The following is a 144,179-nucleotide window of genomic DNA, read 5'->3' as shown; positions in this document are numbered from 1 at the left end:
ACCTTATTTTCCAATAAACCGTATGTCTCACATGCCCGCTCCATCTATTTTCTTTGGTTTCTCAGCAACCTATCCCATAGTACTAGTGCAACTAGTTTGTGGCCCAGAAAACACTCTTCAGGTTGTTAAAAGAAAAGTTCAGAAGTTGCCTAATGGGAGTAAATGTGTGGGAAAATGAGAACCTTCAGGTTCTGCTGCTGGGAATGTGGATTAGTAAAGTTATTCTGGAAAGATATTGACAATATGTTCTGAAATAAAGCACACACATTCTAAGATCCAGCATTCCCAGTGCTGAATACCAATAGGTCAAAAGAAACCCAGGCATATTTCCCCAAAGGTTCATGTATAAGAACCCCCTACATAGCCTCTTTGGGGAAGTAGGCTGTTTGCTACCACTCAGATGTCCCCCTCAGCACTATAAATAAGTACTATGTGTTGGATGTCTTACAACTGATGTCTAAAATGGGGACAATTGTGTACAACTGAGGTATCCAACACTAACTCTAGGTAGATAGTTTCAGAATTCAATTGAATCATTGGACCCCCCTGCACCCCCTCCCCGCAGTCAGTGTAGAAGAACTGGATAAGTGGTATCAGAGAATCACTGAACTGGCCAGATCAGTGATTAGGGGTCAGGAAATGAAAGGTTTACCAACTTTTTGTGATAATCAATATTTCTTTATCTTAACTAAATGTATCAATGAAACCTAGTTTTTAAGAGAAGATCTGTGTGCAGGGCCTCTGCCATTCTCAAGTTTGTATCCCAAAAGTATCACACCTCTAAATGGGGATAATCCTAAAATCCTAATTCTCTTCCCTTTCTGGCAGCAACAAGAGACATGAGAGTTATTATTAAAATATGCTTTCTAAACTGTATTAGATTGGGCAGAATATTCTTCTGGCCAGAAATTTCACTAACACACTGTTCTATCTGCATGCTTTTCCAATGGATATAGAAATAGCAAATATTAGTGGGTCTAATGCTGATAGAGTAGTTTGTTTTTTCAAGCTGTTTTATAATAGCAAAATGGCCTCTCCACCTCTCTGTGTGGAAACCTAGGCCAAGATTTGTAGCATTTACTTAATGAGCAGGTGGGCTGAAGCCTGCTTCTCCAACAATAAATATTTTGTGAGCTGCCATTATAACTATAAAGAGTCTTTATCCACCTAGAAGTTATGTCCTCTTGTAACTCCATGGGAATTCAGTCATGAGGAAAAGAAAAATAAATATTTCATACATGGTATGAAATTCAGGCCACAAACACAGGTGTGCAAAATGCACCTTTCTTTATTATTCCACAACTATTTAATTTCCAGTTTGGGTTCCCAATTCTACAAAGTCAACTTGGTGTTGTGTTAACATTCTGGAAGTCCAATACCAGCATTAGGCATTAAGAAGATGTATGAGATTCTTGATGTCATTTGCCCTCACTCGCATCTCTGAGGCATCTTAGTCCTATTGGGTTGATGAGATGCACGGGATTATCCATGCAGGCAGGTCAGGGCTGAGGAATCCATCACCCTGAGCCATACTTCTCCAGGTCCAGCTGCACTCACTGCCACTTCCATTCTCTTTAGAAGTCATGGAACCTTCTGCTGGAGTTTAGAGATTTCCATGCTGCTGACTACGACATCATCTAATCAAAGGACTTTCCCTCCTCCCCAGAACATTAACCCAGCAAAGAGGTCACAGGGCTCTGTACTTGCAGACATTGAATAAGTCTCCTCTGCTCACTTTCCTTTAACAATCCTCAACTTTTCTATCCCCATCAACCTAAGAGAAGGACTTTTGCTTGATGGTCAAGGAAACTCATTCTCCCTCAATGTTCTTCTCATTGGCACTTTATCTATGCCTAATTCTAGAAGTTGACTCCAATTTCCTGAAAAGAAGAAGTCAGGAATAACCTGAAATAATCACAGAGAAGAATGCTTCAAGGGAACAGGGGTAGGGAGCGTTAGCCAGACAAGAGAAAAGAGAAGTAAACATGAACTTCCAGAAGAATAAATATAAAACTCCCTCTTGAAAATTCTATTCTGCACATTATTACCATTTCTTTATAGATAATTCATGACATTCCATGTCTAAAATAGCACCATGCTTAAATAAACATTTAATAGACAATGATGGTCAAGAGCAGGAGCAGGCATGTCACATAATATTGAATTTAAGTCAGTGACAGAAAATCTATAAGGATTAGGTTTAGAATCCCTTGCATTCCAAGTCACATCATCAGCAGATAATTTATGTTCTAAAATTTATACTCATTAGCATAAAGTCAGATGACAGTATCCAAAATGAGATTGCTGCCTTTCAAACTGGAGATGAAGGATTTACACTAAGCCATCCACCTTTTTTATTATCATTATGACAGAAATAAGTAGAATCCTTATATGAAACCTGATCCCAAATTCACAAAGATGAAGAGATTTGAGACACAGTACAGTGTGACTGGCAGAACCCCACCTCAAATTGGCTAAAGAAAATTTTATTTTTCATGTGACTGAAACATGTAGAGACAGTACAGACTTCAAGGGTAAGTTGATCTTGAAATCACAATGTCAATGCGGTAAAGGGATTGGTTTCTCTGAGGGTTTCTTGCCTCTTTCCTCCTCTTGTGTCAGCTCCATTGTCCAAATTGCTGCCAGGACTATATTCAGACATTCAATAAATATTTATTAAATATCTCTGCCATGGTTCCCCCAAATTCACATGTTGAATCTTAATCACCAGTATGATAGTATTAAGAATCGGTGCCATAGGAGGTGATTAATTCATGGGAGTGGAGCCCTCATAGATGGGATTAGCACTTCATAAAGGGTTTGAGCGGACCACTCTGTTCTTTCTGTCCCTTCCACCACATGAGGACACAGTGTTCACTCCCTCCGCACAGTGCCATCTCAAAACGGAGAGAAGCCCTCACCAGACACTGATCCTATCAGAACCCTGATCTGGGACTTGTCAGCCTCCAGAAGTATGAGAAGTAAATGTTTGTTCTGTGTAAATTACCCAGTCTTGAGTATTTGGACAAAGCACCACAAAAGAACTAAGATAATTTCAAAAGTGCTGGGCGTTATTCTATGTTACAGGGATATAGAAGTGAACTAGTGAGATAAAATGTGCATTCTTACTGTAGGAGTGACCTACAATATACAAAGAGAAAACAAATAGATATAAAATGTGGGGTGTAGTTTGATAAGAACCCTGAAGAGAAAAACCAAACAGGGTGCAAAAGAATAATAGGAATGTTACTTCAGCCAAGATAATCGGGAGCCTTCTCTGAGGAAGAAATATTTCATCTGAGCCCTAATTAAAATGAAGGAACCAGCTGTGATAAGAAAAATGTTCTTCAGCTTACAATGGGACTGCAACCCAATAAACCCATTGTAAGTTGAAAATTCTACAAGTCGAAAATGCATTTAATACACCTAACCTAAAGACTATCACAGCTTAGCAACAGTGCACACAGGAGTATAGGTAGTTTGCCCTTGTGGTCATGCGGCTGACTTGGAGTTGGCTGTCACATGCAGCTGCTGCTGAGCGCCACAAAAGAATATCCTACTGAGCATCAGTAACCTGGGAAAAGATCACAATACAAAATCCAAAGTACAGTTGCCACCGAATACATATCACTTTTTGTGCCATCATAAAGTTAAAGAATCATAAGTTGACCCATTACAAGTCAGGGACCAGCAGTACTTACAGGAAAATAACTATCAGGAGTTATGGAGTCAGCTGACTGTGGACTGAACCTCTGAAATTGTGAGCTAAAATAAACTTTCCCTCCTCTACATTATTCTTGTCAGGTATGTTGGTCACAGCAACACAAAGGCTGACTAAAACGGTGCCTTAAAATATTCTCATTCCAAATGTGCACCATGATATAAAAAAGAAACTGGGACTGCTGATAATCACCTGCTCCACCAGCAAACCCAAGCCAATGAGCATGCAGCATTCCTTGGTGACTGTTTCTGGTATGGAGTGAGATTTTCATCAGGAGGAAGAACTTATTTCCTACTTACATAAAATGAACACACATGCTTGCTCTATCTCCCTCTCTCCCCATGAACAAAGAAACATGGTGCTTCTACTGGTAGCCACCTGTGACACAATAAAACTGGACAAAAATAAATGACAAATGGAGAATAATACAGAAATAGACCTAAAACTCCGATAATACCTTTCCCAGGCCTTCAGCCCACACTTCCTCTTTTAGCTATGTAAACTAATAAATTTCCTTTGTTCAAACAGGTTTTAGTTAGGTTTTTGTTACTTGCACCTTGAAAGACCCTGACAAATCTAGGATCTGTTCTAGAACCACAAGGCAAGAGGAACAGATTCACTCCAACTGCCTTATTCTAAAGAGGGGCCACTTCTGTAACTGGGAGGGGCCAACCTCATCCAAATCATTTGGTTAAAAAGTCCGACTACAATGTGAATTAAATTGTATAATTTTTAAATGATGTATTACTTTATCACATTTTTTGATTAGTGAAGAAAAACTTGAGTTTAAAAGAGGAACTTACTACCACATGTCCAAAAAGTGTAGGGAATAAGAGCTAAAATTATTTTATTAATCAGACTCTTTATTACCCAAATGCTTATTCTCTGAAGAACTGATCTAGGTGGTCTCTTTACTATATAAGCACCAGATCCATCAAAAAATAATACACAGAGCAGGTATTTATATTTTTAAGATATTAACAACTATTTCCTGGCTATTAAACTGGAAGAGGACACTCAAGTCAGAAGAGAAACTGTTTAATGGCAAAACAAGAAACCCAACAAATACAGAGACACCAGTGGCATATTTGATATAATCCAATTCAACCCCCATTCTCACACCATTTTTTCCTGCTCATGCCACAGGTGAGTTTCATGGCCTACTGCTCGAAAGCACTGTAGACATATACTGCTCTGAGAAGAAAGATCTAGCAGAAGACACAGGCTGGTCATTCACAGACACTTTCAGCACACAGACATGTCTTATTTCATGTGCACAGCACATATTATTAAGATTATCATCATTATTAAACCTAAATTTAAAAAAAAAATAGAAGGTTTTATACAAAAATCTGAATTTCTTGACTTGGAAGGCTGAGGCAGGGGGATTGCAAGTTTGAAGCCAGCCTCAGTGACTTAGTAAGGCCCTAAGCAAGTCAATGACATCCCATCTCAAAACGAAAAAGGACTGGGAATGTGGCTCAGTGGTTAAGCACCCTTGTGTTTAATGTGGCACCTGCTACAAAAAAAGAAAATAAAATCTGGATTTCTGATTTGTCTTGAAAACTTGGAAGCTCAGTAGTAATTGAGTCCACCTTCCCACATGGTAACGCTGACCAGTGTGTGCGTCCACACTTATTCCCCTGTTATCTCTCTGCTGTTGCCTCCTTTTCCTATTTTGCCCTCTAGGCATCTGTGTCTGTGACCCTGTTGGTCAGGGCCACTGCTGCATCTCTCTGATCTTAGAAGGTATTTATTCGTAAAGCCAGAGTGCCTACCACACTTGGTCAATGTTAGCCTCAAATACCTTTAGTCTTTATCAAACAGATGCATTAAGTTTCTGCAACATAGAAGATTCTTACTGATACATTGAAAGAGTTGGATCCTGTGAGCTTTTATGAGGACTGACCCTGGAGATGAAGTTGCCCCGCTAAGTCACTCTAGAATTGTAATGAGGAGAAGCATACACCTGCCCCAGTGGGAAGTGTGTGACTGCTCTCTCACTGGTTCTGCCCAAGTCCTGGTACCAGGGTATAGTTTCCTTCATTAGATCAATACAGACACTAGGTTGAAGTTAGCATTGTTGATGAGGAGGATGTAGGGAAAGAACCCAGGAGGACTAAAGTAGATCCTTCCCGGTTTTCCTTGGCATTTGCCCTTCCCTAACAAGTAGACAGAATCCATCGTGGTAAGGAGGCCATTTTTAAAGTGGCAAATTTGGCTGCTTATCTTTTTGATGACCAAAGCTATAGTGATTATATTTACTCTTTTATGATTCCAACATGAAATCCTCTAAAGAATCTGAGGCAGTTATCATTGACACTTTGAAAACTAGAACTTTAAACAAAGAAGTCAAGTGACTCACCCATGGTCCCATTTCTTAGCCAGAAAGCTCATGTTAGAATTGAGTTCTGCATTCTCCTCCTCCAACACTGTCTTCATGCCACAGTACCTCACTCTCCACCCGCCCCCCCCTCCTTAAATAGAACTACTGTACTGCCAATGTTGCTTTGTATTTAAATAGTGACATTTAAAGGCAAAGACATGAAATATTGTATTTTTTAAGCATGGAGTGATAAAAGCTTGCCTTCTTCCTGAAATGATCCAGATTCTACAATAAAACACCAAAGTCAATTGGATGTGCCATCCTTAATATATGAAAATGGTGCTCCTAAAACGTTTTATGGGGAGAAGCTTTAAGTTACATTTTTTATTAGTGGTGTCAAGTTTGCCTTGGCTTAGCCATTTTATTCACTTTATGTAGAGGCAATGGCATGGCACAGTTTAAGGTACAATCTGACGATGCTAGTTAGCCCTTTAACATAATGGTTTAAGGAGCTGAACTGAGCAGTCGCCAAAATAGCATTGAGCAAATTTTTGAGTAAAGATGAGTTAGAAAAGGAAGTGAATTTATTTAAGTCTAGGAGGTAAAAAGAAAAACAGTCACTTGAACCAACATTTGCTCAGAACTTCAATGCAATTGTTGCTTGACCACTAGGATGATGGTTGTGTGGACCACAGAAAGAAGAAAGGCCACTATAGAGGTCTGAATCTAGGTCTTAGATTTCAATTATATCTCAGTACCACTGTCATTTTATACCGAGTCAAGGGCATTGGCTAGAGATGACTCCTAAATTAAAGATTAATTCTAATTCAGAAAATTTTCCACAGAATTAACAAAGTATCCAATTTTAGCTATGATTTCTAAGACAGTTTCCTTCTGTGACACCACATTCAAAGATCCATAAAGCAGCCTTTTTTGGATTTATTTCACATTCCTCTAGCAGATCCCACAGTGTTCAAAGGAGCGACAGCCAGAATTGGCACAGTGGTTTCCGGTATTTTCCTTGTATCTGAGGAGAAACAGGTTGTAAAGGACTAATCAAATGCTGTCCTCACAAGAGCAGGGGATGGAAACGCAGTGAAGGAAGGCACTTCCTGCCAGTCTTCACTCCCCCTCCACTGGCCCTCGTGCACCTGCAGTGACCCCAAAACCCCGGAGGCTGGAATCAACATGGAGAGAATCCAATTAATATTTGTGAATAGACAAAGTAAAATCTTCATAAAATATAAGAGCAACCTGGATTCATGCTTTTTAGTGGCAAAAAAATCATTAGGATAATTGACTAATATATGACAAACTGCAGCTGGTCTGCCTCCTGCTGGATCCTGGGTTTGCCTCGTGCAGAGAAAACCCCAAGAACTCGTTCAAATATGTCACTCAACCCTCTTGTGACAGCTCTCACTAAATAGTTGGGGTAGAGAGGCTCTGAATGGTGCTTTTATTTTTTCCCTCAAGTCATTCTGCATTTGCAAAATCGAGTTATTTTCAAATCGTTGGATTTTAACTTTTTACTAAAAGTGATAAAGAACTATAGCCTAAAAGGAATGAGACTTCCCTGGAATTAGTCTGATTGGTCTAGTGACTAAAGGGGTACAATCCAGTTTTTTTTTTTTTTTTAATTTTGGGGGGGTTTGTTTGTTTGTTTGCCTGTTTAGATACAGTGTGGTACCCTGAGGTTAGAAAGGATAGGCATGGGAAGGTGGACTTGGGAGTCCCCATACCATGATGAAAAACACCAGGAAATGGAAGTTTGATGGAGAAGACAAGATTATTATGGTTTTGAAAGGCATAGTGTTGACTACATACATTAAGAGGATAAAGAAAACAGAACAGAAATGAATGACATTGGGGAATTGGGCCCTGTATGAGTGACTTCAGCTAAACTACTGAAGATTGCCTATGCTCCATTGAGACATAAAATTTAGAGGGTTAAATGTATTAGGAGGAAGAATGACCAGTAGTGAGGTACTGACACATGAGGAATAAGCCCAGAGGGTTTCAATCCACTGAGACTTTATGTGCGGAAATGGAAGTGTTGAGCTAGGAGTGGCCTATAGCAAGGAAAACTTAAAAATTTCCTGTACATCACAGATTGATACTTGTGCAAAACAAATTAAAAATGAATTATTGCAGCTATTCCAGATTGCTATAAAGGTGAGATTTTTTTACATTTATTTTCTACCACTCTCATTTCATCCCAGTAACATATAGTTCAAATCTGGACAGTGATCTGTGAGCCGTACTATGACTCCCAATGGCTTATGTTTCTGAGATTCTGACTACAAAGCATATTCAAAGCAACCTTCAACTTGGCAGATGTGAGCTTCCAAGGAATGCCATCTTTCAAGGCTGAAATTCTGGGGCTTAGCTCATCCAAAACAGCCTGAGTGCTGGCAATGGAGGTAAATTTTTAAATCTTTAAAAGGGTAGGAATTGTTATATCAGAAAGAAGACCATGAAAAATAGTCAAAAGACCCAAAGATGCCTGGAAAGGAACTAGGGAGAGTAGGAAAGAAGGATCAATCAGAAGTGAGTAAAGAGAAGAGTACCCACAAGAGCAATTTCAGGGTCAGGGGCAGGTGACCATCAGAAGTGCATAGGTGGTGGCTTTGTCAATTGTCTACCCTAAGCCATAGCCTGAGCCTCCCTATTTTAAAGCAGGGGAGATTCTCAAGGCTCTGCAGAAATAAGAACATTATCTTCAATGCCTGCCAGAAGACTGAAAAACAGGGCTCTACTTTTCACATTCACCCAAGAAGGTACCTATCATTGCTCTGTATCTGTTTGTCTGATAATCTTGAGTCACATGCCTCTTAATTTTACTTATGTGTTTTGGAAGCTTCACAGCTTCTCCATTTATTAAATCTTCTTTCTGCTTCTTCCCAGAAGCTCCTCTTTAAAAACACATAAACAGTTCAATGTGAAAATTAGCTGTGGTTGATTTATAATTCATTCTGGAAGAGCAGCTTTTAAAAAGACAGAGGGAATTAAGCTGAGAGTTAGGCTTGAGATGTACGCGCCTCCCTCGGCTTTGAATTAGATGTGTTTAATGGGAACATGGCCACTAGGGCTGTAAGGAGTGGTAAAATCTATTGGCCCTGCTGATACTGAACATTCCAGCTGAGAATGGAATTCATTTTGGAATATATAAAGTGAATGAGCCTGGATAGGCTTTGAAGCACCGTTAAAAAGACCTGGCCTCTCCCTACCTTCATCAGTCCACCAGGTATCACTTCTGTTGAAACAGTGCTCTTTCTCAAAGAGAAACTCAAATCCCAAAGGCCTTCACTGTGGACATTGGTAGAAAGTAATTTTAAATTTTCATCAGAGTCCCTGTTGAGGACCGACACTCCCTCCAGACTTTTGACAGTTGGGGTTTTCCACCTGCTTAGCAGGTGATGCTCTGGCAGCCCGGTGTGAGGAACCATTAGCCCCAGGCAGAGAACAAATGCTTCCCATAAGGACTCCCAGAATTCAAAGACCTGAGAGAGGGAGTAAGATTGCACTGTTCCTCATCTGCATTGTTTTAAGTGGTATCAGCAAAACTAGCAAAGCAAGGGAAAACCTTTTGCAGAATTGTGTTAGGGGGATAGAGATTGGCCTGGAGACAAGAAGGTGAAAGGAATGTCAACTTTAAAGAATCTGTTTGAGCAAGTCACCTTTGTTAGAGTAAAAGCATTTCCAACTGCTATGAGTGAGGTCATTTCTGGAAAGTTTATTTTATTAAAAAACGGTTCAAGATGATTTCAGAGAACAGAATCAGAATCTAGAAGAAAAAGAAGAATGTCTGTAATAGAGTGTTTCTTTCACATATTTAGTTGAGAAGAAACACTCCAAAGGATGATACCCCTGGTTCATGCAGTCCAGGATTTTGTATGTGATAGTGACCTTCAGAAATATGCCTGGAAGAGCTTGAATGTGCAGTTTAAGTCACCCTACACAGTCAGCTCAGTCCATTACCATTTCTTGGTGTTTCCTATGCTTAAAAAATGGGTTTGTGCTCTGAGTGGTAATCCTGGTCTTTATCTTGTTTGGTTTTTTAATGTTTTGAGAGTTAATGAAGAAGTCAATCTTTCATCTATGCATCTCTTTCTAAAAATTTTCTATTTAAGTCATGTCTCCTTAAAACTTTCCAATCTCTGGGGGAGGGGATCTTTTTAATTTCTCCACACACAACCTCTTCTCATTTTAGGTGCTTTCTGTGGAACTTTTCTGGTTATAGTATTCAGAAATTAAATACAGTAATCCTTTTGTATCCCCAAGGATTCCCCACAGAAAACAAAATCCATGGATGCTCAAATCCCTTCTATAAGATGGTGTCATATTTGCACTGAACCTATTGCACATCCTCTTGTATACAATAAATCATCTCTAGATTACTTATAATATCTAATACAATGTAAATGCTATGTAAATAGCAGTTATACTGTACTGTTTAGGGAATAATGACAAGGAAAAAAATCTGCCCATGTTCAGTACAGATGCTATTTTTTTCTGAATATTTCTGATACACAGTTGGTTATTCCATGGAATCAGAACACACAGTCACCGAGGGCTGATTACACATGTTTTAATATCATGCCCATACATACACAGTAGTCTTGCACAGGTCTAATTTTACAGAGTTGAAAATCTCATACTACACTAAGTCTTCATTTCCCATAAGCAACCTAATCTCTCTCCCAAGAACAGCACTCTCCAGTGCAAAAGAGAACACCCAAGCACAATCTATGCTGCCTTGTACAGGGCAACTTCATATACAGTTCCTCTTTTAATTCTGAACACTTACTGCGGGACGTATTTTAACCATCCTCATTTTATAGTCAAGAAAACTGAGGTTCTAAGAGGCAAGATAAATTGATCAGGATATATGACAATTAAGAGATACAGCCATGATGTCAAACCAGGTCTATATGAAGAGAGCCATATTTACTTGAAGAAAATTTTACTTGAAGAAAACGGGTTAAGAAATAATTGCAGATACACAGAATAGCAACACTATCAAGATTTTAAAAAATGGAATGATGCCACAACCCAGCAAAGGCCTACATCTGCCCCCTAATGGTCACCGTCTTTTCTCCCTGGTGGTAACCAACACCTTGCCTCCTACATAGTTTTCTTTCTTTATAGTTTTACCAACACTCAGTTACGTTCCTAAACAACATAGCTCACATTTGCCTGATTTTGAAATTTTCATGAATTGAATCATATAGTACGAATTACTTTTATGCCTTGCTTTTCTTTCTAAATTTGTACATATGCTGCTACCTATAGTCTGTGTCATTCACTTTCATTGTTGTGTGACATCCCACTTGATGCCAAGCTGATATTTAGGAACATGCCTCCGCATTGCTGTTATTCTCTGTTAGTGTTGTTCTGATTGGGCCAACTTCTATTCTGATTGATTAGTGCCAAAGTCACACCTATTTAAACACTTTGGCGGCATGTACACACCACAAAGCATTAATTCCATTCAACTGTTGAGGACATATATCCCTCAGTTTGTTGTTGTTGTTGTTGTTGTTGTTGTTGTTTGTTTTTAGAGTAGAAAGTAAGAAGCTTTATTAAAGAAAAGTAAAAGCAGACTTCTGGGTGGAAGAAGGGGACCCAAAGGCGGAATCCATTGGATTAAGCAAATCTTGTCCTTTCTATAGGTTTTATTCTCCCATTCTTTCCCCCTTATCTCTTTCCTTCCTGCCTATGTGGTTAGGCCCAGTTTTTCATAAAGTGAGAAGCAATGGGCAGGGGGAGGGCCAAGGTGATTCAGGCAGGTAAGGGCCCAAGGGGTATTAATTAGCATCTCCTTGCCTGTAGTCCCTGACAAGGGCAGGTAAATTTGGTTATCAATGGGCTCTGCAGGTCTTTGACATTCCATTCTCCCAGGGTGGTCTCCAACTTCCAAAGACAGATGGCTTTCATGGCTCCCATTTCCTCAATCTGACCTATCCCCTATTTCTACACTAACTGCCTGTTCCCAATTCTGGCTTCATTCCCCCTACCTTTAGGAATTCCTTACTGCTATAAGAAAAGGGGGCGATGACCACTCTGGCTGCTTTGAGCTGGAAGGGGGCAGCATGGGGCAAGCAGTTTGGAGTTCCCTTTTAGAAATCAGGTCAATCGAGGGGTCCACGATAGAAGTCTGGTTGAGAAGTGATAGGCTGGAGGGTCATTTGAGAGATGGACAGTCTATAAGAGAAACAAGAAGTTATGAGTACTGGGATAAGAATAATGCAACAGTAAATGCCACAGCATAGGAACACGCCAGTGAATATGATGGTGATGACAGAGTCTAATAATGTTTTCCACCAGGAGGTACCAGAAAACCAGGAGCTAAGAATTCGTTCCCATGATAAGTCTGGGGAGGACATGGCCTCTATCTGAGTGTGTAAATCTTTAAGGATGTCAGTCACATTGCCAGAGTTGTCAGGGATATAAACACAGCATTTAGTTCTAACAATGGTACAAGTACCGCCTTGGACTGCAGTGAGGATATCTAAAGCCATCCGGTTTTGTAAGACAGCTTTCCTCATGAGTGTCACCTCTGTGTTAAGGAGAGAAATGCTTTCTTCAACATCATGGAGGGCGGTTTGGGTATAATTGTTTAGAGTCTCCACATGCCACATTACATCTTCTAAACCAATTTGTGGGATGAAAACCATTGAAGCTAGATGATCATACTAATGAAAAACAGATCGTCCCCATCTATGTTTGAGATTGGGGAGATTTGCTGGCTGTTCTATACTTGGGATCCATCTCCCTTGCATCCAGGGGTACCCAATAGTACATCTTCCTATACAGCCTGGGGGAAGCCAGGGCCATAAGTTAGTTCCACATATCCATTGGGTCCCATTGGGTGCTGGTCAGCTAATTTCAGGTCTAGAAAGCCAATTAGTTCCAAACCAATCATTGGCTTGTAAGGTTACAATTTGTTGGCTTAGTGACTCTGGGGTCCATTCTAATTCTCAAGTACTATTAGGCCACTTATTATAGGTATGGTTATGTTGTTCCTGTTCTAGTTCACAGATTCCTTTAGATAGCTGTAATCCTAAATATTGGACCTGTTGCTGACATAATTGAGCTTTCTTTTTTGAGACTTTATAACCCTGATTGGCTAAGAAGTTTAAGAGTTCTGTAGCAGCCTTTTGACATTCCTCCTGGGTGGAGGCACATAACAGGATGTCATACACATATTGGAGAACAGGATGTCATCCACATATTGGAGAACAATTGCATATGTCTTATCTCTGAATTTTGTTAAGTCCTTAGCCACAGTTTTTCTGAATAGGTGGGGGCTATCTCTAAATCCTTGGGGAAGTACTGTCCAGGTTAATTGAGATCCACTATCTGGTTCCTCGAAGGCAAACAGATACTGAGACTGAGAGTCTAAAGGTATGCAAAAGAAGGCATCCTGTAAATCTAACACAGTGAACCAAGCAGCAGTTGCTGGAGTCTCAGATAACAGATTATATGTATTAGGAACTACTGGGTGGAGGGGAACAACTGCTTCATTAATTATTCTGAGGTCTTGGACGAAACGCCATTCCCCATTTGATTTTTGAACTCCCAAAATTGGTGTATTGCATGAGCTGTTACAAGGTACTAAAACTTTCTGCTGTTTGAGGTTCTGGATGATCTTTAATAAGCCCTTTTTTGCTTCTGGGTGTAGTGGGTCTGATTGTCTCTGATGTGGAAAGACAGAGGGATCCTTTAAGACTATTTTAATTGGGATTGTGCTTTTTTCCCACCCAATCTTGCCTTCAGTGGCCCATACTTCAGGGTTTATATCATATTCTAATAGAGGTAAACATAATGATCCTTGTGGTCCCAAAATTATTGTAATGGAAGTCTGAAGTTTTGAAAGTAAGTCCCTTCCCTATAAAGGGGTAGGGCATTCTGGTACTATCAGGAATGCATGAGAAAACATTATCCCATCCCACTCACAACTAAGTGGGGGAGTAAACTTTCTGGTAATAGGCCGTCCATACACCCTTTGCACCATTGTAGTATTAGAGGAAAGCGGTCCAAGATAAGTGAGCTCCAAAAAACTGGCACCAGTATCTAAGAGGAAGTTGACCTCTTGGCTCCCTATGCAGAGCATACCTGGGGCTCATGTGTAGTGACAGGAGTTACAGGAGCCATTAGAATCGAATCCAGGCCCCATGAGACCTGTGTGGAAGAGTCTGGCCTCAAAGACCTATGCCCCTGAGGACAGTCACTTTTCCATTGATGGTCTTGACATTTAGGGCAGGGCTCCAGAGGTGGCTGTTCAGCTCGGGGATATTCCTGTTTGAAATGTCCCTCCTCTCCACAACGGAAATAAATCCTTTTTGTGGCCTGAGGTGTATTCTGCTTTCCTCCTTTTTTACCTGGGAAGCTAACTCCTCTTAGGGCTAAGACCAGCGCTTCAGCCTTTTTTTTTGTCTCTACTCTCTCTTTCCTTCTTTTCCTCTTCATCTCGATTATAAAAAATGGAAGTTGCACATCAGAGGATATCATCTAAAGATTGATCAGGGCCATATGCCAATTTCTGTAATTTCCTCCCAATGTCTGGGGCCAACTGAATGATAAATTTGTCCTTTAAAAGTAAGTGGCCCTCTGTGGATTCAGGATCCATGGTGGTGTGCTTTCTCATTGCCTCCCTGAGTTTCCCCATGAAAATAGCCGGGCTTTCCTGGGGACCTTGTATAATTTCAGAAACCTTGGAATAGTTAATAGGATTCTCCTAAGGGCCTCAAGGACTAACATTTGGAAGTGTCTGATCTTTCAAGCATCCTGTTCATCCTTTGGATTCCAGTCAGGATCATTTCTGGAACTGCCTGTGCTCCTGATGGATAGTTGGGTTTAGGTCTAGTTTGGGCTCCTGGGGCATGAGCAAGGTGTAGGTCAACCCCAATCATTCAGCTGCTTTTAGGGTGGCTTCCTTCTCATTGGAGGTTAAAGTCTGGTTAAGTAACAGTATGATATGTTTCCAGGTGAGGTCAAACACCTGGCATAGGTTTTGAAATACCTCAATATATTTATCTGGATTTTCTGAAAATTTCCCTAGGTCTGTTTTTATCTGTCTTAGGTCTTGGAGGGAGAAAGGGTTGTATACTTTAATTGGTCCAAATTCTCCTCCTGGCATCTCCTGGAGAGGTAGTATATGTGATCTGTCCATTAGGGCAGATGGAGAAAGGCCAGAGTATAAAGGACAGGAGGACTGCTGAGGGGCATTAGCAGAAAATTGGAGCTTTGGGGGGTCCCCATGATTCCTTTCCTCAATAGCTGGTTCTTTAAGATTTTCTTCCCTTATGGCAGTGGTTATGACCAAGTCTACTTTACATTGTTGGCATAATTTGGGGTTTTACCTTAGGGTAAAGAAGGTTTGAACATAAGGTACCTCAAACCATTTTCCTTTCTTTTGCAAAAAGTTATCAAGTTGTAAAATGGTATTAAAATTTATATTTCCCTCTAGTGGCCAGGATTCTCCATCAGAGAGTTTATACTGAGGCCAGGCCTGGTGGCAGAAGAAAATGAGGCACTTTTTCTTGAGTGTCTGTGGGTCAAATTTGTCCCAGTTTTTCAGTATGCAGGCTAGTGGTGAACCTGGCAATACTGTTGAGAGTGAAGCTCCCATTTTGGCGTAGTTCTCAGTGAGAACTCCAAATCTGATACCGCCATTTTCCAGTGACGAGTCCTGCTTCCTCAGGTGTTGAAGTATAACACCAGAGAAGCACACCGAGGCAAGCGTCGAGTAGAAAGTAAGAAGCTTTATTAAAGAAAAGTAAAAGCAGACTTCTCCTGGGTGGAAGAAAGGGACCCAAAGGCAGAATCCCTATCCCTCAGTTTTATGTGAACATTTACTATCTTTTGTTTGTGCAGTCAAAAGAGGTTTGAAAGGAAATGTTGGAGAGAACCTCCCTTTCTACCTATAGTTATTGATTCATAATTTATATGCCATAAAGTTTACCCATTTAAAGTATGTATTTACAGAGTTGTGCAATTATCACTACCATCTACTTCCAGACCATTTTTATTATCCCAAATAGAAGCTCTCAGCCATCAGAATTTACTCCGCTCTCTCCCTCCCTTACCCTTTGAAACCAGACATCTATTTTCTATTTTCGTGTATTTGCTTATCTGGACACTCCATATAAATAAGATAACATAATACATGGTTCTTTGTGACTGACTTCTTTCATTTAGCATACTTTCGATGTTCATTCATGCTTTAGCATGTATTGGTACTTCATTTCCTTTTATAACTGAGTATTTCATTGTATGGATATAACACACATTGTTTATGCATTCATCACATGATAGATATTTAGGTTGTTTCTACTTTTGGGGTATTATAAATAATGCTGCTATGAACATTTATATATGAGTTTTAAATAAATATGATTTTATTTCTCTTAGGCATATATTTAGAAATAGAATCTCTGGGTCTTATGAACAAAATGTGAAACATTATGCTTCACATTTTGAGGCCATCCCCACTCTTTGGCAAAGGAGGTAAACCCTTTTTAATAACCTCCAGCAATGTGTAAGAGTTTTGACTTCTCTAAATACTCACCAACAACGTTACCATCGTCTCTTTTTTTTTTGCTGGGGATTGAACCCAGGGCCTTGCGCTTTCAAGGCAAACATTCTACCAGGTGAGCTAGATCCCCAGCCCCCCATCTGTCTTTTTAACACAGCCATTATAGTGGGTATGAGGTAATATCTCATGATTATGATTTGCATTTTCCTAATGATTAAGGTATTGAACATCTTTTCATGAATTTATTGGTCACTTAGGGAGTTTTAAAGAAATGTCTCATTTCCCAATTTATGTATTTATCTTTTATTATATTTGCATGATTTTAAATTGACAAATCATAATTTTCAGTATATTCATATGGAGAAAAATGTGATGTTTTAAGTCAAGCAAATTAACATATACATCATCCTACTTGACATTTTTGTGGTGACATTTCAAAATTTACAATACCTTGTTACAGATTATAGACACCCCAATGTGCAACAGATCTCAAAACTTATTCCTCCTAACTGAAACTTTGTAGCCTTTGTCCAGTAACTTCCAATTCCTTCCCCAGCATCTAGTAACCATCATTCTAACTCTTCTCCTATGAAGTCAAATTTTCTTAGAGTCCACATATAAATGAGATTATGTGGCATTTGCATGTCTGTGGCTGGTTTATATTCACTTAGCACAATACCTTCTAGAAGCCAGCTCAATGGAGATCCCCTGAGAATGGAATGCCTCTGCCACAGAGAAGAACCAGGGCAATAACAGAAAACCTGTATTTTTGAGGAGAGTGGTGAAAGAAGAACTCAGGAAATCAGCAGAGTTAGAAAGACAACCTAGAGAAAGGAAATGAGCAAATCGCAGCTTCACCCTGGTTCCTCTGTTGGAGAAGGAGAAAACTCCTCATTGCTGGGAAAAAGTAAATGCATAACAACCACCATCACAGCAGCAGGCTGGCAGTCCTAATTATAGGAGAATTCCACAGACCTCTCAGGCTTTAAGTCCAGTTTGGAGTGCTGGTTGGAGTCAGAATGACTTCTGTGTCACACAAAGGAACTCAGATTGGGCCCTCAACTCTCAGAACCCACGCTGCTATGATAACCAGTGCCAAGGCCTTTCTGCCAAAGGGGTCAGGGGACTGCTCCATGATACTGCCAGAAGCCTTGGGCATGTGCACGCCTCAGGGTAGGCCTTCCACATCCTGAAACTTCAGGACTGGAAACTACCAGAGGTTCAAGCCCAAACCCCTACCTAATTTTGCTTCATGGGAACTAGGGGACATCTCCACAGCCCAGAGCTTTTGGATGCCAAAAGCCCTGGCACCACCTGGGCTTGTCACTTAGGACCGAGGGAAGTTCCCATCTGTGTCCTGCAATGCCAAGAACATGGCTACCAGTGTCACAAAACCAGCACCACCTGTGGTCACCCTGTGGGACCTACGAAAGGTCTCCTATGCATCCTATAGCCCAAGAACCATGGATAACAATTTCTTTTTTAAAAAATTTTATTTATTTTTATTTTTACAGACTGCATTTTGATTCATTGTATACAAATGAGGTACAACTTTTCATTTCTAGGACCATATACGATATAGCTTCACACCATTCGTGTAATCATACACGTACATAGGGTAATGATGTTTGTCTCATTCCACTATCTTTCCTTCCCTTACCCCCCTTCATTTCCCTCTACATAATCCACAGTTCCTCCATTCTTATCTCCCCTGCCACCCCTATTATGTATCATCATCCACTTACCAGAGAAAACATTTGGCCTTTGGTTTTTTTGGGACTGGCTTATTTCACTTAGCAAGATATTCTCCAACTCCATCCATTTACCTAGAAATGCAATAATTTTATTCTTCTTTATGGCTGAATAATATTCCACTGTGTGTATATACACCACAATTTCTTTATTCATTCATCTATCAAAGGACATCTAGGTTGGTTCCACAATCTAATTATTGTGTGAATTGAGCTGCTATAAACATTGATATGGCTGCATTACTGTAGTATGCTAATTTTATAAACCAATTATGCTAATTGTATAAACCAAAGAGTGGGATAACTGGGTCAAATGGTGGGTCCATTCCAAACTTTTTTAGGAATCTCTGTACTGCTTTCCAGAGTAACTGCACCAATTTGCAATCCCACCAGCAACGTATGAGTGTGCCTTTTTCCCCACATCCACATCAACGCTTATTATTGCTTGTATTCTTAATAATAACCATTCTAATTGGAGTGAGATGAAATCTTAGGGTGGTTTTTATTTGCATTTTTCTAATTACTAGAGATATTAAACACTTTTTCATATATTTATTGATCACTTGTATATCTTCTTCTGTGAAGTGTCTGCCCAATTCTTTAGCCCATTTTTTGATTGGGTTCTTTGTATTTCTGTGTAAAGTTCTTTGTAAATTTTGGAGATTTTGGCTCTATCTGAAGTGCGTGTGGTAAATATTTTCGCATGGATAACAATTTCACAACCTCACCTGCATGTGCCCCACGGGACTAAAGAAGTCCTCCACATTCTACAGTCTTAAGATGATGTCTGCTGGTGCCAAAAGTCCTGGCATCACCTGAACTAGTCCCTTGGGACCTAGAGAAAATCCCATGTAGGTCCCACAGCCCCAGAAATGTAACTGTCCATTGTACAAGACCCAGCATTACACACATTTACTCCACGGGTCCTGAGAGGATTCCCATTTGTGCCCTGCAGCTTCAATACCGTGACTACTAGTACCATAATACCCATATTCACCCCACAGGACCTAGGAAAAGTCCTCTCTGTATCTCACAACCTCAAGTCCTTGGTTTCTGTTGCCATAGATGCCAGTATCACCCATGTCCATTACATAAGACTTGGGGGCGATCACACCCATATCCTTTGACTCCAGAATTGTGACTGCTGGAGCCACAAGTCAAGCATCTTTGGTGTTTATCCTGAGGGACCAGGAAAAGTTCCCTTTACATTCTGTGGCTCTGGAACTATAACTGCTGGTGCCATAACACTTGGTGTAACCTGTCGTTCCTAATGACATTTTCTATACCACTAAGACCATAGAAGCTGCTGTCAAAAGACTGAGTACCAGTAGGGCCCAACTCTGTGAGACCTGAGGACATGCACCTTTGGAAGTCTATTATCCATTGAAAAGTCATCCAGGAGACTTCTGCACCCGAGAGGCAAGGCCCAGAGAACCAGGCCCAGTCCAGCACCGCGCGTGAGACTACTTTCATTTAACTGCTGCCGTCAGACTTGAGACACTCACAGGTGATGCTAACATCAATTACAGTTGAAGAAAAGACAGAGAAGCTGCACTTTTGAGGTTGCCTGTAATTGAAGCCAAAAGCACTCACCTAACTGAAACCCTATATCACCACGTAAATGAAAAGCTACTTCATAAAATTGGAAGGGATGACTGTTATCGCAGACTTGCAGAAATCGACATCAGGACACAACATGAAAGGAAGCATCATACCTCCAAAAGAACACAATGATTCTCCAGAACTAGGCCCCAATTTGAATGAAATGTATGAAAAAAGAACTCAACTAATATCCTGAGAAAATTCAGTGAGACTACAGATAGATAAAATAACAAAATGAGAAAAAAAATCACGATATGAATGAGAAAATCATGAAAGAGATATAATTCACTAAAAAGAACCCATCAGAAATCTTGGAGTTGAAAATTTCAAACAGTGAAATAAAAAATATACAATCAAGTTTCTTCAACAGTCTTGTGTAAGCTAAAGAAATAATTTCTGAACTTGAGGACAGATCTTTTGAATTAACTTAATCATACAAAAAAGGGAAAGAAGAAATTTTTAAAAATGAAGAAAGCCCATGAGACATATGGGACACTATTAAACAAATATTCCTATTATGATAATTCCAGAAGAAGATGAAAGTGAAAAGTCACTAAAAACCCATCACAAAATAATAACTGAATACTTTCTAAGTCTTCAAGGAGACATGGACATCTGAATACAAGAAGCTCAAAGGACCCCCCATACTCAGTCAGTAAAGATCTCCAAGTCACATTATCGTCAAAATGTGAAAAATACACAACACAGAATACTGAAAACAGAAGGAAAAATAGCAAGTACACATAGGGATGTTCTATTAAGAAAGCCCATGAGACATATGGGACACTATTAAACAAATATTCCTATTATGATAATTCCAGAAGAAGATGAAAGTGAAAAGTCACTAAAAACCCATCACAAAATAATAACTGAATACTTTCTAAGTCTTCAAGGAGACATGGACATCTGAATACAAGAAGCTCAAAGGACCCCCCATACTCAGTCAGTAAAGATCTCCAAGTCACATTATCGTCAAAATGTGAAAAATACACAACACAGAATACTGAAAACAGAAGGAAAAATAGCAAGTACACATAGGGATGTTCTATTAAAATTATAGCATATTTCTCAGCAGAAATCTTAAAGGTCAGATGAGAATGAGATAATATATTCTGTCCTGAAAAAAAAAAAAAGTGTCAACAAAGAATATTATATACAGGAAAAAAAATCCTTCAGAAATAAAGAAGAAATAGTCTTTTCCACATAAATAGAAACAGAATATTCATCACCACCAGACCAACCCTACAAGGAATACTAATGACAGTATGATACTAGAAAATAAAAAAAAATGATAACCACCATTATGAAAATAAATGAATTTACAGAACTCACTGATGTAGAAGATAGAAAAGAAATAGAAGAGAATCAAGTCTTACGATGACAGAGAGCTACCAAATCACAAATATAAATAATAAGAGAGGTAGAAAGAACATAAAATATACAAAACAATCAGAAAACAACTAACAAAATGACTAGAGAAAGCTCATACACATCAATAACAACTTTGAATATAAATAGATTAAATTCACCAATTGAAAGACACAGACTAGCAAAAGAATTAAAAAACAAAACCCAACTACATACATCCTGCAGGAAACTTATTTTACTGGTAAAGAGAGTCATAGGCTGAAAGTGAAGGATGGAAAAAAGATATGCATGCAAATGATAACTTAAAGCAAGCAAGAGTAGCTATACTCATATCAGATAAAGCAAAGGTCACTACGTTGAGTGAAATAATCTATAACCAAAAAGACAATTCACTCATGTGTGGAAACTAAAAAAAATCTTAGAGAAGAACAGAGTGAACAGTGGTCACCAGAGATGGAGAGAAGGAGGGAATAAAGAGAGGAGACAGAAAGAAGTTAGATAGGGGCAACAAAATACTATTAGAGAGAGGAATTAGTTATGGTTTCCTATAGCACTGCAGGGTAACTATTGACTACAACAATCTAGAACATATTTCACAATAAATTTTAAAGTACAAAATTTTCAAGATATAAAAATATTTGAGGAGATGGAATGCTTATTAGCCTAATTTGATCATTATACATTGAACACATGTATTAGATTATCATAATGAATCCCCAAAAGACATTCAAATACTGTGTCTCAATTTTAAAAATTAAAATTGAAAATACCCTCTAGATTCATCCATGTTGTCCCAAATGACAAAATTTTAATCATTTTAAAGGCTGAATAGTATTCCATTTTATGTATGTACCACATTTCCTTTATCTATTCATCGGTTAATGTACTTAGGCTGAAGCCATATCTTGACTATTTTTAAGTAATGCTGCAGTGTATGGGAGTGCAGGTATCTCTTTGAAATATAGATCTCAATGTTTTTATATATATTGCCTGACATAGGATTGCTAGATCATATAATAGTTCTATTTTTAGATTTCTGAAAAATTTCCATACTATTTTCCATAACAGCCTTCCTAATTTACATTCTCACCAACAATGGACAAGGGTTTCCTATCATTCTTGCCACCATTTATCTTTCATCTTTTTTTGTAAGAGATTCAAGGTGACAGCTCATTGTGATTTGTATGTGCATTCCCCTTAGTCATCACTAATCAACCTGTTGACCATTTGTATAGAATCTTCTAAGAAGTGCTTTTTCATATCTTTGCCCATTTTTAATAGAGAATTATAGTTACACTAAGTAGCTGGATTCCTTTAAACAAAATTGTATGCATGGAATTTGATTTACTCCATTTTGGTCCCCATTCTACCCCCTTTGTCCCCCTTCTCCCCTCGTTTTCTCCTCTCACCACCCATTCTCTTTCCTCTACTGATTATTGCTTCGCTGGTTTATTTATTTCTGCTTGGTGCTTTCAACATAAAGTGGAATTCACTGCAGCATATCTGATTCTATTCCAATTGTCTTCATGTATATTTTGTCTCTATCTTCTGTTGTATTTCACTGGTCTTCATGTCAGTTTTGGTGCCAATACCATACTGTTTTTGTTATTATAGCTCTGTAATATAATTTGAGATCATGTATTGTGATGCCTCCTGAATCACTCTTCCTGCTCAGGATTTCTTAGGCTATTCTGGGTCTCCTATTCTTCCAAACATGTTTAAGAATTGTTTTTCCTAGTTCTATGAAGAATGGTTTTAGATGACAATTTTATTGAAGCTGTATATTGTTTTGGTAGTATGGCCATTTTGAAAAAAATAATTCTGCCTATACAAGAATGCAGAGGTCTTTTCATCTTCTAAGGACTTCTTCAATTTCTTTCTTTAATGCCCTACACTTTTCATTGCAGAAATCTTTCACCTCCTTGGTTAGATTAATTCCCAAATATTTTATTTTTATTCTGGATATGTCATTTACCGGATACATGATTTGCTAAAACTTTGTTTTATTACATGAATCTTTGTTTCATTTTTTTAGGATGTTATACTTTTTTGTTTTTAGATATATATTTTAGTTGTTGATGGACCTTTATTTAATTTATTTATCTGCGGTGCTGCAAATTGAACATAGTGCCTTACATACGCTAGGTAAGTGCTCTACCACTGAGCCTTGACCCCAGCCTATTTGATTTTCTTGATAGTATTCCTTGAAGCAAAGCATTTTTAATTTTGATAAAGTCTAAATTATCAATCTTTTCTTTCATATCTTGAACTTTCATTATCATAAGAAATCATTGTCTAATGCATGATTACAAAGATTACTCATGTTTTTATTTAAAATGTGTATAATTTCAGCTCTTTTACCTATGATATATTTTTTAATTATTTATTTATTTTTAATTTTTTTTTTTTTAATTTTTCCCTGCCTGAGGGGCCAGGGATTCGAACCACGGTCCTTGCGCGTGCTAGGCGAGCACTCCCCAAAATGAGCTATTTCTTCGGCTCCTATTTTTTAATTTTTTACAGACTGCATTTTGATTCATTGTACACAAATGGGGTACATCATTTTGTTTCTACGGTTGTACACAATGTAGATCCATACCATTCGTGTAATCATACATGTACATAGGGTAATGATGTCTGTCTCATTCCACCATTTTTCATACCCCCCTCATTTCCTTCTACATAATCTAAAGTTCCCCCATTCTTCTCTCGCTCCCCACACTTCCACCCCCATTATATATTATTCTCCACTTATCAGGGAAAACATTTGGCCTTTGGTTTTTTTGGGATTGGCTTATTTCACTTAGCATGATATTCTCTAATTCCATCGATTTATCTGCAAATGTCATAATATTATTCTTCTTTATGGCTGAATAATATTCCATTGTGTATATATACCACAGTTTCTTAATCCATTCATCTGTTGAAGGGCATCTAGGTTGGTTCCACAATCTAACTATTGTGAATTGAGCTGCTATGAACATTGATGTGGCTGCATCACTGTAGTATGCTGATTTTAAGTCCTTTGGGTATAAACCAAGGAATGGGATAACTGGGTCAAAAGGTGTGGCCATTCCAAGTTTTCTGAGGATTCTCCACACTGCTTTCCAAAGTGGCTGCACCTATTTGCAAGTCCACCAGCAATGTAAAAGTGTGCCCTTTGCCCCATATCCACACCAACATCATTTATTGTTTGTGTTCTTGATAATAGCCATTCTAATTGGAGTAAGATGAAATCTTAGAGTTGTTTTAATTTGCATTTCTCTAATTACTAGAGATAGGACATAGGAATTAGACCAGAGACCCTGAACCTAATAGAAGATAAAGTAGGCCCAAATCTTCATCATATTGGCTTAGGATCAGACTTTCTCAACAAGACTCCCAAAGCACAAGAAATCAAAGCAAGAATCAATAAATGGGATGGACTCAAACTAAAAAGCTTTTTCTCAGCAAAGGATACAATCAAGAATGTGAAGAGAGAGCCTACAGAATGGGAAAAAATCTTTTCCACATACACTTCAGATAAAGCACTCATCTCCAAAATTTATAAAGAACTTACAAAACTTTACACCAAAAATACAAAGAATCCAATCAAAAAATGGGCCAAGGAACTGGATAGACACTTTACAGAAAAAGACATCCAGGCAATTAATAAATAAATGAAAAAGTGTTCAACATCTCTAGTAATTAGAGAAATATGATATATTTTGAATTAATTTTTATGTATGGTATAAGGTAGGGATCTAAATTTATTATTTATATATTAATATCCAATTCTCCCAGCATTGTTCAAAGAAAAGATTAGTCTTTTCCCAATTGAATTATATTGACCTTTACCAACTATACTTTGTAATGGTAAATTTAAAAGTCTATAAAAATACTGCTTATCGGTGTGATTTATAATGATAAAAATTTATACACATTACAATATATGTGCATATATAATGTCTAAGAGTAAATATATACAAAGATGCATAGTATGAAACTAGGATGATGAAGGAGGAACCTGGGTAGAACTGTTATTTTCTGTGGTTAGGGTGGATGAAAGAGCTATTTAGAGATCATCTGAAAAACAAACAAAACGCTGTCAAACTAGAAAGCCAGATTGCAGGGAAAAAAACCAGAAGACCAACAAATTAATGGGGGGAAGACAAGACCCCATCTTGGTGAGAATTTAACAGCTAGAATTAATAGACCGACCCCTATCACTTCATAAGTCAGGGTGCACTCAACTGAGAGAAAACAAACTTAAAAGTATGTCAACACAAATGGACCAGTCTCCCTGATCACGCTTCCCCGGTGCTCCTGGAGAGTGCCCTTACTGGTCCACTCATTCACTTCTGAGCCCAGGAAAACAGTCCACGTTTGTATTATTAGCTGTCAGAACTGGAATTCTTCAAGCTGAGAACCCACAAAAACCCGAGTGAGTTCCCTCCCTTTACACAGCATCATTTTCTGGTGTTAATTTTCTGAACAAATGTAGTTGAAAAGAGGAACAAGTAATCTTTTAGAGATTTCTTTTGTCCTTGTTCCTTAAGTAGTCTTGGTACAAAACTCTCAGTTAAACAGGAAAAAATTAAGAACTTTAATTAAGGTTTTTGAAATCCAAACGCAAAATAATCCCTAAGAGCATTATCTCACCCTTCTCTGCATTAAAATTCATCTGCCACTTGTCGGCCCACTTAAACAGCCTTTTAAGATCTCTCTGTCATCTATCTCCGTCTGCTTAGCTCTTCTAGTTTTACAACTTCTGTGAACATGAAAACTCCTCAACTCTGAGATTCTAGTAAGCTTGTCATTAAGGACAGTCCTGCCACTAAGGAGACCTGGGTAGTGAGGGTGGGGAATCTAAATGATTTATAAAGGGAGGAGAGTAGGGAAAATTTTTAATATGCATAATATTAATTTAATGTGGATAATATTTAATATGAATAATTTACCAGATTATTATATTGTATCAATTTTAAATGTCTTGAATCTGATAACTATCTTGTGTCGATGTACAAAAATGTCTTGGTTCTTAAATATTCGTTAAAGTAATAGTGAAATGTCATGATGACTATGACTTACTTTAAAATGGTTCAGAAAAAATAAACAAATCTAAAAGTACAGTAAAATGTATTTGAAATTGACAGTGTTGTAGAGGTAAAATGGTTGAATATTAACAATTTCACATGGTTCAACTTAATCAGTGAAGAGTGTGGAAGTGAATATAAATCAGTTTCTCAACCTTGGGACTACTGATGTTATTTTAATTTTGTTGGGGAGGGAGGCTACTCTGTGAGTTGCAGGGTATTTAGCAGAATTCATGGCCTTTGCCTACCAGATGGATTTCACACCTTCAATTGTGACAACCAGAAATGTCTCCAGACATTACCAAATGTCTCCAAGGACAAAACCATCCCTAATTAAGAACCATTGATCTTGAAAAATATATCACGGTATATAAATGAAGGGTACTTTTCTTCAAGCTTTTCTATAGACTTACCATTACTCAAAATGTTAGGAAAATAGTAATAATTTATTATGTGATGTAGCTATTTAAAATATTACAAATGCTGTTACTTATTTATAAAACTTGTTCCGGCACCAAATTTTTTGATGAATTTTTAACACTTTTCAAACATAAAAGTGTTTGAAGATTTTAAAACATAGATTCCTCCAATAATTTCACTTGACTCTACACCTGAGGAAGAAACACATCACTGGGTCCCTAGTCACCTGAAAGATAGCATGCAATAGAATGGAAAGGTATTTCATATTTATTAAACACCTATCATAGAGCAGTTCATTTTATGCTATTTATTAGAATTATGGGAGGTGATTTCATTTGGTAGATCTGAGCAAACGAGAGAGGAAGAGACAAAATCAGAGAAGTTAGGCAACCTGCTTACCGTGGCAGGACTTGTAAGAAGTGAAATAAGAAGTAGAATGCTAGACTGGAATTCAGGACTCTACCTCCAATGCCCTGGAAAAATGGAAAAATGTTGGCCCTGGTCTATCAATTACAATAGTAATACAATTGCCTGTTTATCCAGACAAGTTAAAATTGAATATTGGACATCCCTATTTCATTTTTTAATCTATTTATTAATTTTGTTGTGCTGTACTGGGGATCAAATCCAGGGCCTTGTGCATATTAGGCAAGCACTGTACCATTGAGATGCTCCACCCCTGCCCTGACATTCCTAAGTTTAAAATTCTTACATGAACTCTACTTTATGATCAATTATCTTTTTTCTCGTCCCTTTATCTCTCTTGATTCTTCCTTTATTGCTATATTCCTCAATTTTTTTCTGTAATCCCTCTCCCTCCCTCTCTCTCGCCCTCCCTCCCTCTTTCTTTCTCTCCCTCTCTCCCTCTCTCTTCTCTTTCTCTGAAGGCTATGCCCTCCAGACACTGTACCTTCTACACAAAATGTACAGTTAAAAAAATAATTCTCCTTAAGAAGCACAGTGTTAGTTGCTCAAACTTTTAAGCCTGGAATTTGTCCAATACCTTTTCTTTCAAATTTTCTGTAACTTCAAAATTTTAAAAAATCAGGAAAGTAATAATGCCTTGCACACAGCACTTAAATGTTAGATGCTGCACCGTTGTTCGGGTTCTGATCTAAAGTCTTATCTTTTAAACCAGCTTTCCACCAGGAGTTTCACTAAAGAAAAACAAATATAACACCATTCTGGTAATTGCACAATTTTCTATTTGATTTATAAAATCATTTGTTTAGTTGCTGTTTGGAATAAGTTTTCTATTATGGCATGTAATTTAGAAATTGTTTTATTCTTTGAATCTACTACCACAAAATGAGACAAGGGTTTTAAAGATACCCTTTCACTGGAGACATAAGACCATATTTTAGAAAATGTCTTTTTTCTCTTTCACTATTTCCAGATCACTCATTTCACCCAAAATGACCCTTCTCTTCCTTCCTTTGCTTCTCACATACACTATTTAACCTATATTTGCCAAAACATTAAAAACTGTGTTCATTTTAAAAGAAGAAGGCATTATGTAAAATAGAAACTGTTTCTATACTTTGAACTTCAAGTAATATGCAGGCCGTTTAGAGAAGAGGAAATAAGTTCCAAAGAGAATCATCTAGAGCCCCCAAAATCCATTTCTAGAGAAAGAGGTAGTCCATCACTGAATGAGAAACATATGCAACCCTGAACAGAACATAAGTTTGTTTTCCAGGCGGTCTTAAATTTGCATAAAATCTTCTCATGGTCATATTTGGGTCTGAAAAAGATGCACTGGAAGTGCCAAAAATATTTCATTTTAAGAGTATATACACAGACAGATTAATTTATTGAAGCAGGAAAAAATAGAAGCAGATCTTAAAGAAAAAGGTGATATTGCAGCTCGAGAGGGATAGAAAAAAGAAAAGGTACAGTAAGGGGAATATTTCTAGAGAATTGGTGTGTATGAGAAACCCTCATACACCCCTGGATGCACCGGGGGATGTAACCAAAAGTACATTGAAAACAACCCCTACATTACATCTTTGTCTTTGGAAGGAACACTTGGTTAGATTTTTTTTCCTCTGTGAAAGACCCTACCTTAAGTAGCCCTCCAATAGACAAAATGATTTCACTTCATGTTATGCTATCCCATTGTATTCATGCGGACTAATTCCAGGTTCACATCATCTCCCTAGACACTGATAGTTCAAAACAATGGCAAAGAGTTGAGATTTCTATCTAAGTGGCAGAATGAAGGGGAAATGAACCGAAGCCATTGAGGCTTCTTAACTTCCCTGGAAATCATTCAAAGCTCAACGGAGAGAGCGTGGTAGACCTGCATTATTCTTCCATCATTGCCACGTTCTCACTGGGTGCTACTACAGAATTTGCTAAAGCTCAGATTACTTGGCTATAAAATGGAAATAATAAGAATATGTGCGTCAAGTGTTTTGCAACGCATAAGTAAAATAAATGTATATACATGCTTCGTGAGCTTTAAAATATTATGCGTAATAGATTATGGTTGTACATTGATTACCCATTGTTCCTTAGTATAAGGTGGGCATTGCTCCATTTCTGCTCAGAATTCTTCTATATTTCTGCCTTAGTGAAATTTTCATACTTCGTAGTTTTTCTGAACATCATCAAGAAAAAAATGAAAAGGAGGTGGAATAAAAAAATAACTGAATGCCAAGAACATCCCCAAAGTACACAGCAATTTTCTTCAAATGGGAAGAAAACAGCATTTTCCTTCTCAAAGCTCTAGGTAGCTTCTCTCTTTAGGGAAAGATATGTGAGCTGTAAAATATCTACTCTGGCAACAAATTCATGAATCACAACAATTACCTGTTTCTTTTGGATATTGGATGTGCTAATTATCCACCAAAGTTTAGATTGGACAGCTGCTACCTGACTTCATTTAGCATCCAAAATGGAATGCTTTTGGCAGAGAATTGGTTTCTCTTTTCCCACCAGAAAAATGGAAAATGAATTGGAAGACTTTACTAAGAATTAGTAAAACATTTTTTTTTTTAAAGCGTAGCTCTAGGTGTTTGAATCTTGGATTAACTGTTAAGAGTTTAATCACTGGGTCAATAGAGAGTCCTATTATAAGTGAATGATTAGTCGAAGGTAGATTTTTTAAAAATGGGAGAACTGATCAGTAAAGACTAGAAATGCTAGCAGGTTAAAAGGATAGTTTGGGTGTTTTAACAAAATATGTATTTAATTTGGGCATGCATATGAAGGAAGACATCTGGAACTTGGATGTTGTGTTGAAATTACCAGTAGCATCTGTTCATCCCAAGTTTTAACCCTTCAGTCAGAGGGGAACTCCGTCATATTACAGATATCTGTGTAAAGTAATATATGAAAATATGACATGTTCCATGTAATATGAAAGTGTAAAAGAATACTGTAATAATTTTTATTTTAGTTTTATGTTCTATTTCTACCCATTCATTAAAATGATTAATAAAGGTCCTCATTTTCTGTATAATTTCTTTTCTGTGATTTATGAGAGAATCAAATATAAAAGCTACATTTTCTGTTTCTTTTTTTTACTCAAGTAATTAACAACTAGGAAAAGCTATGTAACTTGGAGATTTATGTCAGCAAATGCCCAACAGGCTATATAAAAATTAGCCTATATATTTTAAATCCTGTAAATATTTTGCACAACTCAAAACGAAAACTACCTAAAGGAAAAGGGGTGATACGGGGGAGAGTTTACAAAACATATGGGAGAAAATAAGTACTTTAGAGCATGTGAGTTATAAAATTTCACTTATTGTCCCTAGAAAATATCAGTCTCCCTGGATGGAGTCTTAGAAGAAAGAGTTTTGTCCATAGATGCCCAAAGAACCAGCTGATTTACTTCCTAACAGTGAATATTTCAGGAAAAAAGGAAACATTTTTGTTGCCATAGCTCTGTTACCATAAAGACAATTGAACAGAAGCAAGTAGAAGCCACAACTATAATGGCACTCCAGAGACTGTCTACGACAGGCACAATAAGCATCATCAAACCAAGATTTTCAAAGTGGCACATCCTTCCTTCTTCCATCCCTCACTCCTTCTGTCCTCCCTTCCTCTGAACCTCCCTCCCATTAGACCTCTCTTCCTAACTTCTTAACTTTCTAACTACTTTTTCTTTCTTTGCTTTCTTCTTCAAACAACTTTCTTTCCTCCTTCTATTTTCTTGACATTTTGGAAGTTAATTTTATACTCGTTTTTAATTTCAAGAAACAACTTCCTAACAATTATAGAATTTCAGTACTTTAATGATAAAAGAGTCCCTCTCCATTATTTCAAAATTGAAGATACTGAGGGACAGAGAGAGTTCCATCTACTAGCATGTTCAGAGCAATGATGAGTCATATTGTAACTACTGTTGAGTTGTTTCTATTTTATTTTTGGAAACTTTATATAGCTAGATAAAACTTTTAAACTTTTTAAAATACTTTCCAGCAAGTTTACACTTTTTTTCTAAGATCAGCAATATAAGGATGCTTAATGAATCTCCCTCCTTCTCTCCTCCTTCTCTACCCCAAGGTCATTTATTTTAATGTATTCACACATGAATACACATGTATGTATATTAATTTCTATATACATGCATGCACACAAAATGGCAAGAGTTCTCTCTGCTCCCATCACAGAAACACACACATGTACAAAAACACTCTTATTCAATTTTCAAGAAAATCAGTGATCTTGACTCCCCACTGTTAAAGTATAATTTTAAAAAATTTAAAAGCAGGATTCTCATACAAACTTAGAATGAGCACAAATCAAAGATTTGTTTAGTTCATTTTGAGGAAAGATGCAAGATGGAAAAGCTGCTTCAAAGACAGAATTCAGGAATAGAGGTATATACAATCAGCTAGGAAAGGGATACTAAGATGAATTTGCTGAGTGAGACACAAAACCAGTTAATACCTTGCCAGGCAACACAACCATAATTTTTGAGCTCTTCTCTACCAGACAGAAATCATTTGCTTCTAATGACCAAAATTTGCAAGTTAACAAGTAACTTCACAGTGTCTGTATCCTAATCAATAGTAAATAGTAAGTAAGGCAAGCATATATCTCCTTGTCTGGACCTATTAGGCAGTGCTCCAGGGATGTTGAAAGACTATGCAATCACCCTTTGCCTTATTTCCTGGTTGCAAATAATTTTTCTTAACACTTGTCTGACATCAATAGACTATGGCACTGTGCCAACCTTGAGTCACACCCTAAGAAAATTTAGAGATTCTCCAGGACAACCACTTCATGTTGTTCCTCTTCCTGTTAGTCATAATGACACCCTGGACCTGTCTTCTGAGCCACTTAATTATACAGAAGCTAAACCCTTCTTGGTTCCCTTTAAGACCATGATCTCTTCCATCATCTTTAGTGGACATGAAAAGTAACTGCTCTAAATCTTTCACATAAAAATTCTTCATATAAATTGTTGAATTTATTATTACTGCAAATAAATTTAATATTTATAATGATCTAGAAATTAGTGCTAATTAGTACTTCTCACTGACCAACATGACAGAACTTTCTGGGATGAGTCTTTTAGTGTGGTTACACTAACCACATCATTTTTGTAGCAAATGATGAATGTTCTGAAGCTTTCAATGTATAAATGTCATGGTTACTTGTCTTTTCTTTCATACACTAGCATGATTAAATCAAATATTTCTCTTATTTCCCTGGCAGTAAAGAAAGGAAGTTCTTATGTTGGTAACTATGAGGTCTTTGTGTTTAATGGACATTCACAGTCTATGGTGAAAGATCAAGAAAGATGAGAGTTTAAGAGATTTGTAAGAGGTCTCATAGTGGAAGGAAATTAAGAACTTAGTTCCCTTCACCCTGCTCTGAGGCTCCCTGGATAGAGGCAGCCAGTCTTCAGAGTAGATAACATGATGACTTACCTAGCCATTCACTAAGTTTCCCAGCTTTCAGAGAGCGACTCCTACCTGCAAAGCTACAGAAGCAGAGATCTCCCCAACATCAAGAGACCACTACTCACTTGAGCAATAAGATAGCTACTATGGTAGACTCAAAATCAGAGACTCACCTCTTGGGTTCCAGGTATTACATAAGCCCTCTGGATTCTGATGAAACTTTAGAAGGAAGAGGGAAAAGGGTGGGAGGTGAAGGCAAGAGGAGAAGAAGGAAAATGTAAAAGGCTGAAATACTATCCAAGATAGAGTATCCTGTCTACTTGTCAGGATGGGGTATCAAAGTCAACAATTAGTTTGTGCTAAAGTAATAAATGATATATTTTGCACACCTGAGTTGACATACTGATTCAAACCTGCCCCTTAAATCTGAATGAGGATATTGGATCTCAATATAAAATCTCCATAGTCATCTATAAGCAATCAGAGCCAACCTCAGCATTTGGTCAATATTTTCAAGAAATCTTCTGTACTGAGATAAATAGATGAGTCACATTCCTCTAATCCTTATTAGGGGAAGAGAATGGAAGTGAGACACTACTCTTGCACAATTTCCAAATTTTCTGACATTAGAATTTATATTTCTTTTGCCTTTTGACCAAGATGGTGCCAAAAGATAGGAAGGAAGCTCCTGCCCTTCCAAAAGTTGAAGCCAAAGTAAAAGCTTTGAAGGTCAAGAAGGCAGTGTTGAAAGGCATCCCCAGTCATAAAAAGGAGAAGATCCCCATGTCACCTAACTTCCAGCATCCCAAGACATTGAGGCTCTGGAGGCAGTCCAAATATCCTTAGAAGAGCAACCTCAGGAGAAACAAGCTTGACCAGTATGCCATCATCAAGTTCCCCCTGACCACTGAGTCAGCCATGAAGAAGATTGAAGACAACAACACACTTGTGTTCATTGTGGATGTCAAGACCAACAAACACCAAATCAGAAGGCTATAAAGAAGCTCTGTAACATTGATGTGGCCAAGGTTAACACCCTGATAAGTCCAGATGGAGAGAAGGAAGGCATATGTTCAAATGGCTCCTGATTACGATGCTTTGGACATTGACAACAAAATTGGGATCATGTAAACAGAGTCCAGCTAATTCTAAATATATCTTTTTTTTTCCAACAAAAAAAAGAATTTATATTTCTTAAAGTCTGTTTACTTCTAAGAGACTCCATTTGTTTGAGGAAGTTTCTACTAACTAGCATGAGAGATCAGAATATGTATCTGAAGATTATAAATATTATATATTGATAAAACATTATTGAGGATTCAACAAATGTCCCAAGGTACTGAAAGCTTGTAAGCATTGTTTCATTAATTTTCAAAGAAACTCTATAAAGCATGTCCTTTTACCAGCCCTACTTTATAAAAGAGAAAACTGAAAGGATGCAAGGATAAGAACCTTGGTTTCATGAATCACAGCTAGCTCCTGGCAGTCAGTTCCAAACAGTTTTATCTTATGCCACAGCCCTTATCGTTTTCTGCTAAAGTGTACAGCCCAATGAAATAAGTACATTTGCCCTTAAATAGGAGAGCTTATAAAGGAGATTCTGAATAACAGAATTGCTCAGTTAATAGATAGCAGTATAAATCACAAGTGCTAAAAAATTGTAAATGTTTATTATTTATAGAACTCTTACCCTTCTAAGGAAGATATATCCTAAGGAGGGCCTATGGTTTATTCAAAACTAAGTCATACTACATAGAATGGTCATTTCCAATATTGAAGATAGTGTCATTGGTGCAAATAAGAAATTCATATTTGGAGATGCTAAGACAACATTGCTCTAAGAAAGAAATCAGAATTTGTATATATAGAGAGACAATGTTGATAGAGAAATAAGCCAATCAGTCAAATGTAAAAATGGGAATTTAATTGAAAATAAATGTCTAATAAACTTCTGTATAATAAGATATGGATCTTTGTCCCTGCCTATCTATGAAACAAGTTAAATTGACTTTACTAGCTAATATTTTTGTAGTTGGTATTTATTTTTTATGTGTGACAACATATAACTGAGTTTTGCCTCATCAGAAAAGGGAATGAGATCAAAGGAGGCCAAAAGGTAGCTCCTGTTACCTTCAGATAAAAACATAATGGAACAAATTAATATAGGAAATTAAAAATATTTTCATAAACGAGAAGGCTTTCATAAGTAGAGAAAGCATCAAACACATATAAACAAAGATCTATTAAGCTCACATGTCATTTAAATGAATTTAAATTTAAATGAAGATATACACCATGTTCATGGATGAAATGATTCAACATAGTGAACACTGATTCTCCTGAAAATGTCTGTCTAAAACCTCCTTAAAAAGATATCTTTTAATAGAAATTTTTGTTTAAGAAGCCAACAAATTCCAAATTTTAAAATAGAATTAAAATTTTTGAAAAACTGATTCAATAACTTTTTTAAAAAATATAAGAAGATATGGAAATTTCCCTGCCATATAAAAAACAGGTGTCTCTAAAACCCATAGTATAAGGAAAAGTGATAATTTATAGCAATAAGCAAATACAAAAATGAAAACCAATACATAACATGGCAATAGCCCTAGGGTTTATATGAGAATTTGAAATACGGTTAAGATAGCAACAACAAACAAGGAAGAAAGCTAGGTTGTAGACCGCACTGGCAGAACGGGCTCTCTATTTGGAGAAAAATAAAACTAGACTGCTACCTTGCCTCACATAAAAACAGAATGCCAAATAAATTAAAAGATCCAAATGAAAAGGTAAAGTAAGTTAAAATGATAAGGTGTAAGAAGATATCTCTATAATATATTAATTTTATGTTGCTGCTATAACAAATTACAATAAACTTAGTGGGTTAAACAGTAAGAATTTATTTTCTCACTGTTCTGTGTCAGAATTTTATCATGGGTCATATCTGCTTAAGATTGAACTCTTAGAAGGGCCGTATTCCTTTCTGAGTGTCCTATTCCCTTGCCTTTTCCAGTTTCTACTGTCCACCCACCTTCCTTGATCTATGACCCCTTTCCTATGGAGGAAAAGCCTTTCTCTGACCCTGCATTTGGTTTTGCATCTCTTATTGTCTGACAAACTACAGCTGATAAAATTCTCCACTCTTAAAGATTCTCATGAGTAGATGAGGCCCATCTGAATAGATCAGGGTGATATCCCTATATCAAGATCCTAAAGCTTAATTTTATGGTCAAAGTAACATATTCACATACTTCATGGATTAAAATGGACATCTTTGAAGATCTATTATGTCATCTATCACAATCTATGAGAATATTCTTATAACTTAGGCAAAATTAAGAAATGAATAAACTAGGAAAAACTTCTTAAACAAAATCCAAAAACACAAATACAGTAAAAATTTAGTGGATTTGACTACATCAAAATTAAAGATTTATGTTCAATGAAGTAGACCATAAGCAAAGCTCACAGACAATTGACAAACTGGGACTAGTTATTTGCAAAGTCAAAATTTAGCAAAGGGTTAGTACATGGAGAACACAAAGAATCCTACCTTATCAGTAGTTACTTTAAATTCAAATGTGCTCAATACTTCAGTTAAAAGATCAGGTGGCTGGAGTTGTGGCTCAGTGGTGGAGCACTTGCCTGGCATGTGTGAGGCCTTGGGTTCAATACTCAGCACCACACATAAATAAATAAAATAAAAGATCCATTGGCAACTAAAAATATATTGAAAAAATCAAATATCAGCAGAATAAATTTTATAAGATTCAACTCTATACTGTTTACAAGGGACATATGATAAATGCAAAGACACCAATAGGTGGAAATAATGCAAAAATTACATGGTAAAAACAGTAATCAAAGACAACTAGAGTGACTGTACTAAGATCAGGAAAAATAGATTTTATGACAAAAATTGTTGTTAGATACAAAGAAAGACTTTTTAATGATAAAGATAAATATCCACCAGAAAGACAGAATATTTATAGGTATAAATGCACCTAACAGAGCCCCAAAACAGAAGCAAAATTAACAGAACTGAAGAAAAAAAAAATTCAACAATAAAAGATGGAGAATTCAATTTCAATTATTCAATACCAGAGAACAATGGGGAAAAAGGTAAAAAAGTGTAAGACTTGAAGACCCTATCTAAAGGGTCTAACCAGATCTCAAGAGATCTATAGAACACTCCACTCAACATCACCAGAATACACATTCTTCTGAAGTGAATATGAAGCATTTTCCACACTAAACCACATGATATACCATAAGCTTAGTCTCAGTAAATTTAAAGGATTGAAATCACACTAAGCATGTTCTCTGGCCACAATAAAATTAAAATACAAATCAGTAATAGAAGGAAATGGAGGAGTCCAAAATTTAAAATTAAACAACAGACTTGAATAAAACATGAGGCCAAAAAAAGAACTTAAGGGAAATTAGAAAATACATGGAGGAGAACACATGTACCAAACACAGCCTACCAAAACTTATGGTATGCAGCTAAAATAGTATTTGGAGGGAAATGTATAGCAATAAGTAGATATATTAAGAAGGGGGGAGGGGGAGGAGGGGGAAAAGAGGTCTTGGGACATGTCTTTGTGATAGAGTGCCTGCATGGCATTCATGGTGCCCTAGATTTAATCCTCAGCACCACAAGGAGGAGGAAGTAAAGGGAAGGAAGAAGAAGGGAAGGAGAAAGTGGAAGAGAAAGAGGAGGAGAAAGATCAGAAAGCGATAGTTCAAAATTATATCCTAAAATTTCAGAAAAATCAGAGTAAACTAACCATAAAGAAAGCAGAAGAAAGGAAATAAAAAATACCGAAGTAAAATAAAAAGTTACATCGAATTTAAAAATTATAGAATATATCATTGAAACCAAAAGTTGTTTCATTGAGAATGAAGGCACTGGCAAAATTTTAGCTAATACCATAGTTTGGAGTATCACCCAAAGGCTTATTCCCTGGTTTGGCACTATTGAGAGGTACCAGAAATTTTAAAATGTGGACCCTAGTGAGAAACCTTCTGGGGACAAACTATTGATGAGGATATTGGGGCCTAGAAACTTCCTCCTCTATTTTACTTTTCTGCCATGGGGTAAATGACTTTTACTTCACCACCCACTCCCTGACATGATGTACTCCTTCACCACAAGTCCAAAAGAAATAGGATCAACCAACCATGGACTGAACCCTCCAAAACTGTGAGCCAAAATAAATCTTTTCTCTTTACAAGTTGATTACCTTAGGTATTGTCTCAGTAATAGAAAACTAATTAATACATCTAAACCAACCAAGACTAAAAGAAGAAAAACTTGAATTATTAAAATCAAGGATTAAAAGAGAGGACATCACTACCAACCAGAAAGAAATAAAAAGGATCATCAAAGCATATTGAACAATTGAATCCCAACAAATTAGATAACCTACATGACACATTTTTAGAAAGATACAAATCACCAAAAGTGACTCAGCTAGGGGCTGCAAATTGGTGCAACCACTTTGGAAAGCAGTATGGAGATTCCTAAGAAAACTTGGAATGGAACCACCACTTGACCCAGCTATCCCACTCCTCGTTTTATACCCACAGGACTTAAAAGCAGCATGCTACAGTGACACATCAATGTTTATAGCAGCTCAATTCACCATAGCTAAACTATGGAATGAAACTAGGTGCCCTACAACAGATGAATGGATAAAGAAAATATGGTATATATATACACAATGGAATATTACTTACCCTTAAAGAAAAATGAAATTATGGCATTTGCCAGTAAATGGATGGAACTGAAGAATATCATGTTAAGTGAAATAAGTCAATCCCTAAGACCCAAAGTCCAAATGTTTTCTCTGATATGCAGATGCTAATTCACATGGAGGTGGGGCTAGGAAAGAATACAGGTGCTTTGGATTAAACAGAGGGGAGTGAAGGGAGGGGAGGGAAGGGGATATGAGTGTGGGAAGAAAAATGCAAAGAATAGGACACTATTACCCTATGTGCATATAAGATTCCACAACTGGTGTAATTCTGCATCATGTACAACAGAAGAATGAGAAGTTATACTCCACTTATGTATGATGTGTCAAAATACATTCCACTGTCATGTATAACTAGAATAAAAATATATTTAAAAAGAAATAGAAAATTTGAATAGACTTATCAGAAGTAAAGACATTAATAACTTAAAAAAATTCCACCCACAAACAAGAGCCCACCAAAAGTTTACAGAAAAATTAATTCCAATTTTCTAAAATTCTTCCAATATTAGAAGAATAATATTTTCCAACTCATTCTATAAAGACAGTATTACTTCGATACTAAAGTCAGACAAATATACCACAAGAAAACTACAGACCAATATCTCTTATAAATACAAATAGAAAAATCCTCAATAAAACACTAACAAACAGAATACAGAAATATATAAAAAGGATTATGCACCATGATCAAGTGGGATTTATCCAAGAAGTGTAAGGTTAATTTAATATACAAATCTATTTAATATCAATAGAATAAAAGAAAAAATATGATCTTATCAATTCATGTAGCAAAAAGCATGACAAAATCTGATCCTTTCATGATAAAAAAAAAACACTCAAGAAAATAAGAATTGAACAAATTCAATGCAATTCCAATTAAAATCCCAATGACGTACCTCACAGAAATAGAGCAAGCAATCATGAAATTCATCTGGAAGAATAAGAAACCCAGAATAGCTAAAGCAATCCTTAGCAGGAAGAGTGAAACAGGGGGTATTGCAATACCAGATCTTCAACTCTACTACAAAGCAATAGTAACAAAAACGGCATGGTATTGGTACCAAAATAGAAAGGTAGATCAATGGTACAGAATAGAGGACACAGACACAAACCCAAATAAATACAATTTTCTCATACTAGACAAAGGTGCCAAAAATATGCAATGGAGAAAAGATAGCCTCTTCAACAAATGGTGCTGGGAGAATTGGAAATCCATGTGCAACAGAATGAAACTAAACCCATATCTCTCACCATGCACGAAACTAAACTCAAAATGGATTAAGGACCTCGGAATCAGACCAGAGACCCTGCAGATTATAGAAGAAAAAGTAGGTCCAGATCTTCAACATATTGGCGTAGGACCAGACTTCCTCAACAGGACTCCCATAGCACAAGAAATAAAAGCTAGAATCAACCACTGGGATAGATTCAAACTAAAAAGCTTTCTCTCAGCAAAGAAAACTATCAGCAATGTGAAGAAAGAGCCTACAGAGTGGGAGAATATCTTTGCCAATCATACTTCAGATAGAGCACTAATCTCCAGAATCTATAAAGAACTCAAAAAACTCTACTCCAAGAATTCAAATAATCCAGTTGACGAATGGGCTAAGGAAATGAATAGACACTTCACAGAAGAAGATCTACAAGCAATCAACAAACATATGGAAAAATGTTCAACATCTCTAGTAATAAGAGAAATGCAAAGCAAAACCACCCTAAGATTCCATCTCACCCAAATTAGAATGGCGATTATCCAGAATACGAGCAACAACAGGTGTTGGCGAGGATGTGAGGAGAAAGGTACACTCATACATTGCTGGTGGGGCTGCAAATTAGTGCAGCCACTCTAGAAAGCAGTGTGGAGATTCCTTAGAAAACTTAGAATGGACCCTCCATTTGACCCAGCTATCCCACTCCTTGGCCTATACCCAAAGGACTTAAAATCTGCATACTACAGAGATACAGCCACATCAATGTTCATAGCTGCTCAATTCACAATAGCCAGACTGTGGAACCAACCTAGATGCCCTTCAATTGATGAGTGGATAAAGAAACTGTGGTATATATATATATACAATGGAATATTACTCAGCCATAAAGAATGATAAAATTATGGCATTTGCAGGCAAATGGATGAAATTGGAGAATATCATGCTAAGTGAGATAAGCCAATCTCAAAAAGCCAAAGGACGAATGATATAGCTAATAAGTGGATGATGACACATAATGGGGGGAGGGAAGGGTTAGTGTTAGGGTTAGAGTTAGGGTTAGGGAGGGGGGCAAGTATGGAGGAAGGAAGCACTGTATAGAGGGAAAAGAGGGGTGGGGGGAAGGGAAAAAATAACAGAATGAATCAAACAACATTACTCTGTGTAAATTTATGATTACACAAATGGTATGCCTTTACGCCATGTACAAACAGAGAGACAACATGTATCCCATTTGTTTACAATAAAATAAAATTTAAAAAAAAAAGAAAAAAAAAATAAGAATTGAGGGTAATTTTTCCCTATTCAGTAAGATCCATCAACCAGCATCATATTTAGAGGTGACTGGCTCAAATCTTTTCCTTTAGATCAAAAACAAGGAGCTCTCTTGGAATTTCTACTTAACATTATCTTGAAGGTTCTAAACAAGGAAATTAAACAAGAAAAAGGAAGTGTATTCAGTTAGAAATGAAGAAGAAAAGCTATCTATTTGTAGATGACATGATCTTGTATATAGATAATCCTAAAACACACCACACACGTGCGTGTACATGCACACACACACATCTGATTAAAGTGAATGAATGAGCTCTTCAGTTTTATAGAATTCAAGATCAATACCCAACAATCAATTGCATTTTTATAATTAACAATTACTAATTTGAAAATAAAATTAAGAAAGTATTCCATTTGCAACAGCATCCTAAAAAATGAACTCCTTAGGAATAACTCTAACAAAATGTCTTACCTGAAAGCTATAAGGCATTGTTTAAGAAAATTTAAGAAGACAAACAGAAAGATATCTCATGTTTGTAGGTTGCAAGGCTTAATAATGTTCTTCAAGCAGCCAAAATAATCTTGAAAAATATTTTGTGATATTGGCTTAAGGATATGTATTTCAATGGAAGAGAATTGAAAATTCAGAAATAAACCCTCATATTTATGGCCAATGGTTTTCAATGAGGTTTCAAGACAACTTGATAGGAAAAGAACAGTATTTTCAACAATTAGAACTTGGAGAACTGGTGATCCACATGTAAAAGAATAAAGTTGAATCCCTGCATCAGCCCATATGTAAAAATTAATTCCAAATAGATTATAGACTTAAAGGTGAGACCTAAAACTACCAAAGTCTGAAAGAAACATAGGATTAAATCTTTGTGGCTTTGGATTGGGCAACAGTCTTTTAGATATAATACCAAAAGTGAAGGTAAGAATATTCTGGTTTTGATCAAAATTAAAAACTCTTCATATTTAATGAACCTACCAAGAAAGTGAAAAAAGAGAATTTTAAATAATGACAACCAGATTAGAATAAGACTTGTCATCTTCTCACAGAGACATCAATATGAACAACTCTCAATACACAAAAATCCTTCACAAGAGCTTTGAAAAATAGTGACAGATTATACTACCTGGGTATAGCAAAAAATATAAAGTAAGTTTCATTGATGAGGTAGGAAGGATAGCTTCACATTACCTACATATTCCTTCAATGGGGCAGGCTTCCCCAAACCTGGGCCACACAACAGAGAGAGACATATTCTCTACAAATGGTAAGGAGAGTAAATCAGTTGTCCAGCTTTGCTGTGGACTACTCCTGTCCCAGGCCTCACCCAGTAAAACTTGGTACTAGACCAGTAAACCCAACTTCCAAGCCCACTCCAGGTTTCAAACTGGTCCCACTGTGAGGTCAACCCCCACAGCCCTAGACTCTAGACTGGCCCACCACAGGCTTGTTCTGGCTTTATGCACTCAGGCTTCATGTCTGTCTAAGCCTCAGGTCAGAATCCATAGCCCCAAACTCCAGACTGGTACTCATTGTCAAAACCTCCAAGTCTCTCCCTACAGATCTGAACATCAGGTTGAACTCTGACCCAGGATAGCACCCAAATCTCCAGGAACCAGGCCAGTACCCACAACTCAAGCTTCAAAAGAGCCTGCCACAGATTCAGACTCTTGGTCCACCAAAGTGAGGCCAATACCTGCTACCTAGGCCCCATCCTGGACCCCAGGAACAAGATCCATTCTAGTTCATCGGGCCAGAATTGTGAAGGGCTTTCTCTACTGAAGCCTGTCAATGATAACTGGGAAATTAGCTTATTTCTTCAACTATGCAGACATCAATCCAAAGCCACAAGAATCACAAATAATCAGAGAAACATCTTAACCCCAATGAAGAAAATAGTGCAGCAATAACAACTTAAGGAACTGGAGAGCTATGAACTGCCAGAAAAACAATTCAAAATAACCCAGTTAAAGTAGCTTTGTGAGCTACAAAGGAACACAAAAATGCAACTACACAAAATCATAAAAACAATATATGAACAAAAAGAGAAGTTAAAGAGATAGAAACCTTAAAAGAATCAAACAAATTCTGGAACTAAAAAAATAAATAAATAAACAAATAAATAAATAAATAAGAATCCTGCAGCTGAAGAACAATGACTGAGCAACAACAAAAAAAAAATCCAAACAGAACTTCAGCAGCAGACTCTATCAACCAGAAGAAAGAACAGAGTGATGAAGGGTCAATTCTCCAAAAAGAAATTATCCTTAAGTTTCATGTATTGAACAGCAGAGCATTAAACAATGTGAAGCAAAAAACTGATAAAACTGCAGGAAGAAAAAGATGACTCCACTATCAGAATCGGAGACTTCAACACTCCTCTATCAGAAATGGATAGTTCCATCAGGCAGAAAATTCCTAAGGACATAGTTGAACTCACCACCACCAATAATCAACTGAATATAACTGACATACATAGATATCCAAGAGCTGCAGAATACACATTCTTCTTAAACTCACATAGAACTATCACCAAGATGATCACAGCCTAGACCATAAAACACACTTTGAAAAATTTAAAAGAGCAAAAATCATACAATGTCTACTTTCAAGTTACCGTGGAATTAAACTAGGACTAAATAGCAGAAAGACAACTGGAAAATCCCAAAATACATGGAGATTAAACAACACACTCTCAATTACACGTGCATTGAAGAATAAATCTAAGAAGTTTTTAAATATTTTGAGCTAAATGAAAAAACACAACAGAAAAAGCAGTGCATAAAATGGATATTGTACCATTGAATGCGTGTGTTAGAAATAAAAAAGATCCAAAAATCAGTAATCTCTATTTCCACCTTAGAAAACTAGGGAAGAAGAACAAATTAAGTTTAAAGTGAGCTGAAGTAAGGAAATAATAAGAATTTAAGCAGAAATCAATGAAATTGAAAATACCTCATCAATAAAGAAAGTCAATGTAACCTAAAGCTATTCTTTGAAAAGATCAATAAAATGGATAAACTGGTAACAAGACTAAGAAAAAAAAATAAGACATGAGTTACTAATATCAGAAATCAACTAGTCTGGAAAAGGTAAAACTATGGAAGTGGTAAAATATACCAGTGAATGGATGAATTGGTAACGCAGAGGATTTTTAGGACAGTTAAAATTCTTTCTGTGATATGAAAATGTTGGGTGCATCATTATAACAAATCATTATGCATTTACCCAAACCCATAGAATTGAACAACACCAAGAGTGAACTCGACTGTAAACAATGGATTTGGGATCCATATATAGGACCATGTGTCATGATATATCAATGTAGATTCATCAATCATAACAAATATATCAAAAATATACCATATATAATATATATGCCTGTGGTGAGGGAAGTTGATAATTGGGGAGGCATTGCAAAATTGGAAAAAAGATAAATGTCTATCTACTGATGAATAGATAAGTAAAAAGTAGTATATCTATACTTCGGAATATTATTCAACAATAAAAGGAATGAATGATTGATATAGGCTACAACATGAATGATCCTCTGAAACATTGTGGTAAATAACTTGAGTCAGAAACAAAAGGCCACAAACTTTTATTCTGTTTATATGAAATATCTAGAATAGGTAAATGCACACAGAAAATAATGTAGTCAAGGTCAAGATGTACAAGGAAGGAAGAATGGAAAGTTGGAAAATTACTGTAAGGAGGTACAGAGATTCTTTGTGGAATGATGAAAATGTTTTGGAAGTAGGTAATGTTAATTGTTGACAACAGAGTTTACTGTTGAATTGTACACATTAAAATGTGAAATTAAATGAATTATACTTCTATAAAACTGCTATTTTATAAAGTTAGACAAAATTAGCACATCAGACAAAGTTATAGAACCTGGATTCGAATCTACCTGTTGTCATAATTTTATGACTTGAGACAAGTCTTTACTCTTCCTGGCTTTGGTATCTCCATCAGTGGAATGAAAAGTGATATAGAGTGCAATCCATGTCTATCGATTTATGGCTTTGTACCCCAGTCACTTCCTTTATCAAATTGACCTTGGCCCCACTGCCTTTGAAATCTAATACCATTACCCACCAGCTTTGTACTGCTACTATTTGTGCTTTATCTTATCTCCTCTATTAGAAAAGGAAGCTACATAAGAGAACACTTAGGCCTATCTTTGTAGTAGGGATTCAATGAGTTTTTACATGTCTTCATACATTAAATTATTTATATCATGAAGATACTGTATGAAATGAAGGTAATTAGTCAAAAAAAATCAGTAATTTTTTTGATTTTAATGTCACCAAAATAAAGGATTGATAATTTTCACATTTAATACATGTTGATGACAATTTTTGTAATAATAGAATTATCAGAGTTTTGATATATCATCTCTTTTTATCTAATACAGACAAGTTTCTATCCTGTTTTAAAAGAGATCGCCTATTCTACAATGCCAGATCCACTGATGTTGATATTAAACATAATGAAAATAGTCCAAAATGAAAAGAAGTAAAATGTTTAAACTAGTGTTATTTAGTTGTAATTAATCAAGTTGTTAGTATTCTAGTAGGTGTCCTGAACCACATTGTTTTTAAGTAATAAAACCTCCCAATAAGAGACCTTGGTAGAGTACACTCTTATTAAATCTGCACTGGGAGGTTAGGCCACTGTTTTCCAGCAATTATTATTGAGTTTGCAAATTTTTTAAAAATAGAAAATTATACACGCCTTGCTTCTGTATATAACTTACCATAGTGAGAGTTTGACAAGCTGGAATTTTTAGACAAAGAAGAGAGTTGAGTAAAAATGTAATCAACTGCTTTCTTACTTTATTTTTTTCTTAAATACAAAAGATAATTATCTGAAAACTAATCTACAATTTTGAATTCTTTCCTCCACTGATGAACTACATAATTTAACTCAAAAACATTTATTCCTCATTAATAAAAATACAAAAGGAATTATTATGAAAAATTAGTCCCTAACCTGCTAATATTTAACTATAACCTCATAATCCCACCACATTTCCTTTTTATTGTGCATAATTACCAGTTTGGAATACCTGAATCCATTCCCCAATATAGAATTTAGAAAATTCTTTGTAATTGATAAGAACAAACTGAGTGGCATTAAAACACTTAAAAACCTCAGCAAAATTAAATTTTGGGTAACTAACTGGTAACTCCCCAAAACAGCTTTTATTTTATACTTCATTTTGCATAATATGTACCTGATAATCATGTTTTTTTTTTTTTTTATTAGCAGAGGTGGCTTCAGTTAAGTACCCATACATCTCAAATGTATTGAGTTAAAACTTCCATACATAATTATTCTTCATCTTGGGCATGATATTTTCTATCTTGTGTTAACATTGTAAACTTGTATCTAATGACTATTCATTGAGCACTAACTATTCTGCTGGTGCAGATAATAAAAATAATATTTTTATCTGGTGCAGTTAAAATAATATAACAATAAATAAGATTTTTTTTTTTTTTTATTGTAAACAAATGGGATACATGTTGTTTCTCTGTTTGTACATGGCGTAAAGGCATACCATTTGTGTAATCATAAATTTACATAGAGCAATGTTGTTTGATTCATTCTGTTATTTTTTTCCCTTCCCCCCACCCCTCCCACCCCTCTTTACCCTCTATACAGTAGTTCCTTCCTCTATACTTGCCCCCCTCCCTAACCCTAACTCTAACCCTTCCCTCCCCCCCATTATGTGTCAACCTCCACTTATTAGCGATATCATTCGTCCTTTGGCTTTTTGAGATTGGCTTATCTCACTTAGCATGATATTCTCCAATTTCATCCATTTGCCTGCAAATGTCATAATTTTATCATTCTTTATGGCTGAGTAATATTCCATAGTATATATATACCACAGTTTCTTTATCCACTCATCAATTGAAGGGCATCTAGGTTGGTTCCACAGTCTGGCTATTGTGAATTGAGCAGCTATGAACATTGATGTGGCTGTATTTCTGTAGTATGCAGATTTTAAGTCCTTTGGGTATAGGCCAAGGAGTGGGATAGCTGGGTCAAATGGTGGTTCCATTCCAAGTTTTCTAAGGAATCTCCACACTGCTTTCCATAGCGGCTGCACTAATTTGCAGCCCCACCAGCAGTGTATGAGTGTACCTTTCTCCCCACATCCTCGCCAACACCTGTTGTTGCTCGTATTCTTGATAATCGCCATTCTAATTGGGGTGAGATGGAACCTTAGGGTGGTTTTGATTTGCATTTCTCTTATTACTAGAGATGTTGAACATTTTTCCATATGTTTGTTGATTGCTTGTAGATCTTCTTCTGTGAAGTGTCTATTCATTTCCTTAGCCCATTTGTTGACTGGACTGTTTGAATTCTTGGAGTAGAGTTTTTTGAGTTCTTTATAGATTCTGGAGATTAGTGCTCTATCTGAAGTATGATTGGCAAAGATATTCTCCCACTCTGTAGGCTCTTTCTTCGCATTGCTGATAGTTTCCTTTGCTGAGAGAAAGCTTTTTAGTTTGAATCTATCCCAGTGGTTGATTCTAGCTTTTATTTCTTGTGCTATGGGAGTCCTGTTAAGGAAGTCTGGTCCTAGACCAACAAGGTGAAGATTTGGACCTACTTTTTCTTCTATAATCTGCAGGGTCTCTGGTCTGATTCCGAGGTCCTTAATCCATTTTGAGTTTAGTTTCGTGCATGGTGAGAGATATGGGTTTAGTTTCATTCTGTTGCATATGGATTTCCAATTCTCCCAGCACCATTTGTTGAAGAGGCTATCTTTTCTCCATTGCATATTTTTGGCCCCTTTGTCTAGTATGAGAAAATTGTATTTATTTGGGTTTGTGTCCGTGTCCTCTATTCTGTACCATTGATCTACCTTTCTATTTTGGTACCAATACCATGCCGTTTTTGTTACTATTGCTTTGTAGTAGAGTTGAAGATCTGGTATTGCAATACCCCCTGTTTCACTCTTCCTGCTAAGGATTGCTTTAGCTATTCTGGGTTTCTTATTCTTCCAGATGAATTTCATAATTGCCTGCTCTATTTCTGTAAGGTACGTCATTGGGATTTTAATTGGAATTGCATTGAATTCGTATAGCACTTTAGGTAGTATGGCCATTTTGACAATATTAATTCTTCCTATCCAAGAACATGGAAGATCTTTCCATCTTCTAAGGTGTTCTTTAATTTCTTTCTTTAGTGTTGTATAGTTCTCATTGTAGAGGTCTTTCACCTCTTTTGTGAGATTGATTCCCAAGTATTTTATTTTTTTCGAGGCTATTGTGAATGGGGTAGTTTTCCTAATTTCTCTTTCTGAAGATTCATCACTTATGTATAAAAATGCGTTGGATTTATGGGCATTGATCTTGTAACCTGCTACTTTACTGAAATCACTTATGAGTTCTAAGAGTTTTCTGGTGGAATTTCCAGGTTCCTCTAAATATATAATCATGTCATCAGCGAACAGGGATAGTTTGAGTTCTTCTTTTCCAATTCGTATCCCTTTAATTTCTTTGGTTTGTCTAATTGCTCTGGCCAGAGTCTCAAGAACGATGTTGAATAGAAGTGGTGAAAGAGGGCATCCCTGCCTTGTTCCAGTTTTTAGGGGGAATGCTTTCAGCTTTTCACCATTTAGAATGATATTAGCCATGGGCTTAGCATAAATGGCCTTTACAATATTAAGGAATGTTCCCACTATCCCTATTTGTTCTAGTGTTTTGAGCATGAAGGGGTGCTGTATTTTATCAAATGCTTTTTCTGCGTCTATTGAAATAATCATGTGATTCTTGACTTTAAGTCTATTAATATGGTGAATTACGTTTATTGATTTCCTGATGTTGAACCAACCTTGCATCCCTGGGATGAAACCCACTTGATCATGGTGCACTATCTTTTTAATATGTTTTTGTATGCGATTTGCTAAAATTTTGTTGAGAATTTTTGCGTCGATGTTCATTAAGGATATTGGTCTGAAATTTTCTTTCCTTGATGAGTCTCTGTCTGGTTTAGGTATCAGTGTGATATTGGCTTCATAGAATGAGTTTGGGAGGGTTCCCTCCTCTTCTATTTTATGGAATACTTTGAGAAGTATTGGAATGAGCTCTTCCTTAAAGGTTTTGTAGAACTCGGCTGAGAACCCATCTGGTCCCGGACTTTTCTTTGTTGGTAGGCTTTTGATGACTTCTTCTATTTCAGTACTTGAAATTGGTCTATTTAAATTGTTTATGTCCTCCTCATTCAGTTTAGGCAATTCATATGTCTCTAGAAACCTGTTGATGTCTTCGAAATTTTCTATTTTGTTGGAGTATAGATTTTCAAAATAGCTTCTAATTATGTTTTGTATTTCCATCCTGTCTGTAGTGATATTTCCTTGTTCATTCCGAATTTTAGTGATTTGGGTTTTCTCTCGTCTTCTCTTTGTTAGTGTGGCTAAAGGTTTATCAATTTTGTTTATTTTTTCGAAGAACCAACTATTTATTTTGTCAATTTTTTGTATTGTTTCTTTTGTTTCAATTTCATTGATTTCAGCTCTGAGTTTAACTATTTCCTGTCTTCTACTACTTTTGGTGCTGTTCTGTTCTTCTTTTTCTAAGGCTTTGAGCTGTAGTGTTAGGTTGTTTATTTGTTGAGTTTTACTTCTTTTATTAAATGCGCTCCATGAAATAAATTTCCCTCTAAGTACTGCTTTCATAGTGTCCCAGAGATTTTGATATGATGTTTCTTTGTTCTCATTTACCTCTAAGAATTTTTTAATTTCCTTCCTAATATCTTCTGTTATCCATTCATCATATAATAGCATATTGTTTAATCTCCAGATGTTGGAATAGTTTCTGTGTTTTACTCTTTCATTTATTTCTAACTTCAATCCATTATGATCTGATAGAATACATGGTAGTGTCTCTATCTTCTTGTATTTGCTAACATTAGCTTTGTGGCATAATATATGGTCTATTTTAGAGAAGGATCCATGTGCTGCTGAGAAGAAAGTGTATTCACTCTTGGTTGGATGGAATATTCTATAAATGTCCGTTAAGTCTAAATTATTGATTGTGTTGTTGAGATCTATGGTTTCTTTGCTCAATTTTTGTCTGGAAGATCTGTCCAGTGGTGAGAGCGGCGTGTTAAAATCACCTAGTATTATTGTGTTGTGGTCTATTTGGTTTCTGAAATTGAGAAGGATTTGTTTGACATACATAGATGAGCCACTGTTTGGGGCATAGATGTTTATGATTGTTATATCTTGCTGATTTATGCTTCCCTTAAGCAGTATGAAATGACCTTCTTTATCCCTTCTGACTAACTTTGGCTTGAAGTCCACATTATCGGAAATGAGGATTGATACTCCAGCTTTTTTGCTGAGTCCATGTGCATGGTATGTTTTTCCCCATCCTTTCACCTTTAATCTATGGGTATCTTTTTCTATGAGGTGAGTCTCTTGCAGGCAACATATTGTTGGATCTTTCTTTTTAATCCAGTCTGCCAGTCTATGTCTTTTGATTGATGAATTCAGGCCATTAACATTCAGGGTTATTATAGAGAAATGATTTGGTTTCCCGGTCATTTGGTTCATTTTTAAAATTTTGTTTATTTATTTGTTTGACACAACTTGTTTCCTCCTTTATTTGACAATTCCTTTAGGATAATTCCTCCCTTTGCTGATTTGCTTCTTTGTTTTTCATCTCTTCCTCATGGAATATTTTGTTGAGAATGTTCTGTAATGCTGGCTTTCTTTTTGTAAATTCTTTTAGCTTTTGTTTATCATGGAAGGATTTTATTTCATCGTCAAATTTGAAGGTAAGTTTTGCTGGGTATAAGATTCTTGGTTGGCATCCATTTTCTTTCAGGGCTTGAAAAATGTTGTTCCAGGACCTTCTAGCTTTTAGGGTCTGGATTGAAAAATCTGCTGATATGCGTATTGGTTTCCCCCTGAATGTAATTTGGTTCTTTTCTCTCACAGCCTTTAAAATTCTGTCTTTATTTTGTATGTTAGGTATTTTCATTATAATGTGCCTTGGTGTGGGTCTGTTGTAATTTTGTGTATTTGGAGTCCTGTAAGCCTCTTGAACTTGATTTTCCATTTCATTCTTCAGATTTGGGAAATTTTCTGATATTATTTCATTGAATAGGTTGTTCATTCCTTTGGCTTGTTTCTCTAGGCCTTCCTCAATCCCAATAATTCTTAAATTTGGCCTTTTCATGATATCCCATAGTTCTTGTAGATTCTGTTCATGATTTCTTACCATCTTCTCTGTTTGTTCAGCTTTGTTTTCAAGGTTAAATATTTTGTCTTCAATGTCTGAGGTTCTGTCTTCCAGGTGTTCTATCCTATTGGATATGCTTTCTATGGAGTTCTTAATTTGGTTTATTGTTTCCTTCATGTCAAGGATTTCTGTTTGGTTTTTTTTCAATATCTCTAACTCTTTATTGAAATGATCTTTTGCTTCCTGTATTTGCTCTTTTAACTGTCGATTGGTGCGATCAATCAATGCTTGCATTTGCTCTTTCATCTCATCATTCAATGCTTGCATTTGCTCTTTCATCTCCTCGTTTGCTTCTCTGATCATTTTAATTATGTACATTCTGAACTCCTTTTCTGTCATTTCTTCTGCCATGCTGTCATTGGGTTTTATTGATGTAACATCTAGATTTGTTTGCAGCATTTTCTTTCCTTGTTTTCTCATGTTGTTCAGATATCAGTGGACCGCTGAGATATTGCAGATTTCCTCTGTTGATTTACAATGACCCTGAAGATTTCTATATATATCCCCTCTTAGCCTTCAGTAGGCTGAAGTCTTGGAGGAGGTTGATAATGCGGTGCTCCACAAGGAAGCTGCCTCTCTAGGAGTGGTGGCCTTCAGGTGGGGTATATTCCCTGCTAGTGGGCAGAGGTGCCTCCACTTGTTGACCAATGGTCATCCAAAGGGGACCTAGGCTGTGGGCTGAGGCAAGGCCTGTTTGGGCCTGAGTCTCTGGTTTTACCGTCCTTGTGGGAAACCTCACCCAGCAGGGAAGACTCACCCGGTGGGGAGGTCTCGCTGGTCAGTTTCCTCCTAGAGGTTCCCCTCAATTTACAGCTACTGCCTGGGCTGGGCTGCCTTCCTCTGCAAAGTTTCCAGGGGCCCGGCCCTACCTCCTGGGCCTGGGAGCCTCACCCTTCGCAGATGAATCTCCTTAGGCTGCCCCTCCTCAGTGAATTTGCCCATAGGCCTGGAACCTTCGCTCCGCCCTAAGCCTGTCTCTGTGCGGCTCTTCCACCCAGAAGCCTCCTAGATCCTGGGACCCTGTTCTGCACCTAATCGCCTGGCTGCGTGGCCCCTCCTCTGAGCAGCCACCTGTGGCCCCGAACAATCGCTCTGAGTCCCAGAGACCCGCCACAGGCCTCTTCCTCCAGACAGCCGCCCAGTATGCCGGTGCGGTCACTAGGAGTCCAAGAAACTCACTTCGTGCCTCCTCCTCCCACCAACCACCCGTAGCCTGGGGCAATCAATCACTCCGAGTCGAAGTGACCCTGCCCGTTCCTCCTCCTTCTCCAGATAACCCCCCGGGTGTTCAGGAGCAGTCCCTCTGAGTGGCTCTGAATCCACGTGACCCGCTGCACGGGTCCTCTGGGCAACCGCCCGGAGCTCTGGTGTGGTCCCTCAAGACCAAGCGACCCACCACGCTTCTCCTCCAGGCAGCCCCCCTGTGTTCAGGAGCTGTCACTTTAAGACCAAACAACTCACCACTCGCTTTCTCCTCTGAGCAGCCGCCTGGAGCGCTAATGCAGTCACTGCGAGTCCAAAGGACCCGCCGCGCTCCTTCTCCTCCTTCTCCTACTCCTCCGGGCAGGCCCCGGGGTTCAGAAGTGGTCAGAGTCCAAACAGCTCGCCACGCAGCCCCTTCTCTGGCAACCGCCTATAGTTCCCGTATAGTCACCCGAATCCAAGCGGCCGCTCCTCTTCCTCCTCGTCCTCAGGGCAGGCCCCGGGGTTCAGAAGCGTCGTTCTGATTCCAAACAGCTCGCCGCGCGGCTTCTCCTCTGGCAACCGCCTGCAGCTCTGGCGCAGTCTCTCTGAATCCAAGTGGCCACGCTCCTCTCCTCCTCCTCAGGGCAGGCCCCGGTGTCCTGAGTCCACACAGTTCTCCCCGCCACTCCTCCCCCGGGCAGCCGCCGGAGCCCCAGTGGCTGCTCCGAGTCCCAGCGCTGTGCCGAGCGGCCTCCTCTATGGCGCTCCAGCGGGGGGAGGGGCGTCTCGCCGGCAGTTCTACTTCACAAAGTTTCCTGCGTTCCGGGACCCCCGTCCCATCCGGGATGCCCCCCCAGGGGGTGAGAGTCACCCGGCTACTTTGAGTTGGTCCCAAGCGTCTCAATATCTCCTCTCTTGAATCCTGAGTTCTGGAGCAACACGTAATGCAGCCACCCTCTAGGCCGCCATCTTGAAAAACCCCTAAATAAGATTTTTTGAGTGCTTACTAAAGTATTAAGGATTATACTAAATTTTTTATAGTCTTATCTCAATCAACTTTAGACAGCAATTTACTCTTACTATTCATGTTTTATACATGAGAAAATTAAGATTTATTGGCATGAAATACTTTGACCAAAGTCACATAATTATTAAGTGGTTCCATTCTGATAGGTATTTGCATGGTACAAAACTTAAAAAAAAAAAAAAAAAAAAAGCAACACCCAGGTATTCTCCAAGAGCTAACAGTTTAGTGAGTCTGCCAGAGAAGATAACAAACAATAGACAACAAGCTCTCTTGTAAGTGATGATTCATACTTTAATATGAAACTAATAAACTTAAAGGCTACAACTTAAAACAGTTAAAGTGTGGAGTGTGCATTAGTTGGGCTTCTCTAGAGAAACAGAACCAATAGAAAGAGTATGTACAAATATGTAGAGAGATTCATTTTAAGGAACTGGTTCAATGTTGCAGTTCAATTCAACTCTCTTTAGATCTTCTCTTCTGCTGGCAGAATTCCAGGTTAGTCTTGATTGTATCAGGACCTTTAAGTGATTGGATAAGGGCGACTCACATTATGATAGGCAACCTACTCTACTCTAAGTTTGCTGATTAAATATTAATCTTATTCACGAAAACAACCAGAAACATCCAAAATAAAATCCAATTGAAAATCTGGGCACCATTGTCCAGCTAAGTTGACCCATAAAATTAACTACTACAAGATGCTTTAAAAATATATAAAAACTCGAGGTTTCAAGATGGCGGCCTAGAGGGTGGCTGCATTTCATGTTGCTCCAGGACTCAGGATTCAAAAGAGGAGATATTGAGAGACTTGGGACCAACTCAAAGCAGCCGGGTGACCCTCACCCGTTGGGAAGGCGTCCCGGATGGGACGGTGGTCCCGGAACACAGGGAACTTTGTGAAGTAGAGCTGCCGGCGAGACGCCCCTCCCCCTCCCCCCGCTGGAGCAGTGAACTCGGACAACTGGGAGCGCCGTAAAGGAGGCCGCTCGGCACAGCGCTGGGACTCGGAGCAACCACTGGGGCTCCGGCGGCTGCCCAGGGGAGGAGTGGCGAGGAGAGCTGTGTGGACTCAGGACACCGGGGCCTGCCCTGAGGACGAAGAGGAGCGCGGCCGCTTGGACTCAGAGTGACTACACCAGAGCAACAGGCGGTTGCCAGAGGAGGGGCTGCGTGGAGAGCTGTTTGGACTCAGACCACTTCTGAACACCGGGGCCTGCCCGGAGGAGTAGGAGGAGGAGGAGGAGGAGCGCGGCGGGTCGTTTGGACTCGCAGTGACTGAGCGCTCCAGGCAGCGCTCAGAGGAGAAGGCGAGTGGTGAGTTGTTTGGACTTAAAGCGACCGCTCCTCCTGAACACAGGGGGGCTGCCTGGAGGAGAAGCGTGGTGGGTCGCTTGGTCTTGAGTGGCCGCACCAGAGCTCCGGGAGGTTGCCCAGAGGACCCGTGCAGCGGGTCACGTGGATTCACAGCCACTCAGAGCGGCCGCTCCTGAACACCCGGGGGGTTATCTGGAGAAGGAGGAGGAACGGGGAGGGTCACTTCGACTCGGAGTGATTGATTGCCCAGGGCTACGGGTGGTTGGTGGGAGGTGGAGGCATGCAGTGAGTTTCTTGGACTCCTAGTGACCACACCGGAATACTGGGTGGCTGTCTGGAGGAAGAGGCGTGTGGTGGGTCTCTGGGACTCAGAGCGATTGTACGGGGCCCCAGGTGGCTGCTCAGAGGAGGGGCCGCATAGCCAGGCGAGTAAGTGCAGAGCAGGGTCCCAGGATCTAGGAGGCTTCTTGGTGGAAGAGCCACACAGAGACAGGCTTAGGCGGAGCGAAGGTTCCAGGCCTGCGGGCAGATTCTCTGAGGAGGGGCAGCCTAAGGAGATTCATCTGCGAAGGGTGAGGCTCCCAGGCCCAGGAGGTAGGGCCGGGCCCCTGGGAACTTTGCAGAGGAAGGCAGCCCAGGTGGTAGCTGTAAATTGAGGGGAACCTCTAGGAGGGAACTGACCAGCGAGACCTCCCCACCGGGTGAGTCTTCCCTGCTGGGTGAGGTTTCCCCACAAGGACGGTAAAACCAGAGACTCAGGCCCAAACAGGCCTTGCCTTAGCCCGCAGCCTAGGTCCCCTTTGGATGACCATTGGTCAACAAGTGGAGGCACCTCTGCCCACTAGCAGGGATTATACCCCACCTGAAGGCCACCACTCCTACAGAGGCAGCTTCCTTGTGGAGCACCGCATTATCAACTTCCTCCAAGACTCCAGCCTACTGAAGGCTAAGGGGGGATATATATAGAAATCTTCAGGGACATTGTAAGTCAATAGAGGAAATCTGCAATATCTCAGCGGTCCACTGATACCTGAACAATATGAGAAAACAAGGAAAGAAAATGCTGCAAACAAATCTAGATGTTACATCAATAAAACCCAATGACAGCATGGCAGAAGAAATGACAGAAAAGGAGTTCAGTATGTACATAATTAAAATGATCAGAGAAGCAAACGATGAGATGAAAGAGCAAATGCATGCACTGAATGATGAGATGAAAGAGCAAATGCAAGCATTGAATGATCACACCAATCGACAGTTAAAAGAGCAAATACAGGAAGCAAAAGATCATTTCAATAAAGAGTTAGAGATATTGAAAAAAAACCAAACAGAAATCCTTGACATGAAGGAAACAATAAACCAAATTAAGAACTCCATAGAAAGCATATCCAATAGGATAGAACACCTGGAAGACAGAACCTCAGACATTGAAGACAAAATATTTAACCTTGAAAACAAAGTTGAACAAACAGAGAAGATGGTAAGAAATCATGAACAGAATCTACAAGAACCATGGGATATCATGAAAAGGCCAAATTTAAGAATTATTGGGATTAAGAAAGGCCTAGAGAAACAAGCCAAAGGAATGAACAATTTATTCAATGAAATAATATCAGAAAATTTCCCAAATCTGAAGAATGAAATGGAAAACCAAGTTCAGGAGGCTTATAGGACTCCAAATACACAAAATTACAACAGACCCACACCAAGGCACATTATAATGAAAATACCTAACATACAAAATAAAGACAGAATTTTAAAGGCTGTGAGAGAAAAGAACCAAATTACATTCAGGGGGAAACCAATACGGATATCAGCAGATTTTTCAATCCAGACCCTAAAGGCTAGAAGGGCCTGGAACAACATTTTTCAAGCCCTGAAAGATAATGGATGCCAACCAAGAATCTTATACCCAGCAAAACTTACCTTCAAATTTGACGATGAAATAAAATCCTTCCATGATAAACAAAAGCTAAAAGAATTTACAAAAAGAAAGCCAGCATTACAGAACATTCTCAGCAAAATATTCCATGAGGAAGAGATGAAAAACAAAGAAGCAAATCAGCAAAGGGAGGAATTATCCTGAAGGAATTGTCAAATAAAGGAGGAAACACGTTGTGTCAAACAAATAAATAAATAAAATTTAAAAAATGAACCAAATGACCGGGAAACCAAATCATATCTCTATAATAACCCTGAATGTTAATGGCCTGAATTCATCAATCAAAAGACATAGACTGGCAGATTGGATTAAAAAGAAAGATCCAACAATATGTTGCCTGCAAGAGACTCACATAGAAAAAGATACCCATAGACTAAAGGTGAAAGGATGGGGAAAAACATAACATGCACATGGACTCAGCAAAAAAGCTGGAGTATGCATCCTCATTTCCGATAATGTGGACTTCAAGCCAAAGTTAGTCAGAAGGGATAAAGAAGGTCATTTCATACTGCTTAAGGGAAGCATAAATCAGCAAGATATAACAATCATAAACATCTATGCCCCAAACAGTGGCTCATCCATGTATGTCAAACAAATCCTTCTCAATTTCAGAAACCAAATAGACCATAACACAATAATACTAGGTGATTTTAACATGCCTCTCTCACCACTGGACAGATCTTCCAGACAAAAATTGAAGAAAGAAACTATAGATCTCAATAACACAATCAAAAATTTAGACTTAACGGACATTTATAGAATATACCATCCAACCAAGAGCGAATACACTTTCTTCTCAGCAGCACATGGATCCTTCTCTAAAATAGACCATATATTATGCCACAAAGCTAATGTTAGCAAATACAAGAAGATAGAGACACTACCATGTATTCTATCAGATCATAATGGATTGAAGTTAGAAATAAATGAAAGAGTAAAACACAGAAACTATTCCAACATCTGGAGATTAAACAATATGCTATTATGTGATGAATGGATAACAGAAGATATTAGGAAGGAAATTAAAAAATTCTTAGAGGTAAATGAGAACAAAGAAACATCATATCAAAATCTCTGGGACACTATGAAAGCAGTACTTAGAGGGAAATTTATTTCATGGAGCGCATTTAATAAAAGAAGTAAAACTCAACAAATAAACGACCTAACACTACAGCTCAAAAAGAAGAATAGAACAGCACCAAAAGTAGTAGAAGACAGGAAATAGTTAAACTCAGAGCTGAAATCAATGAAATTGAAACAAAAGAAACAATACAAAAAATTGACAAAATAAATAGTTGGTTCTTCGAAAAAATAAACAAAATTGATAAACCTTTAGCCACACTAACAAAGAGAAGACGAGAGAAAACCCTAAATCACTAAAATTCAGAATGAACAAGGAAATATCACAACAGACAGGAGTGAAATACGAAACATAATTAGAAGCTATTTTGAAAATCTATACTCCAACAAAATAGAAAATTTCGAAGACATCAACAGGTTTCTAGAGACATATGAATTGCCTAAACTGAATGAGGAGGACATAAACAATTTAAATAGACCAATTTCAAGTACTGAAATAGAAGAAGTCATCAAAAGCCTACCAACAAAGAAAAGTCCAGGACTAGATGGGTTCTCAGCCGAGTTCTACAAAACCTTTAAAGAAGAGCTCATTCCAATACTTCTCAAAGTATTCCATAAAATAGAAGAGGAGGGAACCCTCCCAAACTCATTCTATGAAGCCAATATCACACTGATACCTAAACCAGACAGAGACTCATCAAGGAAAGAAAATTTCAGACCAATATCCTTAATGAACGTCAACGCAAAAATTCTCAACAAAATTTTAGCAAATCACATACAAAAACATATTAAAAAGATAGTGCACCATGATCAAGTGGGTTTCATCCCAGAGATGCAAGGTTGGTTCAACAACCGGAAATCAATAAACGTAATTCACCATATTAATAGACTTAAAGTCAAGAATCACATGATTATTTCAATAGATGCAGAAAAAGCATTTGAAAAAATACAGCACCCCTTCATGCTCAAAACACTAGAAAAAATAGGGATAGTGGGAACATTCCTTAACATTGTAAAGGCCATTTATGCTAAGCCCATGGCTAATATCATTCTAAATGGTGAAAAACTGAAAGCATTCCCCCTAAAAACTGGAACAAGGCAGGGATGCCCTCTTTCACCACTTCTATTCAACATCGTTCTTGAGACTCTGGCCAGAGCAATTAGACAAACCAAAGAAATTAAAGGGATATGAATTGGAAAAGAAGAACTCAAACTATCCCTGTTCGCTGATGACATGATTATATATTTAGAGGAACCTGGAAATTCCACCAGAAAACTCTTAGAACTCATAAGTGAATTCAGTAAAGTAGCAGGTTACAAGATCAATGCCCATAAATCCAACACATTTTTATACATAAGTGATGAATCTTCAGAAAGAGAAATTAGGAAAACTACCCCATTCACAATAGCCTCAAAAAAAATAAAATACTTGGGAATCAATCTCACAAAAGAGGTGAAAGACCTCTACAATGAGAACTATACAACACTAAAGAAAGAAATTAAAGAACACCTTAGAAGATGGAAAGATCTCCCATGTTCTTGGATAGGAAGAATTAATATTGTCAAAATGGCCATACTACCTAAAGTGCTATACAAATTCAATGCAATTCCAATTAAAATCCCAATGACGTACCTTACAGAAATAGAGCAAGCAATTATGAAATTCATCTGGAAGAATAAGAAACCCAGAATAGCTAAAGCAATCCTTAGCAGGAAGAGTGAAACAGGGGGTAATGCAATACCAGATCTTCAACTCTACTACAAAGCAATAGTAACAAAAACGGCATGGTATTGGTACCAAAATAGAAAGGTAGATCAATGGTACAGAATAGAGGACACGGACACAAACCCAAATAAATACAATTTTCTCATACTAGACAAAGGGGCCAAAAATATGCAATGGAGAAAAGATAGCCTCTTCAACAAATGGTGCTGGGAGAATTGGAAATCCATATGCAACAGAATGAAACTAAACCCATATCTCTCACCATGCACGAAACTAAACTCAAAATGGATTAAGGACCTCAGAATCAGACCAGAGACCCTGCAGATTATAGAAGAAAAAGTAGGTCCAGATCTTCAACATATTGGCGTAGGACCAGACTTCCTCAACAGGACTCCCATAGCACAAGAAATAAAAGCTAGAATCAACCACTGGGATAGATTCAAACTAAAAAGCTTTCTCTCAGCAAAGGAAACTATCAGCAATGCGAAGAAAGAGCCTACAGAATGGGAGAATATCTTTGCCAATCATACTTCAGATAGAGCACTAATCTCCAGAATCTATAAAGAACTCAAAAAACTCTACTCCAAGAATTCAAATAATCCAGTTGACGAATGGGCTAAGGAAATGAATAGACACTTCACAAAAGAAGATCTACAAGCAATCAACAAACATATGGAAAAATGTTCAACATCTCTAGTAATAAGAGAAATGCAAATCAAAACCACCCTAAGATTCCATCTCACCCCAATTAGAATGGCGATTATCCAGAATACGAGCAACAACAGGTGTTGGCGAGGATGTGGGGAGAAAGGTACACTCATACATTGCTGGTGGGGCTGCAAATTAGTGCAGCCACTCTGGAAAGCAGTGTGGAGATTCCTTAGAAAACTGGAATGGACCCTCCATTTGACCCAGCTATCCCACTCCTTGGCCTATACCCAAAGGACTTAAAATCAGCATACTACACAGATACAGCCACATCAATGTTCATAGCTGCTCAATTCACAATAGCCAGACTGTGGAACCAACCTAGATGCCCTTCAATTGATGAGTGGATAAAGAAGCTGTAGTATATATATACAATGGAATATTACTCAGCCATAAAGAATGATAAAATTATGGCATTTGCAGGCAAATGGATGAAATTGGAGAATATCATGCTAAGTGAGATAAGCCAATCTCAAAAAGCCAAAGGACGAATGATATAGCTAATAAGTGGATGATGACACATAATGCGGGGAGGGAAGGGTTAGTGTTAGGGTTAGAGTTAGGGTTAGGGAGGGGGGCAAGTATGGAGGAAGGAAGCACTGTATAGAGGGAAAAGAGGGGTGGGAGGGGTGGGGGGAAGGGAAAAAATAACAGAATGAATCAAACAACATTACTCTGTGTAAATTTATGATTACACAAATGGTATGCCTTTACACCATGTACAAACAGAGAAACAACATGTATCCCATTTGTTTACAATAAAATCAAATATATATATAAAAACTCATAGTCTAAACATCAGACCCTATAGATTTGTCTTCTTCCAGCACAGCTACACTCCTTGAATTAAGGATTACATTATATTTACTTTTGTATTTCGAGGGTCTGTCACAATGCAGAGGCATACAGGAATTTTTCAGGAAGACTTGTTAAGTTGAATTAAGTAGGCTTTTCTTGAATTAAATTCTGTTTCTGGTCTTTTAAAATCTCTATAACGAAAATATGTCTAGAATATATCCAGAGGTTTGGGGATTCATAATTCTGCCAACTTCCTTGGTTGCTCAACTTGTGGCTAAAGTTATGTATTAGCTATATATTGCTACATCACAAATTACTACACACATAGCAGCTTCAACCAGCACATGTTTATTATCTCACAGTTTCTGTGAATCAGAAATCCGGGTCACAGCATAGCTGGATACCCTCCTCAGGTCTCACACAAGGCTGAAATGAGGCATTGGCCAGGATCTCATCTGAGGCCCTGCCAGAGGAGAGTTTTCTAAGCTCATGTGGCTGTTATTAGGACTTGGGTCCTGGCAGGTTATTAGATTGATGGCCTCAGCTCCTTGCTGACTACTGACCAGAGGCTGCTCTCAGCCCCTTACCGTATCCAGACATCCAAAATAAAATCCAATTGAAAATCTGGGCACCATTGTCCAGCCAAGTTGACCCATAAAATTAACTTCTCTGTATGGTGATTTCCTCTATTGAAGCCAGCATGGAAGAGAGTTCATACAGGAAGTCTAATAGCAATATAGACGTTAGACTTACATCATCACGGAAATGTCATTGCATCACCTTTGCTGTAATCTCATGTAGCGAGTCATGAGTCACACCCACATTCAAGGGAAGGTGATATCACAAAAATATGAACATGAGGAGATGTGGATAGTTGAGAATATCTTGAAGCGTGTTCACCACATTCACCCCCATGATTAGACGTGGGGTTGAATATTCAGAAAACTTGGCCCTGCAGCTATAGGACATAAGAATTTCTTTCAGGGCAATCAAACTAGCTTACAGATGCTTTAAGGACACCTGCTAGAATCACATCTCAGGAGATGTCAGGGCAGAGATGAGAGCAGATGAGCTACCCTGCTTCTCAATCTTAAATATAATGCACAACCCCGCCTCAAACAGAAGACAGGAGGACTCAGTCACCTCACTCCTATGGTCAGGACAGAGCTTTCCCTACACAGACATCATCTTGGGAAGAAAAGTGAACCTCAACAGAAAATCGAGTATTAAATTTTCTAAAAATCTGTATGAAAGAAATTGTTTAAACTGGGGGAAAATATTTATCGTAGCAAGTTAAAATTTTGATTTATGAGTTGGAGTATGTGTGTGTGTGTGTGTGTGTCTGTGTGTCTGTGTTTCTCTAATTACTTGTATTTTTCTTATTATGCTAGAGAGTGAAATACATCAGAGGGAGATTAACTTGGTTTTAGGAAATGAAGGAAAGTGAACTTTCAACTCTGTAAAATTAGAACCGCCTGTACCTATAAACGACTAAGTGATCATCTACATAACCCAAATGGTTTCCCAATCAGTAAACATCCACCCTATAAACTTCCAATCCATTTTTAAAAGTAAAAGTAGGCAAAATGGATTACAGCTTTGTCTCCTGAAGACCAGAGCCAAATGTCTGAATTACCTAGGAGTAGTCTGAGAAACTATTTTCTATAGACTGTGCAGGATTCATAAAAATAATAGCTAAAATATTTTGAGCACTTATGTCCAGAATATTGTCTATTTTTCTTGACTTTTAGCTTGAAATTTTTTAAGTCTGTACAACAGTTGAATAGATTACACAATGAACTTACATGCTTACAGTGATTCACCAGTTATCATGCTATACATGATGCACAGAGGTCTATCTATAGGCAAACACGTGTACATGTAAATATGTATATAAATATACACATAGACAGATATATATTAAAAGTACACATATTTAAATATTTGAGATGCCTGTATACATATACACAAAGAAATTTGAAACCCAGACGAGTCTAACTTGGATCCTATGATCTTAATACCTGTGCCATTCTGATTCAGTTAGGGAGACGTGAGGCAAACAGTGATAGTGGGATAAATAAGAGTTCCTGGCAACCAGAGTCAGGATGACAGTAGTAGGAGAGTTTGGTGTTTGAGCAGGGGATAGTGCAGATGGTACAGATCATATAAATGGTGGTAAGAGAACTTGATTTTTATAAGGAAAGTTAACTAACAGATGAATAGTGCAAATCTTTCACTTTTTCCTTTCACCTAATAAAAAAAATTAATTTTAGAGAAACCCCCAAAGGGCAGAGAGTGCATTCTGTTTGCTCTGATGAATCTAGTTCTATATTGCATGCGATCAGATAGACACTGAGTCTCTGCTTCTGATGTTAATGGGCACAGATTTCTGAATCAGTGGATTATCCATTCATTAGACTTATATTTAACATCATATGAACAATATGCCAATCCTCATGAAAGCTTTTTAATTTATCTTTTAAACTGTCATGAATATAGCCCTTGGGATCTATAATACAAGAGCAGTTATAGGGGATGCATTTTACAATATGAATACATATTAACCCTTGCTCTCCAGAGCTGAAAAAGGAACCCTAAAGCATTATTTAAAAAATAAAACAACAAATCCCCTAAAGATTATGTATACAAACTATGTCAAAGGGTTATTCATTATGTTTGATGAAGGAATTAATTCATCACTGTAATCAAGACTCACCATTGTTATACCTATGCAAGACATGATTGCCAAACTCAACCTACTCTTGAGAAAATGATAATAATTAGATGAGGGAGGGAAACAAAGTAATCTTGAGTTTATCTAGTAAGTCACAAGTATAAAATAAATAATTAAAAATAAGTCTTGCTTGTATCCAAAGCCTCCTCTCTCAAGGACATGCATTCTACTGAGCCAGGCCCCCTGGAGGCAAGTCTCATTTCTCTCACCTGCTCAGGCACCAGCTTGCAAACTTTATTCAGAGTTTTGTGGGGAGAAATATATTTTATATACACACACATATATTTATAGAAACACTTGGATTTTATGTTTTACATTTGTGTATATAATTTAGAAAGCTCTTTTCCCCTCTTTATTAATGCAGTATTTTTCAATCTGATTAGCAGCCTTTTAGAGGGTCACAAAATCAATTTGGTGAGTTTAATCAACATTTTATAAAGCAGAAATGAAAAGAAAGAAAATATCCAGAGTTCATCACAGGGAACATAGGTTAAGAATTGTTTCACAAAAATTTTGCCTCATTTTTGCATATATGTAGATGTGTGTGTGTGTGTGTGTGTGTGTGTGTGTGTGTGTTCTGGACATGAAATAAAATGGGTCTCACTGAGAGTCTCAATCAAAAATGTTTGACACTTCACTATTCGTAGCAATTGCAGTTTGAAAAATATTGTAGTCTAAGGGGCCACAAATAACTGCCCTTATCTTCAGAAATGCTTTATTATAGTATTCATAATGTTGCAAGTTTTCATTATGTCACATTTCAATTTCTTACCCTCTCTCCCAGAGAAAATGATTTGGGGAAGTGTGACTCAGCAATATGCAGCTACACAAAGAACCATTTTGAAATCTGCAAGGAAAATCAAACAGTCATGGTTCTCTGCTCATCCTTAGACCATAGCACAAAAGACAGACAAATCTAGAGAAATCAAAAAGCAACAATGATCTTAACACCACATACACACAAGGAACTACTTGTGGGAACTAAAATTGATACATCCATAAAGAAATACTAGCTAATTCTCTGAGACTGAAATTCTATGATTCAACAACATGAACTCATTCAAATACCATATCAGAAATGTATCAATCCTATAAACAAGAAAAGAATTTCCTTTTTAACTATGAGTTCAGTCCAGCAGCATACATCTGTGATGGTAACCACACAAATAGGGAGATCTACAGATAAATATGACCACTGAGAATGTGGTCCAAGGGAGGATAGAATGACAATTGGCAAAACTCAAAATCAAGGTAATGAAAATCTTTATTCTCGGTATTAAAAAGACATTTTAATGTGCCCATTCCCTTGAAAAAGTCAGTTTCCAGGGACAAAAGTTTGTAATACTGTTTATTAAAAATAAAAATAAAAAAGTTTTTAGTGAGGATAAAGTTTGATTGACTCTTAAAGTATGTGATTTTATTTTTTAAGAGTAGGAGTTATTATAGTAAGAAGGGGCGGGGGGGGGGGGGGGGGGGGGGGACTCCAATAAAGAAAAGCAGCAATCCACATTGAAGTAGTTCACAGCAGCCAAACTAAGAGATGATCTTAGTAGTTCACTGAACCACAGATTGGGTGAAATTATCTAATGACTCTGTTTCTTTTCTCATATCAAGAACTTAAAATAATCCTTGATAATTGACATGATGCCTCGATCGACTGTTGTCAACAAGCAAAATGTACATGAAAGTAGTCGCTGGCTTTTGCTTTCAAAACTACAGTCAAATTGTGGCACTGAGTGTCAAGCCTGCCTCCGGGTACTACTGCAAGTCAGCTTTCTGGATAGCTTCGGCACTCGTTGACTCATAGGGTAGAGCATGCATAAACCCTTAAAAAGACATTCTCATTAGTATTCCTACCCAAAGTCACCTAACTTTGGGCTATAACTCCACAGGAGAAGGGTGCAGAGAAGGAGGAAGGAGGGGGAGAGGGAAGTCAAAAATTTCAAAGAACTAGTCAGTGCCCTGAGACATGTTTCTTTGTACATGGTAAAATAACAGACCAAACTTCACTGATGAGCTGCTAAAAGAGTATAATGAGATCTATTGCCTAGAAATTCTTACCATTTTTTACTGTCTGCTTTAAACACAATTAAAAAGCAAGATATTGGGCTGGGGTTGTAGTTCAGTGGTAGAGCATTTGCCTAGCATGTGTGAGGCACTGGGTTCAATTCTTAGCACCACATAAACAAATGAATGAAAATAAAGATCTAAAAAATGTAGATATTGAGTTGCCAGGCTTTTGCCTTCAGTATTCATATGAAGAAATAACAAAAAATAATGGGGAATTATTAAAATGTGTCCTTCCCATGATGGAAGCATATCCTTTTGTCTATTTCCTAATATTCTTCCTCCAATTAACTTTGTATTCCAGAATCTTCCTGCCAGGTCCAGTGGTACATGCGTGTAATCCCAGTGGCTCAGGATGCTGAGGCAGGAGGATCAGGAGTTCAAAACCAATTTTAGCAACAGTGAGGTGCTAAGCAACTCAGTGAGACCCTGTCTCCAAATGAAATACAAAATAGGGCTAGGGATGTGGCTCAGTGGCTGAGTGCTCCTGAGTTTAATCCATAGTACTAAAAAAATAAATAAATAAGTAAAGAACCTTCCACACAATCTCTGAACGACAGATATTTCAGTCCTTATGTTTAGGATTTGAGGATGGTGCTCTGTTACATGAACTAACAAGACTTGAAAGTCTAGTCGTGGTATTGAGAAGTTCTCTAAAACTTAGGGAAAGGACAAGGAGGAAAGCAATTACCAGTCATTATTCTCTCCAAATGTCTTGGGTTTATTTGTTTGTTTTGTTTCAAATAGTGTAATAGAAGAGGTAGAAGCAGTTATTCTGTAGTTACTTTCTTTTGATCTAAATAACATATTACTTCACTTATTAGGATTTAATTGATTAAGCATGAAAATATCAGCAAGTGACTTCTGCTTTAATTAGATAGGTACTAAGCAGTTTGATAATTTTTATAGTAACAAGCTGTAGTAGTCACTCATCAACAAAGAAAAATTATATTGCAGTGTTTAACCTACCTAAATGAAAGGAGTGAATATCATTTAAATATTCCAAATAGAGGAATAATATCTAACTATAGAAAGATTTGCTGACAGGCTAAGTTTAGTGGTAAAGTAAAAACTATAAGTAAACATTAATTGTGCACCTATTATATGCCAGACACTAGGGATTTAAATATAAAGAAAAGTCATTGACCTTGATATTTCATTGTGAAGCTCAGAGACATGTAAGCATATAATTTCAATCCAGTGAGGAAAATATTAATATAAATGAATACAAAACACCATGAGAACATAGGCAAGGAATTTACTAGAAGACTTCCTAAAAATGGTGTGTTTTAAAAGATGAGAAATTTACCTGATAATTGTTCCTGTTGTAAGGGAGTTTCTGGCAGAAAAATTAGGTGCAAAGAAACAAATATACTCTGGATAATATGTTAATAGAATAGTGACTTGAAAGATACTAAACATAATATTAACAAATTTCAGCAGATCTATAGATCCCAGAATCCAGCAAAGAAGGCATTCTAGTCATTGGTTTGGGGAATCCCCAGTTTCTATTTCCACTTTCCTGACTGTATTTAAATTCTCTCCCACATTGTGTGGCACCTTGGTGCAGTGGGAAGTCCAGGTTCTTGCCTCTTACAAAGAACAGGTAAACTTCCCGTGGCACCCCACACGAGAGGAAGAAGGCGAAAACATGACGTACGACGCTGAGGGCCTCTTCCAGCACCCAGCACTTGACAGAGAACAGAGGCAGCTGTTGGAGGTTATTTCAACTCAAAAGGGCATATCCCTGAGTATGTCCTAGTACCCTTTGAAATTTGTCATGAGGTGGAGTGCCAGACGACTAGGAAGCTGCAGCCATTCTGGAGTGAAGCAGATATACTCTCCCTCAGAGAAATTACGTGCCTTCCCTGAAACCAAAGGAATCTGTTCTTCCACTCATACACGGGAACATCCTGAAAGTGCAGCAAAGGAAATCCCCCATGGGAACTCCTGAATCATGAAGGACAGGAGCCCCAGACTCCCACCCTGCATTAAGACAATTCTGAGCTGCATTCCATTTGCTTCAATGAGGTCCTAACAGGCTGAAGCCACAAATGCCTACGTTGACAAGTACAATAAAACACCCTTACATTTGTCATTCCTTCTTCTCTGGTTCAATCCAACCATTATCTCATTCTTCCTTCCTAGGCACCTCCCAAACTATCTTGTCTTAGACTCTGCCGTAAAAGAAACCCAAATTAAGACACACCCATAGTTTATTTAATCATCACAACTATCTAGTGTGGCGGGTGTTATTTCCCCAGTCACAGGCTAATGGAGGTGAGCTAATTTGTCCATCCAATTTGTGAAATAGATGAGACTTAAACTCTGGATTTTTCTTATTTTGAAATTTAATTATTATGCAAGACTATCCAAAAACTATCAGATCACTACCTGAGCTGAACCAACATATTAGTTAAGTACCTGAATGATATTTGATCTATTTTATTTACTACCTCTACCTATTTCCTACAGGTGATACTACAAAAGAAAATTTTATTCCTTTGGTTAAATGAGAGAACAAAAGCCATGACTACACAATTTAAAGAATGTAGTTTAATCAGATGCTCAGCCTTTTCTTCCCTGAAAGGAAAACTTAAAATCTGTTTTCAAATGGCCAATGAAGACCTATCCTTGTACTGCAAACCAAATCTTTTTTTGTACTATATGTTACAACAGACCCTTGTTATTTTTGTCTTTTGAGCTTCCCTGGTGCCTTCTTTTAGTAATGCACACAAATTTTATTTGCAAAAAATCCCTTTCCCATTTTCCTGCCATGTGGTTTGAGTGGAGTTTTCTCCAACCTTGGATCCAGGGATGGGCATGAATCCCAAGCCTGGATAGTGAGAGCTAATAAGACTCAGAGTCAGATGCTTTCATTTCCTTTTTGTTTTTGTTTTCCTTTGGAACTGTTTGTAAAGTCTGGAACAGCCAAGGCCACAATGAGAGGTAGGTCTATCTGCAAATGAAATCAAGTATGAGGGGAGAGAGGATGAGAATGGAGGTAAAGTTTCCGAATACACAATAAGATAAGCAACCTCATGCTTTTTCCATCTGATGTCAGTTTAATTGGAATTCTATCACTTGCAGCCCTCTAATTGTATACTCTGTGACTTGTCTTCTAAATTTTCAGGCTTACAGGTGATGAACAATCATGTAAGCAAAATTTGGATGTCCACTTGTTCTTCTGGAGTCATAGTTCCCATAACGAGGAGTTTTCAACCTCCAAAGACAGATTATCTTTAAGGTGCTTGAAATTTTAAAAATTCTTAGTAACATCTATATTCTATTCAAGAAACAAATGACAAATAATATAAATACATCAATTAATTACAGAGTATCTTAAATGTTAAGAAGCACTATAGCATTAAAGAAATGCCAAAGTAAGAAGACTTAAAAGTGAGGAACAGAGGTTGCCTTATTACCACATTGGCTAGTGTGTGCCTCACTGGGGATGTGAGATTTAAAGAAAGACTTAAAAGCACATAGGGAGCTAGTCAAGCGAATACCTGGAAATTGGGTATTTCAGGCACAGAGAATAGCAGAGCAAAGGCCTAAGTTGAATTTGTATCTGGCATGTTCTAGAAATTACAAGGAGACCAGAGTAGTCAAAGTTGTGTATACAAGAAAGAGTAGCATCAGGTAAGGTCTCTGAAGCCAAAGGAGGGGATAAAGGTGGAGGCACATAACATTTAAGTTGTAAGTCTTATATCGTACTTCAGCAGCTTTAAACAATAGTAAAGGGGCTAGGATATAGTTCGGTGGTAGAGCACTTGCCTAGCACTAGTGAGGTCCTGAATTCAATCTCCAGAACTGTAAAATAAATAAACAAATGAATAAATAAATATTTATTTATCTATTTATTCATTTATTTATTTATTTTTAAATAAATATTTATTTATTTATTTATTTATTATCTCACATAATTTCTGTGGCATCAGAATTTGAGAGTGTCCTGGTGGTGGTTCTGACTCAGAGTTCAGGAATGTTGCAGTTTTGATTGGACTCGAGTATGGTCATTTGAAGTTTTGATGGACTGGATGATCTGCTTCCAAAATGGTTCATTCACATGCCTGTTGGCAGAGGGCCTCAGTTTCTGGCCATGTAGATACCTCCTTGGAGTTGCTGAATTGCCTTCACAAAATTAACCTTCCTCCCAACAACCAATCCAAGAAAAAGAGGCCAAAGCCATAAAGTACTTGTGATCTATCCTCAGAAGGCACACACCACTGTTCCCACAACATCCTATTATTTACACATATCAGGGATGTTCAGCATAGGAAGGAATTACAGCATCAGATTCCAGGAGACTGGAATCATTTAGGGCCATGGAGACTGGCTACCACAAGCCATATTTAGTAATTTAGGTTTTGCTGCAAGAAAAATAGTCATTACAAGGTTATAAGTGGAACAGTAATATAGTGTAACTTTTATTTTAAAGGAATTACTCTCTTTGTTTTGTTTTGTTTTGTTTGTTTGTTTGCTTTGTTATATTGGAGTATATTATTTGTTTATTTTTTAAGCAATTGAATTAATCAAACATTGAAGAAACAGTGACGTGGGAATTACATAATGTTGCTCGTAGTGTTGAGTTGACACTTTCATCATTCCCACACAGACAATGAAGAAACAATCAGGAGGAGAACCCTTCTTTCCAGGGGTATGGAAAATGGCCTTTTCTAAAACTTGGTTTGAGTTCTCTATAGTGGCTAATCCTGTTGAAATGGACAACTTACTGAGCATATGCTGAGTTCACAGATACTAGGTTGAGAAAGAAAAAAGGCCCTATCCTAAAACCTCTGAAAATAACATATAAGCAGTTATATAAACAAGATGCAGAATTAGGAAAAGAAAAATACAAGTGATGAAGTACAATTGAGGAAAGTGATTGAAGGTGAACTGCTCAGGGTGAGCAGTCTGATGTTGAGGGATGAAGCATTCAGTAGTCCTTGCCAGACCCAGACTCGCCCTACCCCTCTCCCCTCTCAGGGCACACATTACTCCAGCTACCAGTGAACTCACTGCTGACTGGGTTGTCTATTTTGTTGTGTTAATTGGAATTTAGGAGGCAAGGTTAGAAGTAAGAGACATGTGAGAAAGCTACCTGATCAGGATGAATGACGATAGTAACCGGGTGGGACGCATGGAGAAAAGAAGTTATGAATAATTTTGATGGTTGAGCACAGGATTTCCTTCTATGTTTCATGTAGCACTTAAAAGACTTAGAGGAATTCAGGACCGAGTTTTGACCAAGAAACTGGAAGGATAAAGTTGCCATCGCCTGAGAAGGAGAAGTCAACTTTATCCTTCCAGTTTAGTAAAACCTGTGGCACAGGAGCAGTAAGTCAAGGAGTTCAGGATAAGAGAGCTGAGTGTGACAAGTCTGATAGACATGGACTACAGAGCCTAGTGTTTTAAGAGAGAGGGTTTGTTCTATAGCACTATCAATACATAAATCTAATATTTAAAGTCATGAGACTGAATAAAATTACTGAGAAAGTGAATGGATAAAGAAGAAAAGAGGCACAAAGGCTGAACCTGGGACTCCCTGGCATAAAAGGAAAAAGGAAAAGAGAGAGAACCAAAAATGGAACTGGGAAAGAGTTCTTTGCAAGATAGGAGGAAGTCCAAGAAGGTGTGACACTCCTAAAGGAAGTGAGTAAAACACATCAAGGAAGACGGTGATCAAAGGTCACTGATAGGCTAAGATCAAAGGAGAGATGTGACCATGGACGCGGCAACAGGACTGAACTTCAGGAGGGCGGGTTCAGTGGGTAGTGGTGGCAAAAACTGATTGAAGTGGGTTAAAAAGAGAGGGAAGAGATCGATGATGGAGATGGCTGTGGAAACTGCTTTTCAAGCAGTTTTCACTACAAACAGGAGCAAAGAAATGGGGCAACCAGCTGTGGAGGGATGGTGCATCAAGAGGAACTTTTCAGTTTGGGAGAAGTAACATCATTTTTGAATGAGGATACAGAGGGAAGGCGGATAATACAAAACAGAGACAGAAAATTCCTCAAGCAATGCAGTAAGAGAAGACTGGCTCCAGGGCAGAGCAGAGGGTTCACCCAAGATAGGAGCACCAGTAGCTCACCCACTGTCAGCACCGCTAACTGGCAGGGGCAGCTGTGGCAGATGGGTGGAAGTGGTGGCAATAACTGGATATGTCTTAAGAATGCCCCTATTTTCTTATTGGAGTTTGTAAAGAGTGTTAGTTTTCTACTGTCATGTCAATCAGGTGAGAAAATCTTAAAATAATCTTTTATAAAAAGAAAATGCTGATTACAATCCATGATCTGTTGGTCTTGTTACTTTGGGCTTCTGGTGAAACATCATATCTTGTCTCAGTGCATGGAGGAGCAAATCCACTTACTTCATGCCTGGAGAATGGAATCCCACTGTCCTCTTCAAGAGCACCCCTTTGGTGACCCCAATGACCTGAAGGTTAAAGATTCCACCAGCTTTCAACAGTACCATGGAGATTAAGGCTTTAACACATGACCTTTTGGGGGATATTCACGATCCAGTGTGTCACCAGGTGCAGTGGCTCATGCCTATAATTCCAACAGCTTGGGAGACTGAGGAAAGAGGATCGAAAGTTCAAAGCCAGCCTCAGCAATTTAGCGAGGCCCTAAACAACTTAGCAAGACTCTGTCTCAAAAAATAAAAAGGTCTGGGGTTGTGGTTCAGTGAGTAAGGGCCTCTGGGTTCAATTCCTGACTTAAAAAAATAAAAGAAAGAAAGAAAAAGAAAAATGCTATCCAATGTATAGCAGAAAGAAAAATATTTTAAACTCTTATCAAGAAAGTGGAGAATAAAATTTTTAAAACAGTAGGTTTCTGGGACCCTCTTCACCCCTGAAGCCCTAAAAATCATAGCTATACAACACCCCCAGCTCTTTTGCTTAAAATGCTTCTACAGGTACATGTTGCCGTCACACTAGTGTATATGCTTGTCAGCACACTTGTACCTCACACTCCATTTTGTCTTGATCGATTTTTTTTTCTTTTTGTGTCTTCTTTTTTCTTCCTTTCTCTTTTTGTTATTGTTGTCATGTGTAAGAAAAAGCCATTGTAAATAATTTAAATTAATATAGGAGAGTTTACAGATCCCAAGGCAGAAACCCAGTGGTAACTAGTAAGAAGTTATCTCAGTGTGTATGAGACATAGAGAAAGGTAGTCTGTGTGACTTTGCTCTACATATCCAAATACCTTCTTTTTTTCCCTCTGTGAACCCTCCTGTACACGTCCCTGTGTATTAATGAGCATTGATTGGTCTGAGTTTCAAATTTCTAGGACAGTTGGAGTCACATGGATCAGCTGTGGTTTTAGATGTGGTGTCAAAAATACAAACATGGCAGCTAGGGTCATGGTATGAGCAGGCTTATGAAAGGGGCATTTCTCAGAGGAACACTGTGGGCTGGGCTGACCCCAAAAGAACTTGCTACTGACACTTTGTTCCAAATTAAGGACTTAACATGATTTACAAGGATAACCAGCTGGTAATTTTCTTTCTGATGATAAGTGTTATGGTTCCATAGCTTAGTATTTCTTTTTCTAATAATTTTAAATATGAGCCTAATAATTTGGGGGGGAAATTCTTTTTTTGTAAGACAAGTGGTAGCATTTGTACTGCTGCAACATTCAATAAGCTAAAATATTACCTCTCTTGAATTAAATAAGATAGACCTGTCACTCTGAGTTTTTCTAAGACCAATGTGTGTACATATACATGCATGTGCACATGTGTGTATCTTGCTGTGTATGTGTGCTTTACCAACTCTATCTGCACTGTGTATGACTCTGCCAAGCAGATCAGAGGACATTTCATGCTTCTAACATTATCACACTTACACCTTTCCTAAGGAATCCCTTCAAAAATGGAATTGAGGAAGATTTCAGATTCCCAATTGAATGAAATCAAACTTTCTGAATTTTACTAATAGTGTTCATTATTTTACAAGTAATTTCTATGTAACTTTTGCAAATATTTTTTTCATAGACATTTCTAAGATAAAGGAAAGGAACAGGGTCTGATGTAGCTAAAACCAAATAACAAAAAAGACTCAAAACCTGGTATGAACACTGAGCTTAGAGGAGAACCTCCGTGAGAACAGCTGACCACGCCTCTGTACAAGATCTCTCCCTCCCTCGCTGCCCTGCCCTGTGTTCTCACTCCGTCTGTCCAACGCTGTCTTCTCTTTTTTCCCTTCCTTATTCACTTTCATTACTTGTGATGATATTTTCTCTTTTATGTCTCTGGAAAATATTTGAACAGCATTTGTAATGTGAGGTGCACTCATGTTTTCCTGGTGAAGGCTCCAAAACAACAGCCTGATGTGTTTATGCAGAACAGATATTGAATGTACCACAGATTTTTGAAAAATACAAATGTACTGTCCTCATTTTTTATGGCAACCATCCTTTTCATGACATAGTTAAAGAAAATTAAAACAGGAATAAAAAGCTTCAAAACACCCTTCCAGTCATGGGATAGATTTTTCTTTTTAAATTTTTTTGCACAAATTGATCATGTGTCATTGTCATGCTGATGTTAGACAGACTGGAGAGTGTAGGTGTTTCTGATTTTTTTGTAATATTCTGGATTTAGATAACATTCTTACATCCTATTTATTGGAAAAAATACTTAGCCTTGGGCTATCTAAATTATTTTTGTAGTAACAGTACTAATTAGGGAGGAAAAAGCCAGGGGGAATTTCTTATTTCATACTCACTGTCATTTTCAGTACATTTCCATCTTATTTACCATTGTCCTGTAGAAGGGCAATGAAGTGGAACTTACTCTGGTTTGGGAATACCTAAATTTTTCTACGACTTCTATAAAAAAAGGAGAGATTGACAGTAAGCTCCTTAGATCAATTGTTCTTTACAAACACAAACTTTCAGAATTGAATGCTAAAACAAGGCTTGCTATTTAAGTTTTAAGTGAGCGCATTTCTTGGTAACTTCCCTTCACACACCTACACACAAAATAGCACAGTAAGTTTCCTTTCAAGCCCTGGATTTATCACAATTCTATCAGTTAGATAGTCTCTGCATGATGGACACTACAGATCTGTTAACACAGGAGGTCGAAATCAAGAAAGACTTATTGTGCTGTCATTTGATGTTTTCTTCATGCAAGATTTGTGTAAAACAATCTTGGAATAAATGTTGAATTAAATGTGTGTGTTTTGCATAACCATACTATTTGCTACTGACACAAGCTCTTCATGCAGGAAAAAAAAAAAAATCACAGGATGTGAGTCTCCCATACATTATAGTGTGTCTAAATTAGGGAGGAACAAATTTGGAAACAAACAGGGGGTGGGGAGGTGAGAGTAAGAAAGAGCAAGAAAGAGATACAAGAAGGAATAGGTATCAGGTCCTGAGTGTAAATAATTTACAGAAGTGCATTAAATAGGATAAAGATACTACAAATCCAGGTCAGTATCGTCATAGCAGGAAAAAAAAAAAAAGAAAGAAAGAAACGAAAAGCAGAAACAGGCAGAGTTAAACAGAAGCCCAGCGGGAATAAGTATCCTGCTTCCTCGTGGCTTAGAGACAGGGATGAAGGAGAAGTAAAAGGGAGGAGAGTACAGAAGGCAAGATGTGAAAAGGGGGAAGAGAAAAAGCATTGGAAAGGGAAGGAAAACAGATGGCACTTTCCTTTGCCCTCCACATCCACCAGCAAATCCACCAGGTCCACTGGGAGAGCTGCTCATGACGGCCCCTCCCCAGCCTTTGCAGCCAAGTGCCACTTCTCCCGAGCAGTGGTGCAGCACTGCCACCAGCTTGTCCCCAGCCAGCCATGGATGACTGTAGTCATCTCCCAACAGCTCTCAGCCCCGGGTCTGCCCACTACCCTGGTCTGTTCTTCCCCTAGAAACAACAATGATCTTCAAAAAATGAAAATCTCTTCTTATCATTTCCATCCATTGCTTTCAGTATAAAAATCCAACTCCTTTAAAAAAAAAAAAAAAAAATCCATGCTCTCTCCTAGCTGATAAAACTCATTCCTACCTTTCCTGCCTCATTTCTTGTGTTGGGGTGCGAGGAGACAGGAAATTCACATCTGTCAGTAGTTCTGATATTAGCTGCTTCCCCGGATCATACCATGCTCTTCTCACGTTTCTGTACTTCCCTATTCACCTCTCCTCTGGGCCCTCCCTGCTTTCCCTCAGACCCCAACCCCTTCTTGTCACTTAGTTCCACAAGTTCCCCAATGCAATTTAACATGTCAGAGGAAGACGAGGGTCACCGAAGAACCTCTTTGGGGTAGAATCAAAATGGAAGTGCACTGAAGTCCACCTGTTCATGTCTGCCCTCCTCGTGTCTGGTACCCCATCTCCCGCTTCACATGGGTTACATCTGCAGCTGAAGGCATCCCATGGGATCTTAACCCCCGGGGGGCAATGAGTATCCAGTTGGCATTCTGCCATCACCTTCACTGGACACTAGCCCACGGCCCAGGCTTGGGTCTGCGTTTCCTGACAAGCTGGGGCAGTTTACCTCACAGACTAAGTGCACAGACCTCCACCCTTAGCCTGACAACCTGTCTCAGTGTTGAAAAACAGTTCAAGGTAGCACTTGAGACCAAACGTGTCATTTTCCTTGTCAAAATGAAAGCTGTAAATTTTAAACCTAATGCTTAATGTATCCAGATATTGAACACGGGGACTTTTATCCTCAGCTTAATGGTCTGTCTAAAAACATCAAAAAAGATTACTTAAAAACTCTGGGCCTCAGAGGTCCTATAAAATTACATGAAGCACCGCTCCCCACCCCCCTACCACCATCTCCTCCAAGTTTTAAAAAATTTATTGGAAAACACTTATGCAATATATGAACTCCTTTTTTCTTAGCCTAAGATACTAAGACCATGTGCTTGATTGCTAGGGGTGGTTAAGAAGAGCAATAGAATAAGATGAAATTTTATTAGATTACAATCTAAAATTTTAATAGCGTTTCTGCTTCTGGGAATGGATGGTAAACCTTATTCAGCATCTTCTTGAACAGGGAAAATGTAAAAGCATGGCCTTCCCCTTTTAATACAACATGACAAGAAAGAATGGCAGTGCTCTCTAGTTTTTTTTTTTTTTAATTCAGATATTTGTAGAAACTTGATTAAAACAGAAAGAGGAAATACCTGAAAGTAATAGAAACAGAATTAGAATGTCATTATTTTTCCCAATAAAAGGAGACTCAAAGTCAAGGAGAATTGCTAAGATTTTAGGGATTGGATGAGTTCTCACATTAGACATTAATACTGTCAAAAACCCAACCACAAGCACATATTAATCTGAGGCCCTAAAAATCCACCCCACAGCCAGAGAACCTGTGGTCAGTTATGAGACCAAACTCACTCACACCTTCTTGGTGACAAGGCCCTAAAAATTCTTTGTTGATACAGATTCTTCGTGGTCTCTAGACTGGAAAGAAAAAGTATGGTGGTTGTCTCACTGTTGTGTTGTTTTGTTGTTTTTACACACAATCATTATCTCCTTCTTCAGAGAATGTTGTAAATCATGAAGTTTAGAGGAATCAAGATTGCTTTCAACTGTTAGATAAATCTAAGGCTTGATGCTCTATGCCGCCTATTCCAGAAAGCAGAGCTGCTAATTAGGGGTACATGATGTTTGAGAAAATGACAAGCTTCCAAGTTCCTCCTGAATTCAAAATTTCCAATATTTTTAAAGCGCTATAGAGTCACAGATGGTAATAGCATTATTTGCCTTATCCACCTTAAGAGGGTTTTCTGATGTATCTGTTTCTGACATGAAAATAACTCCATTACAAGCCCTGCATTTCAGGGCTTTAATGCCCCAGCATTTTGGTGCATGCCTGGCTGACAGCGTAGCAGCCTCCTTGAGAATTACTCCTGGACTGAGGCAGCATCCAATGGGTTAACGAGGCTGGGCAGTCTCAGCCTGTTAGCAGCTGCTTAAGCAGCAGGTTGGGGAAAGCTCTGTTGATTTTCACTCTTCACTGCTGAGTGATGAAGGGCAACCTATACGCTAGAAATCTAGTCAGGCCACAACCTGTACTCTCATACCAAAAAAAACCTGCAATTCAATCCATGCCCCAGGGTAACCATCTCACCATGATCTCTGGTGTAAGGGTGAAGCCAATGCATTTACAGTGTATTCGGAACTAAAACCGGAGGGTGGGGGTTCCCCATTATTTTTATTATTTTCCTCCACTATGGAAAATTAAGACTCTATAGCAGCTGATCTAGAATCCAAATCATTCTTCAATCAGTGAGTGTGCACATCTTTATTAATGCTGTTGATGCCTTCAGCAATGATATTTCTTAGCTGGTCACTTTGGATCTCTGAACTCATTTTGGGATACAGAGTCCCAACCTCCACTACTAAACAAAAGTGCACAGTTTTTGTTTTTTAACAATAAAAAAAGACTATTTTAAAAATGAAATTGGCAAGAATGGAGGAAGGATGGACTATATAGAGGAAAAAGAGGGGTGCGGGGTTAGGGGGAAGGAAAAAAACAGAATGAGTCAAACACCTTTACCCTATGTAAATATATGATTACACAAATGGTATGCCTCTACTTCATGTACAGCCAGAGAAACAAGTTGTACCCCATTTGTTTACAATAAAAAAATTACCCCCAAAAAATGAAATTGTTTCAATATTAAAGGTGAGTGTTTCAGGTGCTGTTTATTTGCTCATTTACCCAACACACCTTTGATTTGACATCTAACTTGACACGAGCTAAGACTTTTTACCTCTTCTATCTCCAAGGTGTCTCATGTGAAAGAATCACCTGGAGAGCTTATTAAACCACACATTCCTGAAGTTCACCTCCAAAGGTTCTTATTCAGTAGGTCTGGGTGGGGCTGCGAATTTATATTTCTAAAACCTCCCACACAAGCCACACCAACCAAAGCAACCAGTGTCTGGAGCAGCACTCTTCTAGGAAAACACATTGTTAATCCCCTTAGTGTTCTTTGCTGGGTGGCTTCAAACTTGACATGCTCTAAGGCTCTGTACCTCTTCTACCTTCCTTCCCAAGGCATCTCATTCAGTCCTGTGATCTCTCCAAGCAGGTGAAATCAGATTGTGCCACTAAATTTGTGAATGGGTATATATTTCCCACTCAGTATCTCCAGATTATTCTTTTAAGCCCCACACTGATCCTCTCAGTGGATCAATAAGTGGTGACAAACCTCTTGGGGTTGCTGAAGTCAGGCTTAGTTGCCTCCCTTCTTCTCACATCCCAGTCCAATCCATCAGCAAAGCTTGCAGGCTCATTTCAGCACATATCCAGAATCTGGACATTTCTCAGCACCTGCCCCAGCCAAATCACTATCATCTCTTGCCTGAACTATTATCATAATTTCCCAGCTGATCTCCTTTCTTGTCCCAGCATTTCCTACCCGACTACCTTCGCAGAACCGAGTCACCCTTTAAAACATGACTTAGTTCTCTGTGCTTTTGTACTCTAAACCCTCTCCATATAGTGGAATAAAAATCTGGTGCTTTTTTATTATCCCATAAGGTTTTACCTAGTCTGATCACATTCCCTCATTCTTCCCCCAACTCATAAGCCAGAATTTTCTCCCTCATACATTCAACACACCAGCCACTTTGCCCTCCTTTCATATACCATCCCTGTTCTTACCTCAGGGCCTTTGCACATGCTGCTTCCTCTACCTGAAATAGTCTTCCTCTAGGGTACATGCTGTCACATTGTTCAGGTCGCTGTTCATATGTCTACCAAAAAACACAAAACCTGATCTGCATGATTTTTTAACCTGCTTCACCTGTCACTTTTTCTACCTATACAGCTATCACCCCTGATAACTTGTACAACGTATCTTTGTTCTTAGTCTGTTTCCTCTTGAATAGGAGCTCAGTGAAGGAAGAAACTTTTTTTTTCTCCTCTATTATATTCCCAATGCCAGAAATAAGAGCTGGCCTGTAATAGGGACTTGAAACATATTCAGTAACTATATGGATAAACTAAAATGTGAAAATTTTAATCTGAAAAGGACTGACTGATTATTTTTCTTCATCTCTAGAACTGAACAGTTATTTTCCTTAGCTTTAATAAACTTTAAAATGAACCATTTTTTCAATATTTAAGAGAATTATTGGGGTAATTTACTTACATAAAATTTAACCAAAAGACTAAGTGCACAGGTTTTCAGTGAATTTCTGCAAAGCCCTCACTTCTCCCTATCCTTATTTCCCCATGCTCATTTTTGCCTAAAGTTCTTGGTACCTGGAAACATTGGCCCAAGAAGCAAATTTTTGAGTGACTGTAGGCACAGAAAGAGCTGATGAGTCTATATATCAAACTGATTGGTCACAACATCGTACAAAGAATGTAAATTTTTAAACACTGCAGTAACCACAGAGAGTAACATTGCCTGTTTGAAATGCTACCACGGTTAATTAATGCAGCTCAAGACTTCTCACAGTTGATAAATACAAGAGATGGCAAAAGTCTGAGAGTTAGGTAAAGGAACCAGTATTAAAATAGCTTTGGAAAAATATACTGCAATACACAGCAACCATTCATCCCTTACACTGAAAAAAAAAATTGTATCAGCACTTAAAAAGACTCTTCTCAATAACTTTCCACCCAACTCAATTTAATTTAACTCAAGTCAGGTTTAAATGCTTATACACTGATCTCAACTGTCTGAGCTTTTTAAAGAGTAATGACATTGATAGTTGAACCTGTGGACCATGTTGCATGTTTTCTAATGTTATTTGTTGGAATGAAGCTTGCAATGAAAAGCAACTATTAAAAAAATAAATGTGTGTGGAGATTAGAGTCCACATTTTGAAATGTCAGTAAATACAGTATTTATATGACAGATCATAATGACTTGTAAAAGGCAGCCATATGTGTATCAAGCTCTTAGTCTTCCTAATGTTTTTTCTTTAAAAAAAAAAAAAACTTTCATTTTAAATCTGAAGAAAACAGTACTAAATGAGAACTATCTTTCAAAATTTTTGAGAAATTCAGAATAAAATCAAATGCTCTTAGCCCATAGATTTCTCCTTCAAAGAGAAACCACAGGGACATTTCTAGCCTCTGCACTACTATGATATCATAGCATCTGGAGCAATAGAAAAGATTTAAGAAAAAGAAATCAAGGATAGAACGTTAGAGTCAGTTACCCAGTCTTTAATGTACTCTTCCACTACCTAACAGTGCCTCAAGGTAGTTTTCTGGTGTACTTTCACAAATAGCACCATTAACAGATTTTTACATGCCTAGGTCACTTTACTTTGATCCCAAAGAAGTCTTAAAACATTGTACAAACAACAGACTGGAGGCTACATCCCTGAAAGACAGCCACTTCTGGGGAGCAGAGGTGGTCCTTGACAGCAACAGAATGTTCAGGACAGTTTCAAACAAAGAACAAAGGCTAACGATGGTCCTTCTGAACACCACCAAGGATGCTGCGTGTTTTCAGAGAGGGAAAGTTAAGGTTGGAGGAGAATTTTCCTAGGAAATAGAACCTCTGCTCAAAGTGATTAAGTACTTAATGGTCATCACAGACCTCCAAATTTCATGCCCCCACATACATAAACTGTACCTGCAAATGCACTGAAATTATATCTCCAGTATAAGCTTTCTTTTGTTCCAATGCCAGTTTGTAAGAGATCTTTACAAGAACAAAAGCTTCTGTCTTTACAATAACCATCTTCCTTTAGAAAAGGCATGCAATATACTTTTGGGATGCCAAATCACACAATAGAGAAAACCAAATAATTCCAGCGAGGTTTGATGAGCCTTCAGCAAATCCTACAACAATTCTAGTCACCTGTCAATCAGGAAGTATCACATAAAGAATTGTGCGGCGATGCCTCTGTCTATTACCTGCGATATTCCTTTTGGTTCACTTGAGATTTTTTAAAAAATATATAATGAATGCACTCAATAATTGTTTGAATTGCTGCTGTGCATTCTGTCATAAATGGTTTATGGATAACCATCAATTGGTTCTGCTCATCAGTCTAACAAGTTCAATGTACTACTCAGAGCAAAGGATGACTATTTATTTAACAGCTCTTGGCAGGAAAATTTGTTGCATGCCACAACTTTACAAAGAACATTAAAATCAATGACAATTTATAAACCAAAGGCTGGGAATTATGCTTTGGATTCCCATAATTCATCAGAATAAAGCTGTCAGATACCTTTTATTATAAATTAATAGCATGTTGTCTAAGAGCATCATGGTACAGATGTTTTGCCAGTTCAGTACTGACATCTAGTGGACAATGAAAAATATTCCCCATCTTTTCCAAGCCCTGGGTTTTCCTTTTCCCAGAAGATGTTTATTGCTTCTACATCAGTCAGATTTTTACCATGCAAGAAACTGTATTTAAGTTGTATGTATTTGTATTTGAGCTAACAAATTTGTCACAAGTTTGAACTTTCTGTAGTAAACATTGGCAATGTGTATCTAACATAATTTAAAACTTACTTAGCTAAACATACCTTCTTCTTCATCCTCTAAAAAGGCTTTTATATTTTAAACTTTTTAGTATTGCCATACTTGGGTACTTAAACATTCCAAATTATTATTAAATTAACTATACTATATGAAAGCATCTAACATCCAACTCCAGTGTTTTCATAAAGAAATAGAAATACAATTCTGAACTAGGCATTGACTGAACCAGTATTAGATTAAAATTTAGAATATAACTTATTTATTATAACTTTTATCTCCAGTTTAATGTGATTTATGAATGGCAGGTATAAATGCATTGTTTGTGTATTTTGCTTCCTTAAACAATATTTTCAAGTTGATGTACACGAAACCCCACATAATTAATTCCATGGTCATTAACATATTCAAAGAATGAAAAGATCCCTATGTACACTGGCAACCTCTCAGATATACAGTCTTGGCAAAGGGTTCAACCTAGAACATGCTAGGATTTTTTTAATGCTGTATGTAAGGGACAAATCTGAGGCTTTCCAAGTATTCCAGGATACCAGATCTGGGACCATGCTGGATGTGATTTTCAAGGGATTCAAGGAGATTAAGAAGTACATTCTCTTCAGAACCTTTTGGAGCTTTACCAAAAGATGAAGGAAGAAAAGAGAAATGAACAAGTGTTTTCTCTGTGCCTGCTTTTGTGTCTGGCACTGTGATAAGCACTTTACAAAAGAAATTAACAATATGAGTGGAAGAGGAGAATAGCTGTTCCTATGCTATATCTTAAAGGGAACACAAATGGCATGCTCTGAGGCTGGTGTCAAGCTGACACTTGTAGAAGAGAAGGAACAATATCTCTTTGTAACCTGGTTGTTACTGGGGAAACAACCGGTAAGAGGCAAGCAAAAGCATCATCTGTCCCGTCCACTTTACTGAACTACAAAATGGTGAGGCTGGCACATGATGCTGCCTTGTGAACTTTGAGAAGTTTCTGAAATCTATTTTCGGTTACTTTGGAAACAATCTATTACAATTATTGCAGAGGGACTATAAGAGTATTATGAAAGTGAATAAATACAACAGAACATATCCTCCCATAATAAAGAGAAATCAACTTGATTTTTTAATAGGAAAGTGGAAGGTGAACCCATCTACTGCATAAACCCACAACTCTCATAGAGTAATGTGCATGGAACTATTTCAAAATTCTCACGGTTCTCCTATTTAAGAAACCCTACGATACCAGTCCCAATTTCCAAATTATTGTTTATACATCTTTATAGATAAGCTATTTGCAAGTCATTAAGATAAAGTCAATGTATAAAGAAAGACAACTGAATGGTATTTTTTCAACTAACACACCTTCTCAATGGGTGTTTTCTTTTATATTATTAAAAGACAAATGAGGCTGCTTTCTGCTGTCATAACTAACCTCAATTCTTCTAAGGCAATGAGTAGTATCACATTTATGTCAGTCATTAACATTCCCTTGTTTTTTGAACATTTTAAGCTGTTTCAAATCCTATTGTCTCATCTCAGCTATTTCCTTTATGTGAACTCTCTCCATAGGAACATTTCAAAGATCCCTACTGATGGAGAAATCCACATATGCTCAGGTACACCGGCCACAGTCAGTTCTGGAAACAGGGAGAAGATCTGGGTGGAGGAGGCAGTGCCTGAGATCCAGACAAGACATTCAAACACTGCAAGGTATGTCAAATGCAGGTCTGGGAGCTTGGGGTGAGTATTTTAAGTTAAGAAGGAAATAGGTTAAGTTAACTGAAAGGGGAAAAAAAACACCTCTGAATGTGGGAAGGACAACAAACAAAAGGAACCCATAGATCTCAAAGCAAACATCAAGTACAGAAGGCTCAAAACTGAACTCTAATCCTAGAACAAGTCCCTTCATATACTTCCTTCTGTGCAGACAAGAGGCCCAGGAGGGCAGCTTCCTCCTGATTAACACGGGGTCAAATTCTTCCAGTTACTATGACCTGGATTAAAGCCCTCCCTCCTTCTGTTATTTTAGGTTGTGATTGAAGTAGGCAGAATTATGACATATTTCATCAGGAACAGACCTCAAAGAACACCTAGTCTAACTCTTCAGTTGCAAGCAAGGAAGAGAAGACATTAGAGGTGCTGGAGGCTGATAGCACAACCAAATACTGTGGTGCAACGGGACAGAAGGTCATCAGGGTCAAGCCATCAAACTCAGGAAGAATCCAGGGCTAAGATGATGAGAAGGGTTAGCAATAAAGACTAGAAGATAATCGAAAGAACCAGAAAGGTCCATCCCAGAAGCCTGTGGCCAAGGCAGTTGAAATTCCTCACTGAGGAGAGCAGCCAGGAACAATGACACATTCAAGGCCAAAGACCAGAATTGGACTTCTTATCAGAACTCAAGTAGCCATGTGAGACATGACATCAAAGCAAGCAAAACCCATAAAAGGACAGCAGAGCAAGACAGATGGACAAGAACCAAGGAATCTACAAAAGGAAAAAGGACAGTCGAACTCACAGTCACAATGAGAACAACCCTATCTTTTTCTACCTGAAAAGGACTTCAGAAACTATGGTAACTCTGACTCCTACTTAGAGATTTTATGTTATTCTGTGGAGACAGAAGTCTTGCTAAATTGGCAGGTGTGGTGGTCATCAGTGCACCTGAATAAGGTGAGTGGCATATGACAGCAGGGAACCCAAGTGCCAAGAAGGCAGATCCCAAGAAAAGCTAGGGTAGGAGAATGTATCACAAATACCAGGAACCTCAGATTAATGAACTGTGTGATTTGTACATACGTACAAGTTTGTACTTACACAGAGGCAGAGACTACATCTTGATGATCAAGGAACATCCTATGTTCATTTCTTCTTATTTCCTCTCCCTTCAACTGTCAGTCATGTTATTGTTTGTTAAAAGTCTTCCTATACTGACTCCCAATGTATTTTTCAATTATCTTCCTGGGTAAATCCACATCTTCTATTATTTTTCAGCTTTCTTGATAAACATGCTATTTCTTAAATAGCCAAGGTATGCATCTATTTAATAAAGGTTTGTGCTTCTTTTGAATCTCCCATAGTACTCTGCATCCAACCAAGGGCTCAGGAAGTGGGCATGTGGTAAATTCAGATCAGTTTCCTTCCAGCTGACATTCTGAAACTAAAGATTTAAAATTCTACCTGATCACATCAAATGCCGTCTTTTAACTGTGTGCTTTCAAAAATTGAGTAAATTTCTAATTAAATGGGTTAGTTTAAATGATGAAAAATAAAATTATATCTATAGGAAGTTCTCACTAAATAATTTGGGGTTAATCCATGTTTAGCAGCCAAATGCAAGCTGGCTGGTTTATAAATTAATGTAGTTAATCAATGATTTGTAGTTAATTTGTTTCACTTAAGTCCCTCCTTCAATCTGTCACCAAAACTCTTATCTTTGAATTTCAAAATAAAAACAGCCAAACTGTTATTTGGAGAAATGGGTGGAGGTGGGGAGCCAATTGAAAACTCCAACAGTTTTCTGTGTCTTCCTTTTGATATTTTATCTGTAAGGTTTTAATGGTTACACAAGAACCACATGTTGATGTTATGCGATAGTCCCAAGCAGAGATATCAATGATTGTAAATGATGAAATAACTAAATATCAACAGTAAAAGGACCTCCAAGATGGTAAAAAAGAACATCACAGAGGGGGGAAATGAGTTGCTAGCCAACATGTAAACAAGAATTTGACTCTGTTTATTTCTTCCTTCCTTCAGATAGATTGGAGAATTACTTTGTGCCTCATACCTCTCTTGGTCCAATTTAGTATCTTCCTGTTTTTCAGAAGGTGGTTTGTATAAGTCACTGGACTATTTCCAGGAAAAGAATGAGTAGGAGACAAAAAAGGAAGGGTCAGAGAATGAGAAGTTGAGGAGAAAGGGAGAGACACACACAAGAATATGAGGTTCAATACATAAAAAGCCCTCGGCAAATCCTTTCCCAGGCCTCCACTAGTATCTTCAATTCCATTTCTTTGACTATGACAAATTACGTCAAAATAGTGACCCTTGAGAATGAAGATTTGAATTTTGCCCAAGATCAATACATCAGAGAAAGAACAGTATAAATTTCCCTGAAGTCTTGTGTTGATTTTCAACCCTGATTTGATCTCCATCAGAGACTACAAAGCTGATCAAGAGAATTTTTGAGGTGCATAACAAAAGACTTGTAAGGTTAGGAATTGTCAAGACCCCTGCTGTGGCCTGTTTTCACAAACTGTCAAGGAAAGGAAAATGGGAAGATTTGGAGTTTGAGCCCCATGTCTGATTGGCATGTGTTACATGAAGCCAAAGAATTTCCAAAGAATCCTTTTGTTTCATGGACAGAGACACCATCTCCTGCCTCAGCTGCCCTCAGAAACCACTGGAGAGACTCAGACAAGCTGGGACTCGGTGTGAATGGCCTTCTCTTCCCCCACATTCTTCTCAGGCTGCTTAGAAAGAATGCTAAGCTTCTCACTTTATGAAATCTAATCGTGGACACCGGAGACTAGGCTTGTTTCCCACCTCTACCATGTCGGTACTCATGACCCAGCAGGCTATTCTGACAATGTGTCTTCATCTGTTTATGTGATTTGCTGTGTGCCTGGCTTGTGAGTGTCTGTCTACCTCACTATTCCCCAGGATGGCCTCAGAGAATGGGAACGGGATCTTTATTCAGTTATATCTTGCTTTTTAAATTATAATATGTAAAAGTGCCACCAAATATAAATCTCCAAAAGAAATCTTGGAGAGCATTTTGTCTTAATTCCTCATTTTGCAAATTCATTTATTTTTTTAATTCCAGAATGACCAAAGAGTTCAAACGATTTTCACAGCAAAATCAAATATATTGCTCTGAGTTGCATAAAAATTTAAAGGGTGAAATTTTCCTAAATTCTCATCCTTGTTATTTTAGCTCCAATGTTGACACGTGATTATTGGTATTTTTAGGCCAGTTCAAATAAATATTAGAGATACTCTTTTTTAGTTCCCCAATATCACTCACAAAGGAGCTGCTCTACATACCTTCTTCTAAACTCATCATAGTTCCTACTCCCAATCTCCTTTATTTTCCTCAGTGGCAAAATAAATATGAAATTATTTATGGAGACCAGGACAGCATTTTTTATTCTGTAAAAGACCAGATATTTTGCAGATCAATCTCTGTCTCAGCTACTCAACTCTGCCATTTTAACTCAAAGCAGCCATAGACTAAATGAATAGGCTAAGGTTGTGTTCCAATAAGACTTTATTTACAACACATTAAGGACCAGATTTGGCTCACAAGCTGTAATTTGCTGGTTCCTGATATAGACTATTACCTGGGAATGATTATCAGCTAGCTTATCATCTCTCCCAGAAGGTTGCCTTTTCCCCAACAATTCCCCTCTTTCAATGAAATCCCTTAAAATAGTGCTAATAGAACTTTTTGCTATGATAAAAATATTCTATAGCTGTGCTGTTCAATATGGCTCAGGTTATTGGGAACTTGAAATGTGACCAGTGTACTTGAGGTACTGAATTTTAAATTTCACCTAATTTTCATCAATGTGAATTCACGTAGCCACGTATGGCTCCTGGCTACCATGTTGAACGGTGCAGCCTTAGGAACAACAAAGTCTACCAGGCACTCTTTAGATTCAAAATCCTGAGGGCCTATTGTCTTCTCAAACCTCAAACCAACATACAGACACGCTGATGACAAGGCCCCGGCATTTCAAAAACAATCTTCTTTTTATAAAACAGTGCTTTTATGTTAGTTTCTCAATATAAAAAGTATGATTTAATTTACAAACCATTTACTGCAAGTTTTGGGTAAGTCGTCTATTAGGTTAAATGCATGATACTTGTATTTCTCTTTATTTAGCATGATATTAAATATGAGTTAATAAGCAAATGACACCTACAATTGTTAACAGTTGGCACTGTATCACAACCTTTGATTTACTCACTGCCTATCTAAAAATACAGACACAAGAGTGAATTGGTGTGATAAAATGTCATAAGTTCCCTAATAAATGTACATATTTCATTACTAAGAACACAGAACTAAATTTCCTAGGGACCGATGAATCAGAGAAGATTAAAAAGAACAGGAGATATTTGAATGGGGCATTGACCAGGAATAGAGAGGAAAAGTATTTCAGGAAAAGGGAACAACATTAGCACAACCACATGAGTGGGTAATTCTGGTTTGGGGAACTCACCATTAATCTGTATAACGAGAACATGGGGAGGCACAGCAGGAATGCCTACAATAAATTTGAAAGGTAGGTTAGAACCAAATTGAAAAAGTCACTATGTTTGGGCAAATCTCTTTCAGGCATTAAGGCATCATCACAGCTTTGAAAACTGGAGAGAGTGGACATAGATCAGATCTTTGTTGTGATTCTGGCAGTCTTTTGAGATGACTGGAGGCAGGGAGAGTATTCAAATAAAACCAGTGGCTTAATTTTTAATGCTAAAGATAAAAAGATTGAGTCATGCATCTCTGGATTAATAATTATGAATATTACCCCAAAACTTGGTAAATCATGCATCAGAGGTCATGCACTATCAAATTTAACCCACAAATGTGTTTTGCCTTAAAATTTAATATTTTTACTTGACTGCTGATACTTTTATCTTGAAGGATTTTACATGAAAACTCAAGATTTCTCTTTAGAATGTATATATATATATATATATATATATATATATATATATATATATAAATCATAAAATTGAACAACCCTGGGCCTGCATTTCATTCTGCAACAGCCTATCATTGCTGGGTAGCAGCTACTGATTCTCAGTCTCCACAACTTCCTATTATTGGAGTCCTAGCCAATTTTACTCAGTTATCATACTTACCTGGTCCCAAAGGTAACTGATTTTTTTAATCCTAACTTCAGATAGTTGATTGGGCTAAACATTTACAATTTTGTTTTGTTGCAGAAACTTCCTCGATGAATATTATCTTTAACAATGCCCCACATATTTTTATTCTATCCATAATAGGACTTAAAAATATTGCTTTCCTTAAAGAATTCAACATTCTCAAACTTGTCATTAATGTAGGCATACCTGTCTTTCTTAACTAGCTTCATTTCAAAAATTTAGAAGACAGATACATTAAAAGAATGAGCTGGGCCGGGTACAGTAGTGCACACCTGTAATCCCAGAAGCTCTGGAGGCTGAGGTAGGAGAATGGCAAGTACAAAGCTGACCTCAGGAACTCGGCAAGATCCTATCTCTAAATAAAATACAAAAAAGTGCTGAGGATGTGGCTCAGTGGTTAAGCACCCCTGGATTCAATCCCCAGTACCAAAATAATAATAATAATTAACTGGGTTTAGTCTGAGGCATTTATGATACTTCTGTTGGACCTTGTATAGTCTGCAAGTCTCAGGCCCCACTGACTTTCTCTAAATGACTAGGAGCCATTTACCCAGGCATGCCGTCTTCCCAATGACCTCATAGGAAGTGCAGAAAGAGTTGTCATGAGTGGACCAGTTCTGAAGCTTGGGTTTGGTGCTATCTGGAAAAGTCCCCAGTTATTTCAAACGTCTGATCAAACCATCCATTTTGAGATAGTAGAGGTTTTGATCTACTTAGTATCAACTAAGATACAAATGATTAGCTTCATGAAAATAAGTCAGGTTTGATTTGATTTTCACCTAGAGAAGTTGTTACATCAAGACCTCGGCTGTTGATGCTATGGCTTCTTTGGCTCCTGCCTGTCAAATAGTAATATGACAGTCCGGCTCTTGTCAACATGTTTTCTTCTTGATTTGTAAAACTGTGAGCACACATGTTCATGTGTTTCCTTTGAACTATTACTTCTGTAAAAATACTGGGTGAGAGTAGAATGTGTTTCTTTGGTACAAAACCTCAATGATCTTACACATGTTACAAAATCACATTTACTTTCGAAGCAGTCTGTATTCTCCAAAGGTTTATAAAGGAGGAGAGGGTGCTGTGATGGTCTGAGTAGTTCCCACAGTGATTACGTGACCACAGGACAGCAAGAGAGGAACCGTTTCCACCTTGTCTTTTACCAAGAGTTTAGAATGCCGCAGCTCTACTAGTTCTAAACATGGAGATTGAGTGGGAGGGCAGAAATTGTTTCACTCTGTGGATTCTTGTCCTGCAACCAGAGATCACTGGAATCCCGAATCCTAGATCTCATTCTCGAGCCAATTTTATGGAGCACCAACCACTCAGTTCTGTAAATATCCTTCCCACACACTTAGGGAAAACCCCACAGAGTTGCTGAGCTCTAGGAGGCCCAGCACTCAGGCAGCTATCTCTACTCTAAACTCAAAACTCATCCCCTATGGCTCTCCCCAAGCTGCTGACACTGGGCAGACAAGAAGAGGAAGAGGGTAGTCTTGTTAGCTGGTGCTGAAAATGACTCCTTCATCAGTCTAAGCTCATGCAGCTCAGAAAATGCTCAGGAAAATTTTCTTGCCAAGGTAGGTAGCCAAGGAGAAAAAAGAATCAAGAATTGGAGATCCAGGGCTGCCTCAAGGCAAAAGCCAGATTCCATACAGCTAATTCTACCCAGAAGCCATGGAAGGTTCTAGGGCAGTGCACAGAACTATGGCATCTATGCTGTCAATGGCTCCTACCTTTTATGCTTGATAACTTTTTTCACCCTAAAGACAAGAATAAACCCTGCCACTATCCACACTTTTACACTCAAGAACCACAGGTTATCTAAGCAAGTGCACTTTCCCTGGTCACAGGAAACACACTCTGGACTTTGCTTTGGGACTATTTTCATGAATCAGAACAATTTGATGTAGCATTTGGACTTGGTGGCTATTTGAGTAAAGGTGTCTCACATCAGTCATGCTGAAGCAAACTATCAAGTCCCCAAGCATATCTCCTGATATGGAATAATCCGTATCCCTTCCTCTCTCTCAGCCTGACTGTTCTAAAGGAGTTTCTACTTCCTTTCTTCAGTGTTGTGTGCATTTCAGGAAGACTACACTATAAATTCTCTTAACCAATTCCAGTTTCACAAACTCACCAAATGAGTACACATCCTCCCTTCCCTCTTTAAACCTTGCTGACTGATGTCTGAGCACACTGCATGCACAGATCTGCCAGCTTACCAATGCCCACCAAGAAAGTTACATTTTCCCCCAACCTGCTATGCTAGTTGTATTTATTCTAATTATATATGTTAAATGTGAGTATGAAGAGAAAGTTATATCTATGAAACTAAATTGAATATTTAAGAAATTTCATAAAGGTAAATTGCAAAAAAAATAATTCAGTTCAATTGGGGGAAAAGAGACATCTGCAAAAGATTATGAGATGGTGGGGTTTTTCATAAAAATGTAAAAGTTTTCTATATTGCTTCAGGAAAATCTTTAATTTTTTTCTCTACCTTAAATAAAACAAAACTGCATTTTGGAAGTATCGGTCGTCCTTTAGGAAAGAAACACCTAGCAGAAATCTGATCATCAAATCCATGCTCAATTAAAAGCTTTGCCTTTGTGTCAAAAGGTTGATGAATGAATGTACATTTATACATTTTAGTTTAAAATAAAATATTTAAGATATGCATGTTATCACTTTTATGATCCTGGATTTTACTACCTTTTCCAATTTATCAACCACTAAGTCTCAGTTTCATGAGTAAGAGGACATCTAATGTATTTTATTCATAATTTTACTTAAAATAAAGGTCTTTATAACTATGTTAGCCTTTCAGAGGATATCAATCCCTGTACCCATAATCATCCTTATGAAAGACTTTTATTTTATTACATATAACATATATAGTACTGGGAGTGCTAAACAAAATGTTGGAAATTTAAAAGAGACTTTCTTATGTACTTAGGAACTGACAAAAAAAATAATAATAATTATACTATAGCTCAGAGATTCTGTCTTCAACATACCAAACTTTCAAAGATTAATCGGAGAATCCAAAGTACAGACCTCTCATGATACAAGTGAATTCTGTGAAGTGTTAGACTTTTGGCTTAAAAAGACCACTGGCTCTTCCAGGAGTATGCATATGGTAGATGCTATGTGACGCTTAAGCCCTGGTCTACTGCTCACCACACTCCTCGGCCCACCTTTGGGATTCACCCTTATGGTATTCTCACCCTATACCTCAGAGAGAGACTCAAGAATGAAGATGTCTCTTTAAATTATTTGGTAACTTTATTTTTTTACCATTTTATGTATGTGAGAGTAATGGTTAATTTGAATTATCAACTTGATTGGATTAAGAGATGCCAATAATTAAGAGGCCTCTGGGTGTGTGGATGAAGGCATGTCTAGGAATACTGGAATATGGGATCATGAACTGGAGTGGAGCCCCTTCCACACAATAGGATGAAGTAAAAGTTGGAAGAACAAGGAAGCAGATGCAGATGCAAGCTCCGCTCTTCTTGAGCAGGTTCTTGATTGCTGCTTCAATCCTCTGAGAATATATCAAACTCTTTCTTCTTCACTCTTCCAAAGTGGACTCTGCCAGTGATTCTCCAGGGAGTTTCCAGAAGCCTTGGTCTCGGACTAGGGTAGCACAGTTGATCTTTCTTGTTCTGAGGCTTCTGCATCTTGGACTGCACAACTGCTGGTTCTTCCAGCTCTCCAGCTGCAGATGGCCATTGGGAACTATCCAACTTCTGGTCACGTAAGCCAATCTAATAAATCCATTTTTGTAATCATACTTCCTGTTGATTCTGTTCCTCTAGAGAACCCTGACTAATACAATGAGTAAGAGGCATTCACAATATTGTGTAACTATCATCACTATCACCTATCTCCAGAATGTTTCTCATATCATGGAACAATAACTCTCCTCTCCCCAAACCCCACCCCCACCCCTGGTACCACCATTCAACTGTTTGTATTAATTTTCCAATATAGGTGCCATCACATAATGCTTGTCCTTTTGTATCTATTTCATTTCACTCAGCATAATGCTTTCAAGGTTCATCTATGTTGTAGCATATATCAGAATGTCATTTCTTTTTATTGTTGAATAATACTCCATTGTACATATATGCCACATTTTGCTTATACAGTTGTCTGTTGATGGACACTTGGGCTAGTCCTTATGACTTTAGAGAGTTGAAAACATGGTTTTTTTGTGTGTGTGTTTTTAGGTGAAGTCAAATTTCCATCAAAATGTTTATAATTTTTGAAAAATTCCTAAGTAAGGCTGGCTGAATCAAAATGGCCACAGTGATATAATGGGTTATGTTGATTGCCCCAAAATTAATATGTTGAATTCCTAACACCCAGGATCTCAGAATGTAACTACATTTGAAGATGGTGACTTTGAACTGTTAATCGAGTTAAAGAACTCTAAAGAGTTCACCACTCAACCCAATATGACTATCATTATATGGCAAGATTATGACACAGATATGTAGAGAGAAGATAATGTGAGGACACAGTGAGAAGCAAGGAGAGAGTCCTCAGCTCCAAAGAAACACCCCGGCTAACACAATGAATTCAGACTTCCAGCCTCTGGAATTATGAGGAAATAAATTTTTGTTGCTTAAGTCACTCAGTCTATGACACGAACCTAGTGACTAATGTTAGTGACATTCTTGCTTCTCCATGGTTCTCTCCCAGATCCCTTCAGTCAGGAAGAGTTTATTTTTGTTAGTTTATGCTATAATGCCAGGTGATATTGGCGCTTGAGGAAATAAGTAAAAATAAATATGTTCTCTGACCTCAGAGCATTTACATTCTGGTCAGGGAGAGTGTTTGAGAGGGTTTGAGACAGACAACAATAAGCTTAATAACCAAGTAAATTATATGGTATGTTGTATGTCATGAGAAAATTAGAAGAAAATAAGGAGGACTGAGAGTGGGGAAAGCAGACAATTTTAATTTTTAGTAGGGAAGTCAGGGATAGGTTTCTTTTAGCAAATGGCATTGGAACAAAGATAGCAAGGAGATAAGAAAGTAAGCAATGAAGATATTTGGAGGAAAAGAGACCCAGGTAGAATGAACAGTCAATGGAAAGGTCCTGATGACAGAACATGCCTGGAATATTCAAAGAACTGAAAGAAGATCAATGGCTTGAGTTGCCAAGGCATTGAAGAGGAGGAAGAGATGAGAACAGAGAGGGAACAGGATGGTGTAGGACTTTTAAAGACTTTGGCTTTTATTCTGAGTAAGATAGAAAGCTATTGCAAGGTTTTGAGCAAAAAAGTGACATGATCTGATACAGTTTTCAAAGGATCATTCTGGATGCTGTGATGTACAGTGAGTGAGCAGAAGAATAAATGGGGAGACCAGCAAGGAGGTTACTGCAATATTCAGGTAAGAGAGGATGGTGTTAGAGTAGGCTTGGCCAGGGCAGGTACTATGGTGAAAAGAGGCCCAATTCTATGCATAACCTGAAGGGAGACCCAGTAGAATTTAGTGATCTGATGTGGAATGTAGAAAAATAAAAGTAGTCAAGAATGACTACCAACTGTTTGCACTGAAAATGTTGAAGGACAGAGGTGTCCATCACCTGAGATAGACAGAAGTGCAGGTGTGCAGGACTGGAGGGTACAGGTGGGGGCTGGGGCAAGAAGGGGAATTAAGAGTCCAATCGTGAGCACATCGAGTGTGAGGTGTCTAACATCCACGTGGAAATGGTATGTATGTCACTGGATACAGTGATGATTTCCAGAGAGAGGGGAGAGATATAAATATGCAAATGTTTAGCTTATGGTGTTGTTGAAAACCATGGGACTAGAGGAGTCCACCAAGGAAGAGAGTATAGCTATCGAATGGAAGACCACAAGGACAAAGCTTTGTGGCATGCCAACACTAAGACACTTTCTTTATCCTGTTCTTTTGCTTGATCCTATTTATATTTGTCTCTAATAAATTATACATTTGCTATAATCTGCTTTACATGAATAATTGCCTATATTACACTTCCCCTGCTGGATTATAACTCCAAGAGTTCAGAGACATATAAATAACTTCTTGTCCCTAGAATAGTAATATTACATCACAAAGGCACTAAATAAATGCTCGCTGAACTTATCTCTCTTATTTCTCATTTTTCTCTCACAGCACACACATACACACACACACACACACACACACACACACACACACAGCTACAACATTTTCCAGCTATGAAACTTGGAGCAACTTATGTAACTATTTTATTTGGTTGTTTTGTTCAACATGTGCTGTGAGAACTTAATGAGATACTAAACACAGATACATGGTAGCTAATAAGAAATGTAAATTTCTTCTTTAAAGCTATCCTTGGAGCTGATTTTAATTTCATTAATATATTTTTTTAAATCTATGAGCAAAGGTCTGGGGATGTAGCTCAGTGTTAGAAAATGCTTACCTAGTATGACAGAGGCCCTAAATTCAATCCAGTACCAAAGGGAAAAAAAAATCACATTAAATCTATGAGTAGAAAAGAGGGAAAGGATGAACAAATAAAGCAGTGCTTCCCAGGATGTGCAAGTCTTTTTAAAATGCTTCTAGTGAAATGTTTTGAAAACATTAAACATCATATTGGCCTCAATTAAATTCACTACACTTATTAAAATAAAGCTTCCAAGTCATTAGAGAAGAAACTATCTCAAAATATTTCAAACCATCTTGACATGTAATTTCTATTTACCCTCTAAGGAAATTTTTATCAGAATAGCTTTAGGGAACCCTCCAGGCTGACCCTCTTGTACACAAACATCTCCTTCTGTGTCTTCTTCCAGTTCCCCTAGGGATGACAAAGATACCATGAGATGTAGACACCACAAAGTAATAATTCAGAGATGGTGCTTTCTAGATTATTGGGGGTAGTCCTGACTTCACAGTCTGAACCTTGATCAGATCTGTGTGAAACCACAAGTTGCAAAAATATGCTCACTTACAGCAATAAAAAAGCAGGTGTAAAATACACCTGATCCGAGCATTCACATGAGTAAATGAAAGCATCCCTTGCTGCTACTTCCTGTTGTTCCTGCCTAGGATTGCTGCATGCTTACTTGGCCTGCCTCCTACTAAGCTTTGTTCTACTAAAAAATAGAACTTGAGTCCCATATAATCTCTTCATATCTTTTACTCTCTGTTGTCTGAACTCTGGGTCCCTAGGTCCTCTGAGAAGTGCTTTTATTCATAAAGTTATACAAATTCATAAACTTTAAAGTGTTTTTTTTTTAAAGTATGCTATGTAGGTTAGTTAGCACATTATTTTTGTTAGCTAAAGAAGTAGAACGTTTTTATAGCAAAAGCCACAACAAAATTTCTGTAATCCAGAGATAAAAGAGAGTTGTCTTTTCTGATATAGAAAAGAGGTGGTTTGGGGTGGGGGCAAGAAAGGCTAAGAGAATGGCTTGATAAATCTCAGAAATAACAATTATAAAAAGACATTCTTTTTGTGGGGGAGTTCTGAAATGAATATGAGAAAAACTATGGAAAAACTTTAATTAAGAAAATAATAACAAACTCTTAGAGTTAAAAGGGATGTTACAGATAAACTCATCCAGTCTCCTCAATTTGTAGATGAGGGTTTTTACCTTTGCGGTCAGTGAAGTAAGCAATCTGTCTAAAGGCATCTAGTTCAGAATGTTCTGGGTCATCTTTTGTCAATCTAGTGTTCATTTTTTTTTTTTTTTTACCAACCCAAGATATTTACCAATTCAGGGCTATTTTTTCTAGTATAAGACACCTATGGAGAATAGGTTAATAAGTACAGAAGCTCTTTGCCACTCTGGTGTAAAGGAGATTCTTAAAATATATATGTATATTCTATATTTATATCTATGTATAGATATATGTGTATATATATATGTATATATACATACATACACATATACACACACGTGTGTGTATATGTATAATACATATTATATATACATATTTGAGAGAGAGAGTGTTTGTTGGGGGCAGTTAAAGCACTAGACATGTTAAAACTCATATCCCTACAGAACTTTAACATAAAGATTAAGACTGAAAATTGGAATCAGACTAACTTGTATTTAGCACCTGAGTCCTTAGATAATCTACTTACTGACTCTAAACCTCATTTGTTTCCACTACAGAATAAGAATTATAATCTTTACCTTTTTAGGGTCCTTTTGAGAATTAAGATAGCAGATGCAATGTGCTTATCACAAGAATAAGCCAGTAACATGAAGTAGATATTCCACAGGCAGAAACTTCCTCAGTGAAACCTGAGTTATGTTCTTAAGGCCTTCTACCTGATTGGATCAGGTCACCCAAATGATCTAGGATGATCTCCTTTACATAAAGTCAACTTTTATGGACTTTAAATTTATCTCCAAAATACCTTCACTGCAATACCTATATTAATTTTTTAAAATAATTTTAGTTGTAGATAGACACAATATCTTTATTCTGTTTAGGTTTTTTTTTTTTTTTTTTTTTTTTTTTTTTTTTTTTTTTTAATGCAGTGTTAGGGATCAAACCCAGTGCCTCATGTGTGCTAGGCAAGTGCTGTACCACTGAGCCCTAGATTAATGCTTGATTGAATAAAACTATATACTATACCTAGCCAAGCTGACACATAAAACTATCACAAGGCTAAATGGAAATAAATAACTACTGATATTGAAACTATTAATAAAATAATCTATTCTAGAACCTTATTTATGTAACAGTTACTGAGCCCTACTGAATGTCAGGCACCATGATAGCTACAGGTTGCAAAAATGAATAAGTTGCAAAAATGAATAACCACAAGTTCATAATCTGGAAAACACACAGAAAAGACAAATATGAAACTCTCATAAGAAATCACTCTCATAACTCTCATAATAAGTTAGATAACACAGTTGGATCCACACAGCAAGGAGCAGATAAAAATTTAAGACATAAAAGAACTTTATTCAAGGATTTGAAATAAATGGATCCTTCAAGAAAGAGCCAAGAGTTGTCAGGGAGAAGATAAATAAAAAGATTTTCCATGAGAAATAATGGTAAAGTCAAGGCAACTGATGGGTGCTTTGGCATAGAAGAATACATTACAGAAGTTAAGATAAATTCATTTCTCTTTTCTTCTATTTCATTTATAGATTTAAAGAAAAACACTCCAGAACAGAGTGTTTGAGAAAAGAGGACAGATTAAATCTATGGTTGGACAAATCCATTTCTGATAAGTGACAGAGACTATTATTATAAGCTTATACTTATGATATACTTGTCCCCCAAAGCCCTGGATTAGTATCATCCTAGTATATTTAAATACACTGTCAGGTCCCTACAGGTGTATTAACCTTCCATAAGGAAAAAAATTGTGCTTAATAATTATTCTTTGTAAGAAATATTTAACATGTGTACAGTATAACATATATTGCTTTTTACCTTATTGTAAAAGCCAAATTTTCATTTTAGAAAATTTAGAAATACTGACAAGCAAAAAGAGGAAAATCAAATTGCCTGTTATTTCACTTCCCTGAAATAGCTGTTGTTAACTTTCTGGTGTGTGTCCTTCCTATATTTTCTCTAAGCATGTAAATTTGTAAGAATGTTATTAAACATTAATATACAAAGCATATTCTGTAACCTGTTCTATTTCTTTAGGAATATACCATCAATATCATTCAATATTGTTATGAAGTCTATAAAATCATTTTATTCAATGTTCTTCAATGTTCCACTGAAGAAATATTTTTTTTTTATACAAGTTTCTACTTCTGGAGCATTTTGATAGCTTCCAGGTTTTCACTATGAAAATAATGCTGCCACTATCATCTCTATAGACAGGCTTTTGCAAAATTCTTGACTATTTTTCTATGATGTATTTCTACAAGTATAATTGAAGAGTCAAAGAATATGCAAAAAATATTTTTGACAACTATTGCCAAACTGCTCCAGAAATGTGCTAATTTACATTCTCATCAATGAGTAAACTTCTTCCACCTTCTTTATTTTCATTTTTACCATTTACACAAGAAATACATTAAATTTTTTTGTTAATTATTAGATGATACTTTTTTCACATTTATAGCCCAATTACCTCTTGTTTTGTGGCTTACTTGCCCTGAGGTTAGATGCCTGATTCTAAGTGACTTTCTGGAGTGGAGGGTCCCAACAGACAGAGAAAGTGGAGGCAGGAGCATGAAAGGCAACACTTTGCCTCCATATTGAATCTTTCACCAAATCCTTCCAGTCTAACCTGAAATCTCTCTCATACCTGTTCTTTGTCTTCATTCTCACTGCCACAGCACCAGTTCAGGTCCTTACTGCTCTTTCCTAATCACTAATAGCTTTCCCCCATGGCCTCTTGGCTACCAGTCTCTTTCACTTCTAGTTCTTCCTCCTTTCTACAATCAGTGGGAGTTATCTGGTCCTGCCACTTTGTTTAATGGTTCCCAATAGTTTATAAACTTGTTTACATACACCTATCAGCTAAATGTTAAAGGAGGCATCCCTGTTATTTATTTATTTATTTATTTATAAATCACATGAACATATCTCAATTGATAACCAACATCTCATTAAATAATACACAGGAAGAAGTTGATTGTTAATGACAGCAGATGTAAATTAATGTTTTGAATGGCGTCCTATAGAATTTCAAATTTATTAGATTGACTTTTGTCAAATCTTATTATAGCATCATTTTGACATGGCTCCCCAGCTACCAAGCCACATAACCAACCCAATAATCTCCCCCAAGAAACTGTGGTAGAGTGGCAGGGCGTGGGCAGCAAGCACAGGGCTGGCTGCCCAGAGCCTGCTATCCTGGCATGGACCTGAGGCATGGTAGGCCAGCACTGAGGTGAGCCAGGCACCCCAATCTGTCACTCTGCAGTGGCCTGCACTGGCCCAGTGCAGACACTCACTGCAGAAGCCTATTCCACACAGGAAAACAGCTTGGAACCATCAACCATTCACTATCTGCAGACCTCAACCTCTGCTTCCCAGCCAGTGGTGGGAAAATGGAAATGGGCAGACTTGAATGGGATTGTAGAGCTAGTCAATAGTACTTTTCCAAACCCTGATTAGCATAAAGTTGAACCAATAGCATTGATACTTTTCCATACCCTTATGAGCATAGATTTTGACCAATAGCATTGACCCAAGTGCTATATAAACCATTAGACTAGCACACTCCAGCAGCTACCTGGTACCAGGTTCCCTCTCACCCTGCAAGAAGACAGTTTCTATTCTTGAATAAATCCTATTCCTTTCTCTCTTGCCTTCTATTTTTTCATGAGTTTCATTCTTCAGATTTGCAAGACAAGAACCCAGAAAGAAGTTGGCAGTGATCTACTGGGGTCTCCTGCAACTAGAGGGCATAGGCCACCATTAAAAGCTGTAACACTTCTCAGCTGCAGAGGCCTGCAGGTTATGCAGACCCCACCCACCAGTAGAAGTAGAGAACCAAATTTCATCTCAGACTTGGGTTTCAATTTCTTTTCTTTTACTCCACAGTATGTCTAAAGAACTTGGACTATGAGTAGAAGTATAAACTCTAACTTTGGCTAGTTGTTCATTTTTATTTAAATTATTTACATCATCTTTAATTTATGGTTTCTTTGTAGGAATCTTTCAAAGGCACTTGGCCCATTTTGTGAAAATGTGTCAATATAACCAAGCACATGTAAGATGTGATGCTTCAAGTAAGATCATAACAATCAGTACATTATGTTGTGGAATTTCCTTTCTTCAAGTTGCCTCATGCACCACATGCAATACATTGCCATTTGACATGCTTGCTAAGTCCATCCATCTATTATAGTTCACCTAATCTAAGAAGCCATATATTTTCATTGCACTATTATTTTTATATGACTAGAAAGTAAAGAATGCTGCCAATTCAACTAAGAACAAGGCATCCATTTACAATTTCTTTCTTACATTGACTAATTACATATGTGTGAAAACTCTTACACATCTATAAGAAGGAAACTACAGAGAAAATGAAAAGATTCAGGGAATCCATAAACATTCAGAGCCTGATGCCTTAGAATGACATGTATAGTTGCAGTCATCAGCACCCATGCTTTTCTGCACAGTATTGCTCTCTGTGATGAGTACCGATGACTCAGCATATTTTGAAAGAGTGCTTTTGAACACACTTCCAAGATGCTGCCATCATTCCGTGAGTTTCTATGACACATGCATGGGCTAGTGCAACTATTTTGGAAATGCCACCTGGCCAACAATAATTTTAAGTCACAGACCAACTACAGAGATTTTAGAATCTTGGGGATTAAGTTTCAACACATGAATTGGTGGGGAAGGACTACACAAATATTCAGACCACAGTAATACATAAATATACAGTATATTATAACCTGATTCTTACCTCTTATTATTTCATTTCACTCCCTCTGCTCAGTCAAACTAATCCAGGCTGTTCATTCCACAGATCAAGTACTGCCCACCCAGAGACCTGAAGCTTGCCACTTCTCCAGCCTGGACTACTCATGGCCCAGATTTTCACAAGCCTGATTCCCTCACTCCATTCAAAAGTCCCCGTCACTTTGCATTCTTATCTTGCTTTATTTTCCTTCATAGCACTTATGATACCAGCCATAAAAATTAAATATCTATTTTCTTATTTTTACCAACTATTTAACAAGCATGTAAGCTTAGTAAGGACAAGGAACTTTGTTTTGTTTGAGGCCACATTTCTAGCTCCTAAAACAGTAAGTGCCCAATAAACAAGCAAACATATTTGTCTACTAAACAAAAGAGGGCCAGCCAGTAACTCAGGAAATAGGCTTCTGAAAAGGACTTAGAGCAAATATGCCTGATCTTCCCACTGATTGGCTGAACTTATTATTTCCATTGTGAATATAACACAATTCCGACACTTTTTCCCACACCAGTTAGTGGTATAATATTCATTAAATACCAAGAAGCCCAAAGATTAACACAGCAGAATTTCAATGAATCAATATTTGATATGCAGACATTTAATTTGTTTCCAGAAGGTGACTGCATACAGTTCTGCATATCAGTGTGTACTGGGAGAACAGACAGGTATTTATTTTAATCTATTCATCTTAAGTGATTTTGCAGCCTTTTAAAAGTGATAATCATTTAAAACTCAATTTATAAAACACTAGATCTATTTTAATGATCCCCTCAAAAAATATTGTCCCCCAAATAAGTTTTATTTGATATACACCTACCTTGATTCTCAGGAAGACATCCATTTTCAAGTCAATGTCACCAGACACAGGCAGAAAAAAGAACAATGCACTTCAAATCAAAATAACTCAGTCCCTGTCCTTAATTCCCAGCACCACACTTATTGAAACTTGGGTCAGTCATTTAATCTCCAAGTTTTCGTTTTCTGGTTCACCAATGTGAATAACAATACACATTGCCAGGGTGTAGAAATTAGAGGACATAATGACTTTTAAAAACACACACTTTAAATCAATAGAGTGCTAACAAATATCAGGGTGATATTAGTATAATAATAATAGAAATTATGGCAATAATGAATTTTCCTCTCATTGACTGAGAACCCAAATCATAATGGTGTGCCACCCAACAAGGGAGATGCTTTAATCAAAAACAAAGGAAAATATTTCAAAGTGTATTCTCAGAATGGATTTTTTTAAACCCACAAAAATAAGTAAACAACAAAAAAAAAATCTCCTGAGATAGCTCTAAACCACTTTCAAAGGCAGCTACTAAAATTGCCACCAGACTAGTGAAATGACTAATCTGGATTAAAATGTTGATTTAAAATAAAGAAATGTTCATCCTTGAAATCTTTTCTTTTTCTAAGAAAAACCTCTATTCATACAAGTATAATAGAAGATTGCACCTCAATGAGGGAAAGTGTTTTGAGACTGTCTAATTCTTATCCTAAAAACATCTGAACTTCAGTGCCTAGATAACATCTATCTCCTCAAACTGAACCATCTATCCCTACTTTATCTTTTATCTCAGCATTACACAAGGCAAAAGAAAGAAAGAAAATATCACTAAAAGCAGCACATTTACATCTATCACAAAATGATCATGCCACCTCTCCTGTAGTCCAGAGTGCATTTAATGTAATTGAAGACAGAGATGAAAATGGTTTTCTCTGTATATTAAAAGGAATAGGGCTTATTTTTCTTTCCCATTTAGAAACAACTAAGGGAGACTTCTTCCAGAATTCTAAGATGGAGGAACAAAAATCAGAATTGCCCTCCTGCTGGCAACAACCAAAACCAGACAAAATATAGGAAGCAAATGATTTTCATAACATTGAACATTAATCAACAAAGAACATAATCCCTGAAAAATGAGAATGAAAGGAGGCAAGTTCTGTAGTTGTTTTAGTGTATTCCCTTAAGAGAGCATCCAGGTCACAACATAAAAATCAAAAGAAAGGGAATTTGAGGAAAGCTGGGTACATTACCTGAGTTGGAGAGATCTTTCTGGGAGTCAAGATAAACAGAGTTCCCTGACAGAGTACTAGGGAGCTAGAAAACCTGAAGAGGACCCTCCTTAAGAAGTCAGCTGTGTACTGATGGGAACGTGTGAGGTCACTACCCACACAGGGGAAAGGAACAGACTGAGAGTACAAAGTGGAATAAGTTCCTATCCTTATCATCCAGAATGGAAAATCTTCCAATTCAGAGGCATCAGATAGACTCCTCAGAAAGATTTGCTTCAATAATGGCCAAAATTAGTCCTAAAGTGCAGCTTTGCTCCCACCTAGCAAGCTCAAGAGCAGGATCAAACAGGATCAAACTGTTTCCTAATAACTTAAGTGCATCCCTGAATAAAGCATGAGAATATGTTGGAATACAAACAGTACAGAGAGCTCAAAAGATGAAATTCTCAATGTTTCACATCCAACAAAAATTACTGCAAAGAAACAAAAAAATAATACCTACAATGATAAAATCAATAAATGCAAAAAAACAGAAAAGACACAGATGAAAAAATTAGTAAATAAGACCATTAAAATAGTTATGATAACTGCATTCCACATGCTTACCAAACAAAAGAAAGACTGAATAAATTAGTCACAGATGAGAAAAAGACCCAAATCAATATGTGTTTATGTGTGTGTGTCTGTCTGTGTAGTGAGTTTTATATAGGACTTTATATTTACATGTTTGATAATTTTGATTTATATATGTATTTAGAGAGGCCCAAATAAAACTTATTACATATACATAAAATTAGCATATTATATATGAAGACTTAAATCAAACTTATAAAGAGAAAATGACTAAGCATAAGATAAAATTTACACTGGCTGGGATGAACTGATGTTTAAGCATTATAGAGAAAACAATAGTGGACTTGAAGACAGAGGAAAAGAAACCATATAAGACGAAACTCAAAGAGAAATATTTTAAATAAATGAATCATCACTAACTTGAGTAGTTGTCCCACAACTTCAAGCAGCCTCATATACTTGTAATTGGAGTCCCCAGTAGGGGAGAATAAGTTTTTGAAATCTATAAAGAAATAATGACAGAATATTTTCCAAATTTGATGATTTCCAAATTTGATTGAAGACCACTAATTTAAGAATATGCAGTGAACTCTAAGCACAAAATCATGCAAGGATATTCACTAAGAATATGCACCAGAAGAGTACAATCAAATAACTTATAACAAGATAAAGAGAAAAGTTAAAAAGGAGAGAGTCAAAAGGTTACATTACATAGAGAAAAACAAGAACAGGCACGACAGCAGATTACTTGTTAAAACAATGCAAGCAAGAAGAGAGATGAGCAACAGCTTTAAAATTCAGGGGTTGGAGAAACTGTCACAAGGGAAATCTCAACCCAGTAAAATCATCTTTCAAGAAGGCAAAATGAAGACTTTTTAGACAAAAGTGGAAGAATTCAGCAGCAGCAGATCTGCAGGGCAAAGGAAATGGGGCAGGAGAAGGTGGGGGAAGAAAGGATAGTGGACTGAGACAGACATCATTACCCTATGTAGAAGTATGATTACACAAATGGTGTGAATCTACATCGTGTACAACCATAGAAATGAAAAGTTGTACCCCATCTGTATATAATGAATCAAAATGCAGTCTGTAAAAATAAAAATAAAAAAGGAAGAAAAGTTAAAAACATAAAATTCTTAAAAAAATTCTTCAAACAGAAGAAAATTATTCCAGATGGAAATCTAGATCTAGACAAAGGAATTAATGGTACTGGAAATGGTAAATAGCTGGACAAATAGAAAATATTTTTATTTGAATGTCTTTTAGAAATTATTGACTATTTAAAGCAAAAATAAAACAATATAGCATGAGATTCATGCCACATGTACAATTATCTGACAACAATAGAAGTTAAGAAAGAAGAAATGGAAGCACCTAGTTGTGCAGGTGAAGTGATACAGTGTCACCAAAGGTGGACAATAGTAAGCTAATGATAAATTAGAGATGTATACTCTAGCCCTAAAGCAATCACTAAAAATAGCACAACAAGTTATTGTGGCTACTAAGTCAATGAAGAAAATAAAACAATAAAAATAATGGAAAAGAAGGTGTTAAACATGTTTTAAAAGAGAAAGGGCTGGGGATATGGCTCAGTTGGTAGAGTGCTTGCCTCACAAGCACAAGGCCCTGGGTTCAATCCCCAGCACCGCAAAAAAAAAAAAAAAAAAAAAAAAAAAAAAAAAAAAAAAAGAGAGAAAAAAAAGAAAGGATAAATAATGAGAGCAAAATAAATAGAGCCAATTAAAAAAAAAATCAGTTGCTTATCTACTTCCAAAGTCAGGTTCCCTGAATGATATCTAATCCTCCTTTAGTTTTGCTGAAATTTCAGTTTGATGATTTGCAATTTAGAGGTTAAATTGCTAAGTTAACCACCATTCAGATTCTCTGAATGATATCTAACCCCTCTTAATTTCATTGCAATTCCAACTTAACATTTTGCAAATTATAGGCTAAATCGCTCAGTTAACCACCAATAAAATATACTATACAAACATATGAGAATCAGCAATGGGAAATTTAAGTAAAATAAACACATGGAACAGCAAAGAAAATATTGATGTAGACTACTCCTAATTTCTCACTACAAGTCTATATTGGTAGTTTATGGATTATCAGTTGACTATGGTCACAATAATGCTGCACAACAATCACAAAACTTTTGTCACCTGTATTAAGTTAGTTAATTCTATGAATCTGTCAACTAAGGTCAGCTGGTTTAGACTAGACACAGTTGGGCAGTTTTGCTGCTCCCCATAGGATAGTCTCACAAGTCTACACAAACTGGATCTAGGCCTGGCATGGTTGGGATTGGCAATGTTCCATATGTAAGACTTCCTGGGATGAGCAGAATAGACAAAGCATGTTGTTCATAGCTATTATGAAGGTATAAGAAAACAAGTGGAAACTTGTGAGATCTAAAGCCTCAGCTTGGAATTGGTGCATCATAACTTCCTCCCCATTCTACTGGCAAAACATGTGACCAAATTCAAATTTAAAGGGAAAATGGTGTGATGGAAGATACACTGAAGAATTAAGTCTAATACACTCTAACAAAGATTTATTCTTCTACTGCTCATTCCATGTATTTTTGTTTGTTTGGGTTTTGTTGTTGTTGATGGTGGTGGTTTTTTCTTTAGCAAGCACCTCAACATATTGGTAATTTTGTCTTGTAAGATGATACCTCTGAAGGTCCCTTAGTGTTTCTGCACCTATGAGATTTCTGTAAGTTTCTCTTCACTTTTCGCAGTGGTCTTGGCTCCCTCTAAAGGAAGATACTCAGACAAAACAACACCAAGAAGGAGTGACCAGAAAGGCAGAAAGAAAGTTGAGAAAGTATGATTTTATAAGACCAGAAAAAAGAATATTTCAAAGACAAACAAATGATTGAAAAAGAAGACGAATACTGAAAAAACACCTTTAGGTTTAGCTCCTTGAAGGCTTGACTTACTAAGAGCTATTTCCAAGGAGTAAAGGTGGAGATAGAAATATTTTATGTATTAATTTATATCATAAATCATGAAATAATTATTTAGAAAAATAGACATGAGTCAGCTCTTTTTCTGGCAAGGCCCTTCCACTAGATGTACCAGCTTCCCTGTTTGGCCTGGCATCTTTGGCTTGGTAGCTAGTACACATCCCATAGGCACCAGCGGGCTTTGGTGTGCTCAGTTAATCCACAACTCATGGCTCAAGTGGCCCCTCATCCATTAAGTTCTTTCCTGTTTCACCAACCCCCTGGAGTTAGGGATTCAGGTAACATCAGCAACATTTCTACCAGAGCAACTAATTGCCAGAGCCTGCTGTTCACCCACATACAGTGAATTATAGACTGTTCTTGTTCTTCCTTCCTTCTCTCAGTTTCATCAATTTCTTAAAAACTTTCCTCAAAGTCCTGGTATATGTTTTTCACTTTTCCTATATTTCCAGTGTGGGTTTTTTACATTTTTTATATAATTTCAGTACAAAAGAAAAAAACAAAATAAAGCACATTATGCAACCTCCAATCCAAATGTTAAATTAAGGGATAGAGCTTTACACTGCTGTTTCCTGCCTTAGGTACAAGAACGCTTGAGATCAGCAGAGAGTTCCATGGTCACTGTATGGTCCTACTGGAGCAATCAGGACTTTATACAAAGGGCATAAATATTTCAAGTAGAAACTCCTAATCTATGAATGTGAGATGCATCCTTATAACCTTCAAGGGATGGGATAAGGTAGAAGGTATCATCAGGAAGAACAGCATTGGGTTCCTCTGCTCTCACTTCATCTTCATCAAGGCCTAACTTGATCCTATGATAGATGTGCTTAAAGCGGTGTGGGGATCTTCAAAGAAGAAGCCGAAACATCAGTTTAGTTTTAAACAGCAGTAGCACCAGCTCCTTGAAAGCCCTGTCATTTTTGTCTACCTCGAACTTTAGTTAGTTTCTCCACAATGGGTAGACAAGGTTAATTTCCAGACCCTTCTTGGCCATCATGTAGACCATTGCAGAGTTGTCTCAAAGTGCCTAGGTCCTCATGGGCTTTTCCATGTTGGCTCTCCATCCATTGGTGAAGACACAATACTAAAAGAAATAGTCACCTTCTCAGCCTTCTTATCCAAGATTTCTTTAATGAGCTTGTAGAGGCTCTCAAACTTCACCTTGCTTTCTTCCATCTTCTGTATCTCTTCTCTTCTCCTTTTCATCTTCAAATAGCCCTAGTGCCTTCTTTGAAATTGATACCAAGCTGCTACACATAATATTGCTCAATAGTCTCCAAGCCCTGATTCCACACATGCTCCACCAAAACAGAGCTGACCAACTCTAGTTGAACTAACAACATAGAAACTCAATAATCATGGTGTGGCTTCATTGTCATTTCTAAATACTGTTACTTTGATCCATTCTTTTAAGACAAGCGAAATTCTTTGAAGACTAGTAGTCTTGATTTATGGATATGAAAATGATATAATAAAACCTGAAATAACACTATCCAATATAAACTAAATTTATGCTCAACTTATCTTTATTTTAATGACAATAAGGCAAGTGAAACAAGTAGCCAACATTCATAAGAGCTAGGACCTGTAATAAGTATTTTATGCATTAACTTACCTAATGTTCCTACACTACCATGAAAGCTCTTTACTCTCACTTGTGATGTAATAGATGGTTTTCTGGGTTTCCTTCATGCATAGGACATACTCTGACAGAGAAGTCATCTCATCCTCAGACTGGGACATGTGATAGCACAGCAGCTCAAAAAGGTGTCGCCAATTAGTAGAGTACTCATGGATTCCAAATTTCCGATTTTTAGAGAATGCCTAAGACTTCTTGTAGTTCTTTGTCTTTCATCAAGTTAGAGAAGAGTTCAGGCACTTCTTAATAATGATTTTGCAAACTACTTTAAGATTTTGCTATGGGGAAACATTTCTCAGATGTTCAGGGGAATGTCCTCAGCGTCAACCACATAGTACATAAAGTTGAAATATTCTGGTATCAACTTATTGCAGCTGTGCACAATAAACACTCAATAGACACAGAGTTTTATGTTGGTTGGTTGTTTTAGTTTTTTATTTTCCAATACTCAAAGAGGTCAAGAGAGATAAATAGGAATGCTCCAAATTCCAACTGACCTCTACAAAGAAGTGTAGAAGACTACCAAGTGGTCTTCCCACTCATTGGTAAGGCTCTTGTAAGATTTTCCACATTCCTTCTGGTCATATCATCAGAGTTTCTGGTCCACATGGGCTAGTTCTTGTTAGTTCTTCCGGAACAATATATTTCTCCTTAGTTTTCTGTTTTATTTTTCCTATCATTACTGCTATAATCCTCATCTGAACCAACCTCTTCCGTCTCAGTCTTATCGTCATCATCCTTATCTTCTTCTTTCTCATCTTTCTTTTTCTCCACCTCATGGTCAGTGGTTTCCTTCTCTTGTTCTTCTCCAACTAAAAGGTTATGGGATAATCTATAACTGTCAATATTCCTTCAACACTCTTTGACATGCCTTTCCTCTAAGTACTCTGTCCGGTTTTCTTTAAGGTAGAGAATCTCCATTACCCTGGCCAATAGGTTTACTATGGCCAGCACATTCAGTGAAGAAACCCCCAGCACAAGATTTCCAAGCATACCATTCATCATTATTGTGCCCTGTGACCATAACTATCTTCTCTGCCATCAGGTAGACAGAATAAAGCCAATATTTATCAAACACCAGCTTGAAGAACATTCATAAGTCCTTCAGTACCAGACTTGGCAATGGCTCCAATTATTTATGAACTCAGCCTTTGTCATACAAATGCCATGCCCATTAAACTTGGGTACATTCCTGAGGGTCGGGATGATAACCCAACTTTGAAGGGTCCATCAGGTACTCATACCAAGTCTTTTCCAAGACATTAGAAGCACTAGAGATGAACTCCCAAACCAAAACTTTTTGATGAAATAAAAGTTACTGATGATGAGAAACAGGAAATATCTGCCTGGAAAACAAGGGTCTGCCTCCTCCTTTCCATGGTGCACTTTCTCAGGCATCTAGAAAGGAAAGGGTCACAAGTACTAGAGAGAAAATGGACCACGACTGTGTTCAACTCACACATGGCACTAAGGGTCTTATCTATTCCTTTCAACATCAAGTAAAAATCAAGGAAGACATATATGTGTTTATTTGTATTTATATTAAATTATTTGACAAATATATATGAATATAATATGTACTATGTAAATATTACATGTCTTGTTTTTATATATTTCAGGAAGCTTATACCTAGAAATTCTAATGTTTAAAATTATTCAATTAAAAAAAAACTCTGAAACATATTGTTTGTGAAAAATACTGCCATTCTTGTCTAAGTTTAGAAACTCTTTTTCCATCAAGAATTAGGAAATTTACTTTTCTATTGATTTTTTATCAATAAGAAAATATTGCTTTTTAAAATTATTTTACAGCTCTGTGGGGTGACAAGAGAAACAATTTATACTTTTGTTGGGAAGGTTACATCTGGAGAAGGATCTGGTTATGAAAAAATGTAAAAAAAAATTATTGCTCAAAAACTATATTTAAATAATTTATTCTACATAAATGTGAACAATTTGTGCTCCTTGAGGCTACAATGTATTCATATTTTTCTTCAGAAATAATCAAATTAAGGAAAATTAATAGGCATTATTCTTAGCCTTCTCTAGTTATGTAGCAATTAAAACTATTGCTTAATTTATTTACACACTTTGCAGGAAATACAACCATTAACTTTCAAACACTCAGCTGGCAACACGGACACTCAATCATCATGGTGTGGTTTCAGCATCATTATTATTTCTGAATAAATACTATAACTTTGATCCATCCTTTTAAGGCAAGCAGAAATTCCTTTCTTTGAAGAATAGCAATCGTGATTTACAGGTATGAAAATGGCAGAGTGCAACCTGAAATAACATTATCCTATCTAAACCAAATTTATATTCAGCTACTCTCTACTTTAATCAGAATAAGGCAAGTAATATGAGTTTCTATCGTTCATTAAGATTTTTTATGGGTCAGGACACATAATAAGTGCATTTTGTACATAACTTACCTCATGTTTCTATACCACTGATCATCAGATGCTGATGGTCACTCCATTTTATAGCTTAGAAAATGATAGGTTACCTAAGACACTTTTCTTACATATCCATGAATCAAATATAATATTGAATTTGCCTGATGTAAAAAGTGGTACTTCATAATTGTGAATGCTATCTCTGTACGATGACATCCCCAGTATCATTTCTCTCATAATGCTATCACATACATATTCTTCTGTAAAGCTCTTCAATCTGCTCAGTATTGAAGAAAGTGATTCACTTCGGCAAAACCTATGTGGATATTTTTATCATACACAATCTATTTCATTGTGTGTAGGACAGTAAGATTCTTACATGTCACAAAACAATTTAACATCTGATTTGATATCTTAAAATAGGAATTATTTGACATCTTTACAATATACTATGTATGTTACATTTAAAGATCATTTTTAATCACAACATTCTGCAATAAGGTATCTTTTGCAATGAATATTAATACACTTGTTTCATGTAAATGTAAAATCATATATATTCTTGCTTCTTTAAAATGAAAAAGCAGTCTAAGGAATCCTAAAACATAAGCTTTAAGTTAAAATTATGCTGGTATCCTTGATATTTTATTTTAACATGCTCCTTAAACCTTCCTACCAAGGCCATCACCTAATCAGATATTCATTTTTAGTGTCCTCCCATATTACCCCACTTCCTGACAGTTTGCCAGATTCTAGCAGACTTCCAGAATTGACAAAACACACTGTGAAAAGATGTCTTAACAATGTGCAAAGTTTTTCATGTGTTTTATTGAAATATGTGCATATTACTTACAATATTGCTTAATAAGACATAAAACTGGAAAGTGTTCAAAAGTTAAAGCCCAGGCTGCTGTCATCATCTTCATTCTTGTGAACTTAAATTACTTTTCTTAAAGAGAAAAGAAAAGGGAAAATAAATCTAGAGTTCACAAAATATCCCTCCTAAAAACTTAGAAAAAGGAAGACAGACTTCTAATGAACCCAAGCTATAGAGTCAGCATCCAGCAGTCAGACACCAGTCAAGACACTCCACTCCCTTTCCTGTTGTACCTGGGCCAGCCTCAGAGGCACAGGTGGTACCAGCACTGAAGAGAGGAAAACTGCAACCCAGTTGTGTTGCATAGGATTACAGACGTCAAGCTAGAATGAACTCTGGAGGACCTGGAGTCTATCTATCTCCCTTACTTTATAGAGATGAAAACTGAGATCCCATCCATTTCCAGGGTAAGTCAATGGAAGATCCCACCACAGTGCACTAGTCTTTTATAATGCACGACCTCATTCACACACATGCAGTTCCAGGAATAAGTCATTGCTTTCATTTTATTGAATTATCCACCTTACCCCCATCTCAGTAAACTAGTAAATAGCTTAAATGAAGCTAATAATTTGCAAATTCCATCAATAAAGGAAAACGGATTTCTTAACATTCTTTAATTTTAAATAATTAAACGTGTACTTTTCCCTGACATCATAAAGAATTTGAGATACTTTAATTTTTTAACATATGCTATAAAATAAGGCATATAAAAATAAAACTATGAGAAAAATAAACATAATAGCAGGTCAATGTATGTCAGACTAGTGCAGGTCAAATAGAACTAGAGGGTAGATATTGAATTCTAGTCCTTATAATGGAAACTGAGATTTAGCTCTGAACTTCTGGGTGGCCTCAATAAAAAGGGAAATAAAATTGTATGAGTGGCATGTTCCTCAAGAAAAACAAAACTTTTTATAAGACTTGATTGAAAATTAATATCCCAGAACTGGGGATATAGTTCAGTGGTACATACTCAAGGCCCTGAGATCAATCCCCAGAAAAACAAAAAATTAAATCCTGATCCACAGATTCAACTAGTAAATTTGTGGGTATCCTTATCAAATAGACTAGAATTTATTTACAAGAAAATTTTATTTTACCAAATTTAATCTGCTTGAAAGATCTGAGTCAGTTAAATGACATGGGGGCTCTGATAGAATGACCTTCTTCACTAAATGTCTTTCAAAAATCTGACTTCTATCTTCATTCTGCTCTACTTTTCTAAAATGTGACATCTATTTTCTTGCTTCTTCTTTAAAGAGTTCATTCCCTTTTATTTTCCAAAGTTCACTTAGAGATGATTATAATGTGTACACACATACACATGTATACATCTATGGCATGTATCATATATATCAGAACCTTAGCTTGAACTGAATTATTCATTTGTTGAACACAAATGAATTCAACTCACTTATTTTACAGATATGAAAATCCATACCCCAAAATGATAAAATATTTTCCCATTGCAAAACTCAGTAGTTTCCAAGCATCTATGAAATGTCTTTTCTTTCTCTTGATGTCACAAAACTGGAAACTCAAACTCAGACATCATGGCAACAATTATTTTACATTTTCCAAAAAAAATCATATAATTACTGAAGGGTTACCTAGAATGTTGCCAAAGACAGTGCAGCACTGTTCAAGATACTATCAATGGATATTTCAATGCATCTGTTTTTCCTGGAGTGACCCATGACCGTTTGAACATGTGTCTGATCTAACGATCAATCTTACTTCTCCATTCAACCAACAAAATATTTTTAATGAAAAATATAACCAGTTATGGTATTCTTACTGCTAGCAATAAATTCTCATATCATGTTAATAAAGTTGTCTTAATTAAGCTTCTCAGTTGCAAAAACACTCTTCTGGGGAAAACACAAATGCCCCCCACACACACTAGCTCCGCAGCTGGTGCTGTCATCGCCACCACCACAGCTTGACAATGATGTGGCTGCCCAGCCACTCTGCCCTGAACCCTGTTGTAGCTACCCTTGCTGCCACCCACCATCAAAATGAGTTCTCTGTGGTTCCTACTTCATTGCAACACCTGCTCCCAATTCAAAGTTCAAAGCAAGTACATCGGAATGGCTGTTAAATTTTCCCATGTGCTAGTAACAAAGGAGACTAAGAAAGCGAGTAGGTGACAATTTTGGACTGGATAGTGGGAGATGGGGTACACCATACCAATATTCTTAAAGTGGGAATCCCCTACAAATAAAGGAATGAGTCTCATGTGCACAAGACTTGAGGCTCCCAAATCAAATCCTTTCTTTTAATGTTCTAATTTTATTAATAGTAGCATTGTTAATACTATTAACAATATCTTGGGTTTTTGTAGTGATAAATAAATAAGTTGCTTTTTAACCTGAAAAGAAATCATTGATTCATTCACTTTATCCAAATCTTGACTTTGTTTATACACACACACACACATATATATACATATACATACATACATATTTCCAAGTCTAAAATTTCTGACAAGTATCATCTAGTTGCTAAATTATACATCTGTGTGGTAAAGATAATTTCAAAGTTTTTCTCCTTATTCCATTACAAAGTTGTTCTAAAAGATGAAATTTAAATAATTGTCCAAATCTATTTTTATTGAATTCACTGAGAACATCTTTCTCTGAAGAAACAATATTCTCCCTGCACAATTTAGTGGCTTCTGGCATATAAAAGGTCACAGGTCAAGAACAGGCTGTGCTGGCCACAGGTATGCCCATCTATTTAAGGCAATGATTGCTAAAACTCCTTGAATTTTTCCTGAATAGCCATGTGGACCACTGTCTGGACAACCTGTACAAATTTGAACAAGAATTTAATCTCAGAGCTACCATATAGTCCTCAAGATGTAATTCACATAAGAATATCTTCCCTGCAGTGCCCACATGACACAGATATGAAACTTTAGACTGTAAAGTCAAAGTTTGGTAATTATGCAGACAACAAACTTTGCTAGCAATTACTAAGGCATCATTTGACTCTGCTTTCTTGAATAATTTTCAAGAAGGCCTCTTAAATGCTTTCCTATGAAACATATATCATTTCTCTAGTAGGAAGCAATTCCTAAAAGTGCCCTGAGTGAGATAGGGTCAAGTAGCTTCATCTTTGTGAGTAAAACTTACTGGAATGAAGAAAAGAATTGAGTAACATTTGAGAGGCACAATTTAATTACCAAACTTCAGCATTCATTTTGATAACTTGATTTTTTTTTAAATAAATGTAGCCTGCATTTAAAGGCATTTACATGATGGCAAATTAGTAAACTGGGATTTCTGAGGAAGTGTTTCTCAATTTAGACATAAGAAACTATAAAAGAGTTTAAATATCCTAAAAATGCTATTGGACATTCGTTTAGATTTCCTTTCCAAGACACATAAAAGTGAAGGCCTTGATGGGGTCAGCTTGCAAATATTTTTGTTATATTAATCCTGACCTCACTTTGGCTTTGTATGTTTGTGTGACCTTTAATTTATTCAACTGATTTGGTGATTTTATAACATCCTGTGAGATCACCAAATTTCTCTGAGTTACTAAAGATAAGGTATCAGAGAAATTTTACTAGAGTAATAGCTATAAAGTGATTTGAGAGCTTTCATTTGAATGCTAAATTTTATTAGAACCTTTATTTATTCACTTAGGTTTTTTGATTGACCAAACCCTTAAACATACTTACCTAGAAAAATGTCGAACGCTATGGCCTTTTGAATTAACTGAAAGCAATTTTTTCCAATAATATTTAATAGTCCTCATTCCTTTCAGAGGAATTATACTGCCATGAGTATGTGTGTGATGTTTCATCCACTAAAGTAAAAACTTATGGCAGTTTAATTCCCCAAATAAAAAGGGGCTGCTGTAAACATAACTGAGCTACCAGGAAGCAGATGGTTTTAATTATCTACATAAAAAGCTATTTATACTGGGAATTTGAAAAAAAAAAAAATCTAGAAACAATGCTCATTGTAGAAACATACATTTCAATTAGTTTGGGCTTTAAATGGAATAAGAAGTGATTATTAAGTGTTACCTAAAATTAAACTGACATTAAAGGCTAGATATGAAAACCTTGAGTGCCTAGAAGGCAAGACCAAAAGAACCACTGTTGGATATGTAATTGTATATTTGATCTGGTGCAAATAAATGGAGGGGAGGAGGATTATTTTAAATCAGCACAAGCTCACTTGCATGATACTACACAAGAGCAGTCTGTGTTTGAGCCAGGAAGTAAAAGTGCATACAATATACTATCCAAACCTTCCAAATTTTATATCCAGGAACATTAATTGGGACTTCAGAACTTAGGGCAAAGCACACTGCATTTCTTCCCTGAAGATTTCTTTTTTAACTAGAAGACAGAATAGCTTAGTGGTTAAAGAACAACAAATCCCTGGGTACAGGGCTGCCAGGTTTAGCAAAACAAATACAGGATATACTTATACTTAAAAATTGTTGTTGTTTGTCTGAAATTTAATTTTAATTGGGTGCCTTTGTATTCAATCTGGCAACTCTGACTAGGTGCCACTCTTGCCACAATCATTTGCCAGCTGTGTGAATTGGGGCAGGTTGTTTAATGCCTCTGTTCCTCAGTGTCCTCATCAGTACAAAGGGGATAATAATAGTGCCTGATTCACGAATTATCTACCAAGTAAAGTAGTTAATATTTATAGAGCACTTGACATTGTCCTAAGTATATAATGAGTGCTATTTTTTTTTTTAAATAAGTATTATTCCAGTCTGGAAGGAAAAATTGGGTAAAAAAGGATAGACTTAGAGGCTACGTGGAAAGGTCTCTTGCCTTACTGTTTGCAAAAAAAAAAAAAAAAAAAAAAAAAAAAATCTGCACATTAATTACAAGTACGGGTGCCTCAAATCTTTCTCCATCACCCCCTCCTTCTATTCTCCTTCCATCACCTACCACACCTACACTTCCTCACATCTCCTGCCATTCACTGGTCCCTTCTCTAACTGCTGATGCCCTAGATCTAGGGAAGTTGCCCCTGAAACTCTCAAGATTATATCGCCTTAGACTACTCTAGCAGATTTCTATGCAGGTCAGCCACTTTTAGCCAGAAATGAACGATTACAATAGCAAGTAGAACCAAATAAAAGTAGGCAAAAAGCCATTTGAGAGAGAGAGCCTTAGCTGAGTAGTCAAGATGCATATTTAACAATGTTAAAAGGGCATTCTCCAGGAGTCAGCATTTCCTCCTAGAGGTGATTAAACACTTGGACTCCAAACAGAAAGCTACCATTGTTTCTCCCAGAAAAAATGGGATTTGGTCATCTGCTGTAATGGAAGCATGAAATAACACACAAGTAGGACACCAGGCAATGGAGGGGGAAACAAGTTCAGTATTCCAATAGGGGAGCACACCAAGGGAATATACAAATAAAAGAGATCCACTTGAAATTCTGATAACAAGACTTGGTTGGCACAGATAATTTTCAGCAATATTTTCTAAAATCCTAAACAGTATTAAGGACCCCATATCAGTTTCCTAGAGCTACTATAACAAATTTCCATTAAATGTGTGGCTTAAAAACAGTAGAAATTTGTGAAGGTCAGAAGTCCAAAATCAAGGTGCTGATGAGTTTGGTTCCTTCCAGAGGCTCTGAGGGAGAACCCATTCATTCCCTGTCTCTCTCCTGTCTTTGAGTGGTTGCCAGCGATGTTTGGTGCTCTTGGCTAGGTGTATCACTCCAATCTCTATCCTCACTTGACTTCTTCCCTGTGTTTCTGAGGCTTCCTCTTTTCTGTCTCATAAAGTCACCCATCACTGGATTTAGGGCCCACCTTAATCTAGGACGATCTCCTTTCAACAGACTTTCCTTTATTACATCTGCCAAAACTCTAATTCCAAAGAGGGCGTGAGGTTTCTGGTAGATATATCATTTGGGGGTTGGGGAACACCATTTGACCTACTCAAGACCCAAGAACAAGTAATAGACATTTCAAAGCAGACCAGCTCAGAATGAGAGCAAAAGAGAGCATGAAGAAGAAAATTGGTCAACTTGGACAATACAAGATGAGAAGGAATTTTGCTCAGACCTGAATGGAGAGCTACCTCTTAGAAATATTAGAGTAAGGGTTTTCAATATTTATTTAATGAAGAGGAATTAGAGATTGATATTAAAAACACTATCACAGGCAATTTGCTAAATATCATTTTTAATAAATCATTTAGAGTTCATTTTTAATCATTTTCAACAAATCATTGTTATCTTCAGAAATTCCCAATTTCCTCTAATCCCAGAAAAAATTTCTAAAAGATAAATAAAGACAAGTATCCATCAACCTAATAGAGTAAGTAGAATAATTCAGAGAAAGTTGCCATATGCAAATATCTTTCTAAGTGTACTAAATGCTCTCCAGGGACACTCTGGAAACAGCCCTAGTTCTTCTAGGGTCTGATAATCTTATGTTGCCTCTTTAAGAATCTATTAATTTCCAGGCACAAAACCAGAGGGGTTTGTCTTAATAGAATTTTCACAGCCACACTATAATGCATGTGCTATCTATATTTTTCTTTACTGGAATACTGCTGGGATTGAACCTGGGTCTTTGCACACACCTGGCAAGCACTTTACCATTGAGCTATACCTCAGCCTGCTATCAACATTTTACAAACAACAAAATCAGCATCTGAACCTAGGCCTTTTGAACTAAATCCATGCTTTTTCACTGATACTTTGAGTCCTGTCTAGTTCCTAAGTCTTTTTTCTATTGTTATAATATAATACCTGAAATTGAGTAATTTATAAAGGAAGGAGGTTTATTTGGGCTTAAGGTTCTGGATGCTAGGAAATCTAAATTGTGTGGTAACATCTGGTGAGGGCCTCATGATGCTTCATAACATGGTAGACACTGGAAGGGAAGCAGGCATTTGTGAAAAGACAAAACATGAGGAGCAGTCTCACTGAATAACAACTTTCTCTTGTGACAACTAATCCGATCTCACAAGGACTCCATTAAGTTCTTAAATAGGTCTCCAGGGCCTAATCAACTCTTGAATTTCTCACAACCCAACACCACCATCATAGCAGTCCAATTTCAACCTGAGTTCTAAAGCACACTTCTCAATCCTTCCTGGAAGGTTGAGGATAACGTTTTTGTTTATGGGAACCATTACAAGTGAGGCAGTTGTAAGACCCCACTGTTCATTTGCCAATCACATTTTCCCTTTTCTTACCCTTGCAACATTTAGTACAGTGCCTTTTGGTTCACATGCTCAATATAAATGAGCTATGGCTTGCTGAGCACAAAGTGGAACATTCTGTAACAAACCTGAGTTGAATAACTAGGCTGAATTCAATTCATTATTTAGTACTAAGAAACTAGTTATGAACTTCTGCAAATGTCTGGGAAGTTCAATTAGATAGAATGATGAAATTTTTCACAGTAAATACCTACAGTCTGGTCAGACAACCTTCAAGGGCTAAAACTTCTGACTCAGAAAAGTATCTTTTCCTAAAAATGCAAAGGAAGTAACAAGAAGACAGCTGTGTTGATTCAGTTTAAGTAACAAGGCCATGCTGTTTCGAATACCATTTAAAGGTAGACCATATGAAACTCATATTTATACATTGCGATGCAGATTTTGTAGTTATTAAAGAAAAGTACCATGATTCTTTGTTTTAATTTAACAAGTCTCCACCTATCCTTCAAAATAATGTTTTGAACTAACTCTTGGTTATTGAAAAGTTGTCTATCCCATTTATCTAGACACTTGTCTTCTCCTCACTAGTCATAATGATAACTAGGAGTGTTTCACTCACTTTTTCACTGCTATAACTAAAGGTTCTGAGCAGAACAATTTTAGGGGAGGAAGGTTTGAGGGCTCACAGTTTCAGAGGCCTCATTCCATAGATAGCCAGCTCCATTCCTCAGGGTTCGAGGTAAGGCTGAACAATGTGACGGAAGAGGCGGCAGAGAGAAGCAACTCACAAGATAATCTGGAAGCAGAGAGAAACTCCACTCAGACTCCAAAGCCACCCCCCCAAAGACTCACCTCTTCCACCCACACCCCACCTGCCTTCAGTTACCACTCAATTAATCCCTGTCAGGGGATTAATTCACTAATTGGATTAAAGCTCTCATAACCCATTCATTTCTCCTCTAAACCTTCTTGCATTGTCTCACACATGGGCCTTCATGAGGACACCTCACATACAAACCATAACAAGGAATTTTCTATTAAAGAGCAGAAGAGACATAAGAATAGAATGAACTTCAAAGTAAAAAAGTTGTATACTATTAGCCAATCCAATAAAAAGCCTGGTAGAGAGATAAACCATCAAAACCACAAAACACTGATCAAACATTGATTTGGAGCTGGGCATGGTGGCACACACCTATAATCCCAAAAACTGGAGGCTAAGGCAGGAAGATCACAAGTTTGAGCCCAGTCTCAGCAACTTAGTGAGACCCTGTTTCAGAACAGAAGTTAAAAAGGGCTGGGGATGTGGTTCAGTGGTTAAGCACCCTGGATTCAATCTCTGATACAAAAAAAAAAAAAAAAAAAATATATATATATATATATATAGGATGTTGCCAAATGTTCTATACCTGTACTTTCTCTCCGTCCTCCAGTACTCTACCATGTCAAGAATTAGATTAGACAACGGGGAATGGAGGGAAAGGATCAGGGTGGGAAAAGGAAAGGCAGTGGAATGAATCTGATATAATTTTCCCAGGCACATATATGAAAACAACACAGTGAATCCCACCATCATGTTACATCCATAAGAATGTGATTCTAATTAGAATAAGACATATCCCATGCTAGTAATATTATATCAAAATGGATTCTGTGGTCATGTATAACTAAAAAGAACAAATAAATTTAAAAAAAAAGAATTAGAGAATTTCATTGTTGTTTTTATTAACCACATCAAAGAATAACATTGGGGACCTTAGTTGTTAATGTATATCTTAAAATTTTGAAACTCTGTAATACTATCTAAAGAATATGCCAGTAGCTGCAAAAGTACAATGATGACATTATAAGATTATTCTGAAGAAGCATGGCTAAAAGTTTGACTTCCTTTAACTTTCAATGAACCAAATCAACTATATTTCTGAACCATGAATTACTAGAATTTAGAAACGACTCATGCCGATTCTTATTGTGTACAATTTAATATGTTTGTCGTGGAATTTGCTGAGAATTGGAAAAGAGTTGCTTTCATCAGCAAGAAATTGTGAAGCTGTGTCATCCACCAGCATAATTAAGGGGTCTTTGATTCTCAAGCTTGCAGAAGAGGAACAGAGCACAGTGTGATGGGGAAGGGGACAGGAGAGCAGGCTTTGGCTCTCCTGAACAGTGTACTGGATAACGATGGGGAATTCAAATGAGAGATGGATCAACTGAGGATAAGGGAAATGGAAGTGGGTAAGTATAATGTAATTTGTGCAAGAAAAAAGGCTGAAATAAGGTACCAAAGTTAGATATGGAACTGGTAAATGTCCTACAATAAGCAATGAAGTGGTATCCTTTGGGGTTATTTTTTTCTACCAGAAGAAATTATTTGCCTTCTACTGGACACAAATGATGTGTAATTTGTCAATCCTCTGCAAATTAATGTCTACTGTCACAGATTCTGAGATCCAAGCTATGGTAAAGAGAAAAGTTATATTTCCCTCAAACAAGGGTAGGCAAACTATAGCCTGTAGGCAGTTTATATTCATAAATAAAGTGTTATGAGAACATGGCCACTCCCATAACTTTATGCATCTTCTGTGTTTACTTCATAAGAAACATCATAAATCTGGGAACACTGTAAGTATTTATAAACACCAGGTTAAATTATCTATACAATCTATACAGTGGAATGCCATAAGAGCTTTAAAATCATACTATGAAAGATATTTAACATAAGAAAAAATATGACATTCAATAAATGATATAAAACTATAATATATAATCTCATTTTTAGAAGGGAATATGTAACACATAAACAGACATATTTTTAAATTTTGAAAAGCCATAACTAAAATTCTAACAATGTTTATCCTTGTCATAAAATTACAGAAAAATTTTGCATTTCTAATGGGCAAAATAATGACCCCCAAAGGTGTCCACCTCCTCATCCCTGAAATCGTAACTATATTACTTTATGTAGCCAAAGAGAATTCACACATACAATAGCTGAGTCATGAGATGGAGAGTTTATCCTGAATTGTCTGAGTGGGCACAGTGTCACCATGAGGGACTTATAAGATGGAAGCACAGTGGCCAAAGTCAGAAAAGGAGTTGTGAAGGGAGAAGCAAAGTGAGCAGCCATGAGCCAAGGAATGCAGGCAACCTCTGAAAGCCAGAGATACCAAATCCCCCTCAAGAGCCTTGACTTAAGCTCCATTAGATCTTCCATCACCAAATCCCCCACCATCACTGCTTCCTATTTACTAAGGAAAGACCCAATTTAAATGTACCATCGGAGACGGTGTCATAACTTAAGATCGAGTATATTCTATCTCTAGGAAAATAATCACTGAAAAATGTTGTCCAGTCAACTGCCAATGAACATCACAGCCATCTGACAAAAACTACCTACAAGTGAGTATTAAAAAGCTAGATTTGGTAATATTTAATTAACTAGTATCAAATTGCAGCAGCTTCACAAATGAAAAATGAACTCAAAATGACAAAAATAAAGTAAGGCTAAATTATTTCAACAATTATTTTGAATTAGATGCTGTTACTACCACCTATAATTTTCACTGACTGCCAATTCTGAGGGGAAAATATAGGGTCTTTTTAGTTGTGAGAATTTTTACTTTAACAAAATACAAAATCATGATCCATAAAACCAAATCGCAAGTTACTCAGAAATGATCCTTTAGTACAATGTCTCTATGGAAATATTTTAATGTCAGTATCACCTGAGAATCCAAAGGATTCTCAGATTCCAAAGTGACATACAAAACCACTAAACAAAAGAGATGGCCAAATCTTAGCCTCTCACTGGTATCAAAGTTAAATTTTTAAAAATCATCCAAAATTTGGAAATATAGCAATAAGATCACTGTGCACCCCCTGAAAGACATACAGCGGCATGAGCAATTGATATCGTTTATGAGTTACCAGTACTTTGTGGTTGAAGTCAGCCAACTGCTACAAGGGCCCTGCAGTAAATATTTAGGGCTTTGCAAGAGGTGGTCTCCATCTCAATTAGTCAGCTCTGCCAGTGCAATGTGAAAGCAGCCACAGGCGATATACAAAAGAATGGGAGTGGCTATGATATAATAAAACTTTATTTATAAAAATAGACCTGCCTTCATTTGCCTACAGGCTATAGTTTGCCTACCCTTGTTCAAGGGAAATATAACTTTTCTCTTTACCTTAGCTTGGATCTCAGAATCTGTGACAGTAGACATTAATTTACAGAGGATTGATAAGTTACACATGACTTGTGTCCAGTAGGAAGGCAAATAATTTCTTCTGGTAGAAAAAAATAATCCCAAAGAATACCATTTCATTGCTTATCGTAGGACATTTACCAGTTCCATTTCTAATTTTGGTACCTCATTTCAGTTTCTTTCTTGCACCAACTACATTATACTTACCCACTTACATTTCTCTTATCCTCAATTGGTCCATCCCTCAAATGAATCACTCACTTATAAGTAACATAAACCTTTTGCATGTGCTCATTACATATTTGTATAAGAATTATGCTGTTAATTTTTTGAAAATCATATTTTGACCAGTATAAAAAGATAAGAACCTGGAGAAAATTTTCTTCAAAGAAAGCTAGCTTTCTTCTTGAGAGGTGTTTCATAAGCTTGCTTCTCCCCTCAAACCTAGGGAATAAGCTTCCCTAGACTATCTTTGCATTTTTCTTTTATGCTTGTTTCAGGTTTTGTTTTGGTGGAGCCAAGGATGGAACCCAGGGCCTTGTATGTGCTAGGCAAGCCCTCTACCCTTCATCTGCACCTCCAACTCTCTTCATACTTTTGATTCATACTTCCTAACAGTGTGGTGGATACTGTGGGTTTGTGTTTGACTCATTTCTATGAGCTCTGAAGGGTGACTAAGGCTTGTGGCTAGTAGAGTAAAGAGAGTATGTAGCACTGGGGGTGCTTATTAAAGGTTTGTCAGGGCAAAAAATGTTTGAGGATCTTCTGTCTTCCAGGTGTGGGCTGTGCAAGAGGAGGTAGTTTGGAGTTGCCTTAGAGTGTGTTGAAGAGTGAGCATCCCCTGGAGGGTCAAGGTAGCACCATATTCCTACAGGCTAAGAAAGGACTTCATGAATCAACCAATCAAGAACTTTGGAGGACATCGCTGCTCAATTCACCATAGCCAGATTGTGGAACCAACCCAGATGTCCTTCAATTGATGAATGGATAAAGAAACTGTGGCATATATATATACAATGGAATATTACTCAGCTATAAAGAATAATAAAATTATGGCATTTGCAGGCAAATGGATGAAATTGGAGAATATCATGCTAAGTGAGATAAGCCAATCTCAAAAAACTAAAGGACGAATGATCTTGCTGATAAGCAGATGATGACATATAATGGGGGGAGGGAGGGGTTAGGGTTAGGTTTAGGGTTAGGGTTAGGTTTAGGGTTGGGGTTAAGGAGTGTGGCAAGAATGGAGGAAGGAAGGACTATGTAGAGGGAAAAGAGGGGTGGGAGGGGTGGGGGGAGGAAAAAAATAACAGAATGAATCAAACAACATTACCCTATGTAAATTTATGATTACACAAATGGTATGCCTTGACTCCATGTACAAACAGAGAAACAACATGTATCCCATTTGTTATATGTATCCTATTTGTTACAATAAAAATAAATAAATAAAATAAAAGAGTCAGGTTCCCTAAATTTAGGTGTCCTTTCCTATAATAAAATCCAATCTAAATATATGTATTATCTGGCCCTCTTGGTAATGAGAGTTTAGGGCAGCAGTGGAAAAAATATTAACTGATACTACTGATCACTGCTATTGCTCTGAGTAATTAATCATCCATTATATTTAACAAAGGTATCAGTGTCTGATTCCTGAATGATGACACTGTGGTTGGTTGACTTGTTGGCTCTCAAATTCTTTGTTTCTTGGCAGTTTTGGTTATGGAGATAGGCAGAGACAGGGCTATTTGGAAAAGGAAAGGTGAAGGCTTTGTCAGCCAACTAACAGAATTTGAGGAAAGGTCAAGGAAACTAGTAGTAAACATATTGACCAGATTGTATGGTCAATTGGAAAACAAATGGTCCTCTACAGTATTGCCTGTTAATGAGGAATTATTGAGGGGTTTGAGGCTAAATACCAGGAAATAGATTTAGAGACAGTCCTGGTTGTTCTAACTTTCCTCACCATGTAGACAATGTCAGCCTGTTCTCTCAGAATCACTCATGTTGATCCCATTAGGGACTCTCAAATCTTAATCAACATTTTCTTTCTAGGGATATCCTGTTAACCTCCAGGACTGCACTTCTTATGTGGAAGCAAAACATTAATTTCTCTGCTCCCCGTATCATAGCGAGTTGAACCTTAGGTGTGGTCATAAGAGACTGTCAAGTGTATAAGGGAGCTGGAATAGATCACATAGCCCTCATGTGACTGTGGAAATTATTCTGAAAGAGGGCCACTTTAGTTACTTGGAGAAGTTGTCCAAAGGAATAACTAGCTCATCTATGTGCACTTGGTGATTGGTTGTCCTAATGATCGGAGTCAGTTAGATAGAAAAGGTGATTAGAATTTATCCCTGAGCTTAGCATAGCTAAACAGATCAGGGATATCACTTGAACCTTAGAATACAGTCAGATCTGCCTCAACTCAATGACCAGTTTGTTATCCTAGGTGATTAAAAAAAAAAAAGAACTTTGGAGGAGAAGGAGTGATCCCCAAAGAACTCACAGAAAACACCCAGAAGAAAGAAGCCCAGAGAATATTAACACTATCCAACAATGGTATCAGTCAAGCAAGACCGTTTTTCTCCCTTGGCTACTCATTTTCCTGCTCCAAGTCTAAGAAGATTCAAAAATCAGCCTATGGAATAGGATGGAGGACGAGGGTAGAGGAGAAATGAAAGACTTAGAAACAGAAAAGGAGCTGAGCGTGCTTTTCTAACTAAAGTCAGTTGACTCTCAGATACAAACCGAGATAGTGGGAAATTTCAGTGAAATTGCCCATTTTAATTACTACACAGGACTGATCATATTAATTACTAAATTGAGAAGACAGTAATCAGAGCAACAATAGCCAGAAAGTCACTTGCCTTAGAGAGCAGGTTTGAGAGGCAAGGAGGAAAAGGAATAGGGTGGTCTTTTGATGTCAACCCCACTCAGCACTTTCGGTACATATTAATCAATGTAAGAGGGAAGTGAGAAGGACAAGGGGAAATCCAGCTTCCCAAGGAAGCAGGGGCGCAAATAATAGGAACTCATGATTTTTTAATTTGGAAGGCACTTGGCTGTGCCTGGAAATCAGGAAGAGAGAATTGCGTATACAATTCAGTAGAGGAAGGGAACAATTAGAAAACAAAATATGTTTTTAGTGATGCATTTACTGTTAAAGATTCCATCTGAATTTTTGTTTTTTTCTTTGCTAAAGACATTTTCTCAGTCATATTTTTCAATTTGTTTTATCATTCGCATGATTCTTATAAATGCATTTTAAACATAAATCCATGATTCTAAAAAAAAAAAAAAAACACACACACACACATTCCATTTTTTTGTAACTTTTAACTTTGCTTGATTCTCTGCTGTGATGGATATGGGCCAGTGATTCTCAACTGGGGAAATGCTGCCTCTCAGGGAATGTTTAGCAATATCTGGAGGCATTATTGATTACCACCACTGAGGTGACACCTTTGGTACATGGTGGACAGAGGCCAGGGATGTTGCTAAGCACCCTAAAAAGGATAGGTCAGCCCTCCACAACAAAGCATCATCTGGCACAAATCGTCAGTAGTGCCAAAGTGAGAAACCCAAACACAGACTGATCTTCACAGAAAGGCTGTGTTTAGTTGTTCTGAAGCCTAGAAAAAAATTACAGCCATAACATCCTATTAGTCGTAGATTACACTATGAGCTAAAGTAAAATTTTAGAGCCTTAAAATTTTCAATTTGATTTTTAAATTTTTCATTTCAGTCCAGTTTCATTTAAGGTGTGTGCTCATATTCCCCATCTTCCAGTAAATAAGTGTTACAAATGTCCTATTGTTGATCTGAATCTAATCCTTAGTTTTCTTTATCTGCCCCATTTTTATCCCCTACTGTTCTGAGAATTTACATGCTGCCAACTGCATAAATGCTTCTCACATGTTCATCACATGCTTATTTTTCAAGCAACTTCTCAGAGAAGATGTTCCTGTACAGATACTCTCCTTTCCACTGTTTACTGCCTTTCTACATAAATAACAGATTGCAGTAGTGATATCACTGGATCTGGTAGGGGGGGAAAAACACCAATAATAATGTTTTTCTTCTCAGTCAATCTATTAGCAGTACATGTGCCTTTCCCATGAGCCATTTTTGCTACCCATTATCAGAGCTACTAACCATCGAAATCATCTTTGCTTTTAAAAATAACACTTTTCCCTTCAGAATTCTGGCTGTCATTTGTGAGGTTGGAAAACTGATTTTTGGTGTTCATATGTGGATTTCGCTTTTTTTGCCTTCCAGTTTTGTGATAAGAGTAAAATTCATTTTGGTTTCTGGTATGTCATTATTCACATAGCTTCAGTGAATTGAGAATGAAAGATAGTAGTGATATAGATATAGACAGAGACAGAGATGTAGGTCTCAGAAAAATCTTTTAGATTAGATTTTAATTTCAGAATTTCAAATCCCTTTTATTTAAAAAACTAAATGTACATGAGAGAATATGTAATTCCTCTTTTTTTTTTTTTTTTTTTTTTTTTTTTTACTTAATTCAAGACATAAAATCATGGCTATCCAAGAAGCCTATAGAACATGATTTTATAAACCTATATTTATTTCTTGGAATCTAAATGTCACCACGCTGAGTGGGCCTCTTATTTGAAAAGATTCAAGTTCCCTTCTAGAAAAAAGGCCATATGGTCCAATTCTGCTGAGCAGCATAAGTAATCTCCTAAAACAAGACTAGCCTTTAAGGTCAACTAGACATTATCTAATTTCCTGTGTCTTTGAGGCTGGCTGCTAAGCAGGCATGAGCACCTTTCTCCTTTTCTCATACTGGTGACGAACAATCTCCTTCCTCTGCTTCCCCCTCCTATCTTCTCTCTGATCCCACATTAATTTTAATTATTAATTGAGTTGCTTTAACTTTTTATCACATTTATTCAAGATTCGTTCCAATTGGTTTTGCATTTTGTCTAGTGACTTTACCCCAAACTCCCAGTGAATGGAGGCTGCTATTGTTCATAGCGGACGGGGTTTGGTCCTTCAATAAGAGCCATAAATCCAAGATGAACAGCAAGAAGCAGACAGAGATCACAAAACACTCCACTCACCCAGGACTCATCAACTGCTTCTATTTCTGCTGTTGGCATATGCCTTGCTACTCATCCGCTATAGATTGCAAAGCAAGACGTTGCATTTCTGTACTCCAGCTTTTCTTAACATTTAGAGATTTTGCGTCTTGTGTAGAAGGAACACAGTTTAATTAAATCATTTGTATCTAGTCTCATATGTTGTATGTGAAATCTCTCTCACCCTTCCAACTCCTATTTTCTGTTCGGAGTTACTTATGATTGATTAGTGCTCACTTGCCTTTTTATTTATAGGCATTGGCTTTCCATTTAATATTTCTTAGTGCACTTATTTTTTTTAACTGCTGCTGCTCTGATTTTTTGGCATACACACTAGTGCCTTCTGGACTGTGCTAAGCTTTGACAAGACTGAAGAGGAGGCCCGACTGAATTTGTCTAGTACAGCTAGCACTCTACTCAAAATAACTTTTCCTTTAAAAAATCTATTTTTACTGGTTCAAGCCTCATCTAATCTTTCAATCATAAGGTTGAGCCTCGTGTTTTATTTTAAAGTACAAGGGGTAACATTTAAGATGTTAATAAATAAGAAAAAATCGTTTTTAATTCTGTACATTTAACATGGGTTAATTTCATAAAATTAAATCTGTTGTTTGACTCTAGTGAGCTAATCAGCTTTGTAGGCCAAAAATATCAAACACTTGGCCTTTTCCAGTAAAATATCTCATAGTAAAATCTTTTTTCTCTTTGCCAATTCTTGAACTTCGTACATGACATGGAGCACTATTTCCAATCATAAATGAATAATCATGTAAGAAATGATCTAGCTTGTCATAAATGGTATATACTAGAAGTTATTCTAACACAAGTGTCTGTCCAGTGTGCCTTGTCTATAGCGGATGCTAAATTAGCACCATCTGAGCTATTTTCATTTTAGGGAAATAGGATTAACAAAGGAAATTGAAATTATTAAGGGATCAGAAGGAAATTTTTTTTAATTGGTCCAAGTTTGCCTGTGGCTGACTGGGCCACTTCATCATCTCCTGATGGGCTCTGGACTCATTATGTTCTTTGAGGCTTTATGGAGAATTAATAATAAGATGAAATGGGAAGTGGTAAGACTAAATTAATTCAAGAAACACAACTCATTATCTGTAGCTTCCCATGACTGTGGAAAGATTGAGACTGTTGATGCAGGGAACAAATAAATTTTATTTTATTTTATTTTATTTTTGGGTAAGTAACAAGTGTTCCTGGTTATAAATTAAACTAATATTAAACAATGCAGTAACAGCCCTTGTTTCCATTCCTGCCTCTCTCTGTCCTGTTTACCACCTGCCACTCTCAAAGGTAACCAATTTTCTTGTGAATCTGTTCATAGTTTCATTATGCAATTGTAATCAACTGTAAAATTCTATTCACATACTTCCCACTGTCTCATACAACATATAGAATATTTGCACTTACAGATCTTTTTGTTTTTGCCATTCACTTTCAGTTTCTTTTTCTTTTTAAGAGCTACCATATATTACATTGTAAGGAATGGACCCTCATTTGTATTCTCAGTCCCCGATTGATTGTACACTTGGATTATTTCCAGTCTTTTGTATAACAAACAAGTTTAAAACAAATAAGCTTTTTTGTGATTCATTCCCTATGTGTGAAGTTTCATCTTTAGGATAAATTACCAGAAGTGAAATTTGCGGGTGCAAAGAAAATGCATTTATGATTTTGATAGATAATGCCAAATTGTACTTTATAGGTATTCTACCATTCCAAACTGATAGGTGAAAAGTTGCTTTTTTGGCATAGATTAAATTAGATTTATCATATTATGAGTGACGTTGAACATTTTTTACATTTTTAAAGATACAGTTGTGTTCCCTTTCCTGGGAAGTGCTTTTCATACTATTTGCCCACTTTAAAAAAAGCACATGTAGTCTTTTTTTAATCAATTACTAGAATCTCGGTATACATTACAGAGATTAATATTTTACACATAATAAGTTGTAGGCCATTTTTGTTATGTGTTATTCACATTTTGGTTTGCTTATAATAGTTTTTATTCCTTTGATTTGCTTATGATAGTTTTTTCTGTGTGTGTATGTGTGTGCGTGTTAGTTTGTTTTAGTACTGGGGAAGAAACTCAGGGACACTTTACCCCTAAGCTACATCCTCAGCCCCTTTTATTTTTGACACAGGGTCTTACTAAATTGCCAAGGCTGGCCTCAAACTTGTGATCCTCCTGCTTCAGCCTCCCAAGCTGCTGGCGTCACAGGCATGTGCCTCCACACCCAACTATATATGTACATTTCATGTGGTCGAATGTATCCATTTTTTCTTTAATAACTTCTGATTCTTAATCACAGTTAGAAATCCTTCCCTAAACCAAAGCTAAGAATAATTCATCCATGTTTTTTCTTCTATCACTTTTATGGTTTCATATTGTACATCAGGTTTTAATACAGTTAGAACTTACCATGACGGATTGCATGGGCTATGGATTGAACCCCATTTTTTCCCCAGTAGCCTATCTTATCATCCCAATATCAATATTGTTTTATAAGATATATTCCATCTTCGTCATGGTGATCAGTTATCTCATAAGTTGTTAAACAAATAAATTTGTAACCGTCAATAAAATGCTAGTTTATAGCTTAGTAAATCCATCATGTAATGATACATCATACTTTCAGTTCTCTCTTCCTTGAAACAGAAGTAGATATGAATGACTTGATTTTAAAATATGAGTTCATTTTGGCCCAATTTACACTGTACAAAGGAAATCACTAAATTCAGAAATACATCTGTAACACTTATTGGTAATATCTTTATAAAGGTGATTCTAAAATAATTATGACAAAAGATGACCATTATAAATATATAATAATAATAAATAATGGCCATTAAGTACCTCCCAATAACAAGATAGTTGAATAGACAACATATGCTTATATGTATGTCAAATATGTACACCTATTTTATAATATGTTTGTATATGTTATGTATTTGTGCTTATATATGTTATGTATCTTTTATGTCACTTAATTCTCCAAATAACCCTACAAAGTTTTTATGTCCATTATGCAACTAAAAAGCAACTGAGGCTCAGTAAATACATAGCAGTGCCAAGAGTTAAATCTGAGTGTCTTTCTCTCAAACCCATATTCTATACTGACATTCATTCTCCATACACATACATAGCATATACAAGCATATTATAAAATAGGTGTACATATTTGATATACATATAAGCATATATAAATATGTTAATTTTATATGTTAATACATATATTACATAGGAAAACAATAATAAAAATACCAAATATTTATGTCTGTATGTGCTAGGCATGTGCACTTTGCATATTTAACTCAATTGATCCTCAGAAAAAAATACTTTTTATTAACTCCATTTTCCAAATAGGGAAAGTGAAGCAAAGAAGTGTTACTTTGCCCAAAAGTCATAAAGTATTAAGAGATCAAAGCAGAATTTGAACCCAGATAGCATGGTTCAGTGTCCTTGCTCTTATTGTACTATCTTGTTTTATACATGTTTAGTATAAATATCACTAATGGATTAAAATCGATTTTACATGAATAAATTTTCAATAAACCAGGTTGCCCAGAGACTAGCACCCATAGATTTTTGTTCCCCTAAAAGATATTCCACTCTCCTACAAACTCTTTTCCTTTTTTAGCATTTTCCTCTAATAAATATAGAATACAGAAAATAATTTGATCTTCTCATATAATTAAATCTTACAGGAATATCCAGATGTCCTCCAAACTGAAACCGTTAACTATTCATTTGTCTGCTCCCCCTACAGCTTTCTGACCAACGCCCTCCTGCTGACCCTCTCAGCGCTGCCTTCACCGTGCTCCAACCTAACTTGAACATGCCTTTTTTTCACGTACAGTTGGCTTTTATTTAGTTATTTGCATCCAACATATTTGTAAACTATTTTTATTTTCATATTTTATTATTGCATTATAGTTATACATAACCATGGTATTCATTTTGACATATTCATAAATGCATTTAACACAATTTGCTCCATTTCAATCCTGAGTACTACCCCCTTATCCTCTTCTCCTCCCTCCCCAGACCCCTTCTTTGAGGTCCTATACCCTACTGGTCTTCCTTCTATTTATTGTTTTTTTTTTAATTGGTACATTATAGTTGTACATAAAAGTGGAATTCATTGTGATATATTCATTTTTATGTACTATTTGGTCAGTTTCATTCTTCTGTCCCTCCCCCTCTCCCTGCCACTCTCCCTTCTGTCTTGAACACACCTTTGAGACCGCTGGGCACTTCATTTCACTCCCTTCTTTCCTTCTGATCTCCCTGCTTCTCCTGGACATCATTTCTCTCCTCTATTGCTGATCCACTCCCATTTGAAGGTCCTCTCTTATTCATGCTTATGTCCAGACATAAGCCTGGCAAATGAGTGCTCATAGGTATTTATTAAATCATGCCTTAAATGACCTACTTTCCTTTGTACACTTTATTTCCTGGTATGACTCACTTTCTTGTTCCCACAGGTTCCCAGCCCCATGCTTAGCCCTCGTGTTGCCCATCAGCAAGCTCTCATCCAGAAGGTGTACTGTGATGAGATTATTCTATGCTTCAAAATTATCCCTCCCCTATTTAATAAGATCCTTAGCTCCTCAGTGCTCAGATATCAGCCAAATAGCCCTGAGAAAAAGTCAATCAACTCGAACCGTTAGCCAGTGCTAAACAGCCTAAAGTGTTGCTCTCCAAATGAAATCTAATTTTAAAAGAGACAAAGGCGAAATTAAAGAAATAAACTGCTAATAAAGCATTGTAGGAGAGAAGAAAGATACATTCCTGAGGGCTCTCAAATATCACCTATGTAACTAGTCATTCTTCATACCCCCATTATGGATATAAATATACATAAGAAATGTAATAAAAATCAAAATGAACCCCAGACAACATATTTTATGTTTGAAATTTATTTGTTTTCATGGCATTCCTTATTTTCCTATTATCCCCTTTCCTTTTTAAATCCAAGTGGAGAAGTTTTTAATTAATTGAGGGTTCACTTTATAATCAATTTGGGGTTTATTTCTCATCTAATCTCACTCCTTCCTTTTTAGTTTATAAATCTCACCAAAAATTTTACCAACCTATATTGGTTAAGTTGTAGCTGATTATATTTTTGCTTCATTTATCCCACAGGAAGGACTGAAAATATTATTAATTTCTGCCCATACACATTTTTATAGCTTATTAGTTCACTATTACAATCAAACTGATTCACCATATTAAAATAAAAAAATTATAAACAGAGCTGGAGATATAGCTCAGTGGTAGAGAAATTGCTTAGCATGTGTGAGGCCCTCAGTTTAAGATCCACAAAAAATAAATAAAATTGAAGCACCATGAAAAGTAAATAAAAAAGAAACCTTATGATCTCAATATATTCAGAAAAACTTTGGTACATGGTACATACATTCCTGATTAAAAACTCTCTGCAAACTTCCTAACTCTGATAATGGGCAAAAACCTATTGCTCACAGCATACTCAATTTCTCTACTAGGGTTGCCGTAACAAGATACTACAGACTGGGTGACTTTAAAGAAAGTAAATTTTCCATGATTCTGAGACTAGAAATTCAAGATCAAGGTGTTGGCAGGGTTGGTTTCATTCTGAGACCTCCCTCCTTGAGTTGTAGATGGCTGTCTTCCTCTTTCTTTATATGGTCTTTCAATTGAGCTCACATATATTGGGTCCTAACCAGTTCTTGTAAGAACTTCAGTCATTTTGGATTAAGGCCCACCCATACAAAGATATGTAAACTTATGTGGTGCACACCTGCAATCTTAGTCACTCAAGAACTGAGGAAGGAGGATGACAAGTTCCAGGTCATTCTGGGTAATTAATGAGACCCTGTCTCAAAATAAAGTTAAAGGACTGCAGGTATAGCTCAGTGATAGAGCACTGGCCTAGCATATGCGAGGCCCCAGGTTCAATCCCCAGTGTACACATACATGCACGTGTGTGTGTGTGTGTGTGAGTGTGTGTGTGTGTGTGTGTATGAATATGACTTTCCATACAAAGAAAAAGTAACAAATTATAATCTATCAAAATTAAGCATGTATGCTCCTCAAAAGAAAAGAAAAGCCATGGTCTAGGAGGCAATTTGTAAATCTAATAGGCAATAAAGTATTCGTATCCAAAGACCTCTTTAAACTAATAGTAGGAATGCAACCTAATAAAAAAAAAATTTTAAAAATAAGATGTGCAAGCCAGATACAGTGAGGGGCACATATAGTCCCAGCTGAGGCAGGAAGATTTCTTGAACCCAGGAATTTGAGGCCAGCCTGGGCAACCTAGCAAGACCCTTTCTCAAATAACAAAAAAAAAAAAAAAAAAAGAAAGGGAAAAGGGAAAAAAATGGGCAAGAGCCAGAGATTGTATATATTGGTAATTAATTTCCCATAACAGTGCCAAGAGAGCACAGTGGAGAAAGAAAAGTGTATTTTTAAAAAATGGGACTGGGAATCCTGGATGTCAACATGTAAAAGAAAGAAACTGGACCCTTATCTCACACCACACACCGAAATTAACTCAGAATGGATTAAAGTCTTACATGTAAGATCTAGACTCTAAAACTCTGAAACAGGGAGAAAGCTATGACACCAAAAGTACAGGCAACAAAAATGAGAATAAACAACTAGAACCATATCAGGTTCCAAACGGTGAAGAAAACAATAAACTTAGTGAAAAAACAATTTAAAGAATGATAGAAATATTTGTAAATCATGTATCTGATAAAGGGTTAATATTCAGAATATAACTACAACTCGATATTTTTTAAAAACTAATAATTCTAGATTTTAAAATGGGCTAAGGACTTGAACAGGCCTTTGCATATCTTCTTTGGAACAGAACAACAGATAACTGCAAAACTGCTTAAAGTCATAAATCATCAGAGAATTGCAAATCAAAACCCTAATGACATAACACCTCACACCTGTTGGAATAATTATTATTAAAAAAAAAAAAAGACAAGTGTTGGCAAACAAGGAGAGATTGGAATCCTTAAATACTGTTGATGGGAATGCAAAATGACATATCCATTATAGAAAAGAGTACAGAGTTTCCTCAAAAGAAGACATAGGACTGCTACACAATTTGCAATTCTACTTTTGGTTATTTACCTAAAACAACAGAAACAAGGATCTCTATGAAATATTAGTATTCCCAGGTTTTTCTTTTTGCAGTACTATTCTTTATAGCCAACATGTGGAAATAATATACATGATGAATGACTAAATAAAAGGTGGTATGTATATATATATATATACATATTATATATTATATATATATAGTATATATACAATAGAATGTTATTCAGGCTTCTTTTGAAAAGAAATTCTGCAGTATGCAACAAATGCATGAAATTTGAGGACATTATGCTAATTTAAATAAGCCAATCATAGACTGTATAGTTCCTTTTATATGAGGTATCTAAAATAGTCAAATTCATAAAGAACGGAACGATGATTTCCAGGAATAAGGTAAGGGAGAAGGGAAATAAGTAGTAAATAATTATGGGCATAATAATAAAGATAAACTCTAGAGATCTGCTGTGCAGCATTGTACCTGCAGTGGACAATAATGTATTATACACAAACATTTAAGAAGGTTGATTTCAAGTTAAGTGCTCTTACCACAATGAATTTTTTTAATGAGCAAAAAATGTAAGCAAGCATATCAACGAAGGAGATATATATCTAACACTTTTCATTAATTTTCTATAAAAATGAAAATTAAGGCCACAATTAAATACCCCCACATATCTATTACAATAACTAACATTTAAATGCCCAACATTACAAAGTGTTCATAAAGATGTGAAGGAACTGAAATTCTCATTCACTGCTAGTGGGAATGTAAATTGGTACAATAGCTTTGGAAAATAATGTGGCAGTTTATTAAAAATTTAAGCAAGCAACTACCATATAATGCACCCATTCCACCCGTAGGCATTTATCAAAAGAAAAATTACAGCAAATGCCACGTAAAGACTGTTGCATCATTAGAATTGCCATTAATTGGAACCCACCCAAATTTCCACTAATAGGTATATAAAACTCTAGAAAATGCAAATTTATCTATAATGACAGAAAGCAGATCAGTGGTTGCCTAAAGAGATCAAAGGAGGATGTATGTATATATATATTCATTACTATCTTCTCTGTGGCTATGATTTCAAAGATGCTTACATCTAACTCATCAAATTGCACACTCTGCATGCAATTTATTAAATACCAATTGTACTCAATAAAGCCATTGGTAAAGAAATCATAGGACACAACTCATTCTCCAAATATTTCCCAAATTCCAATTTTCACCAGAATTCATTCTGTGTTTGCTTATACTATTATCTCAGAGTAGGAAGGTCTCTCTACTCTTAGTCCTATCATTCCACCTCTGTCTATTGAAATCCTTCTTGATCTCCAAAGTCTGTTTCAAGCTCAAGTAAAATGCTATCTCCTTCAAAAAACTGTTCCCAACATTTTATAGCAACAAGAACTACCTCGTCTGTGTAATCTCATCTATTTATTTTGCCTTCGTAATCTAGTTATGTACTCAACAGCCACTACACTGAAAGCTGTTCACCATTAGTGTGTGTGTGTGTGTGTGTGTGTGTGTGTGTGTGTGTGTGTGACCTAACAGAGTGTTTTGTGTTGTTTTGTTTTGTGATACTGGGAACTGAACTCAGGGTTTTGCATCTGCTAGGCAAGCACTCTACCACTGAGTTACATTTCCCAGTCCTTTGTTTAATTTTATTTTAAGACAGGGTTTCAATAAGTTGCTCAGGCTGGCCTCAACTTGATGATCCTCCTGCCTCAGCCTCCTGAGTATCTGGGATTACAGGTGTGCATCACCACACCTGGCTCCCTAACAGAGGTTTAGATTACTGAAGTACCGTCTAACTGCTTCAAGGGTGGATGGATGCACTCCCTTAGCTCCAGCTTTCTTCTGTAGGGCAGCTTCGATTCTCATAATCCAATTGGCACAGATGCACTAACTGGCACTGGTGTGTTTTCTACATGAGGAGCTCATCTTAAACATGTCTCCCTGGAGATAACCTCTTACCCCAAAGGAACAATTCTTGGGGTAGACATTTCAGACATTCTGGAAACCTAATGGGAAAACAACATTAAGAAATAAGACCCTACACTGCTCCCACATGATCCCAAGCTGGCAGTCTGCCCTCAGAATAGTGGTACAGTAAATGATCTCTCACCATCTGAGCCAATAGATTTTTCCAAGATTCGTCAAGAATCTCTAGGGAGTAGCTGTGAGACTGGAAGAATCTAATTTGCTGCCTCCTATGTTACCTGATTATAAAAGATGTCTACATTATTTTATTTACAGATAGGGAAACAGGGACAAATGGGTACCAAAGATCACAATAGTTTAGAAGCAAAAAAAAAAAAGTATAACTATTTTACTGACTCGGACCAGAATTCTTTATAGAGTCTTTTTTAAATCGTTTCCTGAAGATTTCATTAAACACTGGAGAAATATTCAACAGTGCATTGAAAAGTGCATATTGAAATTGTGTATTAGAGTAAATAATATAGTTCCAGAAATACAAACAATTTGGGAATACAGGTTATTTATTTGGATATACTAGAGTCCTATAATATTTTCATCAGTGTGTTAGATCAAGAGCTATTTTTTTTAATAGACTGATCTACCCTACTCAAAAAAAAAAAAAAGGAAAGTGTCTTTTTAATGCAGCAGCAACTACACAGGCTTAAGAATGTGCCAAAGACTTCTGAGATTGAATTTGAGAAATATTAAATACTTGACTGCTCTCGTGATCCCTGAGAAGACAAAAAAAAAAGTGATGCACTTTGCTGGGTTGTATATTGATAAGTGTAAGAACTACTCCTTGCTTCCTTAGGTGTCTCCATTAGTTTATTTATCCTTTTCCATGGAAAGACTTTATCTTGCTTTTTTATTTTTTATTTTTAATTAACAATATATACATGCTTATGGGGCACAATGTCGTATCTCAATACATGCTTACAGTGCATGATGATTAAATTAAGGTCATTATCATTTTCATCCCCTTATCATGCCTTGTGTTTGGAGCCTTCCAGAACCTCCCTCACAGTTCTTCATAAAATATCTGATAGGCTATTGTGAACTATAGTCACCCCACTATGCTGCAGAACTCTAGAGCTTATTCCTCTTATGCAACTGTGTTTTGGTACCCATTACCCAAGCTCTGTCTAACCCCTTCCCTTCTACCCTTCCCATTCTCCAGTAATAACTCTCCTAATCTCTTCTACTTTTTTAGCATTCACAGGACAGAGAACAAGTCATATTCTTCTTCCTGTGTCAGCTTTATTTCTTTTATAATGTCCTCCAGTTTCTTCAATTTTATAGAAAATTACAGGATGTCCTTTTGTGGTGAAATAATATCCTAATATGCATATGTCTTATTCACCCATCAATGACACTCAATGGACTCTATATCTTGGCTATTGAGAATAGTTGTCCAGGGGACATGACAGAAACCAAATTACTTCTCTCACAGAACTTACATTCTAGTGGACAGAGATTCCAGTCCATCAATAAACAGTCCACACGGCAGAGATGATAAAATGCTCTTCAGAGAATTAGAATAGGGCAACAAAATTGAGAGTTAACTAAGATGCCACTAGACTGAGTATCAAGAGAGATCTATCTAAAGAGACAACAATAGATGAGAACTGAATGACAAGGAGAAACCAGCCATGCGGTAAGCCAAGAGAGCACCCTCAGAAGTTACAGTCTGCTAAGGCCCAGAATTGCCATGTTCCAGGAAAGAAGTAAATATAGTATATAAATATAGTCAGAACCTGGATATGGAACAGAAGAGTGATGGGTGATGAGGACAAAGAGTCAGGCAGGAGACAACCACAGAGGGCTTTGCAAGAAAGAGTAGGAGCTCAGATTTTACTCTAATTATAACTGGAAGGAAGCTGAAAGTGTTGGGCATTGGAGTTATAAAATCTACTTTACTTCTTTAAAAGGTCCCTCTGGCTCCTACATGGAGAGCAGGTTACGGGAATGCAAGAGTGGAAGGAAGACCAGGTAAGATAATAGAGCAATCCAGGAAAGAATGAACAACCACTTGGACAAGGGCAATAATAATTCAGTAAAGAGAAGTGAATAAAATTAAGATATATTGAGTAAGTAGAATTCACAAGATGTGACACAAAATCAGAGATAGTATTTGTGGGAAAGGATTTAAGGATAATGCTTAAAATTTTAGCTAGAGTAAAATTTTACTCTATGATGTAATAGAGTAAAATTATGACCTATGACATAATAGGTGCTAAAAATTTACTAATTACATTTTATTTTATTTAACTTCGTATCAGAAATATAATAAAAACTTGGGCCTGGAATTTTAGATATTTTATAATTCGACATTTTATGAATGATAAAACCAAATCCACACCAAGTGTCAGACTAGTTAGTGACAGAGTTGGCACTATCACATGAATTTCTTTGACTTCCACTCCACTTCTCTTTTAGTGATAAGATGCTAAGCACAACAAAGCCACAAGAGTCATTGTTCCCACTCCCTAAGGGCAACAGGACAATATTACATGAGATCAGCAGAGTCTTGGGATGAATTCTCACTTCCTCTAACGGTACATAGAAAGGCAGATACATGAGAGATGGTCATCACCTCCATCCACCAAGTGCAATCAAGTACCAAGACTTGTACATTTTATTTCTTATATAATCTCCCTAATCCTTAGTTTAAATTCCCAGTTCTCCCATTTTATACTTGCCTCTTATGGTCTATTCCTTTGGCATGCAGACTAATTTTTAAGGTGTATTCTCAAGTCATTCAGGGATGTTTCCTCCTGCTCAAGGAAACATTAGCTTTTTCCCTGAAGCCTCTTCCTGGTCCAACCCACTCCCCTCTGTTTGAGTCCAATTAACTCACATTTATCTTTTGAAACATTGCTCATATTTTGTTTCCTTAAGAAAATATCATTTTGCACCATCATCCCCCTCATACACATATACACAACACATACACGACTTGAGATATTTCTGTTATGGGTCACTTTACATTTTTTATAGAACCTACTGTATTTTGATAATTAATAGTACAATTGGTATTTAATATCCATCTTCCCTGGTAGTTAAAAGTCTGTCAATCCTGCTAGAATGTAAGATGAATGACAATTGAGACCATGCCGGTCTTGTTTACCTCTGTATCTACAATTTCTATAAAGTGTTTGACATGTCATAGGTAAATAATAAGTGCTAGATAATCAAATAAATTAATGTGTATGTTCTTTTTTTGATGTCTCATGTATCTTTTGTTATTAAAAAAGCTTTATAAATACTAGTTTCATATGGACTATAACAGGAAACTAGGTAACTGAAAGATAATAAGGATGCTTAACATACGCAAAAGGAAAAACATGAACAGGAGACAAGAATGACTTGGATGAGTTCACATTTAACTGATGTTAGCTGAATATTTACACAGCATTTACTCTGAGTTTTGTGTATGTTAACCTGATGAGGCTTTCCAGCCTAACTATCTCACCCTGCTAGCCTACCACCCAAGCACCCATAGCAATCACTCTATACCCAAGTATGCTTCTCTATTTTTCTTCATAGCACTTCATTTCAACCCATCATATGGTATCTACTTTTATACTTGCTTACCTTTTCTTCTTTAGTATAGGTTTCATGAGGCAGGGACTTTCTATTTAATGCTACATTCCCTCAAGCACTTGATACATGCTGGGTGCACAATGAATATTTCTTGAATGAATGACATTGAGTTATCAGAGCAATTAAGCAAAGTTGATATCATTTCCATTTTGCATATGACAGAACTTTCTGACTAAGAGCATGAACTAACACTTGCTCAAAATTGTGCAACTTGTCTTTGACCAAGCCCCAATTCAAACTCAGACTTTTGTGATCTCCAGTGCAGCTCTCTGCCCACAGAAGAGAACTCACACTTTCTCAAAGGGTTTGAAGCAGAGGAGAATTGTTCATTAATATAGAATGCATTTACTCATTCAGAGTGAAATTTCAGATTGCTGGAGCCAAGATGTGGGTGAGATAGTTGAGAAAAGTTTTTAGCCTTTACTGAGACTAAGCCTGGGCAACTAACCAGCAAAACTGTTTCTCAGTATCATAAACAGATTTGATGATAGAAGAGCGGAGTCCATTGGGAACTTGAATTGAAGATGATAGAATCAGAGATTTGGAGGAAATGGGACATAGGCAAGGAAAAGGCTCCAACTAAATAAAGTGGCAGGTGAACACCCCACCAATACCTGACCCGTTCCCTGAAATATTGCCTCAGTCATAGCCACTGTCGGGGGTAAACTTTCCCACAGAGTGGACCCAGAACTCCCTACATCAATTACAGAAAGAATTATTCACAAATTCTGGGGTGAAACCCAGAAATATTCCTTTTTCACAAGCACCCTGACTGGTTTTTGTTCGTATAAAAGTGTGACCAAAACTGACTTAAAATTTGGGATAATTACCATGTCAACGTGATACTTACATACCTTAATGAGCATAAAAGATGGGGCTGATGTAAACACTCCCAGCCCAGGGCCGGTGTGTTTAAGAAAACAAAATTAATGATCAGGTCTATCTAGTTATGATTTTGTTTCTGCACAGCTGAACACAATCAAGGTAATATTCCCTGAACTGTTTGCTTTGATTTTATCCTCTTCAGTCATCATAAAATTTCCTGCAAAAATATTCAGAAGGAATAAGTCTTCAAATATCTGTGAACTGATTATCTACAGTGTTAATAATAATAAATAAACTTGTTGGTTTATTAATTAGCAATTGGGAGCAAATTTAATTTTTAATTTTTGTGAATTCATTCAGTTATTTTTATTTGATTAAATACTTTTATATTACTGGAGATATAAGTGACAGATTTTGGGGTAGGGTCTTCACACTAAATCTACAGACTCCTATGTGAAATTACTAGCATCTTTCTTTTACAGTTTCTGTGAGAAATAAATCAGGTAACAGAACAAGTACCTAACCCTAACTGCATTTGAGCACATAGAAACTCAACAAATGAAAGTTCTAATTCAATATTTTGATTCCTAAAACACACATCTATGCCCAAATATAGAGAGGAGGTAACCAATTAAAAATATTTAATTAATTAATTTTAAAAAGAGAGGATGCAGGTTTGGGGTTGTAGCTCATGGTAGAGGGCTTGCCTAGCACATGTGAGGCACTGGTTTCCAACCTCAGTACCACATAAAAATAAATGATTAAATAAAATAAAGGTATTGTGTCCAAAAAAAAAAAAAAAAAAGAATTTCTGAAATTAATTTTAAGAAAGAGGAAGCAAACTTTTGAGGTTTTTACTGTTCTATTTCTTAAAAATATACCCTAAGTATATTCCATTATGTTTGGTTTGGACTATCTATAATTAAATATATTTTTACAAATATATTCCATGCTAGTTTATGTACTAAACTATTTATTTACCACTCCATTCCTCCCCTTTGTTATTACACAAATAATTAAGAGCTAACTGATAGTCTTAACTAAGGCAGCCATAGGACTTGTTGCCTTAACTCACTCTCCAGGGAATAGAGTTATGTTTGACCCCAGATGCTTCTTTGGCCACTTCTTCCTGAGATGGTGTGGTCATCTCTTCAAGCTTGTGATTTGGTCAGCTCCTTATTAATCAAGAAGTCAAACTTGCTTCCCTTTCATTATTCACTGATCATCAGAGAAAAGCACTGGACTCTCAGATGTTTTCCAGAAAGTTAACCTCAATTTAATAATTTAACCTTCAATTCAATTTTCAATTTATAATATTACAGGAAACTTAAAATACTATACAAAGTTTACATAAAGGATGAACTGTCATCTCAAAAACCCTAGATTTGATCCTTAAAGTAAGTCAGGTAGGGACTCAAAGGCTACTCATCTGGATGTTTTGACCCTTTCTAGAGCTAGTACTGGAACACAGCTCTCCAGGATCATTTCAAAGGGTAAGGCACAGCACCCCAGAATGCATGTGTACACCACGAGTCTGTTCATGTCCACCACATTATCTGTGCCACTTGTGTTTCACAGAAGACAATTTGTCCCTGGGGCCCTCCACTACTATATAACTCAAGAAAGAGAACTCTAAAACCCTAAGAATGAAATTTCCAACATGGAAGACTAATTCTACCCTAAATCTTCTCCTCCCCACTGAGTCATTAATATAAAAGCAGATGACGGCCCACCTGGTCAGCTATGTGGCTTATAGTTCCAGTTCTCCCTCCACCCATAGCATGTATGTTAACTGGTACAGCAAACAGGGTTTGTGCCAATATTACAATGCAAATAGAAAAAAAATGCCTTTTGGGAAGATCATGTGTGTCAACAAAATGGATCTATAACCACTAAAATAAATTGTTTTAAATATTTTATAATTGGGAAACTATTTTCTGAAGATTGCCTGGTAAAATCTAATATGTGAGTTCTAATCAGCATTCCAAGAAAACCTATAAAGAAAAGTAACCATATTGATCAGGCCTCCTGAAAAATAAAAGGAAACTAACCCTGACTCATTTAAGCAGAGAAAGAAAAAGAAAGAGAGAGAGAAGGAAGAGAGAGAAATAAAAGGGGAAAATGGACATTGGGTTAAGCCTTCACAGATAAGAAAGCCAG

General features: G+C 37.1%; 1 pseudogene across 1 annotated transcript; it reads left to right on the top strand.

Moving 5' to 3' along the window:
* Positions 1-33,330: 33,330 nt before the first annotated feature.
* Positions 33,331-33,801, top strand: LOC306661066 (large ribosomal subunit protein uL23-like; annotated as a pseudogene). The gene has a single exon. The product of its transcript is annotated as a large ribosomal subunit protein uL23-like (transcript).
* The last annotated feature ends 110,378 nt before the right edge of the window (positions 33,802-144,179 follow it).

Source organism: Sciurus vulgaris (genome assembly GCF_902686455.1).
Source record: "Sciurus vulgaris genome assembly, chromosome: 5".
NCBI lineage: Eukaryota > Metazoa > Chordata > Mammalia > Rodentia > Sciuridae > Sciurus > Sciurus vulgaris.
The sequence above is the reverse complement of the archived record's forward strand: the minus strand, read 5'-3'. Positions and strand labels throughout refer to the sequence as shown.